Consider the following 144,179-nt stretch of genomic DNA (forward strand, 5'->3'; position numbering starts at 1 on the left):
TCACCACCATCACAGTAAAGAATTTCTTCCTTAGATCCAATCTAATCTTCCCCTGCTTAAGTTTCAACCCATTATCCCTTGTCCTATCACTACAGTGCCTAATGAATAGTCCCTCACCAGCATCTGTGTAGGCCCCTTTCAGATACTGGAAGGCTGCTATGAGGTCTCCATGCAGCCTTCTCTTCTCCAGGCTGAACAGCCCCAACTTTCTCAGCCTGTCTTCATACAGGAGGTGCTCCAGTCCCCTGATCATCCTTGTGGCCCTCCTCTGGACTTGTTCCAACAGTTCCATGTCCTTTTTATGTTGAGGACACCAGAACTGCACACAATACTCCAAGTGAGGTCTCACGAGAGCAGAGGGGCAGGATCACCTCCTTTGACCTGCTGGTCATGCTCCTTTTGATGCAGCCCAGGATACAGTTGGCTTTCTGGGCTGCGAGTGCACACTGAAGCTGGCTCATGTTCATTTTCTCATTGACCAACACCCCCAAGTCCTTCTCCGCAGGGCTGCTCTGAATCTCACAACCTGTAGCTGTGGCGGGGATTGCTCTGACCCAGATGAAGGACCTTGCACTTGGCATGGTTAAACATCACCTAAAAATTTCATGGTGGGTTTTTGTGTCTGCACATGTGTGTACATGCATGTGTGCTTGCATGCAGGTGCTTATGCATGCAAATAGTGCAACCGAAGAATCAGCAACACAGTGCTACACAAACAACAACAAAAATATTCATTAGCAAGATAATAGTGATAAGAGGAAAAAAATTGTTTGCTGTATGTTCAAAACCAGAAAAAAGTCCTTCTAACCTGCACTTTTAATTCCCTTTTGTGCTCAGCCCATGTTGCCACAACTGCTTCTTGGCAAACTTGGGGGAAGATAGGGAAATCTGTTCCTGGGTATTTCCGCACAGGCTGAGAAATAGCAAGCATTTTGGAAGGTGCTAAAATGTTAGTAAAGATGTATCTATGGGAACATGTAACATGTTGTAAAAAGTTACTTCGTGTAAAAACACTTGCACCAGGTCAGTAGTTATCTTTGTTTTGCAATGAACTTAAAACTTTTGTTGCATTATGCAAACACTACTGCATAACACTTAAGGCAGAAGAAAACAGAAAAAAAATGAAGTCTATAAAGCTGTGGTGGGGATATACCCAGGGTAGGAAAGCATCACAGCTTTCATAAGAAAACTACTGAAATATTCACAAGTCAATAGAGAACACTGAAACATCCAGCACTGCTGTGCCAAGGTTATCAGCACTACTGTCACAAAGAGAAAACACATCTCAGAGCCAGTACCTAGTTACGATGCCTGTGATCTGGCCTTTTTTGCTACTGTGTTTTCATAAACCCCTTTCAGTATTTATTCTGAATCTCAACTCCACATGGCTCCTTCTGGGGGGGATTTTTTTTTAACCCTCATCCCCTTAATGAGCTAAATTTTTATCATCAAAGCAGGAGACTTGCTCATGATCTATGCTTTGTGAGGTATAAAAGCACAACCCAGGAGAAATTAAACTCAGCTTCAGAACTACACAAACTTGGACATTACTGAAATTAAAGTGGTAACTTCAGACTCTGAACAATATAAAAATATGCATGGCTTAATGACTTCTATGCAGGGAAGAATTTTATATGGCAACATTAGGAATCTTTGCATGTTGTTTATAGTGCACTCCAGTAAAAACTGAAAACATCATACACATTTTGTCACTGCTATTTACAATTTCTGCAGCAATTGGTGAGTTTCTAACATACCCAATAGCACTTCACAGAGTAAGAATTTACTGCACAGTATTACATAAATCTTCACATCTCCTTGTCCATCAAAGATTCATCAATACTATGCCTTCAGTTATCACTGCTCCTTCTTTAGCTTCAAAGGAACAGGGAGAACAGGACTAAGTAAAAGCTAGACTTATTGTTTCTAGGAATGAAGAGGCTTAAAATTAGACAGCATAAACAACTGCAGCTTTCAACTCACACAAAGTTTTCACAATTCCAGCCCAAACCTCCCTTTTGATGCCATCAGTCAGAGAATTCCCAGGGAGTGCAATTTCCACCAATCTTCTTGTGTCACTGCCCAGTTTGAATGGGATGCTCCGAAAACTAACACATATCAAATAATATAAATGTGCTTTGAAAAGTAATCACATACCTCTCCCTGCCCCAATCGTGTTAAGCTCACACTTGCTTTACTTTTAGTGTACAGATTTGCCATTTTCCTCTCTCTCTGCTGCTTGACCTTTAACTGTATCACTTGTGTGCTGGTAGCCACCATATAGAAGCTGGATAACAGTCTGCCGTTACTGTACCCCCCAGATATGGTGGGGCTTAATTGTTAACATCTGCAAAGTGCAGAGTTAAAGTTCAGATGAAAAGGTTCACTACCACTGAGTACATATAGACGGAGAGAAAACACATTGGCTATGTTTGCTGAAGTGGTGCAATATAATTCAACTCTACAGCCACAAACAAGTCAAATGAAGAACTACAGCTATGCACACGTGTGTTCACTCACATTCTCCTTCAGCCCAGATGCCATCAGCTATTTGTGCAACATAAAGATGTGATCCTGAAAACCCCATTGTGTTCATAGTCTTACAGCTTGATTCCACCTCCACAGTATGCACAAACATGGGCAGCGCATATTGTAAATCTTAAAATAAACACAGTGAGGAGAAAGACTAAGATTCTGTATGGTTTTCCATTCTATTGCAATAAAAGCAGCATACAGAATGCAGGATAAACAAAAACATCTGTAGAGGCACATAAAGAAAATACCAGACAACTTTACACTCACTACATTCTTTATATATCTGTTTCTTTTTGCTACTGTACCAGTCGTTCCAGGCACTGCATCACCAGATGGCACAAGCACAGCCCACTCACTGAAGTGCTGTGCTGCCATCTGTAACGCTTAAGAGTGGTAGGGTCCCCTCCAAAGCAAACCTGTAACATACAAAGAACAGCCCTAGAAACAATTGTTTCTGCAAGGTGGTCACAGCTGGTGAGTCAGGATGACTGGAGACAGCCGAACAGCAGCAGGTAGCACGTGTTCACTGTGCAGCTCTCATGACATCTCCACTTACCATACAGGGATTACAGACTCACGTACCTGATGCCACTGCTGTGCATAAAGCACAGGGCACCTAGCATCCTCCCACCTTGAACCGCATAACCTACGACAGGCAGCTATTTCCTTGTAGTCAGGGCTCACTGGCTGATAAACCTACCTGACATGTTCCTGCAGAATTACAGGACGACAAAATGACTAGATGAGGAAGACAGACATCTTCTACTTTAATGGCACTTCAATATGAGAAGACAGATCTACAAGCAATACCACTGTGAGAAATTAGTTGAGAATCCAGTCCCAGGCGTTGCATTATCCATATCTAATTTTAAAGGATAAGAAGGGAAAGAAGAAGGGAAGAGAGGACAGAGAAGAAATTCAGAATGATAAAAAAGCTTTGGGATCAATTATCTGCTTACTTTCTTACTTGAGAATGATTCATTAAAACAATGACTTTTTTATTAGAGAGGAGAGCTGAATCCCAGCTTTCCCCAAGTTGTACATTATAACTTGACCGCAAATGCAGTGGGACTGTAAGCCTACTCATACATAAATTTTGTTTGTTTGCTTATCCATTTTTCATGCATGTAATATCCTTAATGCAAAGCTTAGCTATGTTTTGTTTTAACAGTCTTATTCCTTTTGTTATCTGAAAAGCTCACACAAGATTTAGAAGACTTGACCTCAATATTAAAACTATTTTAACTTTAAAGCAACCCTGCAGATGAAGAACTCACTTAAATCGAGATCAAGGAGTGTCATCTGTTCTGAACCGTCACTTAACTCTGACTATGTGGTATTCTTGGACCTCCTTTCCTCTCAAAAAACATAGCTGCAGTTGAACTCTGTCGACCCACTCTGCGAGATTACTGATCCTACACATGGATCTGGTTTTGATTTGATATTTCCAGTCAAAAACACCCTCCCAAAGAGCCACCCAGACAAAGCACTTGCACAAAACTAATATTTGTGACAAACTAATGGTGTTCCACAAAAACATGAATCAAGAAGTTCTCTTCCCTCTTTGTCAAGTTTGAGTCATGCAAATTCAGTACCTTAATTAATTTAGAGGGAAAAACAAACAAACAAACAAAAAAAACCCACAAAAAATGCAGATTAGCAACTTTACAATAATTTTATATACGAGAACAAAATGGGTTCAACACCTGGAACAGCCCTATTTCCCACAGTACACAAGCTTTCCTTTAAATCAGAAGGATAGTTTCAGTAGGTCCTACAGCCCTGCAGTGCATCAAGTAAAGAACTTATTTCAAGTATTCTCATCAGTACAGGGAATGAATTACCAGTAGCATTTAAAATGGAATTAAAAGCTACATCTTCTTTTGCCTGTGTAGCTTCAAAATGCCTGCAGCTCTTGTTTCGTACACAAAGGAAATACTTTTAGATAACTTTATACTTACCTAAATTGTTGATTATATATAACCAGCACATAGAAGCATACTAGTTTTGTGTAAATCAAGATTTCATGGTTTATTGCATTTGTTTACAATTTTCTTGGGGGATTTTTTGGTGTAGCTTGACTTGAAACCGTCAGACATACCTACATAGGGTTTTTTCAAGATTCTTTTATCACACAGTGATCAATTCTCTACATTCATTTTCTGTAGCTTGCTCAATTCCAGTTCTCCAGAGTTCATGAGTACTGACACTACTGAAAAAGTACAAGATCAAGCACACCTATACAAACAGACAAACTAGACAGAATATTGCAGGTAAGGCTACTTTTTTTCCCCTTTTTTATATGTTTATAATTTTTTTTAAACAGGCACAGAGAACTTTGGAACACACAATACTGAAAGCCATCTATGATAATCTTTGAAGGTTAGGCGTTTGCAAATTCCACAGTCAAGCATTCACCCCCATAGCTTTAGCAACGAATACACAGCTCTTATTTCCTCAGCACTTCAAGTGAATTGTACCTTAAACACAGTGGTTCTAAAAACCTGTACCATATTTACCAGAATAAGACTACAAATGAGCTAATTAAGTGTCACCACATTCTATTCAACTGTGTGCTTTACTTTACAATAGAGCTGACTGCTCAGAGGCCAGTCCCACAGCAGTGAAAAACATGCACAACTCAACTGAGAGCAGGCAATGGCAGGGCACTTCAATACAGTGTGGAGCATGACAGTAAAAGTACTGGCCACAAGAGTCAGAGAACCAGTACTTGCACACATAACTTAAGGAAAACTGCATTCCCAAACTGTACTTTTACATAAAGTTCAAATACAAACTTTATCCAATATTCCCAATTTGCCAGAAAGCTGTGAAGAACAACCACCCCTGCCCCAAACTTTGAAGATGTATAATTCTGCACATTCAATTCCACATTAAATCACAAAATAAGCACTCACTTTTCAGCCACCTGTGAATTTAACAAAAACCCCTCACAATTTAAGATTAGCAAATACATTTCCAATCTACTGTTTCGTGTAACTTTACTAATAATATGTCTTGTCAAGGAAATTCTTTCAAAACATACATACAATATATATGTGGGTAAAGGACACCGTGAGCACATTATTTCCATTCTCTCTAACAAATACCTAGTTATTATGTGCAGTGTTTTAAATGCTGACGTTAAAGATCACGATTCCTGTTCTTCCAGTCCCGTTTTACTTATAACAAGAACTTCAGAGTGCACATACAACATGGACTGTGAAGAGTACAAATTAGTGCTTATTCCACATAGGTGCTGCTATAGGTCCCTGAGGAGCCCTTTCAACAGTCACAAATTCATCAGGGTTGTCAAAAGCTTCATAGTGGATTAATAAATCTTGAATCGCACACTCCTCGATCTGGAAGGAAAAGAGAACATATATATCAGTGTCAGATCTACATTTAAAACAGCAGCAATTTTATGGACTGGCTTTACTAGCCCAGAATGCATGCCTGCTACAGACCTCCTAATCAGGAAAAAGTATACATGAGCCCTTCTTCAGAAAACTTGATGAAATCTCACGTTTGCAAGCCCTGCTCCTCTTGGGAAACTGGAGCCACTCTGATAGCTGCTAGGTTTGATTCAAAACAACCAAGCAACACAACAGAGCAAAAGCACTCCAGGAGGTATGCATTAATGAAAACTTCCTAACATAGATGAACAAATAGCTGATGAAGGGTGACACTCTGCTGGATCTCACACATATAAAAAAGGACTGGTCAGGGATGAGAAGGTCAGGGGCAGCCTTGGCTGCAGGGACCACAAGATGGTGGAGCTCAGTATTCTGAGTGATGGGAACAAGACAGATAGGATGACACCCTGGGACTCCAGAACAGAAGACTATCATCTGTTCAGGGATCTGCTTGTTAAAAATTCATAGGACATGGCCCTGGGAAGAAGTCTGATGAGACAGTCTGAAAAGTGGCTGAACTGGTGATCTCAAGAAATTTCTGATCAATGGCATGAAGTCCAAGTAGAGGCCAGTCACTAGCACCAAAACTCAGACCAGGGCCAGTACTGCTCATCTTCATTAATTACCTGCATGATGGGACAGAGTATACCCTCAGCAAGGTTGCAGACATTACAGAATTGGAAGGAGTACGCAATATGCTGGATGGTTGCGTTGCCACCCAGAGGGACCCAGACATACTGGAGAAATGGGCTACAAGGAACCTCATGAAGTTCAATAAAGGCAAATGCAAAGTCCAGCACCTGGGAAGAATAACCCTAAGCATTAGTACACACTGGGGGCCAACAGGCTGGAACGAAGCTTAGCATAAAAGGATCTGGGGTCCTGGTGCACAGGTTAGCAGCAATGTGTTTGTGTGGCAAAGAAGAGTTACAGCCTCCTGTGGTCTGTGAGGGACAGCATTGCCAGCAGATTGAGATAGGCGATCTTTCCCTCTGCTTAGCACTGGTGAGACATACAGAGTGCTGGGCCCACTTTTGGACTCCCCAGTACAAGACAGACATGGACATAACAGAGACAGTCCAATGAAGGGACACAAAAATTATTAAAAGCTTGGAGTATATGAGATGCCGAGCACGCTGCTGTTATTTAGCATAGAGAAGAGAAAGCTTTGGGAGATCTTATCAACGTGTACAAATACCTGATGGGAGAGAATAAAAGTGACTGAACCACACTCTTCCCAGTGGTGCCCAGTGACAAAAGAAGAGGCAATGGGTATAGGCTGACATACAGAAAATTGCATTTAAATATAAAAATCTTCTTTACTGTGAGAGTTGTTAGACACTGGAACACATTTCCCAGGGAGGCCAAGGAGTCTCCATCCTTGCAGATGTTCAAAAGCTGCCTGGACACAGCTTTGAGCAATCTGCTCTAAGGAAACCTGATCTGAGTAAGGGAGGGATTTGGATTAGACAATTTCCAGAAGTTCCTCTCAACCTCAACTATTCTCTGATGCTCTGAATGCATTAATCATGAACTCAGTAGTCTTTAATATATATATACCTTATCAAATAGCAACTTGAGGTTATTATTAAATGATATTTAATATAATCTTGTCAATGATACTAAATGTATCAATAATTAATCCCTCAAAATGATCTCTGAAACAGACAGTGGAAACTCCTTGTGTTACTTCACAGCTGTAGTAACTTAGCACATCACCTGAATCAAAGCCAAAGGTTTTTCTCTGCTCCTAATAAGGGCAGCTTCTTGCTGGAGCTCCTCTTCTACGATAGCTGAAAACATGACAGGTGCTATCACAGGAGAGCTAGTTGGTGATGCTGCTGACCAAGGACTGAAAAAAACAAATGACATTATGAGGCAACATCAAGAACAAGGTCAGTACAACACACAGAAAACAAGCTCCAGAATCTAAGATACTGTCAAACTTACTTATGACTCTCCAGCTGTGGAGAATCCAGAACACGGTCTTCTAGGCCTGGGCTACTTCTAGTGGTGCTCCTGGAAAAACATAGGAAAGGAGTTTTAAAGTCACTGACAGAGCATTTTCCTGCATCATATGTGAAGAACAAATTTACTATGGGCAATTACAGATGGGTAGGGTTTTTCCAGAAGAAAGGCATTAGGATGTAATGCTGAATTTGTCTTAACTGTGATACTGTGACTAGAAGGAACAATGATGCTCATTTTTGACTACCAGAATGTAATGGTTTTTCAGCTTGGGTATTAATTCTGCCATTTCGTAACATTTGAGCATTTGAACAAAAGCTTTTTTAAAAAATAAAACCATAAAAAAATCATATATAGTCAACTGAGTTATGCACTAATATCACTGACTATAAATGTTTGCAATGTAAAAAAAAACATGACAAACAACTGTCCTGTTCCAAATTAAATGTTTCATGTAAAAGAACCAGTGCTGCGATAGTAAATTATTTGTTCAAGTGTAAGCTCAGAAATTATGGATTTTCAGTACACATCCTACAGCCACATCTCACATTCATACAAACAGCATAAAGCTAGGATTGAAAAAAATATATAATTAAAAAACCCCATGAAATATTGGAGTTCCCACAGGAAGATACTTTATTCAGCTGCAAAATTTTAACCTCTCCATAACAAGAAGCTGCATTTGGTATGTTGTATGCTTTAGGAGACAAGTATATTTGTCAGAAACCCCCCTCCTCAGTAGGAAGACAGGGACCTATTCTCATTATTTAATACCTATCTTTGGTAACGTCTGATTTCCAGGACTCTAAAGAAGTGTTACAACATACTAAGAAATGCTAGCAACCTTCTTTGAGTAATTCTATGGCACTGTAAAAAAACTCTTGAGGGTGCTAGCATTTCAATATATCAGTCTCAATTTTCTTCAGGGCTTTGGTAATCTTCTGTAAGTGGCCACAAACTCTTGGAAAGGAGGAAAAATCTATAGAAAGCTAAGAGAATTCCAGTAACTGCTAAGCTCTCTGCCTGGAATATTTTCCCCAGGACACAATTCCAAGGTCAACAAAAGCCATATTCATACCACTAAGCAGTGATGGCAAGATCTCAAGAAAAAAAATCTGAAAAGGAACATCCATCATTAAAATGGCATTTAAATGAACCATGCCCAGGTTTTTGTCATAAAACATGACTGCCCACCAAACAGCTAACTACTCAAAGAACAGAATGAACACAAATTTAACCACTCAGGGAAAAGATACATGTATCTGCAGAAACAGCTGCCAGGGCATAACACTGGATTTCAAAAGAGGCTTTCTACAGTATTACTCCCTTGAATAGAACCCAGCAAATAAAAGGTCATACTGCTTCTGTGTTTCTGTCGGAAAACACAGTTCATGCTAATTAAGATGATCCTTCCTCTCCTTTTTCAGTATTGGTGATCATATCAGACACTGACAGGTCAGACAGTGGTACACTGTATGGAGAGGAAACCAAAGAGGTGTGGTGCTCTCCAAACTGGAAATTTCCAAATAACCACTATTACAGAGATTTTAAAGAACTGACAAATGAAACAACAGCTCCATGCCAAGACTGGTCAAATCTGCAGTACCACTCTCCAGATTGAGTATTTATGTAGCTTCAGTTGCTTTACTTTGACCTCATTAATACACAATGTCTTTTCCATAGATGCTGAAGAACACTTAGGGGAAAAAAAAGGGGGAGAAAATCAGTACTTTGCAATTTTTTTCCCCTCTTTTATCTTTGGCAAAAGAATACCATTGGCAGGTTAGAGAGTCCTATTTTATTTAAGAAAGGTCTCTGGTCATGACAGATAAGGGTGGCAAAGAAATAATGGGAATTCTGTAAGATACTGAGTCAAAGTCCACATAACCAAATTTGTTACTTTTTTAAACAAGTTTCTCATAGCTCTGCTACCTAAATACTACCTTACTCACTTTACAGATAGGTTGTTATTTTAGACAATAAGTTAACTAAAAGAAATATAACAAAGTTACTGTTGGTGGATGCAATAAACACAAGAGCTCAAACCAGTAGACAAGAGACGCTATTAATTTAGCAAAGGATAAAAATGCACAATACAACTGCAGAACACAGCAGTGGGAAATTCAGAAGTACGAAACAAAAGACTGAAGTGAAGGCTGCAGTAGTTATAAGCTGGGAGTTTTTCAGCTTGAAGAGAAAAAGAAGAATCCAGGGTGTACTGATCTCAGTAACAAATCAGAAGTATGTGGCTGAGGAAAAAGAAAAATTGCATCCATTTGAAACAAGTACTTTTCCCAACATACACCACACTAGACAAAGCTTATCTGCATGAGCTTTTAGTTTTGGTCTTGTAGGCTCAAGGAAGAACACTAAACTGTCACTGTTCTAGCCCATACTCTTCTATGATTCTATGATGCAGAGAAGAATAACTGATATTAAATATTCCACATATCATCTTCTGAGAGAAAACAAAAAATTATCTCCAACGTTGCAAAGAATGGGAGAGCCTCCTCCAAACACAAACCCAAATCATTTCAATGTGCCTTAAGTCAACTAGCATGGCAGAAGGTTGGCAGGAACAAACAAGTCCTATACGGACTTGGAATTCAAAAAGGACAAATATGAACAGTGGAAGCACAGACAGCCTACACCAGAGGAAAGTATAAATATTACTTCTGTGTACAGGAACAGAGTTGTAAAAGTCAGTGCTTGGCTGGAGCTGAAACAACTGAGAGAGGTGGAGGACAAAAAGAAGGGCTTCTATATTAGCGAGAAGAAAAGCCAATGAACCAACCACCGTGTTTTCTTGATGACTAGAACAATCTAAATGTTACACCCATTTTCCAGGAGGATATAGGGAACTACAGACTGATCAATGTCACCTCAATCCTGGGGAAGACTGGGGAGCAAATCCACCTGGAAGTAATTTCTAAGTGCATGCAGGACTGGGCATTGATTTGTGACATGTATTTATGACACAAGGCCAATTTTACCTGACCAGCCTGGTTGCCTTCTGTGATGGGATGACAGATGCTGCAGACAACCACGGAGCAGCAGATATCATGATCTTTGGCTTCAGCAAGGTCTTTGACATGTTCTATTATCCTATGCTTATACTGAGTCTGAAAAATATGGACTGAGTAAATGGACTACCAGATGGTTGGAAAATGGGCTGGACTGAAGCTTTCAGAGTCTGCACAAAGTCCAACTGGAAACCAAATACTAGTGACAGTTCTCAGGGAGTAATGCTGGGACCAATCCCGTTTAGCAAAACAGAGCACACTCTCAGCAAAGCACAGATGGATGAGGAGAAGGTGTGGAGGATGCAGCAGTCCACAGTCTGGATGCCAGGCTGCTATCCAGAAGGTTTTCAAGAGGCTGGAGAAATGGGCAACCAAGAACTCATTTATTTCAAAGGCAAGCACAAAGTCCCATATTTAGAAGAGAACAGCCCCATGCAGCAATACAGGCCAGGGACTGACTGACTCGAGAGTAGCCTGGCAGAGAAGCACCTGCAGAGTCCTGGCTGGCAGCAAGCTGAAGATGAATTGGCATGTGCCCCTGCAGCAAAGGCGTCCAACAGCATGTTGGGGTGTACTAGCAAAAGTGCAGTCAGGTAGACAAAGGAAGTGATTCTTCCCCTCACTGCTGTATTAGTCTACATACAGAGTATCACATCCATTCTTGGGCTCCTCAATACAAGAAGGATGCTGTCAGGCTGGAACAAGTCTAGTAGAGGGCTACAAAGATTAGAGGCTGGAGCACACCACAGGAAGAACTGTGTTTTGTTAATCCTAAAGGGAGGCAACAAAGGGCATTACTGTCTTCAACTGCCTAAATAGAGTTTAGAGAAAAGCTGTCGCAAGCATCTTCTTACAGGTGCACAGTCATAAAGAAGCAGCATCACAGGCTGCAAAATAGGAAATCCTAGTTGGATATAAAGAATAAAAAAAATGCCAATATGGGGACAACCACATGAGAACATGTTGCCCAGAATGTCTGGGGTATCTTCATACTCGGAAGCAGTCACAAGCCAACTGGACCAGGCCCTGAGCAACATGATCTAGTCTGACTTATTTTGAGCAAGAGGCTGAACTACAGAATCTATATTATTCTATGATTTCAACAGCAGGGGACTACTTTTTAGCTGAAGTCTAGATAAATCAGCTTCCAGCTTTTACTGCACTTAAGATAACAACATAATAAAGAGCAAGAAAGAACCAGAGAAAAGGAAGGAAGGAGAGGAATTGATGAAAGCAGTTTTTTTTCTTACTTGTTTGTTAATTAAGAGCATGTTTGTAGAACTTACTACATGCCTTTATTCTGGTGTCATCTCTCAACTTTATCTCTTTTTACACCTGCTTTACTAATGCTCACCTTCCTGTACATTTGACACCTACCCTCTTCCGCTCATGATCCAAAGAACTCACAACAGTACTACAAGTGAACCCAAGCAGACTGCTATACTTAAAAACCCTGTTTCAATATAGAGAAAAAGTTCTTTTCAGAGTAAGACTTCCAAACAAATTAAAGAAACCCCCAAACGACCCAAAAACCACAACAGAAATTTTCAAAACATGGAACTAATAGTTCCTGTGTCACAGCACACTCTAGTGATCAATTAAAAGATAAGTCTAAATACCTATGTCATCTCACTCAGTTTAAATGTGCCTCTGAAATGTAGGATGCAGTTCACATATTTTGAAGCTGTTTGTACATATGTACATCTGTGTTTCTTGCTAGCAAGACACTCAGTCCAGATATTAAATCAACTGCAGATATTTCAGCATGCTAGATTAATTCTCAGCTGGCATCAAAATAACTAGGAGAAATGGAGCAGACGGGAAATGCGAAACTAATAAACACAGAAAAAAAAAGTAGCCTCAAAAATATAGAACTTGGAAACCTGGAAATCTTGAAAATTAAAGACTGATGCAGAGACATAAGTGGTTCTGCATGGAAACAAACCAGCCAAATATCATCAGCACTGAACCAATCTGATTAACTCAGTTGGCTGAACTTGCCATGACTCTTGCACAGCCACCAATATGTCCTAGCACTCAGCTCCCCAGTGTTTCTTGAGGAGTTTTTTCCTTTGAAGCCAGTTAAGGTCCAGTGCCTCCCTGATCTAATGACTGCTCTCAGAAAAGCAACACAAAGCCTGGTCTCCTGCAGAACCCCCTGGGTTTTGCTGTACCATTTGAGTCATGTACTATTTATTAGCTCATTATTAGCCATGCCAGAACTAGGCCATTCCCACGCGAAGCCACAAAGACTTGTTTCCACTAAGACTCTTCACTGCTCCCTGGAGTAACACAGTGAAGACAACCCAGGCTGCCACAACAAAGTTAAGTCATGTCAGGCCTATGTTTTCAGCTTAGGCTACGAGTTACACATGCACAGCTGCACAGTGTAACTCCCAAGCCTGAGCTGTCCCTGGAAACAATGCAGGCACATCCACACAGCCCAGCTTTTGGGCTCATCTGCTTCTGAACTGAAGCCAGTTCACATATCCACATTCATGACATGTACAGAAAATTTCTGGGTTGCATATACTGGAAGGTGACAGTATACAGAAAAATTTTTATGCAATCACCAAAAAAAATCCTCACCCAGAGACTACTGTACAGTTTATCCAAAGAAAAAAGATGAAGCAGGAGCAGTAGCCATGCAAGTACCTTCAGTGTCTCATCACTGAGTCTGACATCAACAGATGAGGATTCCTTACATTCTACACACATGTAATTTCCTTTCTTTAAAAAGGAAGCGTTTGGATCATTTATCTTCACAGAAATAGCCCTTCAACACCACAGGCAAAAATCAGAGCCTACTGTGACAGGAACTGTCAAAGAATAAAATTACCTCAAACTAGAAACTCAGCTCCTAACTTTCAGATGGATGAACTAGTCACCCAGGCTCTTTATACCTAATAGAGAGAAATAAGCATCTTCAGACACAATTCAAAACAACCTGAAATAGCTCTGGAAGTGCTGTCCTTTCTAACTGATAATAGTTAATCTAGTCATCTAGGCTCCCACCAGCCTAATGTATCATTTTCAGACAGCTAAAGTATTAGGCCTGGATTCAGCTCAAATAATCCACTTTGAGAGTGTGCAGACTGGCCAGACAGCACAGACTAGACAGAGCAATGCAAAAGGAAAAGAAATGACTTTATGAAGATCACAGAGCAAGAGCGACAAAGCTAATAAGAGCATCCAGTGTAAATTCCCTTATTACCAGCTCTTGCCATCTCCCATATGACAAAAAGCTGTATTATTTTGCTAGCAACAAAATTAATGATACCTGGTTTTCCAGAGATTTGTCCCTACTCATCATAGAAACTTCAGCTTTATCCCTCTGTTCCTGAAGAATGCCTTCCCATCACACACAATCTCCAAATCCTCCTACCTCTTTCTTCTAACACTGTCCCTCACAATGTTCCTATATTTCTACCCCCATTTTTTCTTCAACTACCAATAGGACATAAGATATCTCCATCCCAGGGAAACACCAGTTTTTATACAAGCTGAGCAACAAAGAGGGAAGTCAAGCAGAACTTTCTTTTCCTAATGGAGGAGGCAGTATTAGAAGGGGAATGGAACAAGACTTCATAAAAAAAAACTGGGAGTTAACTGGAGTCAGGGCTTTCTGTGACCAACAGGATTTGCAGACTTTTATCCCTTAGTGCAGATGTGTAAACTTGAGTCAGGCTGCTACAAACAGAGTTCAGCTGTAATGCAGAGCTCTGCAAAAGCTCATAGGGGCTCCCCCTATTTACTCAAGAATTACAATTATGCTGTCTGCCAGTCTTAGGCCTTTCTTGAGCTACACTGCAGCTATACCCAAGCCCAGCCTTGCTATTCCTGACTCTGACTTGACTTGCAGGTTTGACATCATCCCAGTGAACCTGCCTGCACACACTGACTCTGGCTCACCCTGGTTTCTGCCACAGAGCCTGCTCTGTTCACTTTAGTCCATCACAGTGGGGCTGTGCTCTTGCTAGGAGGCCACTGCCCAGCCACGCCTGCTGTGACACTTGGCTCCCCAACCATCACGGGACAGCTGGCCTGTGCTGCTTCCAGACAGTGGCTGAGAAAGTGTAAGATTTTCAGGCTCTCTGAATTGTTAATGTATTTGAAATGCATAGCATTCAAAGTTACTGATGATAGGGGAAGAGATGCAGGTGGGCAGGCAGATGCAGGAAGGTCAGTCATACAGACCTTCAGGAATATGGCTGAGATTTCTTTCCTCAGCTTAGACAGTTATTTTAACCCCCAAAAGAGGTTCTATTTGAGGTAGCAAGAGGATGCATGGCTATAACAACTGGACCAATGATCAATATTGTCTAATACTAGACACAAAAGTAACGTGCACCTCAGAACAAGTTGTGTCCTTAGAACTGTAGTCACCCAGTAACTACAAGACACAGACATAACCAATGTATCAGTGTTTCAGTAAGCCCCCTTAACCTATGAAAAATTTGATCTAAACTACATCGGCTTATAAGAAAACTCAGATCAGGAAACACCAGAAATGTGTTTGAAAAAATTGATTTTATCTACTCAGATTTTATAAAGAACTATTCCTAAACAGACTCTGCTTCATACATGCCATATCCAAATGCTAAAGAATACCTAATTTCTACAGAAGTCAGAAAATACAGGTTTATAATTTTTAATTTTTATACATACATATGCAAATGTACACAAACTTATGTAGTTCGCCCAGAGCCAGAAATGATTGTGTCCATCTATACATGGACACCTGTCCATATATACAGACACAAACACTTCAAACATCCAACAGAATATTAGCATTGGAATTAAACTGTTTTAGTCTTTAAGCTTCCTATTCATAAGAATATTCCATTCATAAAATCTATGAAATCACTGAAATCAGATTTCAATGACAATCATTGAAAGACAGAAATCATTGAAAGAATGCTCATAGGATTTTTTTTAAGTGACAATTTTATACTTTCAGCAGAATTTAAACAGGTTATTGTGGTTCTTGTCTAATGGATGATTAGGAGATTTGGAAAAGCCTTCTCTTACCTTATGATGTTTTGGACTGATGAATCCTCAGTTCCTTTATATCCAGCTCTTTTGATACCAGAACCAGGAGAATTATTTGCATTCATGCATTTTTCTTCTTCCATTACAAGATCACGGAATGACTTTGGCAAAGCAGAATGTAATGAAGATGACCTAAAAAAACCAACCCCCAAACCAACTACTTTTATACTTTGCAGTATCCAAGACTCCATGTTGTTCCATGATGCATATAGCAAAGAGGGCCTTTTCAGTTACTAAAAATAAAAATACAATATTACCTAGCTTTTGTAACTCATCATTATGCCTGCTAGACCTCACTTGCCAAAATTGGTCTCTTTGGGTCAAATAGGTAAGCACCAGAAAATAAGTAATTATGAGAACAGAACAAGCCAGTCATATGGAATTATCATTAGAAGGAAAACCAATAACGTACAAAAATACCCAAACCCACCCCTCCATCTATCCCACACCTAACCCATTCTCTTACAAAGCAGTTTTATTTTCACAGACACCTTGTCTTAGACAAGCTATATTCTTATAAATCATACAACGCTTTAATACTTTCATTCTGTTAGTTTACCACCATGGAAGTCAAGTACAGCTGATGATCTTTCCGTAAGATATGAGTTACTCATACCTGCTGGACGCCATATAAATCACTTAATCCACACTCAAATTCCTAAAACTGATATGTTTTACCTTTTTTTTTTACTTGCCAAAAGTATAGCCTGCAGTATTACTGAATTAGAGCCTGCATATTGTTTGTTAAAAGTAAACAAGAATGAAAATATAGCAATTTAGCATCATAGCTATTCTGAACATTTTCTGATCAAAAAGCCTTTTTATATACAGAATTCAACATAGTTACCCATTAGCCTTTTCCTTACCCATCAAGGCTTTGGAATTAATTCTTCATACATTTGCTTACATTTAGCTTTACTAAGCACAGCAGTCCCATTCATTGTCAAATTCATATTGCAATAACAGCTCTGTTCGTTATCTACTCAAAGAAATATGAGATCAGTTATAAACACTACTGAAGTAAAACTAGCTTTCTATACAATGCTAATTGCTTGTGCCGCCAGCATAAGCAGCAAAGCATCTTAAGCTGAAGACTGTCAAACTCTTATCTATGTGATTCACAATTTAAGACAACAAACAAGGCAACTAAAACACTGCAACACTGTACCTGAAATCCCAAAACAAAAGCAACTGAAAGTTATATATGGTGTCTGAACCCCCTCCTAGACCACCCAGGCTTATGTCTGGAAAGGTTCTGTTGTTGGGTTTTTCCCTTTTATTATTTAATATTGCATAAGCAACGCAGAAGGCACAGAAAGCAGAATGAGAACCCCCAGATGCAGGGGCTCAGAGTCATTTTGCACATTTTCTATTCCTGCCACCAGCTAGTACACAAGAGTCCAAGCAAGTGTTTGACCAGAACTTCCCCACATCTATTATACCAAGAAGGCAAATAGTTCCCTTGGGATCCACTGACACAGAAGCTTCTTTTGTACTAACAGTTTCAGTAGCCTACCTATTTTCATGAAAATTCTGTACTGCAATCAGTTCCATTTGAAACACAGAACCAAAACTCCCCCTCAAAAATACCCAGAACACTACCCCAGCCCTTGTTAAAAAAACAACCCTGCATCATTCTCACCTTGTGACCCTATCCAAAATAGTTACTGGTGGCTTAAAATGGTTCACCTTAAATTGGTAAAAATTTTCCTACCAGCAACAACTCTATTACAGCTTGCACTGCCTGATACATTGTCATTTCTATCTAATTTGCAACATTAGAAAAACTAATTTATACATCTTTTTTAAAAAAGTGAATGCAACAAAGTTCCTTTAAGCTGTAGCTGCAAAACATCAGGTCAGGAAGTTCCAAAACAACTGTTGATGCTTCAGCATAAGCTGGACAAACTGACAAACTAGACATTAAAATATACTATTGCCAATTCTCGGGCAACACTTCAAATATTTTTTTGTATGCCTCCACTCTTGAAGAGCCATAAGCTTTCCTGAGGTTAAAAAATACCACAAAACAAATAAACACCACTTCCCCCCATTTAGATATGGAAAACTAGCTTCTTGCATGACATACTCTCAAAGTGTTGCTAGAGTGACTTCCGCCCCCCTTCCAATTTCCATTTCTCTTCAAAGGAGGTTCAGTCCCCCAAAAACTGTGAAAATGGCAACTTTTTGGTGGAAAAGGCAGGACGTTGTGAATAACAGACTCTGCCTTTTAATCAACCTAGAAAGAGCCAGAAGGTCCCACACCCTTCTGGCAAGTGTGTTCACTGCACATCCAAGATGAGTATCTTATTTCATTGGAACACAAGTTCTATGGCTTTGACTATATTGCATGTGTGGAAAGCTCAATGTATTGCCAAATGCTTAACAGTCTGTTGCGAATTTACAGAATATAAAACTTTGCAAATACAATATAAGAGCAGATGAATAGCACCGTTTTACCTTACATACAAAAATACAACTAGAGGGGCAATCAAATAGTTGATGGCATGCCTAGAGCAGCTAAAAATTTATTCAACAAATGCTCTCTTCCAGCAGCTAGGCATAATTTTAAACATTCATATACCTCCTACTGGTTCTTTGCTTGAACTCTTGAGCTACTGGCATTTTCCAGATCAGCAGCCAGTGGAATGCTGCAGAGGAACGTACAGAATCCTGCTTGGTGACCACATTAGCACTAGATGGATTCCAGCCTCCTGAAACATACCCTGGCCTTTCCACTTAAGATGGTTTGTGTAACACAGTAGGGCCCAGCTACTTTTAAAAACTGTTTCATCAGAATCTTAAGAGAACAATGTATCTTCTGGAGACAGCTATCTAAACATATTCAAAAAACCAGCCCACACTTTTTAAATGCAGGGAACGGTTCATAGGCGGTTGGTACTTTAAAATTAGATGACAATGGGTAAAGAATTATCTATCAGAAAGTAGATGTACAACATGAATACTATTCAGATCAATTAAGTTACACCCCAAACTTTTGTATGTTTTTTTTTTAATCAGTTTCTTCTAATATCTTACTTTGTGTTAAGAAGTAAATAATTTAACTAGAGGCATCCAGCTCATGTGCTTCAGTCAACCAGTACACATACTTCTAGAGTCATTATCTCACACTGAAAAACAGGACTTCATGAACCAACAAGAACCTCTTCTAAAGAAGCCCAGATAACTAGGTAAGCTATGCAATGTCTTTCAAAGCCTACTTCAGGCTCTATTATATCTGAAAGTTGTGTATGAAGCAGAAAATGGAAAGACCAAGCTGGAGAATGACATCATCATGCGCAGTTCTCGTAGCCCCTTCTGGTGATATCCAAAGACTGTCAGAGAGAAGTATACAGAACTGCAGCTTGAAAAAGGGTAGTAAAACAAAGATAAGAATTTAACTGACAATATTTAAGATGACTGGTCAAAAAACACCCATGAAATGCCTACAACAGTGATAACTAACATCAGCTCAAGCCACAGAATGGCAGGTGTGGGGAAGCTCCTTTGAAGACTCCACTGTGACCACAGAAAGGCCCCTGACTCTGCTGGGTCACTGAGGAAAAGGATTGCAGGCTCATCAGCAGCACTCCCGGACAGCTGCAGCTTTCTCCTACACGAGCATGGGCACCCCTTTGAGTCACCCATCAGTTACTGCACAAGAGCGTGGCTTCCCTGGTGGTGCTGCCACTGAGCCACTGATGGGTAGAAAGGTGATGGATTTGTTAACAACACACATATTAATGTGTGAATAAGCCCATGTGATTTGTGTATGAAAGACTCCATACATCATCGCTGCAGATGTAGTGAAGGGCCCAAAATTGAACACAGCATCTGAGGCCTCACCAGTGCAAGTATAGGGGGATGATCACAAACCTAGCTCTATGGGCCACAGCAATTCTAATACTAAAAAAAAAAACAACTAACTTGTTGCTTGACCTGCAGTTGTCTCACCTGTGTAAAGCACATAACATGTTATTTGGGCATTTGAGATCAGGGTTAAGGATTCCGAAATTCATCCACTCCCTGGAATTCTGAAGACAAATCTTGCAACCCTTGTTTCTCCTATTGTGAAGATGCCAATTACAGTTCAGAGGTCAGGTAAAGTCTCAATCCTTCAGCACAAAGCAATTAATTTCTTCTTTAAGACAAAATTATGGGCTTTGCCCAGTGCTGTACCAGAATAACTCTGGGGGGGGGGGCTAATGAGACCCTAATTATTGGTATTAGGTGTACATGGTTGAAAACAAATTCAGTAGACACATTCATAAATCCTACTTGTACAAATTAAAGTGAAATAATTCAACTTTTTCTTAGATTTACTTGAAATACTGTGTGCTGGGTATTTTAAAAATCAGGTCACCTTAGGCAATTCATTTTAGTACCTTACTGTAAGAACATAGCTCTACAGCTTGTAAGTGGGACACTAGAAATACATGGCATATAACTTGTTTTAAAAGTTTTAATCAAGCCCTGATGTACAGATGCCTACGGAGAAGATTTCTTGTCACTACTTTATTGACCCTTGGAGGAATCCTGCCCAGTCACTGTCAGAATCACTACTTGAAGGACACGCCATGCTACTTTACCTTGAATTCACCAAACAACTCCCCATTTCATATCAGATTGACACACCCTGTAAAATATAAAGCCCTTTAAACATATGTTTGAATGTACTGCATGGTGTCCACTAGAGAAGCAAAGCTTGTTCTGGTATCATAACTGGAAATAGAATAGCCTTTTAGAATCAATTATTATGCACAATTTTGGGATGACTACAACATGCTCTCACAGGTTTTCAATACATTACTGATTTTGAACACCATCTCTACTTTACCATTATTATGTTCTGGGATATTACTGTTACTAGTATGGTCTGAGATAACAGCATACCAACAGACCTATGTAGCATCCCAAATAAACCTAAAGGCTTTTTATACTCAAGATACTGATCATAAAAGCATCCATCAAAAAAGGGAGATGAGGTAACAGCTACATGAAACAGCAAAGAAGCAAGGAGTTCTAGATATTACCCCAAACCTTTTGACACAGAACGCCTCTCAGGAAGAAACTACTAGCAGGAAGCAGCCTACATTTTCCTCAGTCAGCCAGTGATGAGATTTTCTTTCTCTCCATAGACTCATTAAGTAGCTAACAGGCTACATGTCTGTTTTGAACTTACAAGAGCATAAAGGCAAAGATTCCAGCATATGCTTACTACTATTATTTCTGAAAAGAGCAACCAATTCATATAAAGGATCAAAGAAAACAGAGCCAAAAGACACATGAGGGAGATAGCTCTAATTGTGGGAAATAAACCTATTCTTTGAAAGACAGATTCCTATTTTACTTTGAAATCTCTCCAGTACAAAAGAAAAACCACTACAATAGCATTTAACACAGCTAAATTGTGTAAAAAGACTTAATTTAAAATACAGTGACTGTGGTAGGTATGGAGCAAGCTTTGTTCCCACTGAGACAACACCAGGTAAGCTCTAGAGAGGAAACTGACTCACAGTTCTTCTAAGGGACCATTAGGGAAGCAACGTGCAATAAAAGTCTAGTCCTTGAACAGGGAAAGGGGAGAACTGACCAACATTTACCTCAAATTAAAAGCATGTGCACAGGTATTTATTAAGTTTACATAGCTTGCAACTTCTACAGTTATGTCTTTATGCTTTCACCTAATACCAACTGTAAATTTTAAGAACAAACCATGAATAGGGCTAGCACCTCATTACAGTCATTGTTGCAAACCTACTTCATTGAACAGATGATAAACCACTTTTCCATCTGATACAGTGATACTAACCTGAACATTTACATTGTGTGTAATCAGAATTAAAAGTTATTTTAAATCCATTATGCATCCTTCCATCATAAGAAGTCTCAGCAGCATCTATCACTCCCTCCAGCTCCTAGACACGTAACTTATCTATAATTTAAGATGATGATAATCCCTTCTTCATCAATTTTGCTCTACTCCAAAGTCATTCTAGCCCTTTTTCCCTGGAAGGGCTAGTATTTCTCTATGTTTTTTGACAAAGAAAAATATACCATTCATAATGGTTTTCAATAATCTTTTCCTGACTTAAGTTTCAGAGCTTGTGCTCAACCTTCTTTTTCTATACTTCACTTTGACACCATCTGAAAATACCACATCACACAAAGGCAAGAACAAGATGGGATGCACTCATCTGACTCACTGTAGCAAAATTTCTAAGAACTGTTAAACTGCAACCACTGCATTTCCCTGCCCCCTTTGAATTTCTAGATTATTAACAAATGTAGTACAAATAGCTCAATGCTAGTCTTTTTAATGAACAGAACCTAGGCCATATTTAAGAAAATGCTTCTATGAAACTATTCAAAGTAAAAACACTCCAAAGAAAAAGAAGTGATATTTGACTTGAACATACCATGCGTTCCCTAGTTTTGCAACTTTTGTAGGTGGGGGTGGTGCAGTTACTAATGTAGTAGGCTCTGTGCTGCTAGTTACTGATCCGTTATCTTTTGCTGCCAGTGCAATCATTTTCCTTTGCTTCTGAGAAAGCTTGATTCCATGAGAAGCCATTCTGCTGTGAATTGATATTGACAGATGTAGGATTAGTGTCCTTTGAGATGACTTACCTTTAATCTTCCAAATTAAACTGAGAAATGCTTCCTTTCTAGACCAAAATACTTTGTCTTGAGTGTCAAAAGGGGAGCACATGGGAGGGGAGGGACTGAATTGCTGGGGACCAAAAGAAGGATCAATGTATACCAAGAATAACAGAAATAAAAGCATCGTAAAACTATTTTTCATACAGATGTCTATAGATGAAAATATGCAGAGTAGGAATCAAGTCTCCAAAAGAGACAGACTACCACCAGATGAAGACTACTTTCTAATTTTGTGATTTTTGAGACTGTCAGCTTAGCTCCCTTAAACCAAAAATATTCACGCATTTAAAAAAAAATATACAACATAAAGGCATTTTTTTCATTTGTAATAATATTTTTTCTAAGCTATTTGGATTTTTCAGTCTTGACTGTTTTGCTCACAACTTCTGAATCTACCTAGCCAGAAACCTTTTATGAGGCTGCAGTACTGCTGTTCTAACTTTCCTCTACAAGAATGCCACACTTCAAATTTCATGAAAGTCATCTCCAGTTCTCTTCCAGATGTCGCCAGTTAAAACACTGGGTTTAAACCACTGCTTCCTGAAAAAGTACATTTATCTCCCTGTGTCTTTGGGATGCTTCTCTGGGCAAAAAAGGAAGAATTGTCAATATCAACACATGGATGCTGGGGTGGTCAGAGAATGTGAGACAATAACAAACTTCAGGATGGATTACTTGTGGACCAGTCCTGGTGCTATAGACAAGAATTAATTAGCAGTGAGAAAGCTCAGCAGATACTAGCTTACCAGCTCACTCTTTAATATTTTAACAGCTAAAATATGCATTTACCAAGATGAAAATAAAATAAAGGAATAAATTTTGTATGCTCACAGAAAAACACCATAACGAACTGAAGTAAACAAAGCTGTTTAAAATCAAATATGACAGCTTTTCTCCTGCTTTTTTTAAACTCTAAACTGCTTTAACTACTAACTAAATTCATAGTAGCCTGGTCTATCACACTCTTCTTTTATAGATTTTGGTTTTTTACCAACCTTGAATTTGCCTTTGGCATGGTTCCACATTTCTGCATACTTTCCTCAATTTCCATGATAGTTCTTAGATCCATAGCAGGAGGGCTGGCAGGGCTAAATGAAAAATAAAGAAGTCACCTTAAAAGGCACTAATTTTTACTTACATTCCACAGTTCCAGCCTTCACTGAAATCCTCTAAATCATACATAAGATGGGTAACCGGATGTATAATTCACTTCTGTTTCCTCAATTATGGCAAACCTCAAATAGAATGTTTCTGACAACGCTTTTATAAATATAAACATATTTAAGAGCACACCATAAAAATACTTTCAAGACTCATTATGCTATGAAGCAAAAAGATGTCAACTATGATTACTTTAAAAAAAAAATTGGATACCTAAATCCAGGGTACTTATTTAGTAGTCAGCTGCTCATGCTAAGTATTAGAGAGGCATTGCTTGCAACTCTTTCGTGAAGGATGAATAAGATCTTTCTTTGAAGAACAGGATTAAATAATTTCACATGGCAAACAGAACACTCTTTGCAAAGTCAGAGCTCTGTACAAACAGCACTAATGTTCTCAGACTTTAATATCAGTTTCTTTTTCATAAATGACCTTATTTTAAAACTCCACAGAAATGAATATGAATTAAAACCAGACATTTCCAAGCTTTACATAAAATTATATATTAAAACCTGTGTACTTAAAGGCATTTGTAAACTAAGCTGTGTTATAATTAGATTTAAGGACAGGCTTTGAAATAAAATATAGGCAGCACTGCCTCTGTCTTTCCCTACATAAACCCAACTGCCATAGACTAACTAGTAAATTAACCACTGGGAGGTCATACCAAACCCTGTCTCTGCTCCTCCACAGTAGTTTAAGCAAATACACTACAGTAATAACGCTTTAAACATTCTACACAACAGTGCTTCGTGCTTTTTCCTGACATCACACCACCAATACCACAAAAAGTGAGGAAAGAGTACGAGGGAAACCCATTAAGCACAGCGAGGTCACAATAAAGTCCTACGGCTTTATTTGTTCCCCTTCCATGCAATCCTCCTGAAAACATCTGAAAAGATCTCTTAAGATAGCAGATGAAGGTGGAGCAAGCAGAGATGGCTGTGGGATGTATTACCCTCTCTGCATAGACTAGGCTTGCACAAATACAAAGCAAGACAAAACAGATTCCTTACAGACCCTGGTTCTTAAACAATATTACTTCAGAGCTGCAACTTTTGATCTCTACATCTACATCACCTGTATTAACAAAGCCCATCTGCCACAAAACATCAGAGCCTAATAAAACTCTGGGAAATTATCACTACATGATTCCCTAAAGCCTTAAACACTTCTCTATTCAATCTTTACTGACAACTGTCAGAGACAAGACACCAGGCAAGACAGAAATTTAGTCTGTCCCAGTACTGCTCATTTTAATATGCAGATATTGCTACAAATAAAGTTTTATTACTGTATCAGTTAAAGCTGTGGCATTGATTCTCATAAGTCTAAAGGCATGCCTTAAAAATGTCAAAGTACAATGGTGTTCCTAATGGCTTCAAGCATGGTTTGATTCTAAAAAAAACCTGCCAACTATTTTACAAAGTATTAACTAAGCAGACCTAAAAAAAGACATTAGATGTCCAGACTGGCAGCATTTCAAATAAGTTAGTATATATATGTTGCTTTTCACAAATAAAAAATATGTACCAGTCTAATAAAACTACCAAAATCTCTAATTTATGTGTCAAGTAATGTATGCTCCTTTTGAACAGCAGATAGATTTTTAGCCTGAATATTATTAGTATTCACTACCAAGTGCAGAACACTAAGTTAGGTAGGAACTACAACTCTTACTTCACCTGAAACTAGTTGCTACCCAATTGGGAGAGCTTCCAGAGTTGTTTTTGGCACTGGGAATGGATTGTGGAACAGACTGTGTCAACACTGATGATCCCTTGTATGACTTCATATCCCTATTAGGTTGAGAAGGTTTCATACCATGATTGCATGCTTTGTCCTTCATCTAAAAAAAACCAGAAAAATGTTGAAGAAACGTTCTCACGTGTAAGTGAAAAGATTTTAAAGGATACCTCAAAAATAGCAACAATGTAGTGAATGTCTGATGAGACTGCTTCACACTTCACCCTGAATCGTTTTAGTCTAAATACATATCTTGACAGTGGAAAATTCACTCAGAAATGTTAACTTCTAAAGTTTTAACATTTAACATAGGCACAATTCTCTCAAACTTCTCTCTGCCAGTTATGGCTGTTATCCTCAATGTTACTTCTGTCCAATCACAGTAGATGAAGAACAGCATGATTTTCCTGGAGTTTTTTTACTTGGTTTTGGGTTTGGTATTTCTTGGATTCCGAACAGCAGATTTGCTTTGCACGTTAAATGAAATGTATAAAATTTTATATAATTGCTCTTTAAGTTTGAAATTTTCTGAATGCTGCAGCATATAAAAGTTACTATAGTACCATGTGAATAAATTACGCCTAGAAGATTTCATAAGGAATACTCAGTTTTATTTGCTTTATCAGAGATACAATAACTAAAGTTTTTCACATCATTTCAAGGACAACAGCTTCGCACAAGAACTCCAAAACACAAACTCTGTTTTTGATGGACTATATGAACACAAACAAATAAATTGCTAAGAACAAGGAAATCCAACCTCAGCCCTCTCTGGATTAAATCCTTTTGTGAAGTCTGGGGACTGCAAGTCTCTGGGGCTACCCACGCCTGCATAACTGCCTTCAGAGTCAGATGTTAAGAGTTCTGGAAGTGATTCTACAGAGTTACTATTATCCAGTTTTACTGAGCCTAAGAAATAAAAAGAGAAAGTAGAACTATGAAATCATGAGACCCAGACTAAACAATGCTTAAAGAGAAAAAAATAAATAAAGAAAATGGAAAGTTATTCACTCCATCTGATCAATACAAAATAACCAGCAGTTTACCAGGTCCACTATACTAAACTATAATAAGTATAAACAAGACCATCAAATATGTTTTTCAGAATAAGATTACTCCTGATTTTGTTTCTCTGTCTCACAATATACAGTTTTAGGAAGTAAGACTGACACTTTTCTGTTGAAAATGAGATCTTCTACCATCTTTTCAAGAAACAGTGACTAATTTATTTTTTTTTTATTCCAGAAAAAAAAGAAAACAAAACAACCCACGTTAGCAGAAATGTTCCATGCATTAAAACCACATGGGAAAGTGTCCATTAAGCTTATTTAATAAAAGTCATGTTTTCATAGAATCTGAATTTTGGGCACAACCTTAATATGACAAACATAATTTTGAACAAAACTTATTCTGAAAAATTCAGTATTAAATTCAAATATAGTGTTCATTAGAACAGAAATAATCACTGCAAGATTTCCTTACTGAAGTACAGAAATTGTACGGCATTGCATATTAAACTTTATGTTCTGGTTTTATACCTGAAAGGAACCTCTTTCCCACTGACCTGCGGAGGCTGGACTCTGAATAATATCTGATAAATTATATCCTCCAGAACTATTGGACCGTTTTCGTGGCTTCTTCTTTGCTTTATTTTTTGCTTTTTTGAACAGGGCTTCCCTATTAAAAAAAAAAAAAAACAAAAAAAAACAACAAAACAAGAAAACAAGATGGATTAAAGCCAAAGAAATTAAGCCTCAAAACTACCAGTGTCAATGTCAAGTTTTTCAGTAAGCAGTAGCAGTTCAAGTATTAATACCTGGTCCCACCAGCCATCACTAGCTGTTTCTGCTCTGCCTATGAACTGGCACAACTATTCAGTTAATGTTTCAGGGGTGGGGAATATTTCAAGGAGATAAGAAAAAATTCTTTCCAATCTAGATCTAGTCTCTGGTCTAGTACGCTACACAAAGGTTTCTGCTGAGATAGTGGAAGATACAGCAGCTGCACAGGCTGGCACTGCCACCTAGGTCAGATTAAATCTGCTACACATCGCAGCAACCAGCATAAAGCAAACTACATCTATGTCTCTTTTTTCTCTCTTGATTTCTCCTAAATCAGTGAAGTACAATAAAAGTCCACAGTTGGTCTCATTTCCCATTCTCCCCAACACCAATATGACTAAGATAACTACTACTACTACAACTATAAAGGAGGTATGTGGTCATGTTACAAAAATGTCACATGTTCCTATATATGATGTTAGAAAGAGTGGAATCAAATAAAAGGCATTTTTCATTAACATAACTTCTAGAAATTTAGAATTACACGAATGAAAACAAGAGTAACTTTCAAGAAGCTTATTTGAGAAGCTTTTTGTGAAATATTTTTTGTTAAATACATACTTAGATTAATTCCTGAATCGGTACTATAACCTTACAATGCTTGGGTTTGTTTTTTTTAGTATTTCAATTCTGAACAAAAAGGGAGCCAGGAATCATGCAAAGAGGGATAAATAACATACATAGCTCTCCTAGTTAAAAAGGTGATGAAAAATGGGTACTTACTGAGAATTTTGTTCTATATTCATTTCTTCCCTTAAAAAGACAAAGTTCTCTCCATCTTCAGGTTCAAAAGAACTTATGTCAGGTCCATCTGGATATGGAGTAATAACTCTCCTGACCATAGCTGGAATCTGTAGTTGTAAAGGCTGTTACATTAAGTTTCTCTTGAGTTGTATGTCAGCAAATATATGATCTCTTATAAAAGGACCAACCCAACTGTCATTTAAACACTTGTACAGATCAAGTCAATTATTTAGCCAGCTTAAAAAATTAAGTTATATCTTTAAGCAAGACAGAACTATTTCAAGTGACACTCAGACTGCATATGTTTCAGCTGACACAAAAAAACCACAACCAAACTAAAAGATTCAAGGTTTTGAAAACATTCATCTTTTGCTGAATCTTTTGTTCTTTTTAAAAAACACTGGATTATAATGCACCTTGGTTTTCCCTTCATTGAAGTTCAACTTTCATATTATTTTTCTTACTGCTATTAAGATCTGTATGATCACCCTGAACTCTACACTGAAGAAGGCAAATTCCCTTTCTTCTCCTACGTAATCAAAGTCACATGAGGAACATAAGAAAAACCTGTTAAAGAGCAACTGTTTATAGAACATTAATACATTTAATGTGCATAATTAATTAACTTGAAGGACAATACTGTTGCAGCAGTGGCAAGCAAATAATGAAATATGAGCTCCATGAGTGATAACAGCAGCAGCTAACCTTAGCTTTTGAGTCAGATGTTCCACATTCAGCCTGCCATCAACAGACCCTGAACATTTGTATTTATTACTCCTCTGTTCTCATTTTAAACCTAACCAGCTTACGCTCAGGTTGTACAACTTACAGTTTTCCTGTAATAATCTGAAAGATCCTTTACAACTTCATCACTTAAGACATCCAGAGTCCTAAAAAAAAAAAAAAAAAAAAAAAAAGAAGAAAAAATAGATACATATACTCTCACCAGCTTTTTTTTTTAATCAAATAAGCATTTTAGATGAATCTCGCCTGAAGGCATTATTACCTATTCATGGTGGTCACAGTCAGAAGGAAGAAAATGAACACAAATATAAAGTAGCCAATGCTCTTGTTGTAAGGGAGGGTTAAACACACAGCCTTTCCAGATAGCCTTCCTTTATTTACAGCCACAGCTAATACAGACCTGTACAGTCGAGTTACCATGAACAAGATATTACCTATTTCTGCATACTTTCAAGTCTTCCTGACATGTATCTAATACTCAAAATCTATGCAAATTCTTCTATAAAACTCAGCCACAAGATTCCTTGATATTTATACCAAACAATAACACTACAGCAACAAATGTTATTCAACAGAACTCTCTTGCCCACATGAACAGATCTCCTTGTACAAAACTGTCACAACAAAATTCTATGTGTCTCAGATTAAGTCTTCCTACCCAGTAATGCAGTCATGACATTTTCAGATTTTCCACTAAAATCATAGAATAGTTATGGTTAGAAAGGACCTTAAGATCATCTAGCTCCAACACCCCTGCCATGGGCAGGGACACCTCACACTAAACCATGTCACCCAAGGCTCTGTCCAACCTGGCCTTGAAAACCGTCAGGGATGGTGCATTTATCACTCCTAAGTTTAAGTTTGAACCTGTCACCCCTTGTCCTATCACTATGGTGACAGGCTACCTTCAGGTACTGGAAGGCATATAGTCCTATTGAAGTATGAACGTCTGCATGTCCTTTCCAGGCTCAGGATAAAAGAAGCCTGAATAATAAGACACTACTAGATTTTTATTCTTCTCTCCAAAAATCAAAGCGTAAAATGTTTATAAAGTTGTGAAGAGGAAAATTGCTAATAGGAATTAATTTCTCCATCTATGACACAAGCAGGGCAGTTCTGCAACACAGCAATGAAGTGCTGGCATTCTGAACTGGTTCAGATCTGTAAGAGCTTCTACAGTTAAAAGGAAGCACAACAATAAGGCTAGGAGTGGAAGAGGGGACCAATAACAGAGATGGGGTTTTGGTTTTTTTTCCTTTGCTTGGGTTTTTTGTTTTGCTGGGGTTTTTTTTTATTTTAGGGTGGGGTTTTTCTAAATCTTTTCTAAAAAAATAAGTTAAATCAGTGCTGATAAGGCTTGCTCGAAGAAGATGGTAGGTAATCTGGACGCAACTTGAAGCCCTGTCCAAATGCATCGAGAAAAAGAAGACCAGAGCACACCTTCAACTGATTAAAATCCTAGCTGAATCATTGTGCAAAGAATGGGTAAATCATTTGTTCAGCCTTCACCACATACTGCTACAACAAAGAAACTACCAGAAGGTAGGCCCATCCTCTTTGGGAAATACAGCAGCTGTAATAAACCTACTTAAATTAGATTCAATTTGCATAGTAATTTGCCAATTTAGGCATCTTCAAAAACAATAAAAAAAGAAAACCAACACCAAAAACTGAATAAGATTAATGCCTAATGTCAAAGCCCACTGAATTCAAGAGAGGTTTATCCCTTTAATTCAGGCTCTTCATGCCAGATTGCAACACAGGGTTTGGTACTATAGAACTGGTACAATATGTACAGATATTTAAATAGTTTCTCTCTCCTTGTTTGTCAAAAGTAAGTCTCCCTTTGAATTACCAGTTGCATTTTAACGTTTACCTGCTCCTATGAATTCTTCCAACCCTTTTCCCTTTTCGGCATGTTTGAATTCAGCAGCTAGAACATGAACACATTTGGATTCCTCCTTACCTCGATTCAAGCAAAGCTGCCATATTAAGTACTATGAACTGCAAGCACGACAGTTTTAACTGTTCAGCACTGTACATTGCAGAGAACTCCAACAGCTCAGCAGCATTCTTTAAAGTAACTGCAAAGAAGAAACACAACAAACTAAACTGGATAACATGCTATAATATCATGAAGCAGTTTTAAAGCCTTATTGCACAGTGTTATTGAACATATTACTGAAACATATACTTAATTTCCAGAAAAAAATGCTAATGTTCTAACTGCCATAAATTACAGTAAGCTCCATGTAACTTTGTAGCAGTTTGAACTGAGTGGCTGTTTCACAGAAATAGAAAGGCACTACCTACAAATGTATCAGTTCCAATATACTGAAACTCAGCAGTCCAAAACAAAGGGGAGAAAGAAAGTTAAAAATCAAGTTTCACGTGCAGCATAAACAGTTCTTTAAGCTCCAAATGTTCCTTTAGCAGGGAGAAAGAAAAAAAAAGGGAGATAAAAGGGGTAGGGGGGGCAGGGAGAGAGAAAACAACAAAAATAAAAAAGGGTGTAACTAAGAAATGCCAGCAAAAAATTGCATGCTGACTTCTTGTATCAAGCTGGACAGCAATACTTAGTGTTTTCTAAAATGGACAGACCTTCATAGTCATACAGAAACAGCTCTGTGTCAAACAAACAAGAGAATTAGTAGAATTAAATACAAGAACAGAAATAGAAACAGAACTTACTTTATCATGTTTTAAAGAAATTTGAATTCAATGAATAAAGGTTTTATAAAAAAATTGGTTTATTTGCTTTAGTGGTTTTGGGTTGTTCTTTTGGTTTTTTTGGTTGGTTGGTTTTGGGGTTTTTTTTACTTTTTATTTAAGAGCATGAGATGAAGACAACAATGCATAAGGAAAAATCTGCTAACCTAAAACATCACCCAGACTAAAGAAGCAACTGTTAATAGCTGTGCAATGAACAGCAAAAGGTAATTAGAGAAAGGAAATAATAAACAAATAATGCTGTACTGAAGAACTCACGTTTTTCTGCAATGGCCACTTCACAGATTTCTTTGAGTCTGGATATAAGAAGCTGGTCTGCCACCACAAGCACATTACATATGAATTCCACATTTTGAGAATCTGGAAAACAAGGCATCACATAAATGCTGTGGCCAAGACAAAAGCAACTATAACATATACAGGTTCAATGAGATTTTACCAAGGGACAAATGTAATGTTTTTTCAAATTTTGATGGGATTCTCACAGCACAAGGAATAGCTTTGAAGAACACACAGCTGTTTTTCGAAGCAAGAGGAGGGAAAAGGAAAACTGCAGTATGACAAACTAAAGAAGAGGTACAAAAAGGCCTGGGGTACAGGCATCACCTCAAAATTTAAAGCAAGAATCACAAAAAAAATATTATTTTCTACATAAAACTGCAAACATACTGAGTTCTTATTTTTAAAATATAAAAATTGCAGAAGCTACAGTTGAGCTGAAAATATATTAATGGCACCTTTTATTGCAAGAGCTTCATCTGTATACAGGTAATCTACAATTATCTGTAGTATGTCAGAATGGATTGGCATTTCCAGAGCTGAACAACAGGAAGCCTAAAAGGCAAAGGGTAAAAAAAAAATAGTAAAAGAAGCTAACTATTTGGAATAAAATACAAAATTAAGAATTCTATTTAGCAACTGACACAGACTGAAGGTCTCATTTTCATAGCTAAACAATTTTTAAGCATTTGCACAAAGTCAAGTCCTTAATTAAGAATTGATTGTAGCAAAGCAATTAAAATTTGCTCAAACCTGTATAAATACCCATGAAATACTTCAGTGTTTCATCAGTCTGAGCTTCTTCTCTAACAACCCTCCTTGATTATATTACTTTACCCACAATTGCCTAAAAGTAGATCTGCAGGAATCCCCTATGCAGGTACTGAACTGCTTTCCTTTCAAGGTGAAAAAATCTAGTGAAACCACAAGTTCCCATGCAATAATAAAATGAAACTGGCCATTACTGTTAATGCCTCAGAAAACAAGGTCCTCTGCAAACTCTCCATCTGGATGATTCAACTATTAAGGCAAAGCTTTTGTACTAAAAAACATCAGCCATTAAAACATGTAATTCTCAGCATAAAAGTTTATGCAACATCACTGCTTAACAACTTTGTTTTGTTTCAGGTGGCACTGAAGCAAACTTTATACCACAAATTTCTTCTGCTTTAGAATGTGCTACTGGTACTGATGTAATTCCTATCTGAAGTTTAAAAAACTTACAGACGTTTAGATTTTTCTATACAACATCTAGAAGACTTGATTTACAACATATTTACTTGTGAATTCAGTATGATTTAGATTTACTTACCAAATAATAGATAACTTACAAACTAAATATAACTGATACACAAATCTATGATTCATATGGACATTCAACACTTTAAAAATACAGTAATACATCAATCACTTGTCTCATATGTTTCAGATATATTTCCTCAGGGATGACTGAGGAAAAGGCAGCACAATAACTTAGAGGACAGCTGAAGTTCTGTTATGCAGCAGAAGGGAACTTCCAGTGCTTTGCCGGGTTCCTAGATTTTTGTATAGCCAAAAAGCTATGAAAGTTGAGAAGACTCTTGCACACTGTTTCAGTTTTCAGCCTCCAAAAAAATGCTTCTCCGTTTATACCTTTCCTCTCTATTTACACAAGCATTATTAATTGTATTCAGATACTTAAACAGAGGCATTTAGTGAAATTACAATGTCCAGGAACAATCAGAGCACTGACACACAGCTAGCAAACAGCAATCAACACAAACAAAAGATCTACACCTTTGTAACAGCAGCTGGTCACTAACTGGAAGAGTCACAGAATAATAGAATAGTTAGGGTTGGAAAGGACCATCAACCCCCCTGCCATGGACAGGGACACCTCGCACTAAACCATGGCACCCAAGGCTCTGTCCAGCCTGGCCTTGAACACTGCCAGCAATGGAGCATTCACAACCTCCTTGGGCAGCCCATTCCAGTGCCTCACCACCCTCACAGTAAAGAACTTCTTCCTTATACCTAATCTAAACTTCCCCTGTTTAAGTTTTAACCCCTTATTCCTTGTCCTACAACTACAGTACTTGATATCCTTTTTGTCACTGACAGTAAAAATCAGCTAGAGATTCAACACACTGACTCTTGATTCTGCTGTATCTTTTGCTCAGTACATATGAAAAGCTACTCCATACTGCATACTATTTAAGCTGCAAGAACTTTTACACAAAGAAAATGAAAATTCATCCAATGCAGTATTCTATAAGTCCAGCAGCTTTTATAAATTCACAAGCTAGTTCACAATAAACCTCTAAAACAAAAGTAATACTTTAATTTCCTTTGATAAATATTTATTACTCTCATTTAATACACAATCTCAGTAGCACAAAAACAGAGTAACCAAAATGAGGAGGGTTTGTTTAGTTTTTTTTTTCTTGCAAACAGGATCCATGAATCCAGCCTTTCAATTTCACCAATATTTAGGATGCATTATACTAGGAAAAACTGAAAAGCTGTCACTTATTTGATGCAACAAAACATATGACCACAACTGTTTACTGGCAAGCTTACCTCAATCCATGAGCTGCTTAACATGCTGTGAAAATAATCTGAAAAGAAAGGCATTTCAGTTCAAGATGCAATAAAATTTCAGTTAAAAAAGACAGTATGACTTATATTTTATATGTGTATATATATATACATATATATAAAAATACACATACATACCAAGTCTTGCACAAAGTACACACTTATGACATGGGAATTCCTTTCCATCTAAAGATTTCAGGGTCACATCGCAGAGGTACGAACTAGAAGATATTTAATAGAACTGTGACTATTAGAAAGAACTACAAGTTGTAAACTCTACAAATAAATTCTTACTTTAGCAAGTTATGATTTAGCCTTTAAAAGAAAACACACCTGAAGTTTAACAATATCATATAAAATGAACCTAAAAGTAGAGGCATGATAGTTTAAAAAGAGAATTTGTTTTGTCTAAAGTTAAGGTCTCAGAATTCCATCTGAAATATTTCCTTCAGAACACAGTCAATTACTGTTCTAAAATTGCTATGATCAAATAATTTTAGTCAACCTTAAGTGGTCTATGTTATGTTAGTTCTTTTAAATTAGTAGCTACTACAAGCTTTGACAATGCACTTTAAGCGTGAAGTAATCTAAATTCTGTGACAAAGCTACTTCTGTGCAATGTAGCTTTTACTATGTAAGCAGACTATTCAAGCCTTTGGGTATAAATAACCCAATCACACCAATGAAATTAAAAAACAAGAATAATTCATAAAAGTGAAAAGAATTTTTCTATTTAAAGATATTATACAGATCTTCACTAGATCAAATATTATACATTTCTTATTTCCAATCCATGTAATCTTATTGTCACAGAAAGCATATTTACAAAAGTCAAACTGCTTTTGACTGGATTACCAACAACATTTCTCCTAGTATTAGTATTCTATGACACAGTTAATCCACAGAACACATGGAGCAGCAAAAAATACCATACACAATTTAGCCCAGATTACTAGTTCGAAGATCAGTCTATAAGCATCTACAGAGAATCTGCAAACTTAAGTTACTGTAAAAAAAACAAGTATATACAAGAAATTAAAATACAGCTGATGATCTGATATAGGTTATATTTAACAGATAAAGAGATGACTTCAGAGGAAGATAGTTCAATGTAAAAAGTTTACCATTTCTTCTGATTTAACTTCGGTTTATTCCCATTCTTCTTGTTGATGACATTAATTATTCCATTTTCTAACCTGACTCCATCCAACCTGCAAATCGTTAACATTAGTATTAAGTAAATCAATTAAAAAACAGTTCATTAAGAACAACAGTTTCACAAAATAACAGTGCTTTGGTGGGCTCATGTTGTTAATATAAAAAAGGATCAAAATCGTTCACCACAGAAAACTAGGAAGGGCCTATTGCTACTTAAAAGTCTCCACTGCAGATGTAAAATGTAACATCTTAGCTACCTTATTTATTATCTTAAATGAAAGCTATAGGGCTATAGTTAAGGCCAAAGTCTAACACCACTGGGTCAAAAAATCTAGAAATTAATATACACTCCTACCAACCAGTTATCTGAGCAAAGACAGTGATTTAAAAGAGATGCATGTTTCAGCACAGGGCTCTTGAACACCCTAATTCATCAAGGAGGCTTTTGAGTGGGATGGTAAAGACACAGTGTAAACCCTGCTCAGCAACAACTACATCAACATTATTGTCATCCTAAACACAACACTATACCAGTTACTAGAAAGAAAATTAACTCTGAGACAAAACCAGGACAGACACCCAAGGCAGATGTTTTAAAGACAAACGTCCAAGATGTTCTAAGACACAATAAAGGCCAACAGTACATTTCTATCACATAGAAGCCTATTCAAAAATGATGCTTCAAGTACATAATCATACTATGAATGTCTGCTTCTGACATCATTCTTACCAAAGAGCATCAGAACAAACACCCTGCTTTAAAGACATGACAGTGCATGCTGCAAACTTTTATACTTATAAAGTAAAAAAGACCTAAAAAAACTAAAGTTAGATCAGCTTACATAAAGACACTCTGTGATGAGCTTGCCAGATAAAAAAACGTTTCCTCTCACCTACCTTACACTTAAATTACTGAGTCCAAACTTCTTTGCGGAACTTTGCAACATTTTTATGAGGTTAGCTTCTTCACCAACAGCTTTGCATTTTTTGGATTTGGCCTTCTGCTTTTCATTTATAACTTGCACTTGATTATTTCTATAAATCTCAAATGCAGACTTTCCATTAACATCTTCATTAAAACTCATTTTGCTCAGGTTAGAAATTAAGGTATCTTGGTATTCTTCTGATTTTCCTTTGTGAAGGATTTTTGGTTTATAACCATGAGTCAGAAGATCACATGTATCAGTGTATATGAACTGAAGAAGGTATGCAAACAAATCTGGATGAACTTTCTCTATTACATAAAGATCACATCCAACAGCATCTTCGTCTTTACGGTAGATGTCTGTAGTGTCTAGCTGGTTGTCACTGGAAACAAACAGCTTCCTGAAGAAGTCAGAGCGTACAGCCAAGATGTATTTGTGCACGGGGTATGTTCTTGTGCCAATCTGAAAAGTCACATCATGGATGCTGTCCATTTCATCTGTTTCATCTAACAGTTTGCCAAAATCCTCTCCAAAACTTGATAATGACACACTTGGAATTTCATAGAGACTAGAACAAAATTAAAACCATCAAAAAAACTTCTTTTTACAAGTTCCATAAAATTTTACATAATATGTTTAATAAAAAGGCTGAGGTAACTTCCTTTTTTTTTTTTTTTTTTTTTTTTTTTTTTTCTTACATTGCTGGACTACTGAACATTCCTTGTCCTGTTCTTTAAAAAGAAAAAACTAATACGGTATTAAGGCAATTAACCCACATATGTAAGATATGTCTAGCTTCCAGGTATTAAATATCATGTTTAGTCTTTATAACTTATCCAAGAAATATGTACTATCAGAACTACCATACCTTCATCACATTTTTCCAATAAGAAAACACAGAAATGTTTGCTGGTTTTTGTACTGCAATCCGAAGCAGTAAGACAAAAAAGAAATACAACCCAGTATTTACTTATTTATTAGATATATTGGAAATAAATCTATCAAATATATTATAAGAGCACAAGCAGCATGACTCAGTATTCTACTTGACCATTTTACTTTAAGCTTTTTGTCCAAAGATTCACTTTTCACTTCTATTTAAAAGTTAATTATTGATGATTACTGAAGGGGTTCATTTCTACAGTATTTAGAGCTCAGAGTAAAGAAATACATTGCAAACACTTGCTAGAAAAACATCGACACCATCTATACTAATTATGCAACTATATAAACTGAGATCTTTGGGAAACTTCAACACACATTTTCAGAAACAAGTCCTATTCTCTACAAGTATGGATAACCACATTTACTGTGGCTCTGTGTGACTAAAACAACGTTTTTGGAAAGCAGAATGATTTCATTGCAATCCCACACAAAAAAAAAGAGAAAAATTACAGTTGTGACTTTAAGTATACCTTGTTTTAGGATCTGACTGTAAAACAGCAAAATTGCAACCGTTAGGATCGGTGGCAATACTAACAGCTCGGTGGACAAAAGTCAGCTTCTGTAGTCGAATTCTTTCATACACACTGTTTGTATCATGTTCACAGGACACATCACATGAAGAATTCTGAAGGCTCGATACAAGTTCTGCTAAAAAAGAAAAGAAGAAAAAAAAGATTGAAAAAACTCACAGAAAGGTCCATCTAACTAAAATGCAATCAATATAACAAATATATAAAGTCACTGAATAAAGCTAAAATTGTGCTGAAGATTGCAGCTTGCTAAACTGAAACGCAGGAAGGCATTTTAATGAAGAAAAAAAAATTATAAAAAAAACACTAAAAAGAGTTTTTATCCATAACTACCTGCGGAACTGTTTTGCCACTTCTTCATATAAGGGGAAACACTCCATCTAACATTCAATGCAACCTCTTTGAAATGAAACAAGCAGTGAATCAGCATACAGAAACTGCAAAACTGTTTTCCTGTCATATCAATTACAGCAGATATAATACAACTGCCTACAGACTTCATATTGTATCTGTTTAAATTATACCCAAACTAATAAGATACTACTGAAAAAATGCAATATTCCCCGAATACTGGTTTTTCAATAAATAGAAAACTAAACACATCCATACCATTTGTCATACTCATTAAAGCCTTTCAAAAGACAGCAGCTCTCATTCATTACAAATCAGTGACAAACATCAACTGACATTCAACTAGTCAGCAGGTTGAGATTCTGAGGTTTTTGTAGTTTTAGTATTTTCAAGGAAAGAAGAGCAATATGCATAAAGAGAGTGCTTACAGATACATACCAGCAAGAGATAAAGTGAAAAGGAGATGCATTTACAGGTGCCTCTGTAATGAAGGAACTACTATGTTATGTGTAGAATAAAAGAAAGTAGCAAAAGAGTAAGACTAGTAACTTTGGATTGAGCAACAGAGGAAATATTTTCACTGTGAAAGAATGCTAAAATTGACAGATACAACTATAGATGGAATCTTGATATTAAAGGAAGTGGAACTCCAATATAAAACTATAAAGTTCAAATACATCCTAGGTTGGAAGTAAATTCATTTCTATCCATAGAGTTTTAAGACCCTACATGAGCAGAACTGACAGTTTCAATTAAAACCTTGTCCTACAGTAGACCATTCTTCCTTGCAGAACATCCATCAGGATCTACTCTTGGCAATATGAGCCCAGCTAGTAAGACAGAAATTGATCTGGACCATGTATTATGCCCAGATAAGGGTCTGGGAAACATGGTAAGGTTTCATAGACTTAGCAGTGAAAGCAAGTACATGCTCCTTTGTTCAATGGCAGGTTTTTTTAGGACTGATCATGTAATATGATCATTAGACTAGATCAATCTGCTACTATTACTTTGCAGAAGTACTTTTCTTCCTGGAAATCTCCACCTGAAAGTTAACTGAAGGCTGCAAAGTAAGTAAATCTTAATTAAATGGAAAAGAGAACAGTAGTAGTCGATGATACTAACCATCAGCCACAGAGGAAAGAACACCACCACATAATACTGTTAAAGACTGTGAAGATTTGATTAAACTTTTATATTGATTTGAAGTACTCAAAAACTATTACAAAATCACAACTAACCTCTTTTTTCTGAGAATTTTTTCCCTTCGTCTAGCCACTTCCCTGAAAAGGCTTCACCATCCTGTGTGACAAACATTATTTCGTTTCCATTTAATGCAACGTCAGACATGAAGACTTGCCGGCCATACACCCAACGACACTGCTTCATGGAGTTGTTAGATGACTTCCAACAAAGCACCTGTAATTTTTTTGTTTTCAGAGAAAGGGTAAATCTTCATATTATATAAAAGCAGTTCCATATTAGACATTACTTTTTTTTTTTAAACACAAGAACATGCCATCTCAAAGTTGCATATTAAAGGAGAAAGACATTCATCAAAATCATAACCCAAGTGCTATGAGCCCCAATTACAAAGAACCAAGATGTAAAATATGGAAAATCATTATTATATCAAAATCCACTTGCCCATGAAGGACATCTTAAAAGCTTCTTTGAATATTTAAACATCTTCATAGCAGTTATCTATGGGATAGTTTTTACTGACATTTCAACAATGACAGCAAAAGCTGTCATCAAATCAACAAACAAGTTTAATTTAGTTCTTAATTTACAGATTTATCCAACTGGTTCACTTATAAACTAGATAAAATTCAAAGCTAGCACACCAAAAGTTTATACCATTTCCTGTTAATTGTTTGACAAAGATCTCAAGTTTCTCTATACCAGACAAGGTTTTGGAATAGAGATCATGACCAAACACAGTCTTTGAAATATTCAACCGAAATGTGAAGAACAGCATGCACAGCAGGACTGTATTGTAGATGCCCAAAAAGCAAGTATAAAGAAACAATCCCACACAAGGTATAGCCCAGACGTGATATTAGTGATGCTGAAATTGGGCTTTCATCTTCTCCCACTGAAGGGCCTGCACAGATCTAGTAACACCTACAGAAGGAGGGGACAGAAGAATCTGAGTAGCCTATTTACTTTCCCCTGTCTTGAGCCCAACAGAATCACTGAATGGTTGAGGCTGGAAGGGATATCTGGAGATTATCTAGTTCAACCTCCCTGCTCAAGTAGGGCCATTCAGAGCTAATTCCCCAGGTACACATCAGACTACTTTAGAATCTCTCCAAAGGCAGGGACTCCACAACCTCCATGGGCAACCTGTGCCAGCACTTGATCATCCTAACAGTGAAAACACGCTTTCTGATATTCAGACAGCCTCTTTGTTTCATTTTGTGCCCATTGCCTTTGGTCCTGTCACTGGGCACCATCTTCTTTACAAGTTCCCTTCAAGATGTAAGATCCCCCCACAAGCCTTCTCTTTCCTCAGTTAAACAGTAATCTCCTAGAGAGAGTACAATCAAGCCTAACCAGGAAGCACTAATTCAGGAAAACAAAGTATTAAGATTCCACCCCTCTCCTTATGCAATAATGTATAATGCCTAAGAGCACTAAAGATCCCAGCATTTACCAGTATATGAAATGTAGATTGACACATTTCCCCTGATGCAGGAAGACATGGCAGTTTTTTATGGCTAAAGAAGTGTCCCAAAGATGTTTAAGGGGGCCTACCAATACTACAGATGCTAGAAGCTAAACCTCACATGAACAAACACTGAACTGGAAGTGTATAATATCTGAGAAAACTAATCATGCAACAAATACATCCTAAAGCATAATTCAGTCAAATGCAATTAAAAAAAAAAAACAAAACAAAACACAACCGAAAAACCCCCAACAAACAAAACCTCACAAACCATAACCTCCCCCCAGCAAAAAAAACACCCACACAAAAACAAAACCCACACTGCCACTGCTCCCCATTTTTCCTATTTTGATATACAAGCTCAGTTTTTAACGTTAAGGCATAATTTCAGTAACAAAACCTTTCTGTACACACCACTAGATGGCACTGAAGGTTCGTATCAGTGAGCAGATAGAAAAGGCTGAGGTTTTGAAGGAGCCTATAAACGATTACTCTATGGAAGAAGGAGGGAAGAAGCCAATAAATCTGCCACAGTATTCCAGTTTTAAGACAACATAGTGTCTACACTTAACTATAAATACTAATCCATTCACCATATTTAGGGTTGGCAACAATAAATGGGACATCGCATCTACACAGCAGCTGCTTTTCAACAAACCCTCTAACACTTCAAGTTCAGAGACTATTTTGGAGCATGTGAAGGTGACTGGGTAGGTGGGTTGAGAGGATAGACAGGGAAGGCAAAAACAACCCAACAAAACTCCCCAAAAATCCCAAACAGACCACGTATGGTAAAAAACACTTATGTATGTAAAAGCAAAGGCATTTACACCTTCACTGAAAATCCGTTAGATGTCCACAGATTTAAAAATATACTACTGTACACTACTTCAGCAGTCTTTCCATAGCCCTTTAAAAAACCAAAATGTATCACCAGCAGCTCCACATAAATCAAATGGGTGTTTTCCATGCACGATTTTGTCCTGTCTTAGGTTTGAAGTTTCATTAATCATTATGTAGCTTGCTATATGATTATGATTTCTAAATACACAACTTACTCTTCCAGCTTCATCCAGTGCTAGAATGCAAATCTTTTGACCTCCATTTTCTTTAAGATGCTGGGTATCTACCTTATATTCTAAATATCCCCCACTGACAAGAACTTTTTTAAGGTTCAGCTGTCTGAAAGAACACAGAAGGTTAAATTAGTATTTCTTCATTGTGTACTTATGTTGTACTTATGACAGTTACCTTTTCATTTAGAGCAGCAGAGAAGAAAAACAAAAAAAATAGTTGAGGTAGTGACATTTAAAAATTGTTGAAGTTGAGTTTTTCTCCACTGATGTTACTAATATAACTGCTAATAAAATACTATGAGGAGATTGCAATTTTTGCTTTGCTTTCAAGTAACCTATATCATATCCACAAGTTATTCACAAAATTCCATGAGTGAAAACCGGGATAAGATTTATCTTTGATCCTCAGCATTACAAAACCTTTAGTTGTGTGAATTTAGTTTAGCCATTTTTATTAAAAGACCTATCCTACCTCAGGAGGCCATTTCTCAGGTTTGCGGTGGGTTAGGTTTCTTTTTTTTTGTCTGATCAAAACCACACGTTACCTTTTTTCAGCTTCTTATTCTTATTAAGAGCACAGTACATGGTATTAAGCTACTCCAAGTTCCAACACCTTCACTTACAACCACGCAGAATATGAAGTATTAAGCTACCACATGTCAATAAATACTGTTAGAATGTAAAGTGAAGCTGAAAAGCTAACTGGGAGTTACTGGGAAAAAATGTTAATTCTCTTTTAATCTGTTACTGCAAACTAAGTAAGAGAGAGAATGGTATCAAATAATTTCATAAATGTGTGAGTCATGGGCCCAATTTTTTCAACAGGTTTTATACGTAGGTTTTAGCCTATGTACCAATGATGTCGTAAGGTTCCACCTGCAACCTAAACTACCCTTTATAATATACTATTATCCACACAGTAATTATGAAATTCATTTAAATTACTGATTCAAAATTGTAACAACATAACTAAACAGAACACCAGATCTTCAATGCCTCTAAGATGCATTTATGCAAATTCAGGTTAACAGAGGAATCAAAACTACCAGTTTCAGTATTTTTAAGTCTACGGCACAAAATACTTCCTCTTAGCATGTTTTGTTGGTTGGTTAGTTTTTAAAATGTCTTTGGTAAAGAACAAGTGGCAACCTCATCTAATAACAAGAATATATGAAAAAAAAAACCAAAACCCCCAAAAATGACAGCTGCAATTCATATGAAAGAACTGCAAACAAAGCAAACTTAGGGGAGCACTGTATTATCTCTACTTTCTGCACAAAAATCTTTAAAATAGCTTGCAAGAATAAGACTGCAGTGAAATCTTCACCTTACTGTTCTTTATGACAAATTAGAAAAGTAACACATACTTTGAAGCCATCTTTTTGCATTGGTAGTCTGCAAGTAAATAAATATCTCCTCTTTCAGTAACACATACTGTAGCGCCATCACTTGCAGAGACCAAGGACAGAGAGATATCTTTATGGTGTAGAGCAGAAACCTGGCGAGGTGCAGTTACACATTTTTCTCCATTAGGATCCAGCAGATAACCTAGAAAACACAAACATGCCCAAAATCATTATCTGCCATTCCACGCATTGTGCATTTAAAGGACACTTTGCTATACTACTTTGAAGAACCTTTAAATTCTAAAAGATTTTTGAGGTACTTAGATAATTCATCTTCAAAATAACTAGACAGATAAAAGACCAAGTAGGCATACTTGTTAGTTCACTACAAACACCAGAAAACATTCAAGACTTGATACACAAAAATTGAAGTAAGTTGTATTCTACAGGGAAAGCTATTTAATGAGGTTAAACTGCAGTGGTACTGCCTTTGATTTCAAAGAAATTTATTTAGATCATATTACAGTTCAAGACACTAGAAATACTATCACACTGGCATAACTAAAGCTTATTTAAGCCACTGAAAGCTCGTAATAAAAATTATTGTAAGTGCACATGCATGAAAACAGGCAGTTACGTGAAACAATGGACAAGGTTGGAGCTGTAATGTAAGGACTCTGAAAACGTATTAAAAAAAGTAAAAAATAAATCAGGTCATTGCTGCTCTGCTGCATAAAGAAACCTATGCCAAAGAATCTCACACATAACCCTGCCCTGTGTGCACTTACGTCTGCACTACAGAGTGGATCGGAGTACCAATATCCAGCGCAAGCAGAAGAGCTACTTCTAAAGCTGGAAGCAACCCTGTCATATGACAGTGTAGTGCTATGCCCAAACATTTTAAAGAGTCAAGTCTTATTAGCACAGGTCTATCATAGTGCCCAGCTGACACAACTGTATCACGATCCAATTACTGTCTCCATACAGTACTGCACTGGGCCTTACGCACAGCAGAGTAAACTCAATCTCAACAACACAAAAAAGCCCCAAACTTATATGAAGGGTACATATTAAAAAAAACCCAAAACAAAACAAAAAAAGCAAACCATAAGATATTCATTAATAAGATACTACTCTGACAGTTTTTTGACATACCTTTGCTATCTTAAATAGGAACACACAAAAAAAGTGTCTGAACCCGATGTGAGAACTGAGGCAGATTAAGTACCAGAGCTAGCTAAAATTTTGCGTCCTCATAGATACAGAATTGTGAAAATGCAAATCCAAACCAATATTGCAATACCTATTCATTAAAAAAGACAAAAGCAACTAAAATAGCCCATTCAGACAACAAATCAATAAGTTCACTAGCTGGCAATATATTTTTATTAGGTTCTATCTTGACATTCAGAATAATACTGAGTTAAGCAAAGGTTCTGTTAATGGTATTATTGAAAATAGATCTAGATATGGGCAAGAATTTCAGTTTAAAAATGTTAGTATGAAAAAAAATAGTAGTATGTTTACAGTGCGTGTTGAAAGGAGGACAAAGGCAGGAGAGCTGAATGTTATAGTTTATCAAGGGCAGTACTAGCCACACTGCTGGAAGGAAACAAGCATGCCTTGGGAGTGACCTACAACACAAGCAGCAATATTCTGTTTCCTGAAAGTCTACAGTAGCAGGACCACACAAAATACATAGACAGTGAAAGAATTATAAAGAGTTCAAATAACAGAGCTAAGCCTGACCAGCACCCATCATTTCAAAATGTGAAAGTGACCGGCAGTAATGAAAAATATTCTTCAAAAGAAGCATGAAGAGACTGGTTTAATTAAAAGAGACGCGGGGTCAGGGGGGAGAGAGAAAGAGAGAAGGAGAGCAAGAGAGAGAAAAGAGAGAGAGAGGAGAGAAAGCTTTAACCAGGCTTCTGTTCTAAGAAGTAGATGACAGCTTTAGCATGAATAACATCTTTCAATGGCTGGGGTTTACCTTCAGAATGCTTCTACCTTACCTAGCTGGCCACCATTCAGCCCCATGGTATAAACTGCTTCCTTAGTCCATAGCACTGTATGGAATCTGCCTGCAGCCACTCCAATCACCATTCTACCTTTCAGGGTTTTTGCCTGAACCTAAGCACAAATCCAAAGTACATCTTAGTATTAAGCAGCAACAGGTGAATTTCACAGGTACAAACTTCTGACATTTAACTCCTTAAGTTATTAAGAATGAAGCATTGGTAACAATCCACATACAGCCTAAGTCAGGATTATTTCAGAAGTTCGTCAAGTGGAGCACTTAGCACTAGTGTCAAAAAGTAGTAAATTTTGTGCATTATTTAATCAGAACTATGACCAAATCTCCTTACATTGTCTTCATATGTATGATACTGAACAAGACTTGCAGAGGTCATGTACAAAACAGTCAAAGACAACTCAGATGCTGCAATAGCGTCAGCTAAAAAGTTTCAGCTTGTAAGTCCTAATGCTCTAAACACACTGCAGAACTGCACCCTTCAATAAAAGGTAATACAACTCTTACTTACACTAAAAAAAAAGAGAAAATTAGAGACTGAGCATAGAAATACAATTACATTTTGATGCCCATACCCTTTCTTCCCAAAACGTTACCAATCCAGAATCAAGAGTGCTTCTGGCAAAGAATACAACCACCAAACCCTGAGATTCATCATCCAGTGATTCAAAAGAAGTAAAGAGCATGAATCTCAACTAATACACATCTATTACTTTTATATCATTTCAGCTACAGAACAATTTGGGGAAGAAAAGGGTTTTGGCAACTGTACCTTGTATCAGACTGGGCACTACAAACTTCAGCACAGTTCAGGTTACAAACTAAGATGATCAATCAGGACACAGTTATGTATTTAAGACAGAGATGGATGGTAACACAGAATCAAGGTTTTATCTGAATTCAATTGGACTTTATGGTCCTGAAAAAGTTCAAAACTTATTTCCACAATCTCCACCTTTTACTTTCTGTTAAAAGAAGCAAACAACTAAGCCTTGACTGATATTATTTTTACCTGTCTAGGAACACTGCAGTTAGAAGGAGGAGGAAGAATGCCCAATTGATGGAAAGTATTCAAACCAAAAGTGTAAACATATCCATCTTCTGTTAAAACAACAGTATGATCCTTAGCTGCCGCTATCTGGGAGCACTGATGGCCAGCTAAGCCTTCCACAAGTCTAGGAACCTGAACAAGAAAAAAAAATTGACATAAAGATAACTCTGGTGTGATATTAACCAGTGGTCATCTATGAAACTAAAGAAACACCAACAGAAAGTCATAACCAAATACTGAACTACAGATGAAAACATGTCTGAATATACAATACACTCAAAAACATAATTACCAAATCCAGTGCACTAAGACTTTCATTTGAAATGTATTCTTTGCTATCAGAGAAGATGACAGCTCTGAAATTCAGCTGGAAATTATATCTTCAGGACAACTGGACAAATATTAACTATTATCCCTCTTGTTCTTTTTAAATTACCATGAGTGATAAGATTCCTTCCTTCAGAATACAGGACAATCCTAAGAAAATTCCACAGAATAAGGAAGCAGTTCTGTATCTTTGACTCTTCATGCACACTCTGCTGTTGAGTTCTCCTCATTCAACTGGGTAACATGCTAATTTCAAAAAGCAATTTGTAAAAAATTCTAATATCACAGAATTGCAATTTAAAAAAAAAAAAAAGTGTTAAGAATTGAGCTCTAGTCTTCACTGTAACATCCAGCAACATAATAGCAAATTTATGGCAGAACTTGATATTGTAAATTAAAAAAAACATTGTGCTATGAACTAAATGAACACTACCAGGAAGTGTGCACAGGATAAGATACTGAAATCTAAGAATTGTATTGTCATTATATCTTAGTCTTCTTATACTTTGGTATTGCATATTGCAACACATACTGTTCAAAATAAAACAGTAGGTGAATTTTCACTTACACCTGTGCAAATCCAGTAATAACAGCCCTACTATGACTTCTCATGCCACTACAGCTCTAAAGTACTGCTGTTTCTTTTGTGCCAGCCTTCACATATCACAAACCTATTTAAGAATCCAGCCCTTGTCTGGAGTCAGCTAGCCTTTATAACAGCTCAGCCATAACACAGAAGTGTGAACACAGTATCTAGCTATCTTAAAATGTATTTAAATGCATGCTCTTCTATTCTCTGCCGCTTCATTAGTAATACTAGAGAGGGTTGGGGTTATTTAGTGGGGAGTAAGGGGTTTTGCTTGAAAGTAAACTCACAAAAACTCTAGTTCACTTTTTAGATTTGCTATTTGAAATAAATGAAACATTATGCTACATGCTACACTTCATGAGATGGCATACCAGACATGTTTGTTCATCACCATGACCCAAGCGTCCCCCTTGTCCATGTCCACATGTATAAACTTGACCTTTGTGGGAAAGGAACACGGAATGAAATTTACAGAGTACCACCTGAAAGAAAAAGAGCAAAAAAGGAGGTGGGAAGGAGGCAGTAGAGGACAGATATTTTTCCTGGGTAACATGAAAACACCTGCTAAAACTACTTTGTGAAGAAGTCCAGCTTTAATAAAGATCTGTTTGTGAAAATACAAGTAAGATACTAATATTAAAATTTTTTAAAAAATGTACGACACAGTCTCCCCACCAAAATAGAGAACCATGATTTAATTGAGGGTGATAGTGGGGGGAGCAGCAAGAATATATTATTACTCTAGTACTCCTTAGCTGCTTTAAGCTGCTTGCCAGATCAACGGAAAATGCTTGCCAAGAAGTAACTAGGAAGAAAGGAAAAGAGATGGGAGGAGGAATAAAACACCAAAACAAACAAAAACCCCCACAGACCCAACATGAAAACTTTGAAAACTTGATAACGCCTTTGATACTTGTTCCATCTCATGCACCCCTCCAAGCTCACCAAGAAAGATGCCTGTATAGTACAGTAAGAATACCTGTTTGATATACACGCCATTCCGAGGAAAGAGGTCCACCAATTCAGGATGATGTTTACCCTGTTGACCACCATGACCCAAAGTAAAATTTATATTGTTTCCCCAAGTGTAGACTTCTGTGGGATCTGCAATGAAAAAAAAATCTCTCTGCAGCTTATAAATTTACCAGTATTGTACAAATACTGGTGACTTTGAGAAGCAGCTCCTGCTGGTTTTATTAAAAATTTGATGAGCAAAGCTGTTTTTTTTTACAGAGAACTGAACTTTAAAAATATTTATTCTTATAAGAAGGCACTATGACAAAATATTTTAATAACACACAATGATCAACATTACTTACCTGTATCTTCCAGCAGCAGAAAATGCAAACATTCCTCAGTAGCAGATTGACTTACTATGTTCTCAGAAGACAACTACTACTTCCTTAGGTTACACATGCTTTCCTTCAGTTTAGTAAAAAGCCTTTACCAAAAAAAGTTTATGCTGTCATGTATGAAAGCCATGAACACCTTCAAATCAGAGGTGCAGCCAAAAAATAACACTTCAGATTTTCTTTTTCAATAATCTCCCAGTAAGTGATATCTGAACACCATTTTCTGAGTAAAAAGCTCAAATCGATGTACATTTCATCATATTGCATCACTATTAAAAAGATTAAAGAATTTTAACATATTTCAGAAGTTGAAATTAAAATACCCAAATCTTTAGTGTAACCAAATTTACTTAGACTGGAAATAATCTGGAAAAAAAAAAACAAACCCAAATTTCACAATACCATAAGACTGAACAACATGAAGAGGAAAGAAGGAATAGAAAAGTATAAAACAGCATGAAAATAAATAAGAACTACTGGAAAGACTAATCTCCTATCAAAGAAAAATCTTGTGTGCTCAGAGTTACTCTTACATGCTCATTTTCTATTTGGAGAAATTATATTTAGAACTACTGTAACTAGCTTATACCAAGCTACCTTGTCTAAAAACATTTTGAAGATTAAAGAACATATTTCCTCTCTTTTCACAAAAGACACAGAAGTGATGTAAGCTATCAAATTCAAAGACATGGAAGTCTCTCTGACAGCTTGAATTGAGATAAAGGAGAAAAATCATAGAATGCTTTGGGTTGGAAGGGACTTTAAAGACCACATAGCTCCAACCCCCCTGCCATGCACAGGGACACCTTCCATTAGACCAGGTTGCTCAAGCCCCCATCCAGCCTGGCCTTGAACACTGCCAGGGATGGAGCACTCATAATTTCTCTGGGAAACCTGTTCCAGTATTTCACTACCCTCACAGTAAAGGATTTCTTCCTAATACCTAATCCAAATCTACCCTCTTCTAGTTTAAAGCCATTACCTCTTGTCCTATCACTATAATATATAAATAACAGAATATATATAATATATAAAAAACCAGTATATATTAAATATATATTACAAAAAATATATGAAACACAGAATAATTGAGGTTGAAAGCCACCTCTGGAGGCATCTAGTTCAACAACTTTTCTCAATTAGGGTCAGCTACAGCAGGTTGCCCAGGTCCGCTTCTCTCACATTTTGATTAACTCCAAGGATAGAGCATCTATAAAGAATTTCCGTTACCTATTATATCATTTGCTTTTTTATAACTTCTCTCCCCCACACACACACTCTTTTTAAAAACCTTCAAGTCAGTCATCACTCCTCCATGTTTGCTACACAAGTGCATCCTATGTCTACTGCCAAGATTCCATACCTGCTGTCCTATATTAGGGACCCCTCATCTTCAGGTATCTTGTAACTTACACAGTCCTAATTAGAAACAGGAAACATTTTCTACACCATTACATACATTAATTGTTGAGACATATATCTTTGTAAAACACAGTTTAAGCTATTTGATTCCCTACCAGTTTTCTTGAACACCACATGGACTGGCCTATCTTTCATCACAAGATCCAGAGCTGATAAGCCTTCTTTATCCTGAACATAGAGACTAACGCCATGCTGAAAGAGATGGAGAGGAGGAGAAGAACATAAGTTAAAATTAATTCCACACCTTGAGCTAAGTCAGGTAAACATTTAAGAAGCTAAACATATCTTCAACTGAAGTTTAGTACTAATAAAAGACAATCTTCAGATTCAACTAAACAGTAAGCAAGACATACAGAAAAAACAAACAAACAAAACACCCCACAGCAACAGCACAAACCTGTTCAACCATGTATATATTGTATTATTCTATTAACTGGGATTTTATTCTATGAACACTGATCAATTGATAAGATTTAATCAGTGAAACATGAAGGAAGATAAAGTAAAGCCATCTAGGAAGCACAAGTATTTACTGAAAATGCATTTACCAGCTTTAGACAACAAATTTTCTTACACTGGCATGTTTACAGAACCAGTTTTGGCAAGTTAAGAAGTGAGAAAATAAAAATTAAAAATAAAAATTAAAAAGTATTCTTTGAAAACAAGCAGGGAACAGTGGTTCACAGCTCTTAGGCTAGAGGACAAAATGGCCAGATAAGACCAGGAACAGCAGGGAAGCTTCAGAAGTACAAAGGATAAACAGGTCATTCCTCTAGAACTCAGAGAGGAAGATATTCTCTGTGAATACTGTTTTCTTAATGCAAAACAAAAAAATGCTGTTACACCAACAATGGTTTTAAGGAAGTCAAGTGTCATCAATCACACCCCTGAAGGGAAGAACTGCAGATATCCCCAGGCAGAATCTAAGGGATATAAAGCTGTACCTATTAGCTCATGGCTAATAAAAAAGGACAATCTTACAGAATCTCATTGTTAAGAGGTAAACACATGAAAAACAAAAATCAAGGGAGCACAAGTCATTCAAGCATGACAGAAGGACAGCTAGCCACAGCTGCAGGAGGGATTTCAACCCATAGCTTCATTTGGAAAAACACTAGGCAGAACAATAAACACATGCATTCTCCAAATTATAAAGACAACCCTACTAGCAACAGTGCTAGTATTAATTCACTGCATGACAGAAAGACCAACTTATTTTTATGATTTAACAGGTAGCTGGATATTCTCTTTGGCAGCTGTAGAAGTCATTACAAGCAAAACAGAGGTTGCAGTGACATCCACATGGTCTGAATTTTTAAAACAAGCCCTAATTGCTGAGTGGCAAAACTTGTAGTTAAGTACAGCCTGAGTGCAATCATAACTGCTTCCAGCCCACAACAGAAATATGCCACTCACACTAGCTGAGTACCCTGGGGTTGATTCTGGGACCAGTACAGTTTAACATCTTCACTAATGACCTGGATGACAGAAAAGAGTGCACCCTCAGCAAGCCTGAGGATGATACAAGACCAAAAGGAGTGGCTGATAAGCCAAATGGTTGTGATGCTATTCATAGGGTCCTTGACAGGCTGGAACAATGGCCTGAGAGGAATCTCATTAATTTAACAATGGTAAATTCAAATCCTGGCCCTGGGGAGGAACAACCCATCATATCAATACAGTTGGAGGCCAATTGGCTGGAAAGCAGCTTGGCAGAATAGGAGTTGGGGCTCCTGGTGGACAACCAGTTGACCACAAGCCAGCAATGTGTCCTCACAATTAAGAATGGTGAAAGCAATCAGGGCTGCATGTGAGTGTTGCCAGAAGGTACTCATCATAGTACAGCATTACTCAGTTCTGGCAAGCTGCAGCTGGAGTGCTGTGTTCAGGTCTGGACTCCCCATAACAAGACAGACATGGACAACAAGAAACAAGTACAGAAAAAGACCATGAAAATAATGACTGAGGCATTTTGAGTGAGTACAGGAGGGAGATTTTAGTTAAGGAACTGGGAGGCAGATCACTCTTCATGAGTGTCATTCTGCTCCTTAGAAGAATATCAGCAGAGCTATCAGAAAAATGTCATTCATTTATGCACTGAGAAAAGAAAAATATACCTGAGGAAATCTGTACAAGCCTCCTGTAAGCAACTATCAAAAATACAGATATACACACATTAGGGGATTGGTTACTTTTTCAGACCTCACATACAGAGTTTACAGTTTTCTAGAGAACAGAATTATGAACAAATCCTATACAAACACCTACTTTTGTCAAGTTTAATGAAAACTTTGTCACTGTGTAAGGGTACAGCACATTAAATACATACTTAACAGTTACCAGCCCTTCAAGAATTAAGAAAAAAACCAAAAACCTGAATCCACAATAATGTTGCTTAAAATCCTGTTGAAAGCAGAGAGCTTTATGTCTACAAATAGCTTGTCACTGCCGTGACTGTAAAAAGCCTGAACTCAAAATAGAAAATTATCTGCCTTAAAAGGTCAGCTTTTAAGTAACCCTAAATCAGTTTTGTTTTCTCACATGATTAAAAGGATCCTGAACATCTCAGCTATATATAAATCTTAACTTTGTTGTACTTGGGACAGGAGGAACAGAAGGAAAAGCAATCAAAAAATATATATAACTTGCTAAGTGGTAGGGAAGAAACAGCAATTGTGAGAAAGGAACAAGAGGCACTAAGCAAAAGCCCTCGTTAAAATATGAATGAAATGGAGATTTGCTTAATGAAATGTTCCATATCTTAAAGTGCTTCTCACTCAAAAGTTAGATTCATTTCTAATTATCACTCCACTTAAGCCTTCATTATTTTATGTTCTCTAAAAACACCAATTGGTATAATTACTGAAGAGGCTATTTTTATAGCATCTTTAGTTTGATCACTCTCTACTTTTCAGATCCTGACCATAGTATCACCTACACAAGACAGTCTTAAAGGAAGCCCACAATTAATCAGCAATCCTTAATCAGTACTGGTTTCTCATGGGCAAAGGCAGACGTCTTTCACAAACACAGAGTTAACACTGAAATAAATCAATGCACTGTGATCCAAACACAGCAGTAAGACAACACTCAAGATTTCCAGTCAAGTTTTAAAATCCCCTTTTACATAAGCAATACATATCTAAAAATTGCAGATGAGGGAAGCTACAGCTGCAAATCACTCACCTTCAGTAATGACAAAACACAATCAATGTATCCATAAAATATACTTCTGTGCAAAGCTGTCCATCCAGACTCTTTGTCCTTCACTGAGAGATCTACTCCTTTGGTCTCAGCCAACCAGTCGAGCACACCTTTTTTGCCACAAGACGAAGCAAGATGTAGAGCATTTCTCCCAAAGGCATCCTTTATAGTTGCAGCATTGTAGCAGTAAGAAGAGAGAAAGGCCTTGATCTGGCCTTCGCTTCCTCTGGTTACTACAGAAATAACATCCAAAGCGTGCTGTAGAGATCGACATTTTGAAGTGCACTCTGGCATGAGAGAATTCATTTTCACCTACTCCTCTCCTTAAGGGGAACAGCCCTTAAAGTTTATCAAGGCACTCAATTCAGTACACAACACAGTGCCTTAAAAATTTTTGTAATTCCAAGGATGTAAATCCAGTTTATTGAGCTGCCATTAGAAATATTTGTACTGCTATGTTTGGCACTTGATCCAAATAAATATTTATAAATATATATTTTAGAAGTCTTATTTCACCATCTTATATAACAAATATTCTTGTCCATAGAAAATTCCAAAAGCGAACTATCTCAAGTGTGCAGAGGGGGATTCCCCCTCCACACTACCTTAATTCTTCTAAAACTCCATAATTGCAAGGGAGACCTGGAAGAAAGCAAAATAGAACAGATTAATTAAAAAAAAATAATAAAACCCCTGCACTTTATATTATATATCACAAATTCCCCTGCATTTGATATGCAATTTAACTAGCAATGTGGCAAGGGTTAACTGACCTACTCTGCGCCATCTAAGCTTATACTCAGGCATTCAGCCAGTTTAAAAGACCATGACTCTATTCCCCACCCCTCCCTCCAAAGGCAGGAACCTCCTCCCTTTCTTTTACATAAATCTTCGAGCATACACGTGAACTGTATCCGAAGTCATAATCCAAAAATCACTCACCAACAAATCGTTGGCTATCAACCAGAAGCTTTGTCACACCCAGAAAGAGGGAGAGCCCACCACAGTTTCCCTTAGCCACTGCAAAAAACGATTGCCCCTGGTTTCTCTTCCGTGGCCTGAATGAATACTCATCTCCTTACTATGTCTCTTCCACAGAATCACCAGGAAGGCTCCTCTCCACCACTCTCAGAGCAATGGTGACAGGAAGGATAACAACAGAATGAAGCAAAGCAACTTCAGTATATGAGATGTAAATTCAGGCTGTTAGCACTCGTGCAGGACTAATGTCTAAAGCTCCTCAAACAGTTGGGAAGAAGCAAAGGCTGAAGTTGGAAGGGGTAAGGGAGGAAGGAGAAGACAGCAAAGATATAAATACTTCTACATTAAAATACATTCACAGCCTGGGACATACAGCATTTCACCTTATTTGTGCATACTTACCTATAGCATATCCATCTTTCTCAAAAGTAAAGAGGGCCTGACAGAAGCAATCATCTAGCCTGTTAACGTGTGTGATTACACTTTAAAAGGTTACAGCACACAAAGTGCAGACAGAAGTATAAAAATCACAGATAAACCCATCTAAAACAGAAAAAGTGAACTATATACATCACTGATACACTGCCTAACTTAATGTGAACTGCTACTTGGGCCCAAAAACCATCACACTTAATCTTTCAAGCATAAGCTGCAAAACTGCGTGAAATAATATTGTCATATGTCAACCCTCCTTGATGTTTTTGCTTGCTATGCAAACTGTAATTTAAGGTTGTTTTACCTGTGAGTAAAATATTCCAAAAGAAGCTAGACAATGCCACCATGAAAGCTGAATAAATAAAACTAAAAATGCTAACAAATCCTTGGGAGGAGAGGGGGGACACAACAAAACAAACAAAAACCCCACCCTGCTATCTTTCCAGCTCAGCGGTTATTGTATATGTGCACACTCCACTCCTTGGTCCCCACCCCTTTTAAGAAAAGCCTGTCAAGCTTAACTTCCCTTGCTTTTCAGGCACTAAGTGTATAACCACATTTTTGTTAATGTCTCTATCTACAAACAACTGTCAGGGACAGATTATTTTGTTTGGAAAGGAAAATAGAAATGCCAGTCCTTCTCCTATTTCACAAATTCTAAAGATGGCCACCAAGCTGAAAGCAATCTGTTTAGAGCAAATACTAGTAACAGGATCTAAACTTTCATGAAAAAAACAACCCAACTATTTCTAATCTAAGAGTATTTAAACACCTCATGTGTGGTTTGGTTGATTTGCTGAAGGGAAGGAATGCCATCCAGAGGGACCTTGACATGCTTGTGAGGTGGGCTGATGCCAGCCTCATGAAGTTTAGCCATGCCAAGGGTAAGGTCCTCCAGCTGGGTCAGAACTATCCCAGGAACAGCTACAGATTGGGCAGAGAAGAAATTCAGAGCAGCCTTGCAAAGAAGGACTCAGGGGTGCTGGTTGATGAGAAACTTAACAAGAGCCGGCTTCAGTGTGCACTTGCAGCCCAGAAAGCCAACCGTACCCTGGGCTGCATCAAAAGGAGCATGACCAGCAGGTCAAAGGGAGGTGATCCTGAGCCTCTATAATGTTCTCATGAGACCTCACTTGGAGTATTGTGTGCAGTTCTGGTGTCCTCAACATAAGGATATGGAACTGCTGGAACAAGTCCAGAGTAAGGCCAGGACTGGAGTAAGGCTGGAGCACCTCCTGTATGAAGACAGGCTGAGAAAGTTAGGGCTCTTCAGCTTGGAAAAGGCTGCATGGAGACCTCATGGCAGCCTTCCAGTATTTGAAGGGGGGCCTATAAGGATGCTGGGGAGGGACTATTCATTAGGGACTGTACTGATAGGACAACAGGTAATGGGTTAAAACTTAAATGGGGGAAGTTTAGATTAGATATAAGGAAGAAGTTCTTTACTGTGAGGGTAGCAAGGTACTGGAATGGGCTGCCTGAATGCTCCACCCCTGGCAGTGTTCAAGGCCAGGTTGGACAGAGCCTTGGGTAGCATGGTGTAGTGTGAAGTGTCCCTGCCCATGGCAGGGGGGTTGGAACTTGATGATCTTAAGGTTCTTTCCAACCCTAACTACTCTATGATTCTATGACAAAATCTTCAATGTTGAGGGTTGGTTTGTTTTTTTTTACCTCATTCAGAAGGAATGAAATACTTGGAATCAGAATGGGCAGATCAGAAGTTTTTTGGTATATACCTTCAAAGTAATTTCAAACAGGCAAATGAAAATCAGGCAAATGAAGCCGGGGGGGCAATGGGGGAAGAAAAAAGTATTTTTTATTAATTACAACTTAGTCCCTCATCCCTCACTAGGTGAAACATTTAGAAATATTTCAAATCAAAACTGACCATAACTGTTTAGCTTAGCTCTGCCACAGCAAGCTTCAGCTCACTCTATAAGGCATTTTACAACCAACATAAAAACTTCTGCAGCAACACAAGAAGTGTAATATACACCTGTGTGGATGCTTCTCCTTTCACCTTCTTTAAAGCCTTAGACTATAAGGTAAAGTGAATCACTATCGCAAGCTTGAAACTAAGCTCTAGTTTCAAGAATACAGCCTGACTTGCTGCTCCAAGGAATCAAAGCGTGACAGACTCAAAGTATCAGAAGACTTAGATTACCAGTGCATCAAACACCCTTCTAAATAGCAATAATTAAAAAAAAATAGGATAGCTAATGGAAAAGCATCAGAAGTGCCATTATTCTCAAACTAATTTGTCATGTTTCATCAATATGCCACCAGGCAATAAAATTATTCTGTGGAAGAAATATTAATTTTACATATTCCTTATAAAGCAAATCTTAAATACAATTCAGCATTAAGACATTGCTATTAGTGCTACAAAGAAAGGAAAGTAAAAACAAAAAGGACAAAGAAAAGTTATTCAGGGGAACCATAAAATAGACTCATCTGTTAGGTAAACTGGTATGAAATGGCACTGCCACCCCAGGAAGCAGCCCTGCCATGCCTCGTGCCATACCTTCCCTGGTGCAGATACACATCTACTCAAGACACTGAACTGTACGAGAAAACAATTCACAAGAAAGCAAAGCCTGGTTCCAAAAAAACCTTGTCACATTCCAAAAAAGGAACAGAAAGGCCAGAGAAAAACTTCTTCAAAACAGCTTAGCTCTAGTCTAAACAATAAAATACAGTGAACAACAAACCACACATTAAAAGAATAAAAAGTCTGGTACTAGATAGAAATATAACCTTGCATAACTCATACTCAATCCATTATGATGACATTTACTGCAACTATGTGAAATATGACTCTGCTGAATTATTTATTTACAAGTCATTCTAACCCAGCCCTCCATACTATAAACATTACAACACTAAAAGCTATATTAGTATATTGATACATATACCTTGAGTTTCGAGACAGAAGGCTATAGATCAAGATTTTACTCCTCCATAATAAACACTGGCAGGCCAGTAACATCCACTCCTATGTTATTACAACATCTGAAAAGGGTTAATAATAGGATCTGACTATTTTTAAATACAAAGGAAGTCTTTAAATGAAAACTTGAAACTTTAAATTTGTGAATTGATGCTCATGGCTGGGTGAAAACCTTTGTGCTGTCCAAATGCTTACTACTATAGGGAGTTCCAGCTGCAAATCAGCACCCAAAATAAGCACAAAGTAAGAACAGCACCAGCATTTTTTACACATTGAATTTAAATGTCCAGCACATGGTGCCCTTCTAATTATGAGTATCTGTTTTTATTTGCAGGTGTTAGCTATTTCTGCAGGCTTCCCAGCACTAATCCTATTCATGTCATAATACCAGTGTCTTCCTAATACTGTAATTATTAAAAGACATATATAGCTAAATATCATGTTTTAAATATTTTTATGATACAATAGGCATGATTTGCAATTCAAGGTCTTATTAAAATCTCATTCCTAATTAACATACTCATTATAGAAAAAAAGTCACCAAAAATGAGGAATTGGAGCAGTATTCAGAGATTTCAGCAGCAAGCAAACTTCTGATTTTCTCTTAGAGACATGAGCTACTTATTATACAACTTCACAGCCCAGGAAAGTTTAAAAGATTACAAGTAACTTGGAAGGAATTCCTAAGTAGCAAGAAAGGGTGTGTGGTATTTTGCCTCCTGAAACTGAGTTCAGGAGTCTGAGTTCCTCAGAAAGGCAAAGCACCACTGCACCACAGCTGTCAGACACACAGGGAGAGTGTCAGATGTGTCATCTGACCTTATGGAGGCAGAAATCCTACAGCTGAAAAAGCACCCCTTTACCTACTGCGGCTGTCTCAAAAATCTGTTTCTTTCAAGAAGTCACTACAAATAGGCAAATACTTGGCAGTTGTTTGTAAGGAGTCTAAAATCAAAGCTGCACATCCATAAGACTAAGCTAATGAATACCTTAACGACTATGGATAGTTATGGTAGATTTCAGCTTCTGCAAACAACAAAAGGCAGATGTGAAACCTCAAAATTCTGTTCAATCACTTGGAAAAATTAACTGAGTTGTCAGATGTTTCCCACTGTGGAGTTCCAGAAGTATCTCTGCATATCAAAGCTGCTTACATGATGGCTTAGTGCTTACCTATTTTGTTATCCAAGATGCTTCCCAGAATAGATAAATATATATATATATAAAAAATTGTTTTCTGGTAATATGAATTCTCACAAAAATTAAGCCCAGAAGAAAAGACGATGAAACCAAGGCAGTTTTAGGACTTCCTACTTAGTATTTGTTTCTTCATTACTGTCTTTCAGAAGACAAACCCAGCGAAGGCAGAGAATACTGAGCACAAATATTTGTGATGAAGAGAACACTGACGTTCAGCACAGGGGCATTACAAGCTACTGGGTGCAGGCAGATACTAGACAGCTCATTTCCACATCTGTAGCATCATGTTCTCCATAAACATATTCATAATTTTCTTTTTTTCTAGAATTTATTTCCACAGAGGTTGTATGCTTTTGGCTTAAATATACAAGAGTGCTATGAGAAAAGCATTAATAGCAACCAACCTCTATGACAAGGTTGGCAGTTTCAGTATATGTTTCTGCATTCAGTCTGGGAGGCACACATGATACTAGAATTCTTACCAGTGGTCTTCCAAATTCTTCCTGATTAAAGCCTCTACTCACTACTGGATCTAGGAAAATCTAGTTAACACAGTTGTGGATACCAGTTTCAAGGCAGTGGCTAGCAGCTGCTGCTGTAGTTGTTTTCATCCTAATAGAGACAATGGTCTTGTGTCAAAGTGAAAGAAAACAAGAGATTCAGCTAGCTAGAGCTCAGTGCCACTTGAAGACAGATCGCTAGTTTTGCATCTTCCAAGTCCTCTGCATTAAAGTAACTAATTGTCAAATTAGTTCATGGCCTTGAAACGCAGCTCTAGGCTGCTTTACTAAGAATACATTTATCAAGACCTTACTTGATCTTTAAATTGGCATAACCTCACTCCTTTCACTGGTTTTCTGTTGGATTTTTTTTTCTATGTGATACTGATTTTTTGCTAAACACCAGTTGCACCTGGGATGCACTTGGTGAAAAACTACCTAGTATTTGGCTCTCCTAAAAATGGAACTAAATAATGGTTTCTGTTTTCCACATAAAAGAAGCCTAGAGTTTCCCTGGTCAATCCTAATACTCCTCCTTTCAAAAAAGAAAAAAACAAGAACACAGTAAATAATATAGATTTCCAAAAGGTGCAAAATTCATTTGCTCTTCCTTTTGATAGTAAGTTGCTAAATAAAGAGAGAGTCCATCTTTATAAGGGTAATGTGAGATCTCAAAGACTTCCAGGGTAGAGTGGAAGTGGGGGTTGTTTTTTAAACAAGCATGCTGCTAGTTAATAATATTCTCCGAGTTGGTCTATTCACAAATTTCATAACATCACAAAAGATCTGTCATCATAACAGCATAAAAATCCTGAAACTATTTGTATTCAAAACAAACTTATGGAGCCACCATGCAGACTACTTGATTAGTAAACTAACTAACTAAAATAAATCTAAAGCTTATAGAAATAAAGCCATGGGAATTTGCTGTCATATTGCTGTTTTCCAGGATTTTCTGTTGACTGGAGTCTTACCTCAAGGCAACTTTTACTAATACATATTAAAATAGTAGTTTAGAGTCTGACAGAAGTCTGACAAAGCTGGGTAGTAATATAATAAAAGTAGCATTGACACTAAGCAACATATCCTCCAGGAAATGCACATGAATTCCTAGATAAATATACAGCTTTCAGCTACAAGCAGCAGAGAACAGTTAGACTACTGACTTCTATTCAGAAGATTACTTATCCACAGATAGCTTAACCTGTTCAGAAACTCCCTCCACATTTGTTTAAGTCTGGGCATAAATCTAGCCTTTTCAGCCCCTTTAGCAATATTATTTGAATATACAATACATCGGGGGTGGATGGGGGGGAAGAAATTACTTGATATACAATGCAAAAATTGTACGAGTAAGCTATGCACCAGCTTAGAGTAGTTTGGCAGTCAGAAATTCCCACATAACAGTCTTTTAAATAGCTAATTCTTTTTGTTACAGAAGCACTGAAATACAAGGCACAGAAAGTAAGAGTTCTGTTGTTCTCAACACACAAACACATCAGGTAGAGTGCTGCCTCTAGTTGAGATACCAAGATTTAAAAGAAGTAGGTTAGTAGAAGAAAACTTTAGAAATAGAAACTAGTATTACTAGGTTTCCCAAACAACCTGTGAGTACATGCTGAGAAAACTGATCTATTTTCTCCTTCAGCTGTGGTTTCAACAGACAACACAGTATGTTTGAATAAGACAGCTGTTACATAGTCTCATAGAATGGTTAGGGTTGGAAAGGACCTTAGGATTATCTACTTACAACCCCCCTGCCATGGGCAGGGACATCTCACACTAGACCATGTCACCCAAAGCCCTGTCCAGCTCTTGTCTATTTTACCCCTGATGGTGGGATAAGTAGTCATTTGTTCAATTGTCATAAAAGGTTAAGTTTTTATGTCAGGAAGAACTTTCAAATGATAAATTAAATTCTAGTGAGGATCTCAAAATGGGCTAGACAACAAGCAACTTGTTCAAGTTTTAAGTGAGTATGACCTGCCTGGAAGTAAAGCTATAGAGGAAAACCAAACTGCCTTTAAAAATATCGAGTTCCACATGCCTGGTATATCCCCTGAGCCACGGCAGATACAAGCTGCTTCATTTGCAGGGCCAGGGCCTCTGTGTCACCACTTAGGACAAGTACACCCCGGCACAGGTGACCCTTGGAGGTTCTCTCCAGTGTTTCTACAACTTCCTCATTCAGTGACAATGGCATAATCCTTACTGGGATGAGGCATTCAGTGAACCAGTAACTCTAATCCATTTGCCCCTAACAGTGCTAACAAGCACTGCCAATTAAAGGCAGACTCTCCTGTTATAAAAAACACCAAAATACCACTAGTAGCTAAATTCAGCTGCAATACGTCATAGCACATTTATTAGTTAGGAATCACAATGCATAAACAGTATGAAATAAACAAACTGAAATACTGTACTTGGCATATCTAGAAATAGTCACAACTACTCACATTTAATAACTGCAAAATTAAATAAAACATACAGAAAGTGGTATAGACAAAATTATAGCGAGGGCATTTCCACAATAACGATTTTTATTGAAACAGATAACGTGAAGATAAACCAAGAGCAATGAATCACAAATCTATTCTAGAATTCCACCACACTTAAAATTATATCCAATATATACATCAACTCTCAGGAAAAGATGACTTTTCTGAATTAATTCTGAACTTCTGGTACAGTATTACTAATGAATATCCACATCAGATGCTGTTGGTTGATCATTATTTTTTATAAACCATAAACTGCGGTCAATTTCCGTGAAGACTGACAATTGCATTGACCATGCCACCAACAAAAGATCTGCATTTCAGGGGTCTGGTGGTTGGCCCCTAAAAAGACTGCACAAAAATACCCTTTTAAGCTAACTACCAGATTTCACCTCTCTAGTGCTTACACTGCTGCTCAAAGCCAGCAACACTGAGAGCTGCTACCAAAAGCCACAGCCGAGTATCACCCACAAAGTCAGAACACGACAGGCTTGTGGGGAATCTCCAGCTAAGGAAACCTGGCAAGGGCCGCTGCCAGTGTCAACAGGGAGAAGGTCTTAAGCGTTTCAAAGAACCAGCCACAGGCCATGAGCAGGCAGGGGGGAAGGTAGCCGTTTTGGCTACCACTACACATGTCCACGTAGCAGGGAAGTGACGAGGGTCAGAAGAGACTTATCAGAACAGGCGGCCAAGCCACTTTTCTTCCGCCTCAAAGCCGGTCCCCTCCCATCATCCTACGTGGCCAGCTGGCTCTCCTGCCCGGGGCTCTCCCCACTCCTACAGTCCCCCACCGCCGCAGTACCGTCCCGTCCCCGCCGGCAGTGCCAACCACGATACTGACACACGCCCCCCAGCCCTGCTCCCTCTCCGGACATATCAGCAGGTCTCGGCCCGCCCCTCACCAGTCGCTAGATGAATGGACTCGGGCGGGCAGGGCGGGACGCGCGCTGGGCAGCGCGGGGGCTCATCTTCAGTGACACCGGGACAAAGGCAAGGCCAGGCTGCTGCGGCTACCGCGACACCTCAGGCGGCAGGGACGGCGGCGGAGGCGACAGCCGGTGCCAGCACCTCACAGCCGGGCACAGGGACAGCAAACACCGCACCCCCAAAGAAGCAAGCCGCCGATTGGTAGCGGCTTTAGCGCACCTCTCGAGTCCATTGGCTGCGACTGCCACTTCAGCTCCGCCCCTCATGGCTAAGCCCGGATTGATTGATAGGTGGGTCTAGTGGCGAGGGGGCAGGCCTAGTGGGCGGGGTCTGTATTGAGGGGCAGTCCCGGGGTCTGCAAGAGGAGGGCGGAGGTGGCTGTTGTTGGGGTGAGGTAGGGGTGGTTCCAGTGGGAAGAGGGCAAGTAAGTAGAAGACTCTGGTGGTTTCAGTGCCTTTGTCAGCCTTCACGAGAGAAGCAGCATGGCCAGCTCTGAAAGACGGGGACGGGTTTTTGGCGAAGCACGCCTTTCCAGCAGGACTCGAAAGCAAACTAATCGTCAGCTTGCAGGTCTCTGAGAGGCAGCATCGAGAAGGATGTGTTAAGGCAGATTGCTTTAGAATAACGTGATTTTCTCTCTGACAAAACAAGTAGCCAGATTGATAAAATGCAGCGTGATTTTTGTGAGGGTTTTAACGCTAACTCGGTGCAATCTCAATAGGAAACTTTACACAAGGATTTAAAAAAAAAATACACTCTTGTAATTACCTGTGGTTCACTTAATGTGTGTTTCAAGTAAACTCCGTGAGGGCTCAGTTTATTTCTGCTTTTTAATGAATGTCTTGGATGATGTAATAGGTGCTATAGATTAGATTAAATCTGGAAGAGAATTAGGATGGGGTGGTTTAGGGTGGGTAGCTGGGAACTTAAAAAAGCAGTACCTAGCATAGTGTACAGAGTAAAAGAAAAAGGACACGTTATTTTTTTGTAAAACATGGAAAGACATCAATGATGGTGTTAATGCCAATGGCCAGAGTTTCTATGTGTTTTTTTAAACCCACAGTTTTATCCCATGTGGTGCAAGCATTAGAAGATTTTCAAATAGCCTAGCTATTTTTTAAACCACAAAACATTTGAAGTGGAAAAAGGTTACATGTGTTCTTCAGCAGTAAATCAATATGATTGAGTAGAAGTTTATATAGGTGGATCTCAAGTATTTTTACCCATGCCATCAGATCCAGTTAATGTGAATTATGCAATCTGTTTTCTGTACTTTATAAATGTTAGGTTTGCCAGCACTCATTCACCATTGTAACTAACCTTGCCTGCTATGTGAAATGTGTCTCTGCATTATTTTCCTACTGATAGCTTTTTTTCTTCAGTCATAAACTTACCTCAGAGGTGGCCTTGCTCCAAGTATGCTTCCAGCTGGCCTAAGAACAGTAATGACCGTATGGGGAGATAAGGAGCACCAAATACAGCAGAAGCCAGTCATAAACAGTGCTTTGTTGTAATGAATTCAAGTGAATAGCTGGGACAGGAATCCTTTGGAGAGATAAATAGCAAGAGGCTTAAAGTAGAACAAGGCCCAGAACAACATGAATAGCTTCTATATGAGAAAAAATACTTTCTAGGAAGCTGGACTGCCCTTTGGGTCTTTCATACAAAATAATACTATAAGAATGGAAAACTACAACAAGGGCCACAGGAAAGCTGGAAAATAATGCCCAGTCATGAATAGCACCTGATGGAGTACGTGCCAGTCTTAACAGAATAACCAAAGGCTCTAGCAATAAGTTTCTTAACAGAATAACCAAAGGCTCTAGCAATAAGTTTCTATGCAAAAGCTTGATCTCCTCTGCAGGATTTTCACCATTTTCATGGTGAAATTCTTAAGGACTTAATACTTCTGTTGTTTATTGTTCAGGCTTTTCTAACTGTCTCCAGCACATAGTAATAGAAACTCCTGCTATCTTATGCTGTTTCTTCAAAAGCAGCAAAATAATGAATATCATTCACAGAATCAGGGCGATATAGTTTGATTTGCAGAGATATGTTGAGGTGATAATGTAATGTAAAACAAAAACAGCTCAAGCATGTTAACTTGAGCATTTGTTTTAAATTATTGGTTTTGTTTTGTTGTTTGGGTTTGTTTGTTTGTTTTTTACCATGGAAAATGACCTTGTTTGTATAAAAAATACACTCTTTTAAGCCTTTCAGAAGAAGTTGCAGGCAATGGTGATGAAAAGCCAGTAACAAATCACTGAAGAGTCTTTTTTAATTGTGTAGTCCAACAGCCAGATTTGTGAGTTCCTGAATTATATAGTATGTGCCTGACAGTTAAGGATTGTTCATATATATTTTTTTTTCAGTCTGAGATGAAAAGGTTTGAATTATCACAAATAAACATATAATTATCTTATAGGCAAAAAATGTGTCTCTGACTCAAAAAACTGGAAGAGAAGCACTTATAAAGGAAAACCAGTGTGCCATTCTAATAATTTGAGGAGGAACATCAATTTTGAGAGTCTTAATTAGCTGGCAGAGTGTATTTTTTACTTAGTATGCATCTCAGTTCACTGACTGTTGAAGGGTCGTAGATTGACTGTGCTCTAGATGTGCATACTCATTTAAAGTTAGGGGAGATAAATCTAGGCTATAGGAAGGACATTACCCCATTAGGCAGCTTTCTGATGACCTATGGATCCTTTCTATCCATCCAGAGTAGTCTGCAGAAATACTGAGGTAAAGGTCTATGCTTTGTCTGCTGCACCAGCTAATGGAGGAATTAGAGGAGAAGATATAAGCAACAGTAAGGAAAAAATGTACTTTGTACTTTATGCTGTCACTGTAACAATCTCATAATAAATTTCTGAAATTGATTCTGATTGTTGAAAAATTACAGTAATTACTTTTATCAGCCAGGAATCAAAAAGTTCAGTGTATATATCTAAACAAAAAAGAATTAATTTTTCTTTTTCAGCTATACTAAATGTTGAGTGACAGATTTCCCCCTCCACATTTCTATTTATGTGCATTAGCTGGCCTGATTATTACCAGTGTCCTCTGGAGCCTTGAGTAATAACTCTTATTGGCAGTAGTAATACTCGCTGCTGAAGAAAAAATTAATCAGCTCCAGGCTTACCTTCTGCTAGTATTAAATAAGTTCCTTATGATCTTTCTCCTTTATGAAACTGAAGAAAAGATTATGAAACACTAGGAAATTTGTATTACAGAACTAATGGAGAATGCAACTTAGCAGGGTATTCTTGCAAAAAAAACAGGCTACCATTTATTTATCAGATAGCCAACTATTCAAAGGAAACTTTTATACCAGTAAAGTAGCTCCAAATTTATTAAAAATATGTACATCTGGCTTTAAGTCTATCCTCTTACTCAAAGAGATAGAGTTACTAAATTCCATATACCAGTATTGTGTGAGAGAAGTGTGGAGAAGTTTGAGGATCCAATACCATGGGAAGGAGGATGATGAAGTATATGGATGCTCTGAAGTCAGCTCAATCTACTGGAGAGTTCCCCTGTGAAGGTAAAGTAGGAAATGGACGTGCAGTGAGCACTCAGGGCTTTCACTCAATAAACCATGGCTGCAACAAAGTAGGTTCTTCATGGAATCATTTAGGTTGAAAAGATGGGTAATGGTTCCATGTAGCTGTGTAGTGTCACTCTTATGTCTCTTCTTTAACTCATAAGATTTCAACTTGTCTTTTCAGACCTCAGGAGCCCAAGGTATATTTTCTGTTACTTAGTAGTCCAGATGCCTGTCACCAGTGATACAAGGTCATATGTGATGAGAACACATTGTCCCACATTTGTACAGAACTGCCATATTAAAATAAAATAATTCAAAACCTGTGGTAGTGAAATACAATCATTTGTGGAAAATGGTAAAAGGACAGATACTTTCAGTGACTGGAATATAATCTTCAATACAAGCAGGAACTGCAGTGCATGTGATGTGGATGTTATCTGTTGCCATGTGAAATATTTGGCAGAAGAGTACGATTCTAAAGAAAGTGTTTTCCTGTTCATTGGGAAGCTTATTATATATGTGCTGCAAGAAAATTAATTTTTTGGCCTGTCTGTTCTGCACATCTTCCACCCTGATCTTCCTGAATAGAAGGAGCAAAGTTGCAGACTACCTGAAAGCATCGGCCTCCTATGGAGGGGAGAGGATGAATGGAAAGACATAAGAACCAAGGACATTCTCTTGGGCTCATAAGGACTTCCCAGTCCACATCTCAGACTCCATAGCCATTGCAGATAATACTGCTGAGCTTGTGGCGCTCAGTCACAGGAGCAGCAAGATCATGATCAACGTATGTGTGCTGTATCCTTGCTACCCCTGAACAAGGCATCTGATATCTCTGCCCTGAACACCAGATACACTGGCTTTAGGGTTGCTGCTGCCAGGGTGGTCCTGCTGCACTCAGTCTGGGTGCCAGAGGACGCCCACCTACAGCTGCGTACGGTGCAAAGTGCTGTGGGTCAGGATGCACTTCACAGCAGTGGGCACAGTGGGACACAGCCTGTCTCTCTGAGTCTATCAGTGTGCTCTTGGCACATGGGATCATGGCCCAGCTAAAGTGATGCCTGAATTGTCTTGTTCCAGCTGCATGATCGGGGAGCAACTGGAATCACCACTCCTGCCCATTTCTGCAGTGACCTACAACTGTTGTGGTGGTGTCAGTTTCCAAAATGGGACAGCCCTGCATTAAATAGTATGTTGGCAATGATAGCATGGTACATGGCACACCCCTTTCATCACCTCCAGACAGACCTCCTCTGGCCTTACCTTACTTATTTCTAGGTGTTCTTTGGCTCTTAAAAACCTCTCGAGTGTTTTGTTTTGTTTTGTTTTGTTTTTTAATCTTCTGAATACTGATTTTAGAGTGTTTGGGAGATAAAAATCCTGAGGAGAATAACAGCCGCACAGCTGGTAGACACATCTTTGCTTTTAACTTGTAGTGCCATCTACAGTCGAAAAACTTCCCACACTCAGATGACCACAACAGTGTTTGGTTAGGAGCAAGGAGACTTGGCAGAGCAGTTCTGCAGGAAAAACTCTAGCACCGCTGTTTTCTTTACACGCAGATCTTATCAAGTGCAGACTTAGGACTCAAGGTAGTTCTCTTGAGCTAATCTTAGCAATGCCAGTGGCTCACTGAATATTGCATCAGGCAGAAGGGAGAATATTCATCCTTCCTCGTTCCCTGTGTGGTTTGTCTCCATGCAGAACTAGACTAAACTCCTCTACCAGGAATGCTGAAAACAGGAATTCAATTTACCTGCTTTAAATTGTCCCTTGTATGAAGATGTTTCTGACCATCAACTGTCCTGCAAAATAGGGGGGAATAGGGTTATGAAAAGTGTGTTGAAACCTATGAATGAAAGGCTGTGTAAGAAATGTACTGAGTGTTTAAGTACTGAACTATCAGTGCTTGAAAATTGATAGCCTGTCTTGGTTTAGTTTCAGCATGAAACTACAAATGAAGATGCAAGAGAAACAATAAAAAGCATGAGTAGAGTCTCTTTTTTTTTACAGTTTTCAAAACAAAGACATGCCAAATTAGGGGAGAGGGGGAGCCCTTAAAAACTAAAAAGGATCCTTTTCTCTCTCAGGTAATTCCCAGCTATCATTAAAGCTTACCACTTTAAAAAGATCACACGTATGTACATTGTATTCCAGACAGCATAAATCAGGAAATGTATAGAATATTTTTTTTTAAAAAGAAAAGCTTTAGGAATTTGTGATTAATAGCTTTCAACTAGCTACTAATAGTTGCTAGTTAATTCTAGCAACTTTGATACATCTGTCTTGAGTTTCTGCTGAGGATTCTCATAGCAAAAGCCAAGGAACATCCTATATGAACTGCCATTCTAATGGGCATAATAACCATTTTTCTATATCTGTCAGCATAGAACCATGGTCATAACCTCTAAGGATACTGAAGATTTACAAGCATTTTTCCATTATATAAAATTACATCTTCATATGCTATCAAAGCTTCTTGAAAATACAATTATATGTAGCAGTTGCTTAGCAGTTGTGATGGAAATGACCATTTGTGTGGCATGTTTTGGTTTCACAAAGAGGATGTATCATGTTTGATGAGTTTCATACTCTGCTAACTTGTAAGTTTTGATAAAATTATTCCCAGTTTGATGTAATTGTTTCTGATTAATTACTTTTTTTCTTCCAAGTATGAAGACTGAAGTTGGATTCTGTCTCCTCTACCAGCACTAGTTACTGCAGTGTAAACTCCCAGTATAAGTCTGCAGGCAGAGAAGGGGGTTTTAATAGAACAGTAGGACAAAAGATCATAAATGCCTGTGAGACAGCACAGATTGAACATCAGTAGTACAAAACCCACTCTTCTCTCTCCTGCTTTCTTTCCAAAATGGACAGTAACTTCAATGACCTGGTTCTAGGGCCTGAGACTAACACCTCCAAAAAAGGGAGCCCAAGGAATACAGTTTTAGGGTATCTCACTGCATTCATAGTTGTATCTTATTGTCATAAAAGTTTTCCCTCAAGAATCAAGCTAGCTCCTATATTTATGTTCATTCTAAACTCTTCAGTGCTGCTGGGCAACCACATATGCTGTTTGTAAGTATGCTCCTCTCTCCTCTTCTGACTGAGAGTATATCTCATGCTGCCAGATGACAAATCAAGATGATGTTCCATATCTTCATGACTGGTAGGCTGCATTTCTGCAACATGCTGAACACACCAGAGCACAGTAGCACAAAAGTAAAGTGAAGTTATTTTGAAAACAGAAAAATAAATAAATAAATAAATAAATAAATAAATAAATGTATTTTTCCTCGGTCTTTTTTAAAATATCCCAGTGGTTGAGTACTTCCCATTACCTCTTCCAACAGAGACAACATTCTTCTGCACTCAGTGTACCAGTTCCTCACAAAGTACAAATTCATAGTCCTTATGCTCATGTAGTTTGGCTTTCTGTGTCAGGCTAACTTAAAGAACACTTATTTCTTACAAGATACCAACCTTCCTTCATGGTTTCATTACACAGGCAATATTTTTAGGTGTGCAAAGTGCAAATCTGACTTAGCAACTGAACTAAAAGCATGGATCCCTTCTCCCAGAACAAGATGAGTGATTTCATCATCTCCTGTGCGAACTGCTAGTGGTATTCTCTCCTCTGGATTGGAAATTGCTTCAAGTCGCCTGCAGGGAGGCTTCCCAAAAGGTACAGATCTAAGCATCAGTCATTAATCAGTGTGTGAAAGTGGCTGGCTGGCTGACTAGCTCAGCTGCTGCTGCTCGCTCAAGGGCCTCGTACAGATTTTGCCACTAGATGGCACTGTCGAGACACATTTGTTCTTTGAAAAGGCAGACAGGAAAACGTAATCAAAAAAGCCGGCAAGATATCTTTGTTAGTAGCATTTTGGAAAGCCTTGTTCTTAAAACGTGAGGGGAAAATACAGCTGGAGAAACTAAAGTTTATAGCTAATATGGTATAGTTCCCTGAAGCAGAACCATGGAAAATTCTTTTCAGACTATTGCAAGTAAATGAATTAATTTTGTATTTAGATGTTTTAAACAGTTAACGGCACCTTTTAGAAACAGGGTGAATTTATTTCATCTAATCACAAGCTCATTCATATATTAGAAAATCAAAATTAGGGAGGGAAGATGGAGTGTGAGATTTCTATTTCGTTTGTCCAGGGGAAAACTGTAGTTCTTCCTAGTTTTGCCAAAGTCCTCTTGTCTGGGAATATATGCTTTCCTCACTCAGCTTAGAAATGCCTATTCCTTCTCACATGAAAGACAGCTAATAACCAACAGCCAGGAGAAAAAGAAATGAACCTGTAAGCTGTGCCATTCTTTCCCTTTCTTTTCCCAATAGGGAAGAAAATCAGAAGTCCCCCAATAGCCTGAAGGTGTTGTGTGGAGAAGGACGACTCCATCCACCCATCTGACTGGGACTACATCAGATTTGCAACCCTATTTCTAGACCTTGAAAACTGAAATCCTCCCTTCGTCATGTGCAGTTCTTCTGACGCAGAATGTGTCCACATGCTCCTGCATTTGTTTGGTCTGGTGGTTATCCGAACAGCTATCCTTGTGCTAAATATTGCTCATCTCCTGCCAAGGTACCTGCAGGCGGTGGGACCCTTTCCAGGCTCAGGCAGGCTAGCAGAATAGGGAAACTGACCTGAAGTGCTGACTGAGTAACAGCAGCACTGTTGTAATGCTGGTGCTGCTTTGAGCTAACATGAGACTGTTTAATTTGGCATTGTTTGGAAGGGAAATAAAAGGATTTGTTCTCAGAACCTGTAAGTGGCAATTCAATGAATGTTCAGTACTTCAAAAAATGAAAAACTGTAGTATTTGAAATTCAGAAATATGTTAAAAATGCAAAGACGTTAATTCATTCTTAATTTCTAAAAGTCCTTTTTTTACCATGCATTCATCTTCCCTAGCTGTCACTGCTTAAGAGTTTGGTCAGCAGTAAATTCCTTCCAGAATACAAAGCTGCTATTTCTTAAAAAGCAGTCTTATTGGCTTGGTGCTTTTTAAAATCTTCCTTAAACAGAATAAACCTGTGAGGGCAGATTATGTGCAGAATTGGATTAAGTTTTTACCAAGCTGGTAACTGCTCAGGTCAGGAAAGATTTTGTAGACCCACATAGCTAGATCTACACTACACCCTGAAGTGGTGCAGATTTCAAAAATACTCCTCTTTATAACCTAAACCAGTCCAGATCTTGTTTTCAGCAGAGCCTACAAACCTGCTTGAGCACAACTGAGCAAACTGCAGCTCAGACACAGGCATGATTTTACTAGGGCAGAGCATATGATGGAGAGGCAGGAATTTTGTGGGCCAGCTTTGCCAACAAAGAAAGCATTGCAGACTATCCACAGGCTGTTACACAGCTCACAGAACCCTTCCAACACTAGTTGGAACACTAGTGTAGTACTGTCCAGGCCACAAATGGATGTTTCAGCAGAAGTATGCAACATCTTCCAGGTAAGTGGTAAAATACTTCAGCATCACTGAATGACATAATGACAGTGTAAACGTAATAGGGACTACCAAGAGGACAGACTCCTTGTCCTGCAAAGTAGTACAGAAAAAAAAAATAGGTAAGAAAAATTAATGTATGAAATTGTTGGTTTTAAAGAAAAGAAAGACAAGGCAACTCTCAGCTGTAAATGCTGGGTATTAGTTCACCCACCAATGGCATAGTTAAGAAAACCCCAGGGGCCTGCCCTGCTTGCTAGCTGAGCCAGTGACATCGGTGGCTACAAGAGCTTGCCTGCCCTAGGGGAGACCCTGCCACTTGGCCCCCCAACCATACTGTGTCCTGACATTTGCTTTATCTTGAGGTAAGTGTTGGGAAAAGTAGGAAGAGCTATTTTGCTACTTTTAATTCCCTACAAATTGTCATTTCTCTCTGAACATACTCATTTGTTTGCCGGGTACTCTACCTTGCTCCCTCAGCTCTATTTTTATAGACAATAGTAGGAAGAAAGAAATAAAGATAATTTTTCATTGCCAAAGCTCATTAAGCAAATTTGGTTCAGGTCCCAGAAAAAAGAGAAAAGGAAAGGAAAAAGTAACTTGGGAGCCTGTTTCTGCCCATACTTCAGTAGCATCCTTAATGAGCTGACCTGTGAGAAATTATTTTTGTCTACCTTTTAGTTGTCTCAGTAAAGAGTTTGCAGCAGTGTCTCACCTCAGCATTGTCTTAGGTTTTGGCTCTGCTATATGGCAGAACAACAAAACCTTTATTATGTTCTTAGCAGTGCAGGCACATTTTATTCTAAGTGCCATTACGCTATCCTTCCACTGAAGCACGTAAAAACCAGGCTGAGGCAGAAGGTACTCAGAGGTGGTATTCCAAGATTAGAGACTCATTAAGGAATTTTTAAGTGACTGGTGTTGCACAGCTGTGAAAACGATGGGACACAATACATGATTTTTGTAATAAACTAATCCAAATAAATGGGGTTTAATTATATCATGGTGTCACTGTGATGATTCACTGGTTACTCGATAGGACATTGCTGTTACAAGCCTTCCTCAGGGTCCTTTTCTTTGTGCAGCCTTCTTTTATAAGACTTAAAGCTTTGTATTCAGCCTTTTTCAGCCTGAGCAGATTACAGCCAGCTTTTTCTCAACTCCTTCCAACAAAGAGCTCTATATTATTACCAGTACAGGCAATATCCTTGCACAACCGCATTTCCCCTGTCTTCATACACAGCCAAACATCAAAGCTGGCATAGGTTTATGCAAAGGACAGGCCGGAGGGAAAGAAAACAACAGAAAACTTCTTTCATAGAGGCAGCTTCTGAAAAGTAAGGAGCTTGATCTGTCTGCTCCAGTCTCTTAAGGGGTATCTCCCTTTAACAGCTAGTAAATCTCTGATCTGGGACTCAGCTGCTCCTCGCATAAAAGTGGCATATGCCGCTGAACCTTGAGATGCTTCAGCACCTACAGATATTTTAAACTCATAAGCACTCACAAAAAGTCATGTCCAGATGGTAAGAGACTTAAACATAGTTTCTCTCTCTCACTGGGAGTTGATTATCTCCTGTCTTGCTCTTTATACTGCTTGTACTCCTTGTGCCTTCTAATTTTTGTCTCTGTAAAGCACTGTCATTTTGGTAAGGTGACACTTACACACCTGTAGCCAGCTGCAAGGGATATAAAGTAGGAGACAATTAGGTCTGTGGTTCCAATCTGCTCTGCAGAAAGCAAATCTAGAGAGAAAAGGAGAATAGGAATTACCAACTGCCTAGGACAGCAGAAGATAAACAAAACTATTATTCTCCCATCAGTCAAGGAAGCAGAAAAAAGCATCTGCAATGAACTCTGACACTTCATCTGGGATTGCTTTTCTCAGATCCCAAAATGTAGGTATATAATGAAAGTCCATAAAAATGTTTTCATGAGTTTTTTATAAAAGCATATGAACCAATGTCATACTGAGCACAGAGTGCTCAGTCACACTGACAAGCAGCAGTGATTCATTCTATGGCATGCTCAAATAGCACTCACCAGTATTCACCTACGGACAGCAAGCACAGCAATATAGCTGAAACACTAGGCATCTGCCTCATACACTGGAAAAACTGGTAGGGAGGTAATTTCTTCTCTCAACGCAAGAGAGAATACTCCCACTGCCTCTCGCATGCTGCAAGGGAAGTACTGGAAAGATTAATGCTTCTGAATAAGGAAGCCAGGCTACCAACAACTGCTTGTGCCACTTGCGTGAGGGAAGTGTTCCTTTGCTGTCCGTTGCCTCCTGGGGAACATGACAGCCTCCCCATAAGACTAAAGCTGCTGGAAAAAGTTCAGGTCTATGACTCTGTAACATGTCTAATTGGTCTTTTTTACCAATATGTGTACTAAAATCATGCAGCAGTAGGTATTTATAATGGTTGTACATAGTATTATATATACAGCTTATAATCATATACACACAGCTAGTCAGACTTTCTACATACAGCTAAGCAAAGAGGGATGACTGAAATTACTCCAGCTATGACCCCTTCACAAGCTATTTTGCTTTGGGATACTTCTTTCCTTCCTTTTAGATCTATGATATCAATGTTTTAATTCTCTAAAGTAGGATAAACACATAAATCCCAATACTCTTTATGAAGGATTTAGATAAAAATGAAAGAAAAAAGAATAATTTTTGCACATGGTTGTAAGTGTCAGCTTGTTCAAAATCTACGTTTTGAAGCTATCCCGTGAGAAAGACTTACAATAACATAAACTTGTTTACCTGAGTTAATCTGTAATGCTGTCTAGAGGCTGCTTTTTATGGTGAGTTAAAGAAGAGCATTTGACATCTCCAGGATGCTCTACACATCTTCACAAACACTTTCTAACACCTGAAGAGCTACTCTGTCCATAAGGGGAGTATCAGAGAGCCTTGAAAGTTATAGACACACATTTAGGATACTGAAGTACCAAAAAGGAACAATGTCAGTAATGAAATGGTGCAACCTAAGCAATGCAATCTAGTGAACAGCTTTAATCAGGCTCTCAGAAAAGTCCAGAAATGGAAGGGAGAAATTATTAAAGGACAGGAATGGGTGAAAAGAGCTCAGTACTAATTGTGCTTGAATGGAAATCAGTGGCTTCCAAAGGAGCAAAGCAGGACAGATTTTGGTTTTGCACTGCATTATCCCTAGGATCTATATTTGTTACTCTTACACTGAATCACATGCAAGAAGAAATATTTTGATTAATATGAATGCTAGAAGAGGGCTGATCTTCTTTCTGTCCCTGTAGAGATGGTGCCCAGTTTGGAATGCAGCTCACTTCACGGGCCTCAGCTAGGAACAGAAATGTAACATATGGAGTTGTTTGTAGAATCAGCATTGAAATTTAGTCAAATAGCTTCTGCAATTTTAAATCAGTTCTAACTCAGCAGTTATTCCCTTTCTATAATTAAGTCTATCATAGCTGTAATAGGAGCCATATCTGAGGCTGGAGAAATGCTACTTTGGCAAAAAAGATGATAACTGCCTCATCAAAAGTGGAAAATATTCAAAGATATTAACTTTGCAAAAAGAAACAGTAAACAAGTAATTTAAGCTGTCGAAACAATCCTTTTCCTTATTTCCATATTACTGATTTTATACAAAGATCATCTTGTAATCAAAATAATATATCCTATAATTTACATTTAACATTTCACCTGAAATAATTTCCACCCATTGCAACAAAAGCAGGTTTTTTATTTCCGCTCCACATAATGCAGGAGGCTGCCAGCTATTTTATATGATATGTTTATAGCAATAAATAAAAAAAAGTATACTTCATTCCTATAAAAATAGTGGGTCTCAGTATATTACTACAGTCAAAGCAATTTTATATGCAAAACAAAAAACAGCTACAGCAGGTCAGCAAGGAACAAACAGTATAGAAACAAAAGAAGACAACACAAGTGATGAATTTTGAGTAAAATGAAAAGTTCTGGTTGAATTTCAACTTCCAGAGTATGGTCACCTCATTCATTGCCAAAGCTATCTGACAGTGCATGGAACAGTCCAACGTAACTTATAGACAGGAAAAAAAAACATTTCCATGTTATACATCTGCAGCTACCTGAAAGGAGGTTGGAGAGAGGAGGTGGCTGGTCTCTTTCCCCAAGTAACAAGTGACAGAGGAAAAGGTAATGGCCTCAAGCTGCACCAGGGGAGGTTTATATTGGATATTTACAAAAATTTCTTCCCTGAGAGGGTGGTCAAGCATTGGAACAGGCTGCCCAAGGCAGTAGTGGAATTATTGTCCCTGGAAGCGTTCAAAAACTGTGAAGATGAGGCCCTCAGTGACATGGTTTAGCGGTGGACTTGGCAGTCCTGGAGTAAGGGTTGGACTTGATGATCTTAGAGGTTTTTTCCAACCTAGCTGATTCTATGTTTCTATCAGGACCTGTTTCAGATAAGAAAATGTCACTGCCAGTGAGGAAATAGTTAGTATTAAAAAAGGAATCTGCATAGTGGCTGAGGTGACAGTCTAAGATAGGCACATGTGAAGTCTTTCTGTTACGGATCTGTTCTCTTCCACATCAGACAGAGGTATATACATGGTCCCATGCTCATTTACACAGGGGCAGCATAGATCTATGAGAAAGTAGTTTTGTACTAATGCAAAAATATAAACAAGCCTGATTGTCTAAATATGGCAATATTAGCTTAGTTTTCCAAAACCAGAAATGTTTTATTACTGCAGGTAAACAAGCCAACCACTGAGATACAGAAAGTCAATTGCAGGCTTAACAAACTAAAAATACTCTTCTCAAAATTCACTTGACTTCTCTGCTTAAAAAAGTTCCAGCCTGTAGCAACTATAATTTAAACAAATAAATGATGATTTGCTCAAGTTTACTCCAAGCTTTAAGGCAATTTTTTTAATTAATGGAATGAAAAACTAGTTCTTTTCCCCATCCACCTCAAGACCTCTGCTATACACAATTATCACATGCCTAGATATATTTAGCTCTTTTATTCTGAAGTGCAACATCTGATGTTTTCACACACTCAGTATTGTTTTCTACAAAGTATCTTTATTTCTAGATTAAATAATTACAGTACTTCTCTTATTTTCTTTCTCCAAGATAAAGCTGCCATTAAAAAGTAATTGTGGGGTACATTCTTCCCATTCATGTTTCACTACCAAGGGCATTACCTGAGCAAGGAATAAACCTTCTTTAAGACTACATTGGGCAAGGCAAGACAGGAGATGTAATAAGTATATGTATACCCTCTATATCCTTTTTTTTTTTTTTGCCTTATAGACTGAATAGTAAAATTTAGGCAACAACAAGAAATGCTAACTCATTTTTTTCCCTATTCCCAAGGGTGATATCTTGATACTTTAAGTAGTGCTATCCTACTCATCAGGAGTTTGCAAACAGTATAAATTTATCTTCTAGGGGCACTGACTATTTCAGACAAGAATACTTCTGTAACCAAAAAATAGTTAGAAGTTCTAAAAAAGTGCCCAGGCTTGAGAATTTAGTTGCTTACAATGAATAAATTAAATGCCTGGAACCACAACAAGGTTAGCATTTGCTAAAGTGAATTTGGGGTTTTTTTTTCTGAAGGAATTCATCTTCATGCAGAATTGAAATCTGAATTCACATGCTGATTCCTTAGCCTATCATCAATTTAACTGAAGAAAATTAACAAAGGCCTTAACTGAGAAAGAAATAATGAAAAGAGTTAACATGTTTCTGAGAAAGCTGAAAGAGATTCGGCATGACTGTTTCAGCTTTTGAGTTCTTTATCTCTACTAGTGTAAATGGCAACTATAAAACCTGGGAATTACCTCGTCCTGTCTGATTGGGAAAATGTTCTACTTCTGAGCCCGCAACATAAGTAATTGTGTAATCAGATAAAAGCATTTCTATGGAGCTTCTGCTCCCAACAAAAACATCTGCAGAGTGTCACATTAGCTGGAACTTTCATGACTTTACAGCATTGTCTGTCTCAAATACATCTCGGTTAAATAAAATGCCAGCCCTAGCCTTTTGTGAGAATTTTTCAACATATGTTTACCTTCCCTGCTTACACTTTCTACTCATTTTCTACACCAGTCAACACTGTTTAAAAATAATCACATACCATCCAGAGCAAATATAAGAAATAAAGCAAGCAATGATCAATCAGCCAGCCCCATGCACCTGGGGTTTATTTGGGTTTTTCAAAGAGTTTTAGAAGACCCCTACTGAAGTGCTGACAGTTAAAGTAAAGCACAAGCTTCAATTATCCATCTGATTTTGGGGAACTGTTACTGCCTACCAAGTCACTAAAATCTCTGAGTCATGAAACTGTGGCCAATGTCTGGCAATCATCCTGTGCTCCTAGAAGGCGGTAACATGCTGTCACTGAAAAGGAGTGTGATTTTAAGAGCATCCTTGAAAATCAAATACCCTTTCCTCAGCCTGAAAGATAAACGTAATTAAAGGCACCTCTATAAGGGCGTAAAAGACAAGTCAAGCTGTGATCTGACAAATGTTCACAGGTCAGACACCAGACACACAAGAAAGGAGTCAGCTGTGGCCATGCAGGTCTCTGTGTGTTAAGGAGCAGAACTGAACATGCTAGCGGGAAGCTGAGAGGCACTCGGCTTTCAGAGGATACAAGTGATGGGTGCCACATTATAGTTGTCAAGTTGCCTAAGGAGCTCTCCACTTCTCAGACTTTCTGTTAACTTCAGAGTTATTCAGTGGGGCTGACAAAGGGTTGTAAGCTGTATTTGATCACCATCACAAATACTCAAAACCAGACAAGACTTGCTCAGAAAGGTCCATGATGACATGGTCAACATTTTTTCTCTTTGCTGTGATAAAGAAAGATTTTTGTCTATGTTGATCATGAGTGATGTTAATGACACTTCTTACTTCAGAGGTGGGGAGAGGAGACAGAGAGTCTAAAAATGTCCATTAATATTAGTATGTGCATTACTGTCCTAAGTGGGAATACTGTCTGTACAGGTTACATACCAACTAAAAGGCATGCTTTTTGGTAGGTTTGCTAGAATATGGGTACAATTTTCAAAAACACCAAAAAGAAACTGGGAAACTTGGGCTTTTTCATATCAGTCACTTTTGAAGACAAAGCTTAGAAGAGTCTTTATCTTTACTGCAGATTTCACTGTAAGCCTAGAGATACCTGAATTGTCTCAGAGTGGGTTATCTAGGATACCTGTGCTCTAGCCACAGCTACAAAGAACAGCTCTAGCAGCATGTGAATTATATAGTTAGTTTTCCGTTGGGTGGCTCCACTGGGTTTGAAGTACGCTAACATATTTCCTGAAGGACGAGTAGAAGAATATAGGCTTCTGAAACAGTTCTAGCCGGCACTAGAGCTCCTAGCAGCATTAAATGAAATCTTGTCCAAGGCCAGTCTTTTTTATCATGTATTTTTCCAGCTATTGAATTTGCCTTTGTTCTCTTCCGACTCTGAACTGTGACTTGGCAATGTGAGACTGGCAAAGTGAAGGCATTTTTCAAACTGATACTAGATGCCAGACAAAATGCCAACAGACTGGAAACTCAGCTGTCATGGCATATATAAAAGCTACCTCTACTTTATGTAAAAGCAATAGGTTATTATCTTCTTAATGTTTTTTGAGTTTCAATTGAAAACACAGTGAAGTACAAACGAATGCATCCTGCCCTTTTTTCCTCAATCATCTTATCTGGTTCTGCTTCCTGGCTTGCAGCAGTTCTATAAAAGGTACATGAGTTTGCAGTTTGTCTAAGCATGCCAAAAAGAACAAATTGACTGCAAGGAATAAATGGAATACTGAACATGCTAAAAAAAAGAGCAAACTACTTTTCTCTCACTGTAAAATGGTAATTTTTTTTAAGAAAAAGCTTTACTTGCAGCCTCAAAAATGCCAAGGTATTAACACAGTTCCTATTCACTGGAATACATAAATGTATCGAGCCATGCCCCTGTATTTTTGCAAATAATAAAAAATGTCTTTTTCTCATCAAAATTACCATTAAATACTGAAGATGTTTTTTATTCAACAAAACACTCACAGCCTAGTATCAATTAGCCCAGTTTAAATGCACCCAAGACTTCCACACCGAATATGATAAGTTCTCAGTTGGTAATAACTGCCACCAGTGAATCTATATTAGAAGCAGTAAAACATTGTCTTGCATCACCTCCCTTGGAGGCTCACTCAGGATGGTAGTTGTGACATTGCCACTGTTTCCCCACTCTGCTGTGTTTCAAGTGGTGCATCTTTTTGTTTGTTTGTTTGCTTCAGCATCACATAACAAAAATGTTTTAATTCTGTCTTTCAAAAAAGTGTGTAACTTGTACAATCAGATTCCTCCCACTTACGGGAACCTCTCTGTCTGTGTGGTCATATTGCCTTGAGGTTATCAGCAACTGAAAGCTGTTCATTCAGTTATTCCTTTTACTTTGTTCTTCCTTTTATCTTTTGATGTATGAATTGGAGGGAGAAAGACATAGGGACTGAAAGCCTGTAGACTGTAGCTGTTGTGTTCCAGATGTGAGCCAAATCATTGTCAGTTACTTTTTTGGTCTCCTCAATTCCCATTAAATAAATTGCTGGTATACATGGTTTCCCCTGAAACTAGTATGACCCTTCAAATTGTTCCATGTCCTTACCACATTTCCACAGAGGTCATCTCCACACAGGAATGGGAAAAAGCTTCAGAAAGCCATTTTACCCCCTTAAAGGCCTTTATACACTGTGAATATGGCACAAGGAGGCCCTAATAAAACACAGAAACAACACAACAACTTTATCCACAGGACTTTGCAGAGCATATATTGTGCAAATGTGTCTAAGAATTTATTTAACATCAAGCGTACACTATGGTTCTGAAGTGCATTACAAACGTATCAAAACCTAAAATTAACATTTTTAGCATTAGGACATGCATTACTACTTTTGTTGAAATGTAGGAAGTTTCAAATTCATTAACAAATATCTATAATAAAATTTTGTTAATAAATATATTCAGATGACCAGAGAATTTCATAACTACAGCGGGTGAAAAAGAAATTTCTCCCAGAAAAAAGTTCAAATACATTTTGTTGACACCTGTTAGTGATAATGTAGGGAAGATAAATTAAAAATAAATTTACCAAAATCAAATGTTCAAAAACATTTATATTCAAAACCTACAAATTTTAATATTTTAGAATTCTGGTCCCTTTATTCTCCTGTCTCTCCCTCTGTTTGGGCACAGAATGTAACTGGCTTAATGAGTTCCACTGCTCCACTTCCATTTTTTCCATTCTTTTGGCCTCCTACGATTGTAGTCTCTCAGAGCCAGAGAATGAAAAGAGATGCTGTAAACTTTTAACTGTTTTACTTCCTTTTTCAAAACATTCAAAATACTAAGGTTGCATAATTTTGTTTTGAAATTTTAGGTTAAAAGAGAAGCATATTTCAACAAAGGCAGAATCTTTTGGTGGGAAAATCCTTCAAGTGAAAAAATTCAGCTATCAGTCAGGGCTCATGTTCATAGTACTGAAGATTTGCTAGCTCTGTCTTGGAAAGTCCCTCAGCTACAAATCAATATTGGAAAATCAATTGGAAAAATATTGGGGAGTTCATATTTATATGGAATTTAATGTCTTTCTTCAGCTACCTGTGTTAGCCACCATAAGAGACAAAATGCTATGTGATTTTTGCTCCAATGCCATACAAGACTTTGGCTCTTCTTCTGACACTGAAGTTTTTTCCAGTTTATATTCAGGAATAATAAACCTAATGGGGCAGACTTCTAACCATTTATGACATTAAGCTAATAATTACAACAGACTTTATAATATAAAATGAATCTAATACCCATAAAGGATACTAAAATAGTCTGACAAGACTGGTAATATTAACTTTCAATGGCTGGTGATAACACACATGATGTTTCATTATTGAAATAAATCCTTAAAACTAGCATATTTTTAAACATGTGAATTTGGACACAGAAAGCTGAGGTATATAACTATAGAGGACCTGTGTATCTTGGCCATGACATAAAACAGAAAGGAAAAATTAAGGACACGAATTCCTTAAAACTCTCAGTCCATTAATTCCCTTTGCCTTTCATCTCTCACCATAATGGGCTTACAGATAAATAGTGGAATTCCAAGGGACATGAAGATTGGACTTGAGTGAGAGATTCTTGCACTGAAGCAATAATGAGAAACTGCACAAAACCTACAAGTATTCACAGCCATGAACTAAGGGAACAAGATTCCCAAAGCTGCAGACGATGTCAGGATAAGTCAAAGATTTATCCTTCATATGTACAGACTTACATACACCCACCTGCCTTTGTGGTCTTTGAGACTCTTTTCAAGCATGGCAGAAGTATAAGCATGTATTAGAGTTCTGTCTTTACTATTCAACTCATATATCACTGGGAACCTAGTATGGATTCTGATGTGCTTTCTTTAACTAGGTACAGTAAACTACCACTAATACAGTGTCCTAAGGAGTCAGTTCTACAGTGTGGGCAAGCTTATTTTTATATCAAGCATGCATTTTTCTTTTCTGAATTTTGTCCCATCTTCTCTATGCACCATGAATTACTATAATTATCTCCCTCTTCACTGTTTTACAGTCTGCTTTGAAACAGAGGTATCTTCTGTAGCTTTTTGCCTGGGCAAGCCTCTGCCTAAACTTTTAACAGTTAATCTAGTCTTTCCACATTAGTCAGCGTACATCTAGCCTCCAAATCTCTTTTACTGCTCATTTCTTTCTTTCTTCTTTCTTTCCTGTCTTTTTTTTTTTTTTTTTGCAGTCCTCAAGTGCCAGAATGGAATGTGGTATTTCAGGTGTAGTCTCTGGTGCTAACAGGGAAGGAAGATATCATTTTCCTCCTTTGCTGACAGAATGTGTGACACCCCCCCCCCCCCAAAAAAAAAAAATCACAGTGTCCCTTGTTCCTCCCACTCTTTCAATTTCTAAGTATGCATACCTTTCAAAAGAGCTTGGATGTAGTAATCCAGAAAGATGCTAAGACTTGAGATAAAACACAAGGCTCGGAATGCAAAGCAAAAGAGAATGAATTAAGTAGAGGAGGACTATATATACCTACATGTGTCACGGTGGTCAAAAGTTCGTAACAAAGGATCAGTGATAATGCAGGAAAAGAAGCAGGGAACTGATGTTCCAGGCTTTTTAAACTTCTGTATTCAATCATACTTGTAACTAAGTGGAGGCAAATTCTAACTAGACAGTGAGGTTGCTTTTTATGTCTGCTTTGTCAGATCGTAAACAACGGCACAACGTGTAAGACAGTAGAGAATCAAACTCCATATGTTCTCAAATCTGCTGAGCATTTTATATGCCTTTTTTTTTCAAATGGGAAATCCATCAAAATCAACTCTTCCCTACAAAGACTTTCCATTTCAACAGATGGACATGTTTTCATAAAATAGGCTATACATGGAAACACGCCTAACTTGCAGTCCTCTGTGGTTATAGCTCCAGCAGCCCTGCTAGCTGAAGCCAGCCACTCTTACCCAGGGAAGCAGGGCAAACCAGGAAACACCCTTGGCACTGCAATGGGCTGTGAAACCTCAGCACAGCACAGCCTGCGGAGTGAAGAACAAGTGGGACTGTTGTCTGAATTGTGAGGAACACATTGGCCCAGATTCCTTGAAGATCTGGGTTTCTGCTTTTTGGAGCCAGGAGGGAAAGCAATGTGTTTCAGCTCTCCCTTTCTCCACTGCAGTCAGGTTGACTACCCTGACCTATGCCATCTTTTAAAAGTCACCTAGAAACCATGAGCTGATGTGATACTTCAGTCCAACCATGTGTCTTCCTCATACACTGGAACTAAGATAAAGTTGCAAGTTTGCCCAAAAAAACAGGATTTTGAGTTCACTATCCACTGAGAACAACTGTGTGCGGCAAGACAAGTCACCATGGCACAGAGCAATGCTAATCCAACAGATAACCCATGTTGCCATCAGACCTCCAGATTGCTGCTCCTTGACAGGACATCCCAAGTGGACATAATATACAAGCTTGACAACTGAAGCCTGCACATATAAAATGCCCTGCAGTGAAAGTTAGAGGAATAAGGAGTAATCAGAAGACAGGTCATTTTGATCCTTCAGAAAGGACTAAAATCAGAAGGCTTATTAATTTTGCAAAAAGAAGAGTTTTATTAGCTGTAATGGTTTCCTCTAAGTAGAATTGACATGGGACTTAGCCTAGGTTATAGAACTAAGCCTTAGGTTCTTAAAATAATGAAAAAAAAACTGTCACATTCTAAAATCCATACAGCAATCTATCAAAGGTATATTGAAAGTAAAAGACATGTATCATTCCTGAACAAGGAAAGAACAAAAGCAGGATTTAAAGTTTAGCCTGACCTCTTTAAGCATGCTAAATGCTCTGTTATACTGTGAAAAACCTGTAAGAGGTTACTCAGCTTGGCTCCTGTTGCAGATACTCTACATGTCAGAGCATGCAGAGCTGAAGTGCACACAGCGGCACACAAGACACACAGGGGCAGCACCTGGAATTCAGCAGGTCCTCTTCCCAAGCCTTTTTTCCTAGTGTATTCTTGAGCCCCCGCTCCCACAGCCAGCTTTGTCACCATTGTTTCCTCATCTGAGTAACAGGTTTTAACAATAATCCACTACTGGAAACACGGAGAGCAGGTAGAGTCTGTCTTCACAGTTTCACCAGTTGTCAGAGTTGCTTATGTTCAGCTGGGGGCGCTTTGCCTCCTACCTCTCCACCTAAGGCATGCAGGAGCCCTCAGAATTTACAACAGTGCATTATCAGAGATACCCAGTTAACATATTTTTAAACACCTCCCCAAAGAGGCTACTTTCAGCTGATTTTGTTTTTGTGGGTTTTTTGTTTTTGGGTTTTGTTTTTTTTTTTCTGGTAGCAATGGGAGCATTTAATATGTTTCTGCAGCATTAAAATTCAACATCCTTTATCGTTGGGTGATTTTTATTATTTTAATATAAAATGGACAGCATATAAGAAAATGCAAACATGGTCTTATCACGTATAGCCATTAATGGCTGCATGATTTGCATATAGATACACAGATACTCACAGAGTTTATCCTGCATTCGTCATACAGACAGTGAAAACCAGAACAGACCAGCAGATCGTTTGGACAGGATGTTTCTGAGTCTGGAACAAAGTGCTGAGTTAAAAAAAAAATCTTCAAGATTGTCTTCTGCATTGCTTTAATTTATACAAAGATTTAAACTATCATGTAAGTTTAAAAAGAAAATCAGAACATGAATGTTTAAGGGTGTGAGCATGTGAATGCTGAATAAAGCTCTCAAAAAGGAATTCAAGGCAGCATTTGGTTGCCTACGTATTTTTATGGCACTGTTTTAAGTATTCTGATGGTGTTTCTTCAAATGAAGCTAAGTCCCGAGGAAAGCAGAAGGTGTCCTTTGGGGGACCTGCTCAATCTCGCCATGGGAGGAAGCAGATGGAACTTGCAGCTTGTTCTTTCACTTTGTGGGAAGATATTTTTGGTAATAGAAAAGAATTCTGGTATCTGTGCTATTGCTCACTTGGTGTATAAACTTTAGCACATCATAAATACCCTTCCAAGGCCACTTCCTATGAAGTGCTGGGTATCTTCATGCAATATTGAGACAACATAGAAACATTTCACAGATGAAACATAAATTTCCCTGTCAGTAAAGACATAAAATATTCAAAAAAAAAAAAAAAAGAAAGGAAAGAAAGATTATAGCTACTGCATGGAGTCTTACTCCATGCTATTCCAAATCCTTGAACATCAACTGGAGTCAGGCCACTCAGAAACTTGTAAAAGGCATCCAGCGTATCTGGCCACGGGGCTTTGTGCAGATTATTTAGGATGGGATCCATCTCAACTGACTTAATTAACAACCTTAAATTTCAGTGTCTGAAATAATCTGGGTTTTCCTAAGGACAGTGGAGTCACATGAGCACCTAAAAATGCCACTTTATTCCTTGCTAAGGTGAGAGCCTTAGAATTGGTACAGAGACTCAAAAGCTGTCAAGCAGTACAGTTACCTCAGGTTGTCCCTATGACTCTGCATTCCTTTCAGGTGTCACATTTTCACTCGGGGGGAACTGAAATACTGGAGTACTGAAATCAAGCAGTTCTCCTACCTGTCATATGAAGCAAGCTTTAACCTCCTGGAAGAGGATGGGAAGAAGTTTCCTTCATGATTCCACATGATCAGCACATCATCCTGCCCCAGTCTGGAGACCCCAGTAGAACCATAGAGAGACTGAAGCATTACTCAATCCTCGCAAATTAACGTGAGCTTCTCAGTCAACTATTAGGAATATCAGCCACAGGAATAGCTTTCTTACGGTAAGTTATCTCCCAGTTTGAGTCCTTTAGACAAGATGATAGCTTTTCAAGTATTGTTTTAACTCAGAAGTATTACATCAACTTTATGCAAAAAACCAGTAAGGTGAAATTGTATGAGCTGTGCAATGCAAATTCAGAAATTAATCAATTTTAATAGCCAAAACTGACCTGAAAATACATCAGGGGTGTTTTTCTTCATTTTGCCAGTACAGATTACAAAAGCATCCAGGAGATCCATTCAGTGTAAGTGTATTCAGCAGAAAGGACAATTTCCTTTTTGCAGTATGCCTCTGAGAAAAATTGTTTTATTTAAACAAGAAGAGAAGAGAGCAGATTTGCAAGTGTTTTTCTTCCTCTTGCAAGCTTAAGGAGGCTTAGCCAGTGCAATTTACTATGGGAATAATAGGAAGCAATAGGAAAATATTTATTTATTATTTGTGTTACTGCGGCATATGTAAGCACCTGTCAGGGAGCACTCTGTAAACAGAACAAAACTATGTTCCCTGCCCCAAGTGGTAACCTGGTGTGCAGAGGAAGAGGCACAGACCCAGCTATGGGACATTTACGGACAACCAGGAGCTGCCAGGACAACTCTGGTCAGCATGACAAACAGAACAGTGCAATCCCTCTTAATTACAGGATTACATTAAATGATTATAGGGATGCTCAGTAAATAAAGGTTCAGTAAACATTCTTTCTATGAGTTATCTCAGATTTTTTGCTAGTATTTTCAGTTACGTGTTTTTAAAAGCTATCTCCTTTTGGAAACTACCTCTTACTGGTGACAGCATTTCACTTGTCCAGCAGGCCAATTTGTGGTCTTCTTTCTTTGACTTTTTCAAGGAATTTTAACAGATTAGGAGAACAGGACTTTACAAAATGCAGGATATCTTTACCTATCAATTTTCCTAAGCACTACGCTAAGACAGGCATGTGTATCTGGAATGCAAATACCTTTTAACACAATAAAAACTCCTGCAATGTAGTGCCACTGTTTTTCTAACTCAACATCAAAGCATTAACTTCCCAAACTTCTGGAACTACTTGCAAGTCCAAGATCTCACTTGTATCACTATTACTTCAGCCACACCATATTTCCTTTTCTCCATAATCTTCTTGCTCCTCCCTGACACCACAGGCCCAGACAGGGAGAGGAGAACAATCCTTCAGAAATCATTATTTTAGCTTATTAATCCCCAGATTCCTAGTGTTGTTCTTCTCAACACTTCATACTGGATTCATCTGTTCATTTCCCCAGTGGTTTTTGACAGCTTTAAGATTCCTGCTGACTTTACCAAAAAAAGGAAGCTAGTTGATCAGGCAAGTGGAAGGAGAGAAAGAGCATAACTGATATACGTAGAGAAGAAAATCTCGTGTAAGCAGTTATCAGAAGGGTAAGGAAAGCCCAAATGAGTCATGAAGTGTTCAGCATCACATTGCTGAAACTGGTTATTTGAATATACTGATATGTCTCCCAGTTAATTCAATGTTATTTAACTATCTCAATCACTTCATAAGGACCAGTGGCCAAATACAGCCCCCATAACAGCTCCCACCATTCACCTCTTCCTCAAATCTCTGTCCATGGAGTAACCAAGCAAGTCACTCATCTACAAAACAGAATTTGTACTACCCATAGTGTTCAGGCATTCCAGGGCAGTTCTGGGTCAGCCATAGTGACCAAAACTGGTAAATACTTTACATACAGATAGCTATTTAGGCTGCTTTTCCTCGCTGTAATAAAGTTTAAATCTCAGACTTAAGCTGTCAATTTGTGGCCTCTTTTTTTAACGATTATTACTACTTAAGAGCTCTACAGATTCTGGTGGGTTTGTTTGGGGGAGTTTTGATGGTCTGGTTATTTGCTGGTTTGCATGTCTTTGCTGTTTGGGTTTTGTTTGTTTGGGGGGATGTTGATTGGGCGGGTGTGTTTTTTCCTTTACCTCTGGAGCTCGTTCCGTGTATTCTGTTGCTGGTGTTACTCCTCCCTTTTCGTGGACACGGGGGCAAGCCCCCTTGCCGCACCCGGGCCCAGGGCGGGCTCCGGGCGGGACCGCGCAGGGCCGTCCCGTGCCCCCCGCCCTGGGAATCCCTTGGGATTTCCCAGTCCTGCCGACCCGAGCGCACTGCTCGGGGAAACTGCTGAGCACAGCACCGACCAGCCAGGCTCCGGCGCGGTGCCCCTCGCTACGGAGTCGGGGCGAGCACAGGTACGGCGCTGCCAAGACGGGTAGGGGGCCGCGGGGCTCTCCGGCTTTCCCCGCAGCCGCGGAGCTCCTGTTCGAGCAAGGAGCGCCGCGCTGAGGGGCTCTCCACATGGGGCGGCTTCGCTCGGCGGCAAGGTGAGCCTCCGGCAGTACCACCTGAACCGGGGGGCGAGGGGAGCGGGGCGCCGAGAGGACCCTCCCGGCGGGGCGTGGCCGGCGGCTCCCCCCGGCGGGGCCGCGGTTGGTTTCTCCTGTCAGTGGAGGCAGGGCCATGCGCGGCGAGGGTGGGCGGCGGAGTTGGGGGCAGGCGGTGGCGGCAGCTTTCTCCAGCGGAGTTTGCTCCGGACGCAGGGCGGGAGGTGAGGGGCAGGGCGCAGCTCCGCGGCCGGTTCTGCGTGCGGGAGTTTGCATCGGTCGTGGCGCGGAGCTGGGGGGAGAGCCCCGGGACGGGAGTGGCGGGTGGGGAATGGTGGGACGCGGTGAGTTAGACCTTTCCTTCCCCTCCGCGCTCCGCCAGTGGAGCCACCGGCCAGGTGGGAAGGCGGCGGAGCGCGTTGGAAGTGGGGGAAAACTTATTCTTTGGCGGGATCCCCCGCTCCGCCCTCGGGGCCGGGTGAGCCGCTTGCCGGACGCTGAGGCGTGGGGCTGGGGAGGGTGGGTGAGCGAGCAGAGCCACGCCGCCCCACCGCTGCCCTCTTCCTTTCTTCCCCTACCGCCAGGTCTCGCTGAGAGAAGCAGAGCGGAGCCGAGCTAGCCCGGAGGGGAAGCGCCTGTCCGCGGACAAGGGGCTGCCAGAAGCAGGCAGCGCCCCTGCGGGAGCCGATTCCCGCCTCTTCTCGCCGCGCCCGGGAGGGCGAAGTTTTGTGCGGGGCCGGCGCGATGCCGGGGCGCGGCGCGCTCTGCCTGGGGCTGCTGCTGCACGTCCTGCTGGACTGCGGCTCGGCGCAGCAGCCCGGCAGCTGCCCGGACCTCTGCAAGTGCTCGGAGCCGGCCAAGACGGTCAAGTGCGTGAACAGGAACCTTACGGCGGTGCCGCCCGACCTGCCGCCCTACGTGCGCAACCTCTTCCTCACTGGCAACCGCCTAGCCCGCCTGCCGCCCGGCGCCTTCCCCGCCCAGCGCCTGCCTGACCTCAGCGCCCTCAACCTCAGCGGCAACCACCTGCGGGCCGTGGAGGCCGGCGCCCTCGCCCTGCCCTCCCTGCGGCAGCTGGATCTCAGCGGCAACCCCCTGCTGACCCTCAGCCCAGAGGCCTTTGGGGAGGGCGGGAGCCCGCTGGAGGAGCTGGTCCTCCGTGGGGCCCTGCGCGACCACGGCGTCCTCCTCAGCCTGGCCACCATGCTGCAGTCCGGGGCCCTGCGCAACCTCAGCCGCCTGGAGCTGGCGGACAACGGGCTGCTACTGCTGCCCCCCGGCATGTTCACGGCCCTGCCCACCCTGCAGCAGCTGGACCTCAGCAACAACTCCCTGGTGGGCCTGGGAAACGTCTCCTTCCAGGGGCTGGGCCAGCTGCAGAGCCTCAACCTCAGCGACAACTCCCTGGGTGTGCTGAGGAACGACACCCTTGCCCAGTTCCGTGGCCTGCCCACCCTCCGGCACATCAGCCTGGGCCGCAATGCCTGGGTCTGTGACTGCGCCATCGAGGACCTGGTGGCCTGGCTCAAGGAGAGCGATCAGGTGGAGAGCAAAGAAGCCCTGACCTGTGCCTATCCCGACAAGATGCTTGGCAAAGCCCTGCTGAAGGTCAGCAGCTTGGACCTGAACTGCTCTCTGCCCATAGACCTGCCTTCCCAGCTACAGACTTCATACGTCTTCCTAGGGATAGTCTTGGCTCTCATTGGGGCCATTTTCCTCCTGGTTTTGTATTTGAACCGAAAAGGAATAAAAAAGTGGATGCATAACATCAGGGATGCCTGTAGGGATCACATGGAGGGCTACCACTACAGATACGAGATCAATGCAGACCCCAGGTTAACAAACCTCAGCTCCAACTCTGATGTCTGACAAAGCGCCGAGGACATGGGGCAGCGCACAGTAGCTATGCATGAAAAGTAGACTCACGCTTTACCCTCATGCTTGCTTCCCTCTCCACAGAGAAATCTCAGATGTGCTTGTAACCTGAGGGGGACATGCCTTCCTGTGCTGTCAAGTTCATTTTTGTTTTGCGACGCTGGGCAGCTGTGCGTGGCGTTGAGCTGTATGTAGGAAAGAAGCTGCTACTTCTTTTTCCCCCTTAGCCGTCTATATCTGTGGGAAATTCTTTTTCAAGATGTCAAAGAAAAAAGGATTCTCTCTGGTGCTTCAAAGCCACCAGAGTTTTATTAAAACATTACTGATGCAGACACCATTCAACAAAAGCTGTCTCACCTTTTTTGGGAAAAAAAAGTTACGTTTCTCTGTGCCAGTTTTGATGTTGTATATCCAAATTGTGATGACAATGATTTCATTTCATAGGCTACATTGAGATTAAAAAAAAAACAAACAACAAAGAAACCCGGTTTAACAAGGACTCTGTTACAAAGAAGGAAATTGAATAGTGAGCATGCACAAATACTTTATAGTTTTACATGTTAGGAAACTTACAGTCTCAGTAAGTCTCTTACTGTTTTGTAAAGTTATTTTTGATTGCAGTTTACGTAAAAAGAGAGGGTTTTTTTTTATACAGACTACACCTAAACTCCATCTGAACTATTCAATAAACAGTCTTATAAGAACTGTTGTGTGGAAGTTTGCTGTTCGATAAGAAATGTATGGACATCTTAAGAATGTGGATAGCTTTATAGTCTCTGAATTAATAGCCCTGCAGTAGTAATCTGAATAAAGTTTTACATAAATGTGTAGCTTTGAGACATGTTTGACAGTTTTGTGAAATATGCTAGGAGAATTAACACTGATCAATGAGGAGAGCCATTTCAATTGGCACAACCCCTCCCTCCCTCCCATTTGCTCTCAAAGCAGCTGCAGAATGTGGAGACAGATGGTTAGGGTCCACCTTATTGGGAAGGTACAAGCTGATAGAATTTTCATAATATTTTCTCTACCAGATGAAGAAGAAAAAGAAAACTCAACCAAATTAAATTGTAAAGTTTGTAAGCTAAAGAAAATTTTACCTGAATGGAGTTGTTTATTACAAAACCACATACTTACATGTCTTGAACTAAATTAAATGCAGCTCAGTAGTGTGGTCAGTGAGCTTTGGGCTTGTAAATCAATGCAGCACTTATCAAGTGCTTACTGATTCATTTTAAGCTCTCAAGTCCTCTCGGTGTCCTGTAGTGATCTACATCAAGGATTTGGGTGGGATTTTATATTTATCTTAAATCTTTTAAAAGGTGCATTTCAGTATTGTGTGTTACTCTACTTGCTTGGGAATGCATTTTCTTGTAAACAGATAAAGCATGCAAAGAAAAACTTAAAAAAATCATCAGTTAATATGCAATTCTGATGGCATATGAAAAGGTTAACAAGAACCTTCCAATGGCCACCAGTAATACATGCACTTTTTCTAATCCATTTATAGATTCTTAATGAAAAGGAAAATACACCAACTGTAAAAGTGTGATGTGAGTTGGTAACGTGGAGTATTTTCCATGGTCACTGTTACTTGAAGCTCTTGAGCATCTCTGAAATTTTATTTATTACTGGTTAATTTCCTTTGCTTTAGAAAGTGATGTTTTTTTCATAGATACACGCCTTTGGTAAGAGCTCGTAAATATAAAATAGTCCTTAGAGTATCAGAAGAAATGTAATCCATTTTGGACATCCGTATTAGTCAAATGCGTTTTTATCTCCTTGCAGCTCAGACAAAGCAAGTAGCACAAGTTGGTTCAGGCTAATTTTCTATTGCTTTAAATTGGCTTTATTTAATAGCAGTGGGTTTTGTTTTGGGGGTTTTTTTAAAGTGGTTTTGTACATATGCCCTCAAAAGTAAAAAAAAAAGTACAATTACTGTTTTGATAAATCAGTGTATTCTGCAGTTAATGTAAGTTAAGTGCTAGCCTATTTCTCCTGCTGTAATTTGAATGTATGAGCAATATCTGGTTAACAGTGTATGAATTAAGTTTGTGGATTCTTAAAAATCAGGCTGCTGGTCTGAATGTTGGCTGCCCGTATTTTATGAATAGTGTAAAACCCCCGGTGTGAATAACTGTTACTGTGGAACTATGCAAACTGTTCATACTTTGTATGCATATATGGCAGATAGTTTATGTAAGAAGCTAGAATTTACAATAGCTATGCAGTGTGCTTTCAGTCATTTCGGAGATTATCAATTTACACTTATTTGTACAGTGCCAAGAGGAGTAGAGCGTCATCCTTGCTTAAGATGCTCCTGTAATATAATAGATAAAATATGTACAAACCAAGACATTTCTTGAGCAATTTCATGGGTTTTGTTAACAGATACTTTAAAGTAACTACAGTAAAAGCAATTATTTGTGATGTATTAATGTAACGGCCATGCATTTGCAGAGCTCTGTAAGGATAGGCAACGACTTTTATTGCAGTTTCTCACCAATGGACTGAATATTTGTATAGTGAGCAAATGTAACTGTTGTACTTCAGCTATTATTATAAAGATCATTATTATTTTTGTATCATAGAAAGTCAACATGATAGAATTTTATTGGAGACCTGGTGATGGCTACTTTAAAATATTTTTTTGCCCTTTGCTTATATGTGTATTTATTAGGATGTAACAGTTAGCATGTGTCAGTATTGTGTTGGATAATGTTTTCCTACAGTGTTTAAGCAACAGTGAATGCTTTGGTGTTTTGTATAATGCATTATTTGATCTTAAATCCCCTTCTATAAACAATGCTTGAAATTTGTTTTCCTTTCCTTTTACAATATAGTTAACAGTGGAACTTGGCAGACATTTAGAAAGTAGCTCACACAGTGCTTCAGATCTTGGTTAAAAACTATACCTTTAAAATAGCATTAGTTTAAGGGAACTTCTGAAGCACATTTTATAATCTTATTCTGCTTTGACACCTGAAATTCTAATAGATTATTATTTCCAGAGCAGCTTTATTAGCAAGGCCGTCTTACTCATTCTTTCTTCAATAAAACCCATGCATACTAAATGCCTCTAAAATGTGTTTTGTATACATAAACCCCTGAAGTTCTGCATGACACAGTTGTCACGGATTATTCTAAGAAAACATCTAGCCTAAAGTAGTGGGCAAATCTTCAGTGAAGGCTGCACAGCTAAGAAGCAGAAAGGATGGTTTGCCCAATTTTCAACTGTTTTCTTAAAACTAGTTTTAGTTATAATAAGCTTAAAATTTTCTTAGAAGAATAGCACAAGAAAATGCCAGAGTTTTAATATATTTTCCCAAAGAACTTTAGGTACAGCAAAACTATTGCCAGGTAAGAAATAGAAAATTCCCCAAATCTTTATCCAAGATTGCTTTATATTAGGTCATCTGATACTTTTTTTTATTTCAGCAAGCCATAGTATTACCAATGATTTTGATATCCAGAAGGTGATTTGAAGTTTTGCACAACTGCTTTGAATCTTTTCATTGACGGTAATTTACCTTGGAAGCACTTGTGACAGTCCCCAATGACATGCCAGCTAGCAAATCAGTCTGTTCAGATCCGTATTCAGTTGTTGACTGAGATGTCACTGAAGACAGGCATGGCAAAATATTCAAAATATGACTGCACTACAATCCCAGCTCTCATTATTCTCCCAGCATTTTCCCTGTGGTATGCTCTGCTCTTTACGTATCTGCATAATTTCTTTTTTTTGCTTCATTTTCTTAAGAAATCTGTTAAAAGGAGTATCATGAACCTGCACAGGTGGAGAAATCAGTCTGACTGCACCTGTATTTTGAAGTTCAGCATCTTGATTTCCCCTTAAGCCTTAATGTGAAAAAGTCTTTGTCAAAGTGGACAGAATGAAAATTTGATACAAACTTTTTTTTCTTCTCTTTAGCAGCTGAATGTTCAAGAAGAACCATTCATTCTCAGCATATGATGAAGGAAAATAGGATTTGGTAAGAAAAATATTTTGGTTTCAAACTTCCAAATAACATTTATATTCTATGAGAGAAAGTGGAAGGGAAAGTCTTATAAATGAAACAGAGATAACTGTAATGGGTCATCACTGGAAATCACAACACTATTGCTTGCTCAGTAGCAATTGCTGATTGATTCTGCCTGTTATGATCTGGTCATTTTTCACAGATACAGCTCTAATTTCTTCCTGTTGCTATAAATAGAAAGATTTTGCTAACAAGTGGTGCCATGTCCTATAATATTTGTAATGCAGGTGTTTCCACTCTGAGGTTCTTATGAGCTATAATAGGAGATCGAATTTAATACAGCATCTGCTGAATTAATAATGACTAGATCAGGCCCATAACTTTATGCTCTCTTTTTGCTGACATGCTGCTTGCCAGTTGCAAAGACCCTGTCTTGAAATCAAACAGGCCCACCAAGGAAGAGAGAAAGCATTCTGTCTGGGGGGTGTAACATTAGATATTTCAGATGTGCTTAGAAAAGAGACATAAGCCATGTGGGAGCTGAGAGTCCTTTGCTGATACAGGAGTAAATACTCTGTTAGCTTCAAGAGTCAATGCAGCAGAAGCAGAAAAGTGGTGCTTTGTACCAGTACAATAAACCTAACAGCTCTCCCAGCTTGAAAAAAAACCACCAAGCTTTTGGAAGTAAAGAGTACAGGTTTGCAGTATAAGTATGTCCTTAAAAAGGGCTTTCGCTTTCTCAGCTGTGTTACAATTTACGTGTTGTCATATCCTTGGAAAACCTTGCTATGCTAGAAATCATCTGTCGCGTAGGCAAAGATTGAAATCAGGCCTTGTAGTCCTAGTGTTAGCCTGAGGGAAGAAGGCAACTATTAAGAAAATTAAAATAGTACTTTAGATGGTGTATTATTTTACAGTTAATAATTTAATACTTGCAATTATTTATATTTTTCAGTGTTCACTAGATAGCTTTTCCTTTCTGATGGAAAAGAATAACAGAATAACAAATCTGTGTTTTCTAGTAATTCTGCATGAAAGCATCTGAATAAATTAGCAATGTTGTTTGAATACATACAGAGCTGAAAATGTTAGAAATCTTGTGTTTTAGAATGTTTCATGATTGTAGAAGTTCTAGATGTACAAGAAATGGCTGTAACTTTTTCAGATTAAAGTTTTGTTTCTTAATTTAAAATTATTCTTGAAGAAAAACACAATAAAATATTTATCAGATCACATATAAATGTTATTTGTTCACCCTTGATTTTATTACTGTATATCCTTAGAGATACTGAGAGCTTTGCTAAAGGTGTAATTGTATTCTTTTTAGCTCAAATTGGTGATTATTCTGTGAATTTGCATGATAGAAATGTGAAAAGCATCTTCCCTCTAGATAGCCTGATTAATTTCTTTAGAAACAAATTTTGTCAGTGAATATAAGGGATTGTGGTTTAATTTTTTTTGTTATTTGGATGTGATTTGATAGCTTTTTCGGTTTTTAATATATGCAGTTTTGATTTTCAAGTTGGGTGCCAAATTCTAAATTTAATAGTAATGGAGTTTTAGGTTTTTAATGACTGGATCAGACTCTGTGTTTTGAAATCTTATAATATGTATTTATTTAGTGAAATACAGAGGCACAGTTATCACTGGTGGAACTATTAAGGAAAAGTACTGCTGAAACAGAGAATGAAGGGTGAAAACCATTGAAAAAGCATTCTGATGCTTTTATTCTTTTTTATTCCTACAGGTCTTTAAAAGCAATTATTTAGATTGCGACCACATAGAAATTCAAAGGGAATGACGTTTCATCTTCTCACAGATGGGTAGTGCAGATGTCTGAAATTTTAATAGGTAGGAGTGAAGTTTTGGGTCTGTCCCAGAAACATAGCTGATAACTTAGTTGTGTGTCTTTGTTTCCTATTACTGGGTTTTTTTTTCACATTCTTAGGGTACATAACACAGAAGGATGTTTGGCTTTATACGTGGCAGATCAATTTTATCCTAGGACTGGCCTGTTTTAACATCTATCCAAGTCTATTTTGGATATTCCATTTATTCTAGTAGAAATCTTATCTGTGGCATAGCCCAGGATAGCTTTACGTGAAATTGTGGGCATTTATGCAATAAAGAACGCATTTGTCACATTGACATTATCAAATGTCAAATAGACATTTCAACAGAATGCACTACATACTATATATATTTTGCTGACAATTTAGAAGCATCAAAGCAGCGGCAAAATATCAAAATAAGAAAGAATATCATTTATTACAAGAACACTGTAAGCAGTTGTGAACTGACACCCCTTTGGGGCCTTTGAGTAATGTAAGCTTGTTTTGAAGAAGGAAAAAGAAGTAGTTACTATATTGACAGTTTTCCTCTGGCAGGTGTCTTCATTCATTCTCCGTAACAGCTTATGAACAATAACCAAATTCTGCAGTAGTTAATCTATAGTTATAAATTAGAATCCATTCAAGTCAAGTTATAAATTAGAATCCATTCAAGTGGCTTTACCCCAGTGCTTTTATTTTGCCTATTGTTTTTCTGGAGGGGACTAAAGAGAGAGCTCTTATACATCAGAAAAAAAGAATTCATATTTTGCATGTCCATATATGAATTTTACACACACAAAAGAATTTGTATTTTGCAGGTACCTATGTGCATTTTGCACACACACGTATGTGTATGTGTGTGTGTATAAATACACACATATATAATGTAAAACTAGGAGACTGAAGAGGAGTAGAGTCCAAAGCACACCACTGTCTCCGGTACACTCTGTTGGCTAGTTTAGGGACCTGTTTCTTCCCACACATAGCAAAGGGGATCTAGGTGACTAAACGGAGTAGGTATGCCTCTGAGAAGCACTTAAGACATGTTTCATGTTGCTGCACGCCTAGTGTGTCCATTAGCAGCAAGTTAACACAAATTGATGCCGAGTGGTCACAATCTGGGGTTCTGCTTTCAAAATAAAGGGGTTTCATTTTCAAAAGTTGTTTTAAGGTGAATTGAACTGAATGTGGAAAAAAAAATTCAGTGTGAAAAGGCGTATGTGTAGTATATACTTGAAAGACAGTGGAAATACTTATAAGAGCTTTTGAAATTCCCCAGTCTTTGCTCTGTCTGTTGTTTCTCAGATTCATTGAGATCTCTGTAGCACTGTCTATTGAGAATATCATTCCCCTTCAGCTCACTTACTTAATCATCCCAAATGCAGATGCCTTTTTTCTGTCACCTTTGTATTGTAACCAAGCTTGATTACTTCACATTGGTAAGCAAAGGTAGAATTCCTATGAAATAAGCAATGCATAAAATTGAATCTTGAATGTTTAACACTAAGCAGATTAATTAATAAGGTTATATCTGATGTTAGACTTTCATTCAGGTTTTCCCTTTTCCTGTTTTTCCCTTTCTATTTAGTTTTCCACGTTACCAGAAAGCTTCTGTGGTAGCCCAAAGGAACTCTCTGATTCCAATTTCCAGTCCCAGTAAAAAGAGGTCTTACTTTGAGATGATAGTCTAGAAAAAACTTGCAGAAACAGTGCTCAAACTTTTCTGACAGGAGAGTAAAATGTAACTGAAAATAGCTCTGCTAACATATTCTTTATTTGTCAGAAATATGCGGAAAGAACTGGAATGCTGAATTTGTGATATTAATATATATGCTGCGTAACAAGACCGGGAGATTTCTATTACAATAGCTTACAGTACCTCTTCTCCGATTTCTCCTCCCTGCAGCTCAGTACACATCGCAATATACTTGAAGAGGACTCAGATGAGTTTAGGACATGCATTCAGCAAATTGTGGTAATTTGTTTACATTATTAATCGTATGTGAAGGCCCTTAATTTCAGGCACATAAATAAATATGTTCTAGTACTTGTAATTTTTAATGCAGAAACAAACTAGCTGGCATACGCGTGGTTTCATAGCTTATCTGTAAATACAAAAAAAAAAGCTCTGAATTTGAATTTCTAAGGAACAGATGTCTTTCAGCAAGCTGGAGTGTAAACTCATCAGGATTTCCAATTTAATCCAGGAAATGATGACACTGAAATTTATTGCAAGCAGAGAAATCACTCGTTCTTCATCGTAGTTAGGCAGGCTATGCCTTTTTTACAGAGCAGTACAAGGTGTTTTATCTTCTAGGTTTCCAGGGAGACAGCCACAATCCAGTAGGGGTTACTGTTGTTCTTAATAAAGCTCTCCAGATTTTGTAGTTTTAGCAATTTTTTTTTTCTGATCAAAATCACAGAGATAGCAGATAGGATTTGATAAATGACACTGAGTAACGTGAATTGATGTGGCCTGTTTCAAACACACAGATGAAGCTGTGGTGAACTAGTTTAGAGAAGATTGGTACTGCTGCTTTCGCCAGCTAGAATCATTGTTTTTAGCTGGCAGGAGAAGACTTCAAACTAAGTATTAGTCACTGTAGGGAGCTATATAAACTGTTCTTATCATTTAGCACTTGATATAGACTATAAGATATCCAAAAAAGCTTTGAATATAGGTGTGAAGCACCACCTCCACCACATCAATTTTAGGGTTTTCGTTTATGAGTTGCATCATCATTCACAGAAAACTGTATGTTTGTGGTTTAGAAGGAAAATTGAAGCAAACAACAACTGGTTAATGTGAGTCAAATTAATAGGCACAAATCTTATCTGAAAATAATAATAGTTGCTGATCTCACAAGGAGAATTCAAGAAATTTTGGTCACAGAAATATATTGTCCTCACTTATATTTTCATTATTATACATTCAACACGGAAAACACAGAAGTTTGCAGGGGCAGTGTTCAGTACAAGGAGACCAGTGGATGATACAGAAATGCTGCTGAAGACCCTGCCAATCTTATTTTCCATTATTCTGCCATGCCAGGGGAGAAGTAGAAAAGGAAAGATCTTTGATCGAACAAACTGTTTAAGAAGGAAGGAAAGGTGGTAGAGCCAAAAATCTGTAATGACAGTTCTTTTTTCACTCACTGGAGAATGATGTGGCAATATTAATGATGCTGAAGTAGCAGAAGGTAAGATTTCATACAGAAGTTTCAGATTATTTAGGTTTATTCAGGGTTTTGCATTGTTGGAGCCATAGCTAATTCATGCATCAACATTTAATGTAGGTCACCAGAAAATAACAGTGCCAGGATGTGCTATATATTCTTCCCATAATTTATACACTGCATTCTGTAACTTCCAGTAATTCATGAACCTCTTTTTGTTCTCTCCTTCCCTCTCAAGGGAAGTGTGTACACTGGCTGGGAGACAGTGTAAGCACTGTCTTGCCTTATGATTCTGGAAGAAGTCATGAGCACGGTAAAGCACCTTGTACTTAAAAGAGAAGGCTGATTAGCTTTGTGATATTCCTTAATTCCTGGACAAATAAGTTCCTTTGTGAAGTGTGCTGCTTTGAGAAAGTTTTGTCTCCTGTGCAAAAAGCCTTTTGTCTTCTTTGTGAGAAAATGGTAGTGTCTTCTCTTTAATTTAGTTCTAAGTGTTCATCTTTCCAAAGGAATATAATAGTCTCAAAATTGTCTTTTGCATCAGGAAGTAGAACATAACCTGTGCGTAAATTTGGTAGCATAATGAAACCTATAGGAAAATTACTGTTTACAAGCAGTGAAAAATAAGGAGTAAAGATCCTACCAATTACATTTTTACAACTTTTTAAACAAGTTTTTGAACTACATCACAGGGATTAAACTCCCTCCATAAGCATCCTACTTAAGCTTACACCATTGCAGACATCCCTGCTGCTCCTAGTAACGGGAGCAATGCTCCAAGCAGAAACCCCTGTGTTACTGATATAGTCAGCTCTCCAGGCAAAGTGTTTCAACAGCAAAATGAGGTTTGCATTTCTGTATTAGGTCCATTTTGTGAGTCTGCTACAGTATTTGTATTTGCAAGAGATCAGACCATATGCAAAGCTCTCAAATATGAGTGCCCTGATAGCCTGTGAGCTCTCTCTTTCCCTCTCCCTCTCTCCCTCTCCCTCTCCTTGTCTCTCTCCCTCTCCTCTCTCTCTCTCCCTCTCCCTCTCTCTCTCCCTCTCCTTCTCCTTCTACTTCCTCTTTTCCCTCTCCTTTTCCTTTTCCCTCTCCCTCTCCTTCTCCCTCTCTCCTCTCCCTTCCTTTCCTGTCCTACCTGCCAAAACCTTATCTCAGAGTGCACATGACAAGAACTCTCTAACCTGAAACTGCCAGTCAGCTACATCTTCCCTTCATTTCATTGCAGGTAGTTGTATTGCACGCAGAGGGTTTATTCTTGACTGTAATTTCAGTTTATCAGGGCAGGCAGTATTGCGTTATCCTGACTGCAGTGTCTCACCATCCAGCTAAAAGAACGTGAATTTCATCCTCCTACCTTCCTGGACACACACTATTTACATCTCAGGATTGTTTTTAACGTCTTTTCTGCATCAGCCAAAATTTAGCACATGCTGACCTGAACTTTACTGTTTAAATGCATGAGGAATACAAGGTTAACTGAAGAGGAGCACACAACTTAGTAATCTTGTGAATTGCTCTAACTACCTTTACGAGGGGAAATATCCCCATACACTTTTGTTCTTCATACCTTCATCTATCAATGACACAAATAAATAGAATTCATTTTATGTATTTTCAGTTTGTATATGTATATGCATATATATATACACAAGCACATTTATAGAATGCATTTTAAAATTCTCAGAGATTTGATTTATGTATGAAAACAGTTCTTGCTGAAAACATTTCAGTTTTATCTCATGTGCTGTCTTTTCCAAATGATGCTAATGAAAAGCTATTTATATTTTGGTTACTGGTATTTTTTAAAGATAAAGGAAATAGAGTCTAATGTATTATAACTAATTATTGCAGTAGGTTTTGCAGTAACCACTTTTGGTAACAGGAATGATAGTGCAAGTTAGCAGGCAGTTTTTAGCATCTATTAAGTCTTGTGAGTAGCTTTAAAATTCATAACTTGCAAAACAGTCAGAGAAGCCTATTCTGGGTGAATAGTTTAGTACAAAATACTCCCTTGCCTTCACTTTATTATTACTTCGTCACCACGAGTATGCTGCCAATATTTTGACACTTTTTTTTTTCTCCCTAAAATCTGTGTAGCTCTGTCTCTGACTACATGCCTTCAGAGAAAAAGAGCAAGGGACTGGGATATTCTTGAGTTTTCCTGTCTAAACACCGACAGGATAATTGTCAAGAGACAATACAATTTGGCAACAGGAGAGTGAGTGTTTATGCTCTATGAGAGAGTGTCGCTATGGTTAGTGCATTGTTCAGGTGTCACATCCTGATTCTGAAATGTGAAAGGGTCGCCATCTTCAAATGCAGTTGGGGAGTGAGGGCACCACTGTGAAAAGGGGACTTAAGACCCAGTGTTGCTTTTGTCCAGGATTGCCCATTTGCTGGGTTGTAGAGGAGAGCAGCCTCTTCATTATGCCAATACCTCGCAACTTTTGAGAGGCACCAGAGAGTCAGACATTGTATCATGGCTCTTTGGCCCTCCTACATCTGGAGCCATGGCACTCTGTGGGCTAGCAAAGGAACAATTTTGGATGTTGTAGGATCTCCCTACACAGTGATCCTGGCTTTGTGGCTGTTTCATACAGATAAAATGGCAAACCCAGACTGATGATAGGAGGAGGACTAGAGCTCCATCCTCTTTCCAAAATACAAAGATGCCTGACTCATGATGTGATCTGGGACACTTCCGCAAGGAGAACAGGAACTTGAGAGGTATTTTCCCAAGCTCTGAGGATAGCTCATTCTTGGCAGAGGTAATTTAGATTTGCTCAGAGAGACAGAGTTCTAGCAGTGACAAGGAAAATGTTCTAGGGTGTCATTTTTATGAGAGCTCTCTTTAGTCCATCAGTTGCCAGTTTCTTGGTAGCACAAAGTAGTAACACATAGGGCTGGGAAAAGATAAGATACTCACATGGATTTTATTTGCAAATTTGTTTTAATTAGTGGATACTACAAGGTACAACTTGTGAATACTGCAAAAATGTGTTTGTAGAGGTTAGTTGATAACTTTTATGACTCAACAATACAGTACTGTGAAGAAGGAACAGGTAGATGTTTTAGATACATTAGGAACAATGGTTTTAGAGGCATACCATCGTATTTTATTATGAACTTCTTGGCATAGGGAGTAGTGAAAGCTACTTCTCTATTTAAACTGACAGTTGATTTAGATTAGATTCTAAGAAAAAAAATCTTCCCTGTGAGGGTGCTGAGGCACTGAAACAGGTTTCCCAGAGAAACTGTGGCTGCCCCATCCCTGGAAGGATTGGGTGGGGCTTTGAGCAACCTGGTCTTGTAGGAGGTGTCCTTGCTTGTGGCAGGGAGATTGGAACTAGGTGATCTATAAGGTCCCTTCCAACCCAAACCATTCTGTGATTCTATGTATTTCCACATTCTGTGGCACATTGGGTTGCTGTTCTCTGTCAGGAGCATCCAAATGCTGCTCCAAAATAAATACTGGTAGTGGTGTGCAGACGAATGCACTACCTTTTCTTTTTTAGCTCCCCAATAACACTTATTGCTTTAACACCACCAACGCTTTTGGAACATATAACAAATCCCCCAAACAGCTGAACCTCCTCCTTCAAGACAGCGTGGAGTAAATAGCACCTTCTAGGCACAAAGTATTCAATGCTATAATAAGGCTCTTCCAGCAAAGAGATTTTTAACAGCGATAGTTGAGACAGGCCTAAGATTCTTCTTCAGCGAGCTAAATACTGCATGCTAAACCCAGGGGAAGGCCTCGAGTTTAATGCAGAGATACCTTTAAATACATTGCTTTGTGTACAAGAAGCCTGGCTGTGGCAATAGAAAACTCTTTGCAGGAGAATTTGCTCCGTCAGGGAGATGCCTCTTTCAAGAGCGACAACAAAAAGATATGTTCTTTTTTTTTCTTTTTTTTTTTTACCATAACAATTCTTCAAGAAAATACTGGGAAAATAATGCAGGACAGAATTCTGGTACAAAAATACTTTTTAAGAAAAACCCTTTTTAGAAAGCAAGAATGAGGCTGTGCAAAAACCTTGGTGAAAGAGGATGAAAGCATCCCAGATGCTTTAGGTCCTACCAGAAGTAAGCTTTGTGCTGGAGTCCATGTCTTTGGATATCACTGGCCTCAGCCCAACGCCCAGCCATGTTGTCTTTCCTGGAGACAGCTAGCTGTGCCCTTCCTTCAGCCATCACAGCTCCCGTGCTCGTAGCGAACTCCCCAGGGAGGAGGACAGCAGGGAAGTAGATCGTGAGCTTTCTTTTAGTAAATAAATTGATAAAAAGATCTGTGCAAGAGACTTTGCAGAAACCTCTGTGGTATGCCCAGGCCCTGTAAGTCTTAAGGGCTGTGGCTAGTTTGCTTTGAAGTATTTGTATCAAAGTAACATAAACACTGCACTGCTGCGCTTTCATTTATTTTCTTTCACATGCTTCCAAATGTGCTAATTTTATGCAAAGATGTCTGTTAGCTGTAACAAATATTTATCCTCTACAGGAGCTGAACTACTTTTGAGTACACAGCAGCACTTGCAAGCAGGCGTTTGAGCGAGGCAGGTGTGCAGCTGCTCCATTCCTCCTGGGGTTTTTTTCCAGCTGGCCATCCTACATTACCCTTCTCAGAAGAGCTGAACTTCCCAAGGTCTGGTTCTGTGTATGGAACTGTAATAGGCTTCAGGGGAGATGCACAGGAGGCAACTGAAGGTAGCTGACAGCTCAGGAAGTTATAGCCAATACATATAGCAGGTGATTTCTGTGAGCAAATTATTCATGCCAGCAAAATAAGCTTGTCCTCAACTTCAGAGCAACACAAGCACAAAGTAATGTGTTAGTTTTACAAGTTAAAGAACCTTAACACAGAGCAGCAGGAGGTTTTCCCAAGACTTTTGTGTTGTGCCTTGTAAATTTTGAATCCACTCCAAAGGAAAACAACTAGGCATGCTTTCTTTAGACACTGTTCCTCATTTATCCTGAAATAGCTCAAGTACATTCTGCTTGTGATCCTGTTGCATCAGTGATACTTCTTAATTCATGAGGGAGGAGGAAAGCTTGGAGAGAGCAGGTGATTCACTTACATTACTGTCTGTTCTGTGAGAGCATATTGTAATTTGTCTCATAATTCTTGTGACTCATCACTAGAAAAGATATTTAATACAATGAGCTGCTAAACCCTATTGTTAGTACTTTCTTAGTGAAATAAGATTAGTTTACTCCTCTAACAGTGTGATTTGTGTCAGATTTTTACACCTTTGTATCATTCAAAGGGCCCAGTAACTCCTAAGGCTCATCTTGCACTACAGCGAAACATCCTTAAAAAGTGCGTTGCCAAGGTGAATATGATTTGCTCTTCCAATTATGACACAATTTTGCTTTCCATATGTGTTTCGAATTTGTGTGTCAGGTATAGATAATTATACACACACACCACTTTAGACTGAAATAATTCTACACTGAAATAATTCCAGGACAGTGTGACTTAGGGGACAGCTAATGCAGTTTTACCTGTTGGCTCAAGAAACAGGCAAACTGAAGCTCAAGCGACTACAACTCTCTGCTTGCAAAGTTCTTCTCTTGGAAAATTCATCCCTGTTCCTCAAGTCTTACTCCAATTTTGCTCCTACAGACACATCCTTTTTGCTGTCTGTTGGAGGAAGAGGCTGAAAACTTAAGCCGGAGGGCTGTGCCATGGGGTCTTGTAGAACAGAGGCGAAGGGAGGAGCAGTTAGAGAATATTCACCGTTTTTTAAGGTTGTGAGAACATCAGCTTCCTAAATGCCTGAAGCCAAATGACTTTGCCTAGTCCATCTGCAGATCTGTGAGTTAAAACCGTGAAGTGAGGTAGCGGTTGGACTGTGATGGTGCTCAGTCACCCGAGTGGCTCCATATGCCCTCTGTGGTTTGGAAAGATAGGGCTTGTCCCTTCTGGTTAAGTTTCTTCAGGTAAGAATTTCTTTTCTTTGTGCAAAGGGAAGCATTTGGGTTAGTCCAATTGCTCCAGTGAGATCATACACATGGCAGTATGTGGATTTCAGTAATAGGAAGCCTTCACTGAGGACTGTCCCAACATTCCTGTAGCCCATCTGTGTATATTATTACCCTGCACTGTCATAGCAGCCTCTCAGGGCAGTAGAAGTCTAGAGCAATAGCAATAGCAGTTCCACGACACAACATACTATGTGAAAACCTTTCTTAAGCAATGAAATATGTGATGGGCAGAAGATATCAGTTCACCTGCTTCTGGACCTACCATCCCTATGGAAAAATTTCATTAGTAGTGGTACAGATGCTGTTAAGAAGCCAATGACTACATAGATAATAAGCATGGTTTGCGGTATAGTTATTTGGTAATACCAGAGTTGTCCTTCTTCATGGAAATGATCACACCAGTTCTAAGTTGTTTCTTTTATCTAAGGAAAAGATGTTTTTACAAAGTGTCCTGGTTTCAGCTGTAACAGTTATTTTTCTCCTTCCTATCAGCTGGTGCAATGCTGTGTTTTGGCTTTAGTCTGAGAACAATGCTGATAACACACCCATGTTTTAGTTGTTGCTAAGTAATGCTTACTTCAATCAAGGACTTTGCAGTTTCTCATGCTCTGCCAGTGAGGAGAGGCACAAGAAGCCAGGAGGGAGCAGAGACAAGACACCTGACCAGAACTAGCCAAAGAGGTATTCCATACCACAGCACGTCATGCCCACTATATGAACTGGGGGCAGTTACCTGGAAGGCCCAGATTGCTGCTCGGGTCGGGCTGGGTATTGGTCGGTGGGTGGTGAGCAGTTGTATTGTGCACCACTTGGGTTTATTGGTTTGTTTGTTGTTTTTTTCTTTTCCCCTCTTGTTATTCCTTTTATCATTATTATTGTTGGTGGTAGCAGTAGTAGTTTTATATTATACTTTGGTTATTGGACTGTTCCCATCTCAATCCATGGGGTTTACATTCTTTTGATTCTCCTCCCCATCCCACCCAAAGTGGGGGGAGCAGAGGGAAGAGGGGGAGTGAGTGAATGGCTGCGTGGTTCTGAGTTATCAGCTGGGCTTAAACCATGACACAAAGCTACATGAAACAGCTTCATGCTGTAAAATACAGTTCGTGTTTCGTTAGAGTGTATTCTCATGGAGTTTTTCACTGGTAGCATTTGCAAAGTACTTACTAAATGAAACTGTAAAAGCTGTATTTTTATGTAAATAAGTATGAATGTTATTACTCATCTACATATTTTGGTTTTTTGTACAAGGTTTGTTCATTAAGGCAAACCTTCATAAAGAAGTTACATTCTGGAATATACTAACTTTCTCCATCTCTTTTTGTCAACAAGAGTTGCCTATAATCTGGTGACTTAAGCCTGTTTACACAAGTGAGAGCTCAATGTTTAATGGAGTAATACAACCACAATGTGTAGTTCCACAACCCCTTTTAAGCTCCTGCATAATTAGTTTCCATGAATTAGTTAATGAATTAGCTTTCATTAATACCTCACCTCTACAGTTACAGAGATGACCTTCAAATGCAGACAGAGGAGTTTCCAAGCAGTAATTCTAAGAGACGGGAACTGTCCCATTAAAAGCTGTAGATGTTAACTGTAAAGTTTAACAAAGACTATTCAAATTTGAACAGTAATATCAAAATAGTTTTTACCTGTCACTTTCCCAGCAGTGAAATTTCTCCCTACCATGATCACAGCTGTATCTGGAATGTATTTAAAACTATTCAGTTCCTTATTGACTGCCACAAGTTGTGCATGCAACCATCATGGCTAAAATCTGTGCCTGCCTTCTACAATGTAATTGGGACTTTTTTTTTTATATAATAAAAATAACACAGAGCCCTACTCAGCAAAAGTGAAATGGAATGGGATCTAGAGGCTCTGCTGCACAGTTACAACTCACATGAGATGGAGAGCTACCTATTGGGACCACATGGAGCCAGGCAAGGGCAGCTCTGGGTTTTCCAGAGGGAATAATTAGGCAGACACAGGAGATGAGTCCTCTGCCATGTGCACCTCCACTTGCATGGTGGGCATCACTCATAAACTCAATATGTCCACTTGGAGTTCTGTTTTTGCCCAAGAAAGAGTTGTATCAGTCCCAGTGTAGCCAGAGGTAGAATGTGAAAAATAAGAAAAATTAAGAAAAATTTTTTTCTTCAAATACGTGGCTAATGCATAATGTGTTTGGCCACTGTGGTGTAAAACTACTAGCATTTTTGTGTCTGTAAAGAGAGAGGGTGAAAGACCTTCAGGGAGAAGAAGAGGTTCTCTAGTTTATGAAATTGTTTCTATTTAAAATACAATAGCCATAGAAAAAAAAACAAAACCTTAGGATGGAAATGGGAGTTCTCTGTAAAGACTCTTCATGCTGATCAGCAGTGGCAAATTGTAACAAAAATACCAGTGACAGAAAGATCACTTCATTTGCAAATATAATAGTCTCTAAGAGAGGTGTTTGTACAGCCAAAGAAATTACTCTCCTTGCCACTCATTACTACATGGTTAGTGTAAAGGACATTATGTTCATGCAGACAGTAAATGAGGAAGCAGGTAACTAACCTACAGCACTTTTAAAGTTGCGTATTGAAGGCTCGGCCTCCTGGGGAAACAGCATAATACCCTGAGATGCAATATAAAACATTTATAACCTCCCTTTTAAAAGGATTCCAGAGGGAAGTTTCAGCTTTTCCATTTGTGCAGAATGCTTTGCTGAAAGGAATACATTGTGAAGAAAGGGGCAAGCAGAGAAAGTTAGCAGTAATTGTCGAGCTTTAGGGGTTTTTGTTAGCAACTTTTTTTTGGTCATTTCCACAAACTAAAATATTTCAAAGCAATGAAATATGTAGAAAAAGTAATTCCTGTTTAAACAGGAATAGAAGATATGTTGTTTAAAATTTTTTTTTAACTTATCATATGCAGCTGTCTCTGGGTTTCAAACTGAGTATTCCAACCACCAGACTGACAAAACCGTGTATTTTAGGTGTACAGCCCAGTGATATACGAACAAGCAGTTAGAACATCTAATAGAAATTTGTAGCCATGAGATCTGTTTTCATTTATTTGCCAGTAAAATCTGTATTTAAACAGTTAGATAACATATACACTGCATAAATTTTCTCACTTGGTATGGAAATCTGTGACATAGGACAGGATGTCCACTTCATTCAATTTTACTAGGAAAAGTTAATCAAATCTAATAAGAGTGTAAATGTAAAATAATAATAAAAGCCTAATAGAAAATTGAATTGTTTTCATGTAGTTCCACCTCTTAATGTGGCATCCTGAGGAGCAAATGAGTTTTACCATATGAAGACATGTTTAAAAGGAATAGTTTTTAAGAGAAATCCCATTTTAATTACATTTTATTCCACCCACAGAAATGCTGCATTTAATGGATTAGCTGATAGCTGTTTCTCTTGTGTATTTGTTCCTCAAATGCAAATCCTCAAGTATCATCAGGCAATTTCAGTTGTGCAAGTCAAATGTGTAGACACAGGCATTGATCAGCACAGAAACCAAAAATCCTTCCGCTGCCTCCGGCCTGCACTCATTCCTTTTAAGAACAAGTTGTCATTATTATGAGCCATGTTTGCACATCCTAACTCCACAGGGAGGAGAAGGGTCACAACAAGATGTTCTAACTGCCTCTTGTCTCTATTTCATACCAGAAATCATTTTTAATGAGCACAATCACTTGTTTCAGGGCAATCCCCACCATATCACATCACTCTGAGCCGGAACACTTGGGAGTCTTCAGTAACGCTGTGTGCGTTACTAGCAGACCAAAAAGAGGCCTGCAAAAGATCCCATGATAAATCACTATCTGGTGTGAGTCACCTTTGAAACATAAACTCGTATGCTTTGTTTTTCTTTTCACAGTGTTTGCAAAGAAAGTTCAGTAATCTCTGCTGTAGAAATTTATGTCCAGTTTGAATGGGTACAAGGAAGTAAGTTCATGTGTTTGCTGATGCAGATGGTGGTGGAAACTAAGAGCATGTAGTACTCCAAGTACAAAAAGAATGTGGGTAAAAACCCACAGAGATTTATTTAGTGTGACCTGTCACTGTCCTCCTGTACATTCCCGACAAGAGAGTGGCATTGGCCAATGCACTGCACAATCAACTGCTTCAGCTTAAAAAAATAGCATAGAGGGTACTTCTCATACACACAAACTATGATACTGCTGGAAATTTAAGGTAGAAAAATCAACAAAAATTTAGAAAGATTTAGTTCTGCCCTCACTATCTTGGAGGCTGAAGACACACAGTTTCCTATCCAGCCTTTAATTCTGGGTTCTTCTCTACTCAGAAATCGACCTTAAATTTGCTCCCACAAGTTTGCAGATCCCAGCACAGGTTTGGCTCAGATGGGATAACAATGAGAATACCAGGTCCCAGTCCGGAGGAGCACTAGTGCCAGTGTCACAGCAGAGACTGACTGGTGCTGGTGAAACAGTGGGAGACTGTCTATACAATATTAGTCTCCCTGTTTTGGTACCATATGGAGCCAATTAGGCCTGTAGCATGGATTTTCCTATTACTCCCTCCAACACTCTTCTGTACTCATTGCAGGAGTGAAGGGAGCCTGCTGCTGGAGCATAAGGCCATTGTGTTTCTCAGGAAAAAAATAGATGAAAAAAAAAAGAGTTTATCTTTCCTGTGAAGTAATGTATATTTTATTATCATCCCCTACAATTAGGCCAGTGCACTAGTCTTCAAAAACAGGGTGTACCTCCCTTCCTGATGACATTGCTCATTTCCCACCAGTGACAGAAAAGCCTGAGGAAAGATTTGCTGTTGTGATTCAGGACACCTTAATATTAGGTGGTGCTTCTGCTCTGTCCCAGACTAAATAAATCTGATGGCTTGGCTAGCAGAGATGTAACAAGCATGGTTTTACCCTGCTTGTGCTTCCAACTAAAAAAGTGGAGTTTGGAGACTGTACATCTCTTCTCCAGAGTCTCTGAACTTGCATTTGGTACTGCAATCCCCTTCAATAAAAAGTGTCATGGTGGTAGAACTTTAGAGCAGCCCTGGTCTTCATTTACTATACTATTTTATGTTTGTTGGGTGATAAGTTCCCTTCAACTGGTTATTTTGAATGTATTTCAATATTAATTGTTTTATATAAGGTAAAGTACTATATTTCTCAGAAGAACCAAGAAGAGTAGCAGAGCTAGTCTTCTTTGATACCCAGGAGAAAGAAATAACAAACTCAGATTTACCATTGTCTCCTCACTTAGTCTGAGGATCACAGTCTGGCTACCCTTTTCCTTTGGTCTTATGAACAGCTGTCCTGGTTTGAGCAGTAGCAGTAATTTTTCTCCTTCTTGGTAGCTGGTGCAGTGCTGTGTTTTGACTTTCGGGCTGAGAACGGTTGCTGATAGCAAGTATGTTTTGAGTTAGTGCTCAAATGTTTGGTTTGTCCAAGGCCTTTTCTGAGCTCATGCTCTGCAGGGGAAGGAGGGAGGCCGGGAGGAAGGAGAGACAGGACACCTGACCCAGGCTAGCCAAAGAGGTATTCCATACCATAGCACGTCATGCCCAGGATGTAACCGGGAGAAAGTCGGAAGGGCTGGAGCTCTGGGGAATGGAGGAGGTATTGGTTGGTGCTCGGTCGGGCAGGGTGGGGTGAGTTATGGGTCGGTGGCAGGTGAGGTGTTGTATTCTCTTCACTTGTTGTTTGCTTTATCATTATTATTTGTAGTAGTAGTGGCAGTAATGATTTGTGTTATACCTTAGCCATTAAACTGTGCTTATCTCAATCCGTGGGGGCTACATTCTTTGGATTGTCCTTCCTAGCTCTCCGGGAGTTGGGGGAGCAGGGGGGGAGTGAGTGAACGAGCTGTGCGGATTTGGTTTAAACCACGACAGCAGCCTATTGATTCAAAGACTAACTGTTTCAAATAAAAAAAAGATAAAGCGGGATAGTGTAAAAGAATACTTACAAGAGTAAAAAAATATACTTTGCTCGGAATTCAATAATATGGATAAAAAACTTGATCCTTCTAAGCTCGAAGATATTATTGCATCTGCCATAATATTCTATAATCTTTAATGTATTAAATTTTAGGGTAAAGATGATAAAGGAGGGTAAACCTGAGGAAATACTTCAGGTTGCTCTGGGAATGGCAGAGAAATCTGAACTCCTGGGAGCCTAATGCTCTATAATGAATGTAATTGCTGAATTATTCATCGAAAGAGCATATACTCTTATAAATGGTAAATAACAGCTGAGGAAATGACCAGAAGACTATTTTCTAGGAAACCTGCAGAGTCATGCACAGAATTTCATAGTTTGAACTGTCTGAGATGGATGTAGGGGTTTGGATTCAGCAGCATTAGGACAACACACTCAATTTCAAGTGCTTTCCTGCACTCACATGGGCTATATCCTCTATCTCTCATGCTCAGAGATGGGTGACATGTAGCAAATACCATCCTGTTTCATTTTTTTAGCTGGAGTGGCATTGGAACAAGCATTCTTCTCCACAGTGCTAAGAGGCTATGCACTAATGGACCATGCTGAGCAGGGCAATGCTCAGCAGGTTCTTCCATCCCCACTGCAGGTGACTTGCATGTGAGCCATCAGCCCAGTGAAGTGAGCTCCTTCCAGTTGGCTGACTCATGGTGTCTTGCCAGAGCTCCTGCAAGATGGCAGTGAGAGCTGGGAACCTCTGCTTCACTCAAACCTGTTAATATGCAGGGTGTTACTCAAAGGGAATCAACAGCTTCAGCCTTGAATCTGGTTCCTTTCTTCTTTGTATCCTTCTTCAAGCACTCTCCAGCTCTGAGAACTGTTACCTAGAGAGCGGGAGGCCTGGTTGTGTTAAAGAAAATGTCATATCCTGAACACAGTGACTTTCTGCAGGTATTGAGAAATGCCTAAAATCAGTCTTGTGGTCCTGAAAAACATTTCTGTGTTTTACCTGTGTTTCGAAGATGGGAATAGCAGTACTGGGGTTTGTTCTGATAAGTAAGAAAAGGGAAGAAATTTAGGATAATGGTATCCAGATTAGTCTCCAGAAGGTAGGGCAGCAGTTATTTTTGCTTGCCTTGAGACTGTGAGGAAGGATAAGGTCTTGTTGTTTCTAACATCTAAAGAAACACAGGGGAGAGGCCAGAGCAGACATGACAAAGAAACTGCAATATCCATATGAGGAACTGTAGGTATTGCTGGAGATGTGCATAACTAATCTCTTACAACAAGTAAATGGGAAAGAGGTGACCGGAGGCATCAAGGCTCATATTATTGTCTTTCTAGAAGGCAAGTGCCTATAATACTGGAAATGTATTACAGAACATAATGGTGAAGAGCTGTTTAGTTGTCTGATTAATTATTTTAATAATGCACAACCTTAGATTATTCTGAGAATTCAGCACAACTGCCTACAAATTGCCCATTGGCAGTAAAAAAAAAATAGAGACAATTTCTACTCCATTTCTATTAGTCTTTTTTCAGTGATTTTGCCTGCCTTTCTATGCAGGCAGTGCACCAAGAAGGGAGGCAGGAGCTAATATTTCTTCAGCCACCTGTGGCATCTTTGCTACCTGCTGGCTATTCTAGACTTCCCATTGCATCAACAGGGATGGACCCTTTCAGAGAGTACCTCTGAGCACCTGAACTGTTGCTCTCTGTGGTTACATGTCCACTGCTAAAAGCTTTTGTCCAAGAGAGCAGTGCTTGTTCTCACACCAAACCAAGGTTATATGGTTACTGGTGCCCTAACTGCTTGAGACTGGCCCCTGCTAGAGCAGCCTGACCATATTTGCATACAATCATAGAATCATAAAATAGGTAAAGGTTGGAAAGGACCTTAAGATCATCCAGTTCCAACCCCTCTGCCATGGGCAGGGACACCTTCCACTAGACCATGTCACCCAAGACTCTGTCCAGCCTGGCCTTGAACACTCCCACGTTGCACACTCATTTCACAGAGCCTCCTCCAGGTGCCCCTCTAGCAACTAACAGCTGGTTTTCCATGGAAAGCACCAGAACTATCACAATACCAAGTCCTGTGCCCACTGGTCCAAGCACAAGCAGTAGGTGTAAGGCCTGGCCAGCTGTGTATTAAACAGTGAAGCAGGCAGAGTGACCAGTGGTTGCTCTCTGTATTTAATGCAGTAACAGCAGAAGAGCTGAGAAGGAAGCAGGTGCTCCCCATTTCTCAGGCTCTTCTTTTAGAGCAGCACTGGAGTGCCCAGCTTTGTTAAATACAGCCTTACTGCAAACATGGTATTTCTTCATCATGTAAGTGAGAAATAATGCTTCTGCTACTGGTTAAAGTACAGCTTCCTTGAGAAAACATCCAGCTTATACTTGTGCCTATATGTGTATATATGTACACACATCTCTATCTCTGTATCTATAAATATATATATCTCTAATGAGGAACTATATTTCTTTTGCTTCTATACTGTATATGGTTGTCCTTTGGTCCCACACTGCAGTGATTTCCACACAGCAACTGCAAGTTCTGTGCTGCAGTGCATGGGAAAAACGTGCATAATATGTTGCCTGTGGTACATCTTACACTGCCTAAGTGTGGAAAGGGGATCAACCAGTATCTGCAGTGCTAGTTGGGATGGTGCTAAACTTGGTGTGGTTTGCAGCTGAATACCATGTCCTGTAGTGGACTGTAGGATGGCATGGTCTGTTCATGGGCTTTTGTTTTAGAGAGAACTAACTGGTTTGTTTCAGAAATGAGCTTGAATTCTTTATAAAAATGACACATGCATGCTCTTAAACACTCCCCCCTCCCGACCACCCCCAGCTCCCCAACCCCCCGTGGCTGTAGGAATGAATTGAGGAGCTAAGGGATTTAACAGCTCAGCATTCCTCACATGCCTCTCCATCTTCAACACTTTTTGAAGTGGAGAAGTGGTCCTGCAGAGTGACTGATTGAGGAGGGTGGGTTTTGGGAACAGAATCCCCAGCTATAGCAGCTTCTGACTCTGAATGCCAGGGTTTTTGTCAGTGCTTAAAAATTACATACACATGACATAAACTACAATCATTTGTCTCAATAAGGTAAGGAAGCCTGAAAGGCAAGCCTTGTATCCTTCAATGGAGAGAAGCAGCACAGTTTTGCTCTGCTTCTGGAAGGGCAGGAAGGGGAAATTTCTCCACCTATTGGGCCTCCTGCTGCTCCTTGTATGACAATTCCTCCTGATTAGGTACCCAAAATACAGAAATGTGATTCTCAATTCTCTAAGCTGTGCTAAGGAGCAGTGCTTCTGGTATTAAACTCATCAAGTTCACTGTCCCAGGAGAGCAGACACCCATACTATGTCCCAGGACATGCTAGCTCCGAGGCCCAGTGTACAGTGAAAAGCATGAAGAGCTTGAGAGATTCAGAGAAACTTGGGAAGGGATGCAAGGTCTCTGGGGCCATGAAAGAATGGACTTGAGGTGGTCTGATGCCTCCAGCTGACGGAAAGCTGCATGTTCCCCCCGTATTTCCCCACCAGTTGTATGCCGGGTGTTCACCACTGTGATACACAACTGAGTGTACAGCTCTGTGCCTCACCTGTGCTCCAGCCTCTGCCCACTGCAGCAGAGGTAGCAGTTTGCCCAGCACAAGGGCTGAGCACTGTGCCTGCAGCTGCCTGCCTGGAAGGGAGGTCTGTGGTGTGGGAATCCTCAGTGAAGCTACGTTTTTCTCCACCTCTGAGTCAGACACATGAGATCCAAAAAGGATCACTAAGCTATGCAGCATCCACTTACACTTTGCAAATGTAACTCACCAAATGATTCACCAGAACATGTATATGGCCATTTTATTTGTTCCGTTTTTCTTCTTCTAGAAACCAAAAAAAGGACATTGATTACATTGCAAAATCAAATACAAAAATAAATTTAAAAAATTGTCAAAAATAGTGTTCTAATTCAGATTAGCAGTTTCAATTATTTCTTTTTTATTCCTTAGACCAGGAAGATGGTGATCTATCTCTAATTTTATTTTTTAATGTAATAGAAGTAAAAGCTATCGTCAAAGAAATGAGGTAATGTCCATCAATAATTTATTTTCAGTGGCCATAATATTTCAAGGTAATCGACCACTAGGCCATTTATTAGCCCTGACAGAGTGAATACAGCGTCAGATATCATTGAAAGACCTGGAGGATTAAGGCACCAATCCTGCAAATTCTGACACGCTTGCCAATCAAACTAGGCTCCAGGATATAGCTAAACCAGGTCATAACCCTTTGCTTGAAGTAAATGTATTTAAGTCTGTTCATGCTTTGGATCATTGCATCTCTGGCTGCAGGGAAAGTGTGAAAGTTAGCCCAGCACTAGAGGGAGAGTTTTATATAAATGTAATATACCAGGACTTCTTTCTTGGTACATTACATAACAGATAACTGATGGCCTGCAAAGCACTGTAAAAACTAGAAGTAAAAAAATAAATATTAAATTGGTGGGCTCTTTCGGTGAGGTTAGAAATTAGGTTAGAGGTAAGCAGATACTCCAGCAATTCTTTTAAATCCTTCAATGATATGCAGGGAAGAAAACAGTTTTGCTTTAGATTTTTGAATCATATTTGTTTTTATAAAAAAGCAACTTTATCTCCTTGTATTCTGGTTCAAAGCGCATAACAAAACCAGATCATGCTGCTATAACATCACAATATGTTTTATTCATTTAATAGCTATGACGTCTGATTTTCTGTGTATCCAAGGAAGTAAAAAAAACAACTCACCAACATTGTTTTTACCCTTATTTAACACCATGTCATACTGCGCTAACTGGTAATATATTATGATTAGAAGCAATGCTGCTAAAGCAGAAGAAAAAGAAAGATTGAGTATTAAATCTGATCCATGTGTCCAAGTCAATGTTTCTGCCTCATGTAGGAAATACTATTCTATTGGAAATTCTATTCCCTGATCTGCCATATCGAACCACACACTAGCTGACAAGTGTACATTAGTCACATTTAACATCCTTTGTCCTGGAACAGCAAGCAGGACAATAATTGGCTTGGGCTGTGTGTGGAGAAAAGCCCTGTTACTGACCATGTTCAACCAATGACTCCTTCAAGCTGCCTGTGCCATGGTGCCTGTTTTGCCTTGGCACCTGTCTGCTTCCCGAGGGGAGCAAACAACCTGGCAGCAGCAGCACTATCCCTGACCCAACACAACTGTCTGTGCCCAACACCCGAACAGAAACACGCCAGCCTGGAGAAGAGCTGCCACACATCTGCCTGCCCAGGCAGTGTTTCACAAGCTGCTCCACTGCCACAGGATGGTTTTACCTTTCCTTTGCAGCCACTGGCTCCCTGCTCCCTCCCTGGAGGGTGAGAAGTTCAGGCAGCTCTTGCCAGCAGCACAACAGCAGCTTTATTGCTGCATCAATGCTATAAACTGCTGGAGCAGAGCAAAAGAAACTTCCAAGAGAAAAATTAAACTTTTCTAAGCAAAATGAGGGAAAACTGTCACCTTTGTTGCTGTAGGAGTATGTGTAGCACAAACCATGGCCAGTGTTTTGTTCCAGTATTTGAAGCGTGGCTACAAATAAGACGGAGATTCCCTTTTTACAAGGAGTCACATGGAAAAGAGGAGGGGTAATGGCACAAGTTACTCCTGCAGAGATTCCGACTGGACACAAGAGGAAAATTTGTCATAATGAGAACAATCAGCCACTGGAATAATCACCTCAAGAAAGTGGTGGATTCCCCAGCACTGGACACTTTAAAGATTGGGTTGAACACAGTGCTGGGACATCTAGTCTAGGTCATGCTTTGCCAGGAAAGGTTGGACCGGATGATGCTTGAGGTCCATTCCAATCTAGTATCCTATAGTTCCATGATTCTGTAGCCTGTGGTGATGCACTGTGCAGGTAGAGCAAGCCTGAATGCCTCTAGCTCAGGTACAAAGCAGACTGCTCTTTTCTTGCTTAGGATAGGCTTAGCTTAAACTCATGCATTTAATGATTAAAATGTGCATATCTAGTCCTAGAAAATCTCTTCTACCTTGGAAGAGCCAAGAAAGTTTTTCTTCTTGCTGATTATCACACAGTTCCAAGAGTAAAGAATCTGATTTCTTTTTCTCCTCTGGATCTAATTTACATTTGTCTTAAAGCTACAACTTCTCATATGCAATAAGCATTCTTTTCTTCCTCACAAACTACAGTTCTCATGGGCTCTGGCAGGGCTGAAAGTACACACAGATAGCATCTGAAATTTGAGAAGTGAGAAGACAGTAAGGGAACATTTCTTTTTAGTCCTTTTTTTTTTTTTTAGAAAACCCATAACATCAGATTATGACAGAAAGACCAATAATATGAACTAATAAAACCCAGCCAGGTATTTCATGTCAGTTGCTGAAGGCAATTAATGTGTCAGGTACCTTCTCATCATATTTTAAATAAATGAGCCTGTTAAATGAATATAAAGAAACTTTTGCACACTGTAACTGATTCAAATTTTATTGTGTTGCCATCAAGACCAGAAGTGCTTTAAAATTCATTGGAAAAAGAAATGATGAAAGTTAATATACAAGCCCTTAAGTTTTACCATGAAAGCTGAAGTAGTGTTTAGCAGTATCCGAAACCAGCAGATTTGTGTATTGCAGCACTTTAGAGGTCCAGTTTCCAGAGTCTGTCTCCCAGGTGGATTCTCAGCTGTCTAAAAATGCAGCCTACCACTGCAACCTTTTTCTCAGTGGAGAAACTAATTTAGGTATTTCATGGAGGGAGAAGCAGTTTGTAGGCATATAATACCTTTGAGATCTCTACCCTTTTGGTCAAATATAGCTGAAATTAGCTGACATGAACAATAATAAAACAAGACCTGAGAAGCAGGTAATGTAAGCCAAACTTCCTTAGGGAAGTAAGCTATAAAGGCAGAATTGACCATTTCATCTTTTTTGCCTCCCTTATACTCTTAGAAAAGCAAACTCACACTAACAAAGCAAAACCAGAAGTAGCAGCTAGGATGGCTGGCAGATGTTGGCAAGAAAAAAAGTACCCAAATGATGTAAAATTAACAAAACATTAGACTTTTCTGTCACTCTTTAACCTCAACAGTTTAAACAAAATAGCATTATTTTCAAGGGCAGAAGCAGAGATTTCAGGACAAAAGAAGAATTCCTTCAATAAAGGCAAAGTTTGAAAGGCCAAGTTGCTGCTACTGTACTTCTATATCAGAAGGAAAATCTTCAATAGAAAAACGAGTCAGATTTATCTTTGGTGCTGCTTTTAGGTAATTCCATTGACCCAAATGGAATTATGTCCCTCAGCCCGGAGCGGATTTTGCTTATTGGTAAAAGAGCAAAATATGGAGAGATTCGCCATCTCTGCCTCTGGATTCCCACACTAGGAGACCAATTTAGCCACCAGCTTGACACTGTACCTAACTGTACTCAGTGTTAGTCGTATTTTCAAGTCTTTTGCTGAGGCTGGACCTCTGTGTGTTTCAGGTTTTGGTGAGGTGGCCATTGTGTTGGTAGTAGATATAGAATTACTATGTAAACTTAACAGGTGTTTTCAAACATGTTTCCAAATTTGTAGCTTGGTTCATGTGTTGAGCCATTATCAGATTGCTGTGCTGAGCAGAATCAGTACCGTGTACTTTAAATATCTTGACTGAGACAGCTACAGAAAGTGATCGGCAAATGGCATGAAGCAGATGCACAGTAGCTATAGAAACCACAGCTTACACTAAACAAATAAGCATGGACCATTACCTACAATTTGGTTCACGTTCCTTCAACTGCGTCATAACATCTGTTGTAAGGAACCTTGTAGGGTGCACTGAGAAAATATGTTGAACACAAATACTGCTGAACAAAGAATAAAGCCATTTCAGACTTAATGGTGCTACAAGGGTATTTAAATGTGCTAATAAAGAAACTAATGAGGGATGCTGTTGATGCCAAAGCAAAACACTAGAGAAAATTAGCTGCAGCAACCTGCCTGTGGAGCAACACGCATTACATCACATTGGCACAGGCTATAGCAAGAAAGTGTCATAACAGCTTTAGGCATCAATTAAAAAAAAAACAAAACCCACAGACTATTAAGGAATTAGCACTGTTTTTGTTACTTGGTGGCAGACAACAGTCACACTTGAAGATTTTGGTGTTCAAAAAAACAACCTGACTCTCACTTCAAAAGTAGGTTTGAAATAAGAGAATATTAAATGAGGATTGAATTTCAGTCAGTATCTGTGACCACAACTTTCTCTGCATCTTTCTGGGCCTCCCGGGATCCACCAAGAAAATATCTATCATGTTTCAAGCAAGGAAAATTGAAAACAAGACCCCAACACATAAGAAGGAGATGTAAAAGTAGTCATCAGAATTAATGAACTACTGCCTCTATCCTAAGGCACAAATTAATTTCTCACAGCTAACCTCTTTGGATTCTCTTTGCTCTAATTGTAGATCTGGTAAACTGATGCCCTGGAGAGCACTCTGTCAGGAAGATGCTTTCAGACTTTAAGTCAAGATGCTGAGTTTGAAAGGCAGGTAGGTACACGAGAAAGCAAAGAGAAAAGTGATTTGGGATCCAACATAGTGGGTGGTTCTGAGACTTTGTCGAGGAACAGGTCCACAACCTTTCTCAAGAATGAGTGAGAGGCAGGAATAGCTGCTGATCAGCAGTGACACTGAGCCCCTAGTCTGAAAAAGGATATTGCACCTGCAGTTGGCAGAGTTTTGGCTGACTCTGTGCCATTAACTGCTGTGAGCACCCACATCCAGCTTTGAAGAGGATCCTTTAAAGAAGACTGAAAAGGAAAGCTAGGAGGGATGAGCAGTCACATGCATTCGAAATCCTGGAGTCTCCATGTATCAACCAGCAAAGCAAGAAATTAATAACAGGTAATTAATGGGTTTTATAGAATCATGCAATCATTTAGGTTGGAAAAAACCCTTAAGATTACCAAGTCCTACTGTTAACCTTGCATTGCCAAGTCTGCCACTAAATCATGTCCTTAAACACCACTTCTGCCTGTATTATAAATACCTGCAGGGATGGTCAGCCTGTACAATGCTTGACAACCCTTTTGGTGAAGACATTTTTCCTGATACCCAATCTAAACCTCCCTTATCACAGTCTGAGTCCATTTCCTCTTGTCCTATCACTTGTTACGTGGGAGAAGAGACTGACACCCACTTGCTACAAGCTCCTAAGGTCTTCCCTGAGCCTCCTTTTCTCCAAGCTAAACAACCCCAGTTCCTCAGCAGCTCATCCTCATAATACTTCTGCTCTCGAATCTTCACCATTTCACTTCTTTGGACACACACCAAAACTTCAATGTCTTCATTGTAGTGAGAGGCCCAAAACTGAACACTGTATTCAAGATGCAACCTCACCAGTGATGAGTACAGGGTGACAATCACTTCCCTTTGACAAGTACAGGGCCCCAGTCATTTTCCTAATTCTGCTGACCACGCTATTTCTGATACAAGCCAGGATGCTGTTGGTCTTCTTGTCCATCTGGGCACACTGCTGGCTCATACTCAGCTGACTGTGAACCAGCACTTTCAGTTGCCTGTAGTGTTGCATGGGGTTGTTGTGATCTAAGTGCAGGACACAACACTGAGCCTTGTTGAACCTCATTACTTGGATCTTGGCTTTGACCCATTAATCCAGCCTGTCCATATCCCTCTTTAGATCCAACAAGCAGATCAAGACTCCCACTTAACTTGGTGTCATCTGCAAACTTACTGAGTGTTGCAGGGAGACAGCAGACATCCCTAGGAAGTGGGTCCAGTGTGCATATTGGGCCTTCTGTTCACCTCAGGAGATAATCTCCTATGACAATGACCCACATTTTATTCCTTATGGAAGCAGTTTTGATACAAGGCATAGGCTGACTTAGCCTCAATGGCACCTAGAAGCCAGATGAGCCACTGTGCTCCCAGTTGTTTGGTTCCACTTGCAGAGCCTCAGCTCTATTACACAAGGGCACCTGGGAAGGTGGGGAAGTCACAGAAGAGAAGCACCCGCTGTGCTGGACAGGAGCTTGTCTCCATTGCCACCTATCCCTTAAGTCACTGAGTTCAGCCGGGTGGAGAGAGGACAGGGAATCCTCATCTCCTCTCAGACCTCTGACACTAAGAGGAGTTTCCCTACTTGAGCACACCTCCTAGTGGTGTATTGGCTGCTGATTCAAGCCACAGAATCTACACATGCACTTAAATGAGTATTCCTGTTCTCATATCTCCAGAAACTATGCTCTCAGTCTGTCAGCAGCACATTCACTAAACTAAGAAGAATTAGAATTTTCCAGGATTGGAGACTAGATCTTCCCAATGAATGCAACAAAATTTAGGTTTTCCCAGATCATTTCACAAGTATATTGGGACACAGACGTAGGAGTGACCACACATTTTAATGGTCTGCTGTTATGCAAGATGCAAAGAAAAGCAATTATCTCCTTCAAAGAGCATGAAGTCTCTTTTTTCCTTGAATCGTCACCTTTCTATCTTTTTGTTTAGTAACAGCGTCAAATACAGCACCCTAAAGATTTGATTGATGTGTGGAAAGCAGGTGTATGTGAGTTTAGAAGCATGGCATGTGGCACATTTTGTTTTCTATACAGATTATTGAATAATATTCCTCAAATAAGCCACTCAATGCATTTACTAATTCTTTTTCCCATGCATTATTGATTTTTTCATTACTTTCACATCACATAGAAGGAAAATCTTCCCCAAAAGTTTAAATAAAATAGTTGCAATTTAATTTGTTTTATTATTCATTCAGCTTTAACTTGTGCTTTCTTTTTCATAAACACCATCCATCAAAAACAAGAGTTTGAGAAGAAGAGGGCAGGCAGTGATATATCAGACACAGAACAGAACTAAAGAAAAATATCCCACAGACTTTTGTGGTTTACTATCCTGGAAGGTAGGACTCAGGAGGGGAATGACATGAGTTTGTGAAAACACATCACATGTGCAATGGAAGGAAATTATGTAGAACACACCCATGGCTGCCACTGGAGAGGTGAAAATAACCTTTTCTGTGAGAGGGAATTTTATATGCCTTTCTGACAGAGCAGGACATGCTGAACTATGCAGGCTTGCTAATCCTTTCAAAATTACTTGGTATTAGTTTTGTAGCAGCTTGTATTCATTGCTGGTGGGTAGCTAGAAAAGGTCACTCGTGCTTTGTGGAAAACTGAGAGGCATCTGAATACAGCCTGTTGCCAGAACTTAACGAAGTGATCCAGTCTGTGCATGTGCTTGTAACATGCCACAGCAATGATAATGAAAAGCATATGTATTATCCTTTTGTTTTCTTCTTCTCTTGATAGATATAGGAGTTAAAAATGGGATAAACTAACAGGAGGAAGAGGAAGGAAAGTTAATAGCTCATCCCACATTTCCTATTCTGTAACAAGGTGTCATTTTCAAGATATCTTGTCTCTGGTTATCTGAATACATACACTGAATCACTGACCTGCTGGGAATTTAACAAGCTAAATCCAAGTTTAAACTGCAGCTCTAAACCTGATTTGCATATTTTCCCAAGGGTGAGCTGTCAGCTCTTACTCTATATAATACCTTTCACATTACAAGTGTTGCATTAGGCCTGATGCATCTTCCCTGCTGAAACATGTCTAATTGGTGTTGACTAGAAAGTTTCACATGAAAATCTGTGGTGAACAGGTTAGAGAGAAATTGTGTTAAAAATAAACAGAAATAGGCTTAAACTTTATATTACATTATTTATTATGGAGCATTAAAAATATGCCAGGAGACAAAACAACGATCTTTGGCTAGCCAGACCTGCACAGGAGACTCCAGACTAGGAATCACAGAGTCATTGTCCACCGCCACTCCAAAGCAGGGTCACCTAGAACAGGTTTGCACAGGCCCATGTTGAGTCAGGTTTTGAGTATCTCCATGGATAGAGACCCTACTATTCTGGCAACCTGCTATAGTGTCTGACCATCTTCACAGGAAATAAAGCTTTTTGTTGCATTCCAATGCAGTTTCATGTATTTCACTTTTAGCCCATTGTCTATCCTGTCCCTGGGCACCACTGAAAAAAGCCTAACTCCGTCATTTTTAATTCCTCTCATAAGGAACATTGTTAAGATCTCCCTGGGCCTTTTCTTCTCTGGGCTGAACAGCTCAGCTCTCTCAGCCTCTCTTTGCATGTCAGATGTTCCAGGCTCTTCCCATCTTTATGGCCCTTCTCTGCACTCTCTCTAGAATGTCCATGTCTTAGGCTATAGAGCACAGAACTGGACCCAGCTTTCCAGATGTATCTCGCTATTGGAAATGTTCCTCCTTGTGCAATCCAGGAGGATGTTGGCCAGCCTTGCTGTGAGGATGCACTGCTGGCTTAATGGTCAGCTGGTTGTCTACCAGGACCTCCAGGTCTTTTTATGCCAAAATGCCTTTAAACCAGTGGTCCCCATCTTGTATTCATACACTGGGTTATTCCTCCCCAAAATAACTTTGCATTTGTCCTCGTTGAACTTCATGACCTTTTCTCAGTCCATTTCTCCAGCCTGTTAAGGTCACTCTGAATGGCAGCACAACTGTAAACTAAAAGGTATTTTCTCAAGGCACAAAGTCTGTACCTCCTACTCTGTTTTTGAGTGAGAGCTAAAAGCCTAAGTACATTGGTGGATCTGGTGTCAACTTCCTGCGATATTCTCCCAAACAGGTTGACAAGGAAAGACATCACAGTCATTTGAAGATGCTCCTGGGATGTGGGAGATCCATGCCAAGAACCTGCTCTGCTTCACTCCTAAGAAATAGCTTTAAGCTGTGGTGTAGACTCCTGCTGGAGTAGTTTCAGTTCATGAAAACTATCGTCCCAGGTCTGCTTTATCCCAAATAAACAAATCAGTCACTCAGTTCTCACTAATTCTTCTATGGCTGTATCAATGTTGGTTTAGCTTCCACTTTTTTTTCCTCAGAAGAGCAGTAAGCATGGCAGTTTACACCCTTTAGACTCAGTCTGACTTTGTAGAACACCTGAGGCAGGTGTTAGTTCCAACATTTATGGCACTATTTCATCTACCTACAAATGAGAGAGAACTACTGAGTATATATTCACCTGCAGGTAGAACCTCTCAAATGCTTCTATATTTGCTCTTCTGAATGAATATATTTAACCCAAAACTCAACCACCAGAAGCAGATGCAATAAAAATGACTTTTCTTTAATAATATGCAGTGATTCAGATAAACACAGAAAAAGCCAAAATTCCTCAGTGTGGCAACATTGAAGGGATCTATCTGATTAAAAAAAACCCCTGCTTTTCTTCTCAAAGGGTGACATTTTCTCAGGAAAACATCATCTAACGTGCCAGCTGGGTAGAGATACTATCCATTATCCCTACTATGCAATATTTTTTGCCATCCTACCTGACATTGAGTCTGGCAGAGGAGAAAAATGGTTACTGGGCAGACAGAACCCACTTCTAGTTAAAAAGAAATTGCCTGTAAAAAATAAATAAAAAGGGGGAACAAATTTTCATTTCCATAACGATAGATCTTTTAAAATACAATCCTGTGAAAATGCGGAAGTGAATATGAAATACCTAAAATAAATTAGTTGGCCCCACGTACTTCTGTATGCCAGTTAGTTCTTTATAGGAAACTGGAAAGTCAGCAGCACATTTATACACAATGTATTTATACAACTGATTTCATATCAATATATATCCAAGTTAAGTTTAAATCATTTACTGGATTTTCTAGGCTTTACTTATAAATATTTCCTCCAAGAACCTCAGGGAACGTGGGGCTTCCTTTAGAAGCGGACTTCATAGTGGTGTTCATTATCTGCATTTTAACATCTTTAGCAATCGTTTTGCAGAGAAATCTGCAAAAGTTGGTCTACCAAAAAGGACTTCCACAATGTAAAATTATTCTTTGTGTAGCCTGCTGCAGAATTCCATAACTTTGGCTTCATTGTCATTGTTTTTGTTCTTAATACTTCAAATATTACTAGAGCAGCTAGTAGCTCTGTGTAACTACAGTTAATTTGGAGTTGACTTAAATAAGCTTACAAAGGGAATCACAGACTCCTGTTGCCTCTTGTGGTTTTTAAACTAGAAACCAGCAGCACTGCAGATTTAAAACCTGATCTTATTGATTGTTCCATGCTGTTACCTTCACAGGTCCTGCTGATGACAGTAACGTAGACATGGATACTCATAAAAAATACATGAAAAAGAAGAATAGATCTCACATTTAGCTTAGACTTTTCAGTCTTTTGAAGGAAAACTTGTCAATATTTCTCAAGCTATAAGTGGGAGAACAATGAAGTGATTCTGAAATCCACTTGTATATTCCTAGGAAATTTTGTAATATCTAATGATGTATTATCATTTTATTTAAAGAAAAATAATATTAAACATACTTGTCTATAGAAAGATAATTACTTTCTGCAGTGTATCTTGAACTCATCTGGATTTCACTCTCTTCTGCTTCTCACTAACTTGTATATTTCCCATGGAAGATTTATGATTTAAACACATACACAGGCCAGAAAAGTCAAGCCAGTGTGTTCTGTAACACATACCTTGTGTGTTTTCAATCTGATTTCCTAGGGGAACACAGCTTATGTGATCTTGCTGTCTCAGTCCATCCATCTATCATGTGCTGACTACAAACCCATCTGTCAGAAAGGTAAGATATCAATGACAAATCATTTCCTACAAATTTCATGGAAGTCTGTGTCTGGGTAGACGAGAGAGATCTAAATTAATGTTCTGGGCTGAGGGAAAGGTTGCAGAGTGAGTTTAACTGCAATTGCAAACAACCTGGTCAGAACAAATTCATCATGTGCATTGGCTGGTAGATGGGTCAGCACATGTGCAACTCCAAACTATGCACAGCCCCTTGCCTAGGCATGGAGAAATAGACACAACTGAGACATAGGCATATCAGGAGGGTGGAAAAGAAGGAAGATGGAAAATGGAGATGTTGCAGTGGAAGCCAGGCAATGAACTGAAAGGACAGCTGGTGGGTTATTTTGGCAGCACTAGGGAAGGTGCTGGATTAGTGTTGTGAAGAAGTGAAGCAACACAGAAAACAAATCCCTACTATGGCATTTGCATTAGTTCCACTGCTTCCAAGGCAATTTGTTTGCTTGGAATATTAATGGGAATTACTCCTCTGTTTGCTGTTTTAATATGACATTCTTGTTTGTGTCAGGGCAGTAGAAGCAGAATCCAAAACTATTGGGTGTATTAGCATGAATTTTGCTGAAGGACTTTAAATGCTGAGACTGGAATGAATCTTAGATTAAAGCTTCTTGAGAGGAAGTAGAGCCACATTTGAAAATGTATTTTGTATGTGCTAGTTCTGTATTTATTATACTGTAGTTTCTCAGACCCTTTTTCTCCCAGAGTCACTGTTAAAAAAAAAAAAAACAACCCAAAGTCAACAACAAAAAATGCCAAAACAACAGAATTACATTTAGTATTTTACAGAAAAGGAGGTGGGATCTGTAGATAGTGTGTGGTTCTGGAACCTTAGTGACTGAAAAGATTTAATACTCCTATTAACAACAGCAAATAGTGATTGATTATACTAAGCCAAATAACTTGTGTTCTGCTAAAGTATATCTTCCATCCAGTCAGAATTTGAAGTTGTCTAAAAATTGAGAATCTGCTACCAACTCTAGTAATTCATTTCTCATTGATTACAAAAAAAATAATATTTTGAATTTCTCATTTGTATTTAACAAGCTTGATCGTATAATTCCTTGTATCACAGAATCATTTAGGTTGGAAAAAATCCTTAAGATCATCGAGTACAACCATTAACCTTGCACTGCCAAACCCACCAAAACCATGTCCCTATGTGCAACTTCTACACATCTTTTAAATACCTCCAGGGATAGTGACTCAACCACTTTCCTGGGCAGCCTGTTCCAATGGTTTACACCCTCTCAGTGAAGAAATCACAAGTGAAATTATCTAGTTACTGCCATCTGAAGGGTTTTCAAAAGATTCAGATGTATTGTGGCACTGAGCTATGTAACAGGTATATGTTCCACTCATAAAACCAGATGCAAAACAAACCAGGTTGCTACAACAAAGTCTGGGTCCACAAGTAGCTAAAGACAGGTTGTTCCCAAACATGAGCTCTCCAATATGCCATGCTTTGTCCTTTCATTTCTGTCACAGCTTCAGACTGCTTCATTCCTTGGATGAAGACCAAGTTAACTTGTTCTTATTGATTTCTCCATCATTCTCTAGAGCAAAATATTAGTATTTCATGTTAGCTCTAGAAACTAACATTTTTTTAAACAGCTTCTGCAGCTCTTGTCTGAGCTGCTAAGACCAGAACCCTCCCAAGTAGAGAGATGAGGAGTAGAATTTTTCTGCCTACTTGCCGTACTACACTTCTAACTTGTGCAATCAGGTATCTGTATTATTTCAGTTCCTCATATTTATGTAATGAGTACTGGCTTACAGTCATTAAAAAATAGGTCCACTTTTCCTACTGCTATTCCTGTTAAAATATACTTTGTCTCTCTTTATCACAACCTAGGACTCAGCTGAAAGTCAGAATCTTGATTCTTTAGCCTGGTGTGCTCATTAGCCCTGTCAGCTCATATGCACTGAGCTGTGATACACCTCTTTGCCTTATTCTTATACTGACTTAGGTATAAGAATAGTTAAGGAATACCTTGGATTTTACTTCTTAAGAACGTAAGTAGGTATCCTTGCCCAAGGTTATGTGTTTTTCTTTGTTGCAGTTTGTGATGAAAAGAAGGCTGTAAAATCGAATTATCAAAACGATATTCAAAACCATGCAGTTTATACATGTCACAAACATAGATGTAAATTCTTGCTTTTCATTGATCCAGTTAGTCAGAAAGGTTTGTCTTTATTTACCTATAACCTGTACTAAGCCAAGTTTTATTATGTCTTATATACATACATGGTAAAACAAGACATGGGCTGTAAACACAGGCAAGGACCCATTTATGTAAGGGGACACATAAAAATTATCATGTCATTGACTTCAGTGTATATACATAGATGTATTCTGCTACAGAAGAAACTTCAGTGAGGGTGAAAATGTGCATGAGAACTGGGCAGGTGAGAATCCATCTTTGCTGATGTTTGAAAAAGATACAAATCCATCAGGCTTGAAATGAGGCTCTATTGTGAAGTCTTTTTCTTTTTAAGCACCTGGTAGCATTTGTATAATAGAAAGTCTGTTGGCCTTTTCAATATGAAACTATAAACACTTGATAAAAGAAGACTGAGGAGCTCAAATAATGTACACAGTATCAAGCTGGAGAGCCTGGATTGTTTTAATCCTGTTGGGACAGTAAGTAAATAAAATGCTCCACTTTTATTTATTCCTTTCTTGGATTTGAGTCATTTTGAAAGTAGTTGGTTTTCCTATATGAGAAGAATGGGGACATTTAATTTGTTTCTTTATGACAGGCAAACTAAGCCTTAAAATTGCTAATTCTTTTTTTAAAATATATGTAATATATAACTGCTGTGCTGTAACTTAAATGAATCTTGTGCAGCATGCTTTTTATAACTGTGCAGTCTTCCTCTTAATATTCTTAAATTCTTTGAAAAAAACATAGTTTTTCCTCTCTCTCCTTGAGATATTATTTGGCAAAAACATGAACACTAGGTCATATCAAAGTGACATCCCCTTGCCTGCTATTGGCTTTCCTGCTATCTCTCCTCTAGGTGCTCATTTCCCCTCCTGCTCCACACCACATTGCTGCCCAGTGCCCAAGGTACCCTTGAGCCTTAGTCCTGGTAATGTTGAGGCATGGCTAGATGCAATGATAAATGTGCAAGAGCTTGAGCACCAATAAATATGCAACATTTGCATCTGATTAACATGCTCCAGTCAGCATTAATAACATTACTTACAGAAACAACCAGTAGGGATTTTGGGCAGGTCCTGTTGAAAACCACATAGTTATAGTGAAAAAGAATAGCAAAAATCATCCTATTCCTTGTCATCTTCATCCTTGGTACTAGCTGCATTAAAAACAGTCTCCATGGGGGATGATCAGCTGCAGGCTCACCATTGCTCTCTACAGCTAGGCACTGGAGAGAGCTTTCCTCGTTCCTTTACTTTCTCATTTCTGTTTTCTTCAGTTTTCCCACAACTTAACTTGAACCATTAAAATCAAGATATCTCACCAGCTACAGATGCCACTAATTAATCATTGTATATGTGGGCGAATCTCAGCATCCTCTGTGCAGCTATCTCTCCCAATAACCCATCTTTGACAGCAGACATTAGTGAATGCCAAGAGAACAGTGTAACAACAAGGTAAGCCTATAGAAGTGTTTCTCCAGAACAGCTTGCTAGGCCAAATAATCTGTAGTTTGGGAACTTCCCTGAGCCAGAAATTCTCAAGTGATATGCTTGCAATTAGGAGTCCTTGTTGGACTTTTCTGCCACAAATTTTTCCTATTAATTTTTAGGCCCATGCAACCTATTAGCACTTCCAACACACATTGACAAGGAATTCCACATTCCTCTAAACTCTGTGCATGAGTCCAATTTGATTTGTTTTAACCCTCAATTTTCTGGTAGCTCCTGATGCCCCTCATTCTTGTATTAGAAAGGACCATAAGCAATAGTTTTCAGCCTTCCCCATGCCACTCCATGCTCAGCATGACCTCTTGGCTGTTTCTTTTCCAGACTGCAAAGCCCCAGCCATGCAAGGCTGGAGGTACACAGCTCATGGAAGAAGAGGGAGAGGAGTGGGGGAGTTCTGCTCAAGTCACACTATTAATGGGCATGTTTCTGAAGGGCTGGGAGACCCTACAAACAGAACAAGGTCAGTATTTTAGGCTAGGATTTGAAAAGTGCAGTCTACCCCAGCAAAGTGCAGGGCAACACAAAACAGCATGATGAATGTTATACCACTGTGCACAAGACAGTGAGTAGATGTACATGGACATTCATGCGAACGTACAGGGTACGATTTAAATGTTCATCATCTCTCTTTCCAACTTACTGAGAAACCCGGTTTCATTTCCAAGAATAAAGGACAAAAACTTTGGTTAACAAAGACCTCTATAAGCTGCTTCCAGCTCAGAGGATCAGTCAGCTAAAATTCAGAGTACAAACAGTATTCTTCCAAATATATAAACTGCTCATGTCTGATGCACAAGACAGGCACTGGTGTGAGCATCTGCAAATATAATTCTTGATATGTATCTATAAATGGCAAAACGTACACAGAAGTGTGTGATTTTGATGGGGAAACCTTGCCTAGACAGGAAAGAAAGATTGTCTGTGTCAGAAGACTGCCACTTGCACACAGCTCAAAATTGAAAAGTGTTTTGTATTTTCATCTGTAATCATATGAAGAACTCTAAAAAAGCCAAACTCCCAGCAAGAGACAAAGGTCTTCTTTTTGTAAAATAATAAAAAAAAGTAAAAATACAGATAAACTTTAAAATGTAGTTTTTGTTTCGGCATAGCTGCTGAACAGTAAAAGGTGATTAACTTACATAATAACATCTCATAATTGCATCTCGAACATTGTAAGTGCAAGACTTAAACAACAGATGAGTTAAAATACAAGTTTTGCTTCTAATTTGGCTTTTGTTGGTTTAAGCCTACTTTGTAGCAGCCTTTAAATCTGTATTTTCTGGTTTAATTAACAAAAGACATAATACATCACTTTCTACATCATGGCATGGAAATTAGTTTTGCAAACTGCAGTTACAAGTAGTTTTGCTAAGTTTGTATCACATCTCATGAATAAAAATAGGACAAACTGCATACTAAGCTCTAGCTGGCAAAAGAGTAGAAATAGAAAAAGGAGCATTTATTGTCATTTAGTCTTGTCAAAGTAAGCTGGATTAAAGCCTTGTCTGAAAAAAGCTAACAGATACTCAGCATCCGATGGCTCTCAGAATCAGGCCCTTATGCCTTCACTGATTTGGCAGGTATTTTCATCTCGATATTTCATTCAAGGGGGTATGCACACTGGTAAGATGAATATAAACGTTCTGTCTCCTAGTCTCAATTGTCTCAAAGTCTCAGTAAACAGATCCCAGGAGTATGCACGTATTTAAAAATTAGTGTACTAAGCAGATCCCACAAGCAATATGCAACTGGAAAATGTTACATTCAGTATACAGTACTGACTTGTGCTATGTGATGCACTAATGCTTCCATGTCCATTCACCTCCTACATTGTCTGAGATCTCTAGTTAGCCCCAACTCAATATGAACTGTGCATCCAGACCATCAAGAAAGATGTCTCGTCCTACATATCTTAGCTGACATGCAAACCAACTACTGCCAGCTACAAATTAACCTCTTCCTTGGTCTTTCCTTTGTAGATTTCCAAAATGCAGATAGACGGCTGGAGGAGAAAAAGCAAAACTGAAAGTGTATCCTACTGTGAGATTCATTGCTCTGGTAACAACTTTCTACCTGGCATGAGCACTCAATGGTTACAAGCACCCTGTCTTTTCCTTCCTGGGTGGCTGAAAGTAGTGCTGTTCACAGGCCTGAGGTTTTGTCCTCTCAGCAAATGGAGGTTACGGCATTTGAGAACCACAGCAGAGAAAACAGAAAAGCCATCACAAAAACCTGAAAGCCAACAGTTCATATGAGTGATTGCTTAAGTCACTGAGATGCTCTTTGTATGCATTTCTAATGCACTCATTACCATAATAGCACCAAAACAATTTCTTTTCTTCCTTTCTTTCTACTGTTACAGTAATAATTTATTTAAAATAGGAACTACATCAGCCAATTTCATATAAGATATTACCTCTGCTTACAAATATTACCTATTTGGGCAAGCAAGATCTGTAATTTAGAAAAGATTGATTTTAAAAGGATCACAGCTCTGACTTCATTACTACCTACAGAAAAACACAACCCAGTTATATTCTGCAATGAGATGCTGTACTGTATGGAAGATCAGCTCAACATACATTAACTGAAACTCCAGAGCAAACATTTTCTATGGTTTCCACACCAGGATGAAGGTTTATACCAGTACTGCATGTACAGATCACCTATTTCTGACTTTGTGCAGTAAAAGTATTTTCTACTGGGATTGGAGACATACCTAGTAAGAAACAAAGAATTAACTTTGTCTTTAAAAATAGCTGGAAGTGGGATAGGATTCCAGTGCTATTCCCACAGTTAGCATTCCCACAGTTACCTAAGGAAACCAGGCCTAGTTTAAATACATAAAAGCAGTCCACACCTGCTAAAATACACTCAGACAGAATGGGAAGGCATTTCAAGTGAGTTGCTTTACAAGTCTCCTTTCTACTCAGTCTACTCAATATTTCCATTTACGTAGAGCTGTAAAATGATTGATGACCAGCTACTGAGGTGGCAAAAGCTGTGGAAGATCAGACCAAATTTTAAAATGATCTGGTGATGTAGTTGTCCAGAATCAACAAGATTAATTCAGCCTGTCTTTGCCTCAAATACAATGTGAAGGGTTTATTCCTGGCAAGCTATTGCAGAACAAATCAATGGGGATAACAATCAGCTAGACAGCTGTGTGTTGATGAAAGAACCGGGTTTATAGGGGTCACAAAACTGACACAGATGCAGCAATCTAGTACTGCAGAAGGGAGACAACTTTCATTTTGGGTAGCATTATAGAAATGGGGTGTGCAATAAGACAGAGAAGATATTTCTTCTGTCATGCAGAGTACTCATGAAGTGTTACCTGGAGCACTGCATCCACACCTGAATTCTGCACTTGAAGGTAAGTCAAAGAAAACACAAGGAAATGTGAGCAGTAAGAACGATAAAAGGTCTGGAAAAGAAAAACTACAGAGAACAAAAAAACTGAAAAAAGCTAGGGTTGCACTGCTTGGAAAGCAAGGACTGGGAAACAAATGGAAAACTTCCTTCATCATAAAGATTGTTATAAATTGGTCTTGCTAACCTCAGCATACTTAGGACAGATATCAGGGAAGACTTCCTAGTGGTGAGGGTAGAGAGAGGGTGGTATGGTGACCTCGGGAGATTATGAAATCTCCATCAGTGAAGGATGCTCAGTTTATGTCAATATTAGCAATTCAGCAATACTAGAACATAATAATACTCAGTCATCCTCCCTGCAAAACCATCAGTTGTTCTGGGTTCATCAGCACTCCCCAGACAGCTCCTGAGCATGGGCTAGCAATTCACATGGGCCAGGAACCATTCCAAACAGATAGGCGCAATGGGAGCATCATTCACAGCAAGGTAGGAGATCTTCAGAGTATATTTCCCAGGCCTATTTGGTCTTGGGATCAGAGAACTGCCAGGCACATTTAGTGTATTAGTACTTCAGTCTACCAGTAAAAGTCTGTAAGAAGGTAAACCCACCTTCACAGCAGGAGGGATTATGAAGTATTTGAATGCCTTATCTAGCCCTACATGCTTGCAAACCTGTGTTATGTTTACTAATGACCTTTGCTGGAATATGCAGAAAAACAATATATGCTTCAGTATAAACCAAATTAAATCCTTCAGAATCCTTATAATGATGCACTGAGGCTGGCCTTCCTACAAAAGAAAAAGAAGTCTAATACAAATCAAGTCCAAAATCTGAGGATAAACAACTTTTATCAACTAGAAGACGAAGAATTCAATTTATTGTTGCATGGAACAAACATTAGGAAAGTGCAAGTATATTGCCCTTCCATCAGTTTGGAATTCAGAGAGGGCTGGAGGCTCTATGCTGCAGCATAGCTCTCAGAAAGCCCCTCTGCAACAGCTGTGAGCCTAACTTGATCTTGCTTTGCAAACAGAGAAAATGTCTATAATACAGTCGTTGCTCCAACATGATTGATAGCAGCTTAGCTGCAGTAGCCAGGAGCTCAGTGTGGGCTACAGATCCTCCCTAAAGGGGTGGTTTGCTCAGTCTGCATAAGCACAATGTTGTCCCAGCTGGATTCTAGCTGTTGTGTAAGGCCGTTAACCTAATCCTAGCTCTTTGCTGCAACTCCAGTGCAGATACGGCCAAAGAGGTGCCTCAGATGGCTAGCTAAGCTGCTGGAAAACAGTCTCTGTGATTCCTAGAGGGCTTTGTTCATGAAGGCTCAGCATCAAGAGGCACCTTTTATGTGTACACTGGTAAATATATAGTCCTCACGGCCACCAGCCTTCCCCACAAACCAACTCCCACTTCATTTCTCCCATCACATCTTGGCATCCTATTTTTAGGGGAGACAGTGGAAAGAATGAGAAGATGTAGCCACTCAGGTGTTAGAAAGTTGTCAGTAGGTGACCCAGAAAATGGAGGATATGGTTATGAATCTGCCTACTAATAATGAGCAAAAAAGAGTCTTCAACTTGCTGTGAGAAAAGCAGCAGAATGCCAAGTGACAAGGACCAGCCTATCAAAATGGTGAAATTTTATGGAAAGCAAATATTTTCTTGCTGTAAATATTTCCCCTTCTCCTTCCCATGTTCATAGTCGGGCTTAGTTCAGGCAAGTTCAATCAAAATATCTAGTTTGATATATAAAAAATATAGATGAAGACACTAGGTTTAGTGGAGTTAAAAACAGATGATGAAGAGTCCCAAATTCTTGAAATCTAGCAGTAGCAGGAAGTAACAAAGACAGTTCAATGAAATGTGTTTTCTGAATGCAGGATACAGTTGAAAAATAAAAAGGAGAGAATTTGAGTGACTTAGAGCAAGATGACTTTAAAATAAATGTAGGTGTTCAAACCTGCTTTGAGGAGGAAGGTGACTTTGAGGAATGCCTGAATGACCCCACCCCCTGTCAAGCCTCAGTCTATTTCCTTGCAGTCCTACACATTTCATCTAAGTCACCTGAGAGCACAAAACTAGTGGGTGTCTATTTTTTTTCCCATTCCTCCTGGGTGGTCTGCTGCAAAGCTTGAAATTTGTATTTTTTGTAGCAAATAATGAAATAAATTGACCCCTCGAGCCCAGCATATAGGAGGAACATTCAGTACACTGCAAGGCTGTAAGTCACCTCTGAGTCATCAGATCCAGACCCCTGCTATCTCCAGCAATCATGCCACATAAACCAATTCATATATCTGTCTTGTTCCATATTAAAAATGCTGTGGATGTTTGCCCAATTTCTAAGCCTTTTTAAGCTCTATTCTGAAGGATGGAAATTTTCCTCAAACTTGCATCTTCAATTTATTCAGAGACAGCTGTACACTTTGGTTTCGTGTCATGAAGACCCTTTATCCTAGCTCTTCACTGTGTTCAGCATTAACCCCCAGCTTCAGTCTGCATAATAGCCTTTCTATCCCCATCCAAACTTCGCTTTGCCAAGCAAAGTTTTCCAGTCTCCCCAAAGAAGTCTCAGACCCACCACCCAAATGACCTTCCTCTGCACACAGCAGCCTGAATCCAGGTTTTTCTGGTTTTGCTTTGTTTAAACTGGGTGACTGGCATTGCAATTAGTTTCCCAGAGACTGTAATAGCAGCTTGTACAAGGGTTAATAGTTGCTTATCTGCAATAGAAATATTTAATCTGGCAGGTTTTAGCCTTGTATTTGTTTTCTTTATTAGAACATCTCAGTGAGCATGACTGACCATCAGATGCATGTTTCCTTGTATCTTCTTTCCTAATGATAAATCTCAGGTTTATAATAGTAGTTATTGCTATTAGTCCCTATTAAATTTTCTCCCACTTCTGTAATTCCATTCTAAAGGTTCAGCCAAGTTTTTATTTTATATTCAAATCCTTGCTTGCAGTGCTCGTACTGCTAAGACTTTTGTTAGCAGCAGTTTTTATTACCACACTATTTTATTTTCCTCCAAATTAATTGATAAGAACACTAAATACTCAATCATGCATCATGTATTTTTAAATCCAATAAACAATATTGCATTTTCATGTTTAGAACCAGCTATCTTAGATAGTTACAGTACAGTCCATCATACCTTAAACTGTCTTATTCTATTTTTCATTTGCCCTTATATCTGATTACTTTAATAAAAGTCTTACCTTCTGATGCATAAAGGGTTTGTGAATGACAGCAGCATGTAAACCTTAATTTTGAAAAAACCTAAGGAAATTCAGTAAATACACAAACCTTTCTACCATAGATTGGTTTGGGAATATTTTTAGCCTGCTGTATTGAATGGAGTAGCAACAGAGGTACTGTCTTATTGGGGTTTTATTTACAAATGTAGGACTAAGCCTAGCCTTTAACATAAGTAAGCTGTTATCTTAATAAAACAATGAGTTGAAGCTTGCTTATGGTCTGAGCTCTGCTTTTATGACTCAGGTTCAGTACCTAGACCCATATTTAAATCCCTAAATAAGTGTGGCCTGAAGCACCGCATAACTCCATTTGGTACTGACTTAACTGCAAGTCCAAGTTATTAGGTTTCCTGTCCTTTCACAGGACAAGAATATTTCGTTTTGGTGAGAACTGCAGATTGACGGTGTTTCCATGCTTTGTGGCTCCTCGCAAAACATGTTCTCACTCTTTACTTTTCATTCTTCTTTGGAGGTGAGTTAGGCAAGAGAGCCACGGTGTTTTGATTCCCAGTGCTGAGAGACAGGCAGCCAGCTACAAGCTGTTCTGAGGCTAGATGATTCATGTTCACTGAATAGAAAAAGGCTAGAGACAGCACACTGCCCTCCAAATTAAACCTTTATTGGCAGACCCCAAACTCAGCAGAATGAGAAACACCAAAGTGCTTTGGTTATGCCTCTGCCTTCTCTAAGGTCAGAAAGGTTTGCCTGATTGTTTTGAATTAGGTTCGGTTTAGTGTTTAACAGCTAAGATGTGCTGAGGTATGACAGCTCTGTATTTTAAACACTTCCCTGCTCTGTCCCCAGAAAAACCTCTGAGATGACCTTTTTCAAGAAGGATTATAAACATGGATAACTCATACCACAAGATTAGCATCCAGCCAAACCAGAAGCCAGCCTGGGACTTCTGAGCTAACAAGAAGCCTCTTGTGCTAATTTGCTCCTTCTGATTAAGGCAGCATTTTAATATTAAGCTCAGCCAAAGCTAGGTGGGTGGTAGGAACAACAACATATTCTTTCTGCTCTTTGCATCAAGGTGCCCAGAATCTGCTGACTAACGCCTTTCTCATGAGGTACTTCGAGTTTCACTCTAAAGTAAAAGCAGCAAAATGTAGGAGCATGTATAAAAAGTGGAGGCAGAAATCAAATTTGGGCTGAATTTAGAAGTAAACTTTATATCAACTGTTGTGTGCATCGCTGAAGGAGTGTCCAGAGCCAAAGGGAAAATAGTGTAAATGGCAGGAAAGCAAAAAAAGATGCTGGAAGGGATATACAGTAAAACCCTGGAAGATTAGGGCTCTTCATTCTGAAGAGACAAGCTACTCTCCAATGAAGAGTCTTCACAGCCATAATCCTAGTCCACCTTTAGCCTCCCCGTCTTTGCCAGATTAAGCTAACAGTTACAAGTAACTGGACAGCAAGCCAGTAGGAATCTCCCTGCAATGCACTGGAGTAAAACTGGTCAAACAGTTTTGGTGATAAGAACCACAAACAATGCACCCAATGCAGTGTGGTGGCACTGCAAATCATACACATATCGTGACAGCTGATACAAGGAACAAGGACTGCCCCAGAGCAACCCAGCTGAGCCCTGAGGACTGGTAAAGACCGGTGAGGGCTGCGTGTTGCAGCCGTATGAAGGACAGAAGAAAATGAAAAGCAAGAAAACCTTACATGCCATTACACATTGTGACTGTGCTGCACAGGCTGTATTGAGCACACCAGGTCTAAGCCTCAGCATTAAAAAAGAACAAGGGTAAGAAAATTTAGGAGAAGATTGTTTCTCAGTAAAAAGAGAAAAAAGTCACGGAAATGAGAAGCTGACGAGAAGACTCTGCAGTGTGGTTTGGAAGTATATTTTTCAGCATCTAACATGTCCAAATGTTGACAATCTATTATCAGCCATGGACAGTGTTCTCTGGTTGTGCTGCTCAGAGCCTAATTTTCACCAGCAAATCTCACTCTGCTAGCTGCTTTCAGTGATGTCTGTGTTGAGAGGAATACAAAGCTCTGCAGAAAAGCATTATCTTTGCTTTCTGCTATTCTTGCAGGAGTATTTTTTCTTTTTCGATTACAAAATAAAGATATTTATGAATCTCTTAACTAAAACTAACTTTAGAAAAAAGGGAAATATGTACATACACACAGAGACAAGTGCATGTATATTTTGTCTGGCTTGGGTTTAGGTTTTCAGTCTTACATATTAGGGTACATGATGGCTAACTAATAGAATACTGAACGGAAATAATTTTGCCTGTATATCAAAGGTATGAGCCTGTAAACTTAATTGCAGAAACAGCATAGGTTTATACGAGCAGAAAAAAAGACTAACAAAGAATAAAAACCTGAAAAGCCCCAAATATCTCAAGGAAAATCATGATGCCACACTTTTTCAGTGTGCATATCTGTGTACCACATCTTGTTCGCTTTTCTTCAGGCTGAATTTATAACTGCTTGCTTACAAAGCAATGCAAACACCAAGTGAATTAGAGCATCAGGATTTTACCATGTGATTCTATGATGTTATGACGAATCTAAAAGTAAAAACACCCAACCTGGTGTCTTTTGGGTTTCGGGGTTTAGTTTTTTGGGTTTGTTTTTTTTTCTTTTTCTGGGTTCCTTTGACTTCTCCCTGGTCTGCCAAACTGCAAACTGCAGTGCCCTGTATTCAGTGACACTACAATCTCCTCTTGGATGGCTTCCAACTGCTAGCACCCCAATGCATCCCATTTTGTGCCAGCTCTGCCCTGTGGGAATGCAGCTTAGCTAACAGCCACAGCACTCTAGCAATGCAGACCCTTTGCTGTTGCATCAGAGCTGATGCACTAATGCTGTGTTTAAAAGTTAAGTATGTACATCTTGCATGCTGCCTCATCTCATCTTCCTACAACCTGTGGGGCTGCGCAGGGACTGGAGTTTGCATGGGCACCGGTGGAGCACCAGCACCAGGGAGCTTGGTCTTGGCTGAGCCTCTGTGTACTGCTGTAATACAAATATTAACAACTGATAGACTCAAAAACAACGCTAACAGCTCTGGTTTCTTCCTAACTGGCTAGTTAAGCTTGATGCTTTGCTATAAAACCAGCACGTCAGTTATGTATGCTATATAATACATAAGCAACACATCATCAGTAGGGTAAAACTAACCTGACTTACTGACACTTGCAAAGCCCTGTAGCGACAGGCAAGGGGCAAAACAGCAGGTGATAAGGTACACTGGAAGCCACAGACCCAACCCTGCATGCAGGCGATTCAGGACGTTGGTCACTCCAGACTGACCCAGGAGACGACAGCCTTGTTTGGAAACATCCTGAATGACCAAGCAGCCTTTTTGCCAACCAGATTTGCCTATCTCACATTGCCCTCTTAGTCATCATCGTGTTTGCAGTAAGCCCTTCTCAAATCTTCATTCACGAAGCCAAGACAAGCCATAGTACATAAACCCATAAAAGCCATACAGCTTACAGGGAAGGCCCTGGGAATTCACTGTTTTGTCAGGTAAGTAGGATCTAATTTAGAACTAAAACTCAGGAAAGTGTTTGAAGTCAAAGTCACATAGCAATGTGTCACCTTGCAGAAGAGGTTTGGACATGAGAGCAAGTAAGACATGTCAGGAGCTTATAATAAATATTTACATCGTGATATGGAAATACCAGGTGTCTTAACATGAGCCATGTGTGCCAAATAGAGCCTCTGAACAGCTAATCACCAAATGGGGCAAAACAGAACACTAATTCCAGAGCTGGGATACAGCACCTGCTCTCTGAAGTGGAAATTAGCACACTAGGCAGGATAAGTCCATGTACTGGAATACTATTTCTATGCTAGAAACTAATTGGATTTGTCATATCAATGCCTTGCCCAGTGCCCACTGGAAAGCCAGATTTTGGATCCAGAGGACCAAGACAGGAACAAGATCAGCTTCACAACGAGATGAGGTTGCATTCATTTTTGTTCAGCGTTTTCCAGGTGAAGATTTAATGCAGATTCATGTAAGAAGAGAAACAGAGAAAACATCTCTGAGCCATGCTGGAGATTTATCTCTCCTTAAATTTTCCCTCCTCTGTCCCTAGGTAGACTGAATCTAATGCTTCTTCCTAAGCCAGACAATCAGTTATGAAGACAGTAAGAGTCTAAATAACACTTCTTTTCTTTTTTGAAGAAGGAAGATTATAAAAAATAGTCTTTCAGAACAAACAGAAATGCTATTGAACATAGGAATTCATCAGCATACTGACCTGTTAAAGGCAACCCAGCCCGAGAAGTGGATATTTTGGAAACACATGCGTAATGGTACCCAGGAACTATTTTTCTTTTGTGGTTTTATGGCATGTCATAGCAAGCACCTCTCAAACTAAGTTACAAAGCTGTAGAAATTTTGTTAATGGAAGTTTTGCTAGGATTTAAATACCCCTCATGAGTATGGGGGTTTTAGTCTTTTTTAATACACAAAATTTAGCTCGGTTTATTGCATTCTCGTTTTACCTGTTTCATCGGCAGAGATATAAAAACCAGCTTGTTTTGTATATGCCATCAGTGATGGAAAAGTGTGATACACTGCTGTGCTACTGCCCTGCGATAATATGCTGCTAACTGGATACCCCTGTGTCACTGTCATACCTTGTTACTCACCAGTAGAAGAATCACCTGAGCTGAAGCAACTCTGCATAGTAGAAAATTTGTAATTTTGTATAATTTCAATAATGTATTTCAATAAACCAGGTTTTTGCAACCTCTTTACACTACTGCAAAGTGACATTTACTAGTTTGGTACATGTACTCTATATTCTTAGAGAAAATTAAGGAAATAAATAAAAGTTAGCTGTTAATGACTGAGAGAAGATGTCTTTGCTTAACAGACATTTACTGTTTTCTGTAAAATCAGTTCAACTATTCTATTTTCTCTATGCTGGCTACACCTTTCCCATTGCTTTGTCAACACAGAGAGTTGATGTCATGCTATCCAGGTTCTCCACTCCAGGTATGTCCAGGTTTCACCATAAGATACCATAATACTACGAAAATATCTAAGTGGAAAAGCTGGGTAGTTTGTCCATTTGCTCACCAGGAAGAGATTGTGTTGCAGTGTGGACAGACCCTGTATCAATTCATCTAGTGGTCATTTTGTTAGTATATTCACAAGAAACTCATGAGAACATGCTCTTTTTTTTTTTTACATGACGTAGCTCAGGTATTTCTATGTCATGGAGACTGTGATTGTCTCCTTGGGAGGGATCTAGCTTATGTAGACCTCAAAAGTTAGTTGTCAGAATCTCAGTTATTTACCCTGCTTCCCTCTATAAACAGCTGGGAGAAGCAGGCACATCCAGGGAGAAGTTCGTTTCATCTGGAGGTAGGCAGTTAAAGTAAGTCAGAGAGTTTGCATGTGTGGGTTGCTCTCCAACCAATGTAGTGGAAGCCTAGAGCAATCAGTGGAGAATTAGACAACTAAACCTTAAAAATCTGTACTGAGATGGAAATAAACCTGCCCAATATTTCTCTGTCAATGATAAATAGCTGCTACAAGGAAAGCTGTGCTCTTGGTCATAGTTTCATGGCTTGGCTTGTAAAACATGCCCTGCTTCAGGGTTTCCTATCTCCCCAGACACTCCTCAGAGCATTGCAGTGTGTAAGTAGGTCAGCACTTCTGTTAACGTTATACCACTTCAGTGATAAACCTTTTGTTCCTGCAAAAACAATGTCCAAATGCTACTCCTCTAGCATCTGTTTGGCTGTGATAGCATAAGCATGGCTTGCAGTCTAATATTTGTCCTTTTTAAATAGGTCCATTAATTTATTCCCTGTGCAAGAAACCTTTGTACAGATTCTCTGTGGGAAGGAAATAATATTTGTGTAGAGGACAAAGATTTCTAAAAGGGCAGCTTGTTTCCATCCACAAGCTGCTTGCAATACCTGTGCTCCTTTACTATTTTATAACATAAGCTTTATATAAAGTAAACATAAACTATGAAGTCTGATGAGACTTTTCTGGTTTGTTTGTTTTGTTGTTTCTTGTTTGGTTTTTTGGTTGTTTTTTTTTTAATAAGATTTTTTGAAATAAGACTGTGTTTTTATATTTGGTAAATTAATTTAAGTAGAAGGATGAGCCAGAAACAATTTGGAGTCTCAAAGGATCAACATATAAGAGACAAATAATTTTACACTGTTCCACACGTTTGGATACAGTGATCCTAATTATGGTTTTGTCTCTATTTCCCACCTTTACTTGAAGACAATGGCAAATGCCATTATTGTAACCAAGCACAAGAACTTGATTACTACAATAATGATGCTCTATTCAACACTTTTGAAGATATGAAGCAGCATATATAGCCCAGCTACTAAGAAAAAACTGATATTGTAATTGTTAATCTTCTGTTACCTTATTTGCACCTTACAGTACATTAAAAGATGAACTACATTTTCTTCTTTGCAAAATAAATTCTGAGAACAGGTATGTTTTTGATCACAACTCAAAACTTCTGCTTTCAAAGATTTCTGTCGGAATTACAAGTCAGTCATTTATGGACGTATGTGGGAAAAAAATCTGTTCAGTTCAGTTTTCAAGAAGTGTTTTTTCCTGAGCTTAATGGCAGAGGAACTCAGCTTGCTGTCTTCAGTTCAACAAGATGAGCTGGCCATTTTCTCTTACACTAAGTGAAGTGTGGGCATATCGCAGACAAGAAGATTGCACACAGCAGTTACTACCAATTCCTTGCTGTGAGTCAGTACACATTCCTAGATTTTTGCCTGATCAAAACCATTACTCCCCCAGGCTGCTGTTTTTTAAGCTCAGATTTGATCTGGTAAAATTTGGCAGCCTTAGCTGATTGGCAGCTTGAGCATCTTTATCTGAAAGTTTAACTGTAGATGTGACTTTATCTTTTTTTGTTGGTTTTTTTTTCTTAACTGTATTAAAATTCTTAATTTAAAAAAGCAATGTTAACATCTTTCTCTCTTGTGTATCTCTCCTGGCAGTATCTCAGTAAAATAAATTTTCGAAACATATTTGAAGAATTTCTCTAGACCTTTCTGAGAATTTTGGTATTATTTCAAACCTCATAAATCTCACTTTACAGTAAATTAGACACGACCTAAGTTGCACATTAACACAATTGCATAAGATTTGTTTTTTAGTCGTACCATTATGGCATCACTAAAGACGTGATATGAGGGAGACCAGATATTCACCTGATCCTTATAGACCAAGAAAGTATTCCTCACAGAAGTGCTATTGGAAAATATTATCCTATAATAAGGATTAATTTGGACCTAAGTATTTTAGCCATATATTGCTCTTTTTAAAATGAAAAAAAATGAAATTGCTTAAATTATTTATCATGAAAAGGGCAATATGGCTTTTGTGTTGTTTTATCTATTGTGTTCTTAGGCATAAATAAAAGTTATATTTGAAAGATCATCTTGATATATATATATATATCACACCTATTTTGAAACTCAGAAGTGCAGTAGTTTTCATGCCCATTGAATTTGGACTAGATATCAAAGTGCCTGGACACTGTCTCCCACAGCATTCTCATAGATAAGCTAAGTGTGGGCTTGATGATCAGGTAGTGAGGTGGATCAAGAACTGGTTGAAAGGAAGAAGGCAGAGAGTTGTGGTCAATGGGGCAGAATCTAGCAGGAGGTCTGTGACTAGTGGAGTCCCTCAGGGGTCGGTGCTGGGACCAGTGCTGTTTAATATTTTCATCAACAACCTGGATG

General features: G+C 39.0%; 2 protein-coding genes across 8 annotated transcripts; one reads left to right on the plus strand and one right to left on the minus strand.

Annotated features, from left to right (window-relative positions):
* Positions 1 to 4,540: 4,540 nt before the first annotated feature.
* On the minus strand, positions 4,541 to 63,116 carry IBTK (inhibitor of Bruton tyrosine kinase). Of its 7 annotated transcripts, none has more exons than XM_031052647.2 (29): positions 62,929 to 63,116; positions 53,445 to 54,104; positions 50,354 to 50,450; positions 48,464 to 48,588; positions 47,856 to 47,966; positions 46,530 to 46,700; positions 45,498 to 45,615; positions 43,507 to 43,687; positions 42,122 to 42,245; positions 39,631 to 39,808; positions 37,979 to 38,153; positions 36,535 to 37,131; positions 35,604 to 35,690; positions 34,618 to 34,700; positions 34,462 to 34,499; positions 32,361 to 32,457; positions 31,882 to 31,983; positions 30,860 to 30,977; positions 28,979 to 29,039; positions 28,129 to 28,256; positions 27,129 to 27,241; positions 26,325 to 26,473; positions 25,504 to 25,667; positions 23,653 to 23,745; positions 22,414 to 22,569; positions 15,974 to 16,126; positions 7,902 to 7,970; positions 7,671 to 7,803; positions 4,541 to 5,897 (listed from the first exon to the last, which is right to left on the minus strand). In XM_031052647.2, exons 2-29 carry the CDS (start codon positions 53,766 to 53,768, stop codon positions 5,772 to 5,774), a joined length of 4,071 nt encoding a protein of 1,356 aa, XP_030908507.1. In that variant the 5' UTR covers positions 53,769 to 54,104; positions 62,929 to 63,116; the 3' UTR covers positions 4,541 to 5,771. The 7 variants fall into 7 exon arrangements, with proteins under 7 accessions (XP_030908507.1, XP_005153206.1, XP_030908503.1 ...); XM_005153149.3 differs by having other exon boundaries at positions 22,414 to 22,572; XM_031052643.2 differs by having other exon boundaries at positions 22,414 to 22,572; positions 28,129 to 28,271.
* Positions 63,117 to 88,794: 25,678 nt separating this feature from the next.
* TPBG (trophoblast glycoprotein) lies at positions 88,795 to 91,426 on the plus strand. Its single transcript, XM_034060849.1, has 2 exons — positions 88,795 to 88,889; positions 89,250 to 91,426. The coding sequence occupies exon 2, from the start codon at positions 89,410 to 89,412 to the stop codon at positions 90,532 to 90,534; it is 1,125 nt and encodes a 374-aa protein (XP_033916740.1). The 5' UTR covers positions 88,795 to 88,889; positions 89,250 to 89,409; the 3' UTR covers positions 90,535 to 91,426.
* The last annotated feature ends 52,753 nt before the right edge of the window (positions 91,427 to 144,179 follow it).

The sequence above is a fragment of the Melopsittacus undulatus genome, chromosome 3 (assembly GCF_012275295.1).
Source record: "Melopsittacus undulatus isolate bMelUnd1 chromosome 3, bMelUnd1.mat.Z, whole genome shotgun sequence".
In the NCBI taxonomy this organism is placed as follows: domain Eukaryota; kingdom Metazoa; phylum Chordata; class Aves; order Psittaciformes; family Psittaculidae; genus Melopsittacus; species Melopsittacus undulatus.

Excerpts from the sequence above, each read along its gene's own strand:
- IBTK (XM_031052642.2), bottom strand. The coding sequence starts at position 53,768 with ATGAATTCTCTCATGCCAGAGTGCACTTCAAAATGTCGATCTCTACAG. Across the intron at positions 39,809-42,121 it reads CACTGGATGAAGCTGGAAGA|GTGCTTTGTTGGAAGTCATC; the intron begins GTAAGTTGTGTA and ends AAAAAATTACAG. Across the intron at positions 29,040-30,859 it reads GCAGCTTTGCTTGAATCGAG|GACTCTGGATGTCTTAAGTG; the intron begins GTAAGGAGGAAT and ends TTTTTTTTTTAG.
- TPBG (XM_034060849.1), top strand. The coding sequence starts at position 89,410 with ATGCCGGGGCGCGGCGCGCTCTGCCTGGGGCTGCTGCTGCACGTCCTG.